The sequence below is a fragment of the Podarcis vaucheri genome (assembly GCF_965113315.1).
Source record: "Podarcis vaucheri genome assembly, chromosome: 6".
NCBI lineage: Eukaryota > Metazoa > Chordata > Lepidosauria > Squamata > Lacertidae > Podarcis > Podarcis vaucheri.
In genome coordinates, this window is record NC_138764.1 from 63808084 (window position 1) to 63952262 (window position 144179).

Sequence of the window (144179 nt, forward strand, 5' to 3'; positions counted from 1 at the left end):
GTTCGGTCAGTCAGCCAGTTACAAATCCACTGAGTGGTAGCATAGTCAAGACCACATTTTACCAGCTTCTTTATAAGAATATCATGGGGCACCTTGTCGAATGCCTTGCTGAAATCAAGGTAGGCTACATCCACTGTGTTCCCTTCATCTACCAGGCTTGTAATTCTGTCAAAAAATGAGATCAGGTTAGTCTGACATGACTTATTTTTCAGAAATCCATGCTGACTATTGGTGATCACAGCATTCCTTTCTAGGTGCTCACAGACTGTTTGCTTAATGATCTGCTCCAGAATCTTCCCTGGTATTGATGTCAGACTGACTGGGCGATAATTATTTGGGTCCTCTCTTTTCCCCTTTTTGAAAATAGGGACAACATTTGCCCTCTTCCAGTCTGCCGGGACTTCGCCTGTTCTCCATGAATTCTCAAAGATGACTGCCAGTGGTTCTGAGATCACATCTGCCAGTTCTTTTAATACTCTTGGATGCAGTTCGTCTGGCCCTGGAGACTTGAATACATCTAAACTAGCCAAGTATTCTTGTACTATCTCCTTAGTTATTCTGGGCTGTGTTTCCTCTGCTGAATCATTTGGTCCAAATTCTTCAGGTCGGGCATTGTTTTCTTTATCGGAGAAGACTGAGGCAAAGAAGGCATTGAGGAGTTCAGCCCTTTCTGTGTCCCCTGTTTGCATTTCACCATCTTCTCCTCTGAGTGACCCCACTGTTTCTTTGTTCTTCCTTTTGCTACGGACATACCCATAAAAGCCTTTTTTGTTGCTTTTAACCTCTCTAGCAAGCCTGAGTTCATTCTGTGCTTTAGCTTTTCTGACTTTGTGTCTACATGTGCTGGCTATTTGTTTGAATTCCTCTTTGGTGGTTTCCCCCCTTTTCCATTTTTTGTACACATCCTTTTTTAATCTTAACTCAGTTAAAAGTTCTTTAGATAGCCACCCTGGCTTCTTTAGGCACCTTCCATGTTTCCGTCTCATTGGTATTGCCTGAAGTTGTGCTTTTACTATCTCCCTCTTAACAAACTCCCAGCTATCATGAACTCCCTTTCCTTTTAGTATTACTGTCCATGGGATCTCACCCAGCACTTCCCTAAGTTTTATGAAGTCGGCTTTCTTAAAGTCAAGAAATTGAGTCCTAGTATGCTTGGCTGCTCCTTTCCGCTGTATAGTAAACTTCAGAAGAGCATGATCACTCGCGCCTAATGATCCTTCCACTTCTACCCCACTAACCAGGTCATCAACATTGGTTAGGACCAGATCTAAAATGGCTGTTCCTCTTGTTGCTTCTCCCACTTTCTGGACAATGAAGTTGTCTGCAAGGCCAGTGAGGAATCTGTTTGACCTTATGCTCTTGGCTGAGTTTGACATCCAACAAATATCTGGGTAATTGAAGTCCCCCATTACTACTATCTCCCTTCCTTTTGCATGCTTGACCATCTGTTCCAGGAAGGCATCATCTATGTTCTCCGTTTGGCTTGGGGATCTATAGTAAACTCCCACAATGAGGTCTCTGTTATTCTTCTCTCCCTTAATTTTGACCCAAATGCTCTCACTTTGGCTTTGAGGTTCTAAATCTTGGATCTCTTCACAGGTATACACATCCCTGACATATAATGCCACTCCTCCTCCTTTCTTGTCTGGTCTGTTTCGCTGAAATAGATTGTATCCCTCCATTATTACATTCCAATTGTGGGACTTATCCCACCAGGTTTCAGTGATGCCTATTATGTCATATTTAGTTTGCTGTACCAAGAGCTCAAGCTCATCTTGTTTATTTCCCATGCTTTGTGCATTAGTGTACAGACATTGAAGTCCATTAATCATTCCCCCGTGTCTCTTATTTAAGGATTTTTTCCTCCCACCACTAGGTCTGCGTGCTGTTTGCTCCATTTGGTCTATGGCATTTGGATGATCATCTTCATCAATTGATAGACTCCTACCTTCAGGAGCACTGTCTCCCTCCCCCACATTAGTCAGTTTAAAGCCCTCCTGATGAGGTTTCTGAGATTTTTGGCAAAAACATTCCTCCCAACCGATGTGAGGTGCAGCCCATCGCTTGCCAGAAGTCCATCTTCAAGAAACTGCAGTCCGTGATCTAAGAATCCAAACCGTTCCTATTTACACCATTTGCGAAGCCAGCTGTTCACTTCCACTATTTTTCCCTCTCTCCCTGGGCCACGTCGTTCAACTGGGAGGACAGATGAGATGACAATTTGTGCATTTAATTGCTTCAATTTCCTGCCCAGAGCCTCGTAGTCAATTGAAAAATCATGTCTTTTTGGCGTTTTTGTTTAAAAAAAGGCTCAACAACTTTCATATCTTCCTTTAAAAAGCTCAACAATTTGGGGGTCTTCCTAAAATTGTCCTGGCTTTTACTTTTTGAAATATGGCAACCCTAGCAGGTGGAATAATATCCTACTTAAGTGTAGTATTTGTGATCGCCTTAGCCTGGTGCTAGCACTCAAACTTTACAAAGTCAAGTTGGGTGAGCAAAGAGAAAGAAAGAAAGAAAGAAAGAAAGAAAGAAAGAAAGAAAGAAAGGCGGGCTTCTAACTTGATACCAGTTTTGTGCAGTGATCTGGTCTGCCCTGGTTGCTGAGATGCTTGGCCCAAATAGTTTTGGGGTCTCATTCCTTCTAGTCTTGGGCCACCACTTCAGTAGTGCAGGCAGACCTTAGAGAGTGGGGCATCAAACACATTGGCAGGTGGGACTCTGTAGCCTTCCAAAGCTTATGCCCATGACAATCTTGGCATAAGAGGTGAACAGGCAGCTCTAGAGCATCATGAGTTGCCTAGGTGAGGGCACATGGCCCTCTGTTATTTACAGAAGATGACACTGTGTTCTCTTCAACCAGTGTTTGCTGACAGCTTCTACTCTACTATGTGGCCATTCTATTGTCTTTTGGGTGAACAAGTGTGTAAGCCACTCCAGCACTAAAACTGGGGTGGGGGAGAAATCCGTTCAGTTTCTGCTTTAATGTGAGCCTGTTGAATGCACACATCCTGGCTTGTGAATCAAAACACAGCTATCCTTCAAAAATACACGTGTTTCTGAATTTCACAATGCAGCTTTCCATCCAGCTTTCTTGGATGAAGCCAGTTTTCTAGTTCCATTTCATTTGGGGTTTAGGTCTGGTTTTGGCATGAAAACTGCCTTGGTCACCCTGCATGATGATCTCTGTTGGGAGACAGGGACAGTGAGTATGTTCATGTTACTTTTCCTTGATTTCTCAGAGGTCTTCAATACTATCAACCATGGCAATCTTCTGGAGTGGCTGTCTGGGTTGGGAGTGGCAAGCAGACTAAAAGAATAATACAGTGGTACCTCGAGTTGCAAATGCCTCAGGTTACAAATGCTTCAGGCTATAAACTCCACTAAGCTGGAAGAGTTACCTTGAGTTGAGAACTTTGCCCTAGGATGAGAACAGAAATCATGTGCCGGCGGTGCATTGGCAGCAAGAGGTCCCATTAGCGAAAGCATGCCTCTAGTTAAGAACAGTTTCAGGTTAAGAATGGGCCTCTGGAACCAATTAAATTCATAACTAGAGGTACCACTGTAGTAACAACAACAACAATGCAAAAATGTATATATCAGGGAAAAGAGTGACCACAAAATGTGTATATTAATGAAATCACTGCCAAATGCATTATGTTAGGGGGAACAGAAGGCAAAAATAGCTATATTAGGAAAAATTGTGTACAAAAAATGTACTATTAGGAAAAATGTGTATGAAAATGAATATTGGTTTTTGTGAGGACTTTATTTTATTTTTATTTTTTTGCAAACTGTTGAGGAAATTGGGCAAACTGAATTTAAGATTGGAAAAAGGAGGAAATGAGAGGAACTGAAACTGACAGGTTCATCCATCGCTAACTGGAATGCAACTGGGGTTTGGCGAGTGGGCCAGAGTGGAAGTGGGAGGTGATGGCAGGTGTTTTAGGATCAACTGCTGCCCACCTTGTGTCACCTGGTCTTTCCCCAAAGTCCTGAGGACAAGACTGTCCATGAGCCACCAGGTGAGGCCACAATTTAGAGGTGGGAAGGTCTTGGGCACTGAAAATGTCATTTTTCTTTGGAATGCTGCAGAGGTGGGTTTGGAAAGGGGTTCAGTGCCCTAAAAAAGATGACAGAAATAGATGGAGAGTTAAGCGGGATTTAGGGAAGCTCCTGTTGCCCTTCCAGGAGGGATTAAGCTTTCAACTGCTCAGTTCTATAGGGATAATGGGATCAACCTGTCTGTTAAAGGGTATGACCTGTTTATAAAGGATTTTCAGCAAGGCCCTCATGGCTTTTTAGTTAGCAGGTGGGGAGGGAAAAACTAAACATTAGCTAGCCCCAACCTGTGGCAGGAATGGTAAGAGAAGGGGGTATTTTAGGCTCGGCCTAGTGAGCATGCTTGGGGTTAAGATGGGGGGATTTTCCAGACAACCTGTTTTATTCAGACTGATTTGTTTAGTTCTCGACATTTCTGCAACTATCTGTAATATATATTTTTTAAAAATGAAAATTTCTTCTAATAAACAGTTTAGTGTGCTCTTTGGATTAATATGCACATTTTTGCAAGGCAATATCCTTTAATATATTGTGTTTTGGATGTTGTTTTCACATATAGGCTTTTTGGTGGCCACTTTGCCCTGGCATATGTACACCTACTTGGGTGAGAAACTGCACTGCAAGATTCGGAGAAGTGCAAATTTGGAAGGATGCTTGTGTTTCAGTTCGTGTATTGTAAAATAAAATACAAACTTGCTAATTTCATCTTTAAATGCTACTTTTATTTCTCCTCCATCTCTATCCCTGGCCACTTCATCTCAGCTGAGATTGCCCAGCTAAGGTGAGATGAAGCAATGTTCCCTCCTTTAAGGAGAGGAAGTGAGGCAAGGCACAGATAATTTCACTGACTTATTCAGTGCTGTGACCCATGATGCAGCTGCCCAGCTAAAGTAGACAGTGTCTTCAAGCTTGCTCCATCTTCTATGTGATGACCCTTTGAATGTTTGAAGATAGCTATCATATCTCATATCTGTCTCCTCTTATCCAGGCTTAAACATACCCAATTCCCTCAGCTTTTCCTCATAAGGCTTGGTTTCCAGACCCTTGATCATCTTGGTTGCCCTCATCTGCACACGTTCCAGCTTGTCAATATCCTTCTTAAATTGTGGTGCCCAGAACTGGACACAGTATTCCAGGTGTGGTCTGACCAAGGCAGAATAGAGTGGTATTATTACTTACCTTGACCAGGACACTATATTTCAGTTGACGCAGCTGGGAGAACACACACAATTCCACTGGCAGCAACCCAGACATGTGGTACTGTTCAAAAAGAGGCTGAAGAGTAGGTATGTTAACTTGTAGGGTTGTGGCATATAAGAAAACAAACTTGATTTATTCAATGTTGAAGCGTTTAATATTTTGCTGCAAGTGCCAAGTTTCTGCCACTAGAGGGCAAAACTAGATCACATGATTTCTGTTGCTGATTAATTGCATACCTCCCAGTGTTTCAGAAATAAAAGTAAGGATGCTTTTGGTTCCTTGCAGCACCCTTATTCCCACACCAAGAATGGCTACTGGGCATGGTGGAATCTGTGCCAAGCTCAGTTTTGGCATCTTGTTTCAATGCCAAGGCTTAATCCAGGAATATCTGAAGCATTTAAAACACCCCTGAACAAAATCAGAATGCATTTAAACCACCATTTAGTATGCAGATAAAGTCTGCAGATTTCTAGATCAGAGGATATTCCTTTCAGACACATATGAACCTGAGCTTCTAGAAATTAATTAAGCAGTATTGATAGAGTCTTCACTTGCCAGTGTTGCAGATTGCTGAAAGCTCTGGTTACTGTATATATTGTATTCTTAAACAGGGCTGCCATACATTTGGGATTTCAAAGGCGGAACTGACATCCGGGAGGAATTTTCGAAAGGCAAGAAATGTTGTTTTTTTTTGGCTCAACAACTTTTGAGTTTTTGAAATATGGCAACCCTATCCTAAACCTTGCAGCTGATGTTTACAAACCAATTTAAAAGGTCAGGAAATAGCTGAAGGACTTGGAGTGATCTGAATGGGTGGGGCTAACAGTGAACCTTTCCCCCTCACCCTTGCTGGGAGGAGGAGATGGACATAAAGTCTCTGTGTGTGAGGCAACAGAAGCAGCAGTGTTTTGCAGGGGCAGGCAGAGACCAGAAGACACAGGCAGAGGGCTGTAGCTGGAGGCATCTGGGAGTAGGGTACAGGTATATTTCTCTGGTGGATAGCATCTCTATTGCCTGGTAGGAGTGTGTATGCCAGTTGCCTCCATCTATGTTCTCTATCTGATATCACAAAGCAGCACATGTCTCTGTGCTTTCTCTTCCAAACTCCAAATAGCAGTGGCCCATTTGGTAAAGTGGGGAATGTCACCATACTTAACAGTTGAAGGCAAAGTTCGCCAGCTGCTGCGTGTGAAACGAGTTGCTATTCACTTCAAGGTGCCTTATGTTGCATTCCTGTGCACACTTATCTGGAAATAATTCACTTCTTGTCTTCAGCTGAAGTATTGTATTTTCCATTATTATTATTATTATTTTGTCATAGCTGTAATTCTTTTACATTTTGACAGGATTGGATGCAATTTGCAGCTGCATTAGCTACTTTTATAAGTAGATGACGCCTGACAAATTTCAGACGAATGGGTGCAGTGATAACAGTGGCGTAGCGTGGGGGGTGCCAGGGGTGCCGGCCGCACCGGGCGCAACATTTGGGGGCGCGCGTTTGGCCGGCCCTCCTCGAGGAAGCAGGAACCCCACTGTCCTCGGACCTCCTCCGAAGCCTGGCGGTGGGGCGGAGAGACCTTCTCCCCGCACCAGCCTTCGGAAGGCTGTCCTGAAGACTTGTGATGGGAGCAGTGGCGTAGCCTGGGGGGTGCAGGGGGGCCTGCTGCACCTGGCGCAACATCTGGGGGGGGGGGCACGGAAGAGACTCGAGTGCTAAAATCCACGGGTTAGGGGGCGCAAATTACTTGCCTTGCCCCGGGTGCTGAGAACCCACGCTACGCCACTGAGTGATAAGGCAATTCACACAGTGCAATACCTCCCAATCCTGGCTCAGTTTCTAAAGTGGAAATTTTCCAGTGTGAATACTGATTAGAGATAATCTAAACAGGAGGATATTTTGTGAAGAAACATATTTTTATAACCACAGTGATCGCCAGACCCTTTTAAAGGTGTGTCTGTCTTTGCATCTTGCTGCACTTCCAGTCTGGCCATAAGCATTAAAGCAAGAAGTTTGCAATGCAGTACCAGACCCCTTTCCTAGAGAATAAAATGTGATATGAGAAGTTTCCTAGCGAGATCTCCCTCCTTTGTTTGCATGGTCTACACTGATCATGCTCATGCCAGGCCTGCTGAGCTGGGGCTCGTGTGTGGGTGGGCATGTGGAGAAGGGACACAGTAACTAAACAAAAGTATCTGATTCCCCAAATGTCCTATGAAGAAACAAGTTCAGGACTCAACTATACAGCTGCAAATCATACATTTTAAGTGTGTTTTAAGTGCAATATAAAATGTGACACTAGATAGCGATGGTGAGCCTTATGGAAGATTCAATGTATTTTTAAAAACTTTTTTTTTTTAATAAAAAAAGCATTTTCAGAACGGTTTTTATATGTATGTAGATTCCACCTTAATCTCTTCCAATCATCCAAGGGAGGCTTCATTTGTTTCCTTGATCACGTCAGATATTTCAGATCTAACCTGGTAAATGGTAGTTTCGAAGGCATCCCATGCAATTACAAAAAGGGTTTTATTGATCAGTAATGATATCTACAATTCATGCTTTTATATATTTCTTTTATATTATCAGCATACACTTTAAACACAAGGCAGTTTCGATGGCATTTTGAGCTTCCCAAGATCCCCGTAAAACTCACTTGCTTCTCCTTCTACGTCTCTTCTCCTCCGTGAGCCACACACAAATGAAAGGATTCAGTGACTATGGGGGGGAGAACCTTGAGATGAAAGAAGCATACATTCTTAGAGCAAGACTTGGTGCTGCCATGTGTATGAAATTCAGCTGAGACGACTCTATAGCCAAGCAAACAAGTTACAACAAATGCAATGAAACACATGGGACGCTAGAATGGGATTCTGCTGTACAAAACAATCTGGGATACAACTTTTATTGAACTGCAATACCTGAATGGGCACTTGCAGAGCAGTACAATTATAAAGCCCCCAGTTTCTCATGCTATGCTGGCAAGTCAAGTCATCTGCTTTACTGAATGATGGTGAGTCTTGCCAGGTATTTTAATGCCAACTTGGCTCATGTTGTATTTTATAACAGGCCAGGAATGTTGCTTCAATAACTGCAGCATTCTTTATATGCACCCAAGGAGTGCATGGAAAGTAATATGTCTTCTGCAAGCACTGGCTAATAAACTGAACTGCATTATAGCAAAGGGTGGAAAAAAACTCTTTCCTGTCTGGGTTGGAAGAGATTAATGATATGCAGTGTGTTCGAAGCCCCAACTGAGGCTTAATGCTATCAAAAATTTACAAATCCATAAAAATTTATTTCCTCTGAAAATGAAAGCATTTTTCCTCATACAATTATGGTACAGACAGAGGAAATTTTCTACATGTATGATGGACCTACATGTATAAACAATAAAAGCTATATTAGATTGTGGGTACCCTTTTATTATTTGATCCAATGGCTGCTATTTATCTAAATGCAACAGTGTCAAAATCCCCGCTGGATTAAATCTTTCTGTTATAACATTACAGATTGCACAAAACTGGAAGAAATAAGAATTAAAAATCAATAGGGAGAATAATACATGGTTGTTAAATTGGGGAAAATGTAAGGATGGTAAAGAATGGGGAAGTTGCTCCCTCTGGAACTGCAGGAATATCAGAATACATTTGTGTCTTTCCAGGGTAAATTGTGAACACATTGTGGATGATATTAGTTTGCTAAGATTAGATAACTTACATTATTGTATTTATTTGTAGGACTTTTAATCAGCATAGAAAACCAAATAAAGTGAAAAGAGGGGGAGAAAAAGCCAAGTCATCACCAGGGGAGCTCTATTCATCTTTGAAAACCAGCTAAAGACCTGGATCCTCTCATGTTAGTAATTTTCTCTCTCCTTTTCTCTTCTCCCCATTTCCCCACCCTCTTGTCTCTAATTGCTCCTTGCTGTGTGGGCAACTGTTTAATCTGTTTTCATTTTGTTTGGATTCAATCTCATCCGCCCCCACCGTGTACACACTCTTTCTCTCATGGCGACCCTCCTACAAGGAAAAACAAATCCCAAAGGCATCCCAGCTGGCATCAAACTTCTAAAGCTATACATGTGAAATGAAACAAAAGCTTGCCTTACCACCCACCTAAATGGAGAGATACACGCTGCCTGACAGCATGAAGACCAGATAACTGATTAGTTGCTGAAGAACAGGAGACTGAAAGAAGGTGGGCAAAAAAAACAATATATATATATTTTTTTGCCTGCATAGTTGTTGTCACCTGACTGGCTAATAATGGGGCAGCATCTGTTGGATCTAGTTTATCAACCCCCCTTACATTATACAAATGCAGAAGCGGAGTCAAATGAAGCAGCGTTAAAATTGAGAATGCTGGCCTCTGCTCTCCCGTGTGATCGCAGGAGGGGTCTGGCCTTGTAAGGAGGGAAGGGGTTAAGGAAAGTATCCAGAGCAATGGCTAAATCTCTATTACGCTCGCCCATCGCAGGCAGAGTGGGGCGTCGGAGGGCAGGTTATTCCGACGGAGCTCATTCCCGTCCAACCTCAAAACTTGTAGCCTGGAAAAATTCATGATGTCTACGATGGTGCAGAAGCTGCTGATGGTGAATTCTGGGAAGAAGAAGAAGAAGAAGAAAGGAATCTCGCATCACTTCTGCTCTTTTAACCAAATGTCTGGATTAGTGCTTTTCAAGTGTTAATATGAACTATATGCACACACAGGCAAACAACCGCATGAGTATCTAATTCCCAATTCAGGAATGAGCCGGTTCCTGAGGAGCTGCAGTTATCCTAAAACTGTATACACCCCAAGAGTAGCTTTCTCACCACCTGCTTTGCAGAAGAAAAGTACCGTATGTAAAATTATCATGGTAATTTGCTGGAAATTCAGCACACTGACCTTTGACGTCTCCGCGAGGATGAAGCCTGAGTAAAGAGCAGATTTTCTTTAGCTAGTCTGCTGAGCTCCTGCCATAAAGCTGACGCAGCAGGAGCTGCTGGAGGATTTAATATTTTTGAAGGCCTAACGTTTTATGCCATTTTCATGGATGATAGAGAAATCACAGTTTAAATTGCACCCTATTCCATGAAGAATCACAAATACCAGGGATTAGGGACATTTTATACACTGTAGCATTTTTGCATTCTGAATTCAACTCAGTTCCATCTTTTAGACTGAGAGGTGGTTTTTCCTCCTCCCCAGAGGAACTGGGATCCAGAAAATAAAGGGTCAGTTACAGCAGTACACACTGTTTGTCCTGTAATTTCTTCTGGAATTGCCCTCCACCCCTGCCTTCTCCCAACGTTCAGAGCTGAGGAAAGTTGGGACTGTCCACTTGGCTACAGAATGTTAGTAGTCAAGAATACTTAACCTTGGAGGTTTTTAAGCAGAGGGTTTTTTTTTGGGGAGGCATCTATCATGTATGGTCTAGTTGAGATCCCCGCATTGCAACTCTACAATTCTATGATAGACAGAGTGGTTATTGTAGCTTAAAGCTGAACAGCAATGACAGTGTTGTTAAATAATCCACCCCTGGAAGCACCCCAGCAATTCTTCCCGGGGTGTTTATTAAGCATTCAACCAGATTTGCTTGCACAAAGTTTGCATGGTAGTTAGTCTATGTCTAGTCTTTTTTGAGCTCCCCTCCCCTATTTGTTTACAGTGGTTATATGCCACTGAGTATTAATCCTGATTGGCTTGTGGGGTGTTTACATGTCTTCCTCTTAATCATTTATTTGTCCCACAATTTTCAAAGCATTTCCTCATCTGTTTCCAAACCGCAAAAAGTCAGGACCTTTTAAAGGTAGATTTCTTGTGCTAGGATGGCAGAGTTCTACTTGTGCAAATCAAAAGTTCCGATACACTTGAATCCCTCCCATAAAATTGTGACAGTCTGGGGCCATCTTTAGGCTCTCTTGCATGCAATATGCCACTTTGAGATCTGCATCCAGAAGCTTCAAGAAGGGTTAAAAAGTATTCTTACTATTAATCAGGGCTTATCCCCCAGCCAGAACTCACCAGAACTCAGTTCCGGCACCTCTCAGGTGGGCGCCATTGCCCTTAAAAGAGAACAAGGAAGGCACCTCTTTTTCTAGAGAAATAGCACTGCTGCTAGTTAACACAATGGTTGCATACACGTCACACATTTAAAGCATGCTACTTCCCCTAAAGAATTTTGGGAATTGTAATTAGTCAAGGGTGGTGGGAATTATAGCTTTATGAGAAACTACCATTTTCAGGATTCCTTGGGGAGAGTTATGTGCTTTAAATGCGCTTCATATGTATGGTGTGCAATTTAGCCTTTGTGTAAATGAACTAATATTATTAGTATATTATTTTATTGCTTACTCTCTTTTCCATCTTCCTTCCATTCATTGATTGCCTTTCTCCTGTCAATGGACCCAGCCTTTTTGTTGTTTACTCCATAAAGTGCTTTGCATCTCAATGGACACTATATGAAGGACAGCAATGCTTTATGGAAGCTGAAATATCTCTGGGAAAAGGATTCCCTGCTGTCAAGAGAATACAAGGAGACCATGCAGAATACTGGACTCAAGCTCTAGCATCCCTCTCTGTTGTTGTTTTTTAAATAGAAGCACCCCTAATCCTTCAGTGCGGGGAAATGGATTAATGGAGTTGTGCGTCCTGCTGCAATGCTTCTTATAAGCAGCCAGAGGGCAACCAAAGTCTAGAACTTGGCAGCAAATTTATACATTTCCTTGAAACAGCTGCTCCTGCTTTAAAACCCGGGGGGGGGGAGGGAAACTGCATATGCTGTAAGGGCAGTATAACACTGGACAGATTTGGAAATGCAAGAGTCCATCTTTCATACTATGTTGAGGAAGGGGAAGGCTGCTGGCTGGGCCAGATATGCCTTGGATGATTGGGGAAGAGCAGAAGTATGCAAGGCCATTGCAAGCTGCCATGCTGGCTGAGTCAGGCCAGCAGTCCACATGAAAGCATTCTGGCTTCCCACAGTTGCCTGACTGATGCCATATGCAAGCTTGCTGCCTAGGCATGAGATCCATCTTTTATTGGTTGCTAAATATATACCTTATTTGATTTCCCAGGTTTATATCCTGCCTTTCTTCCACCATGAAACCCATGGTGGTGTAACATATGGTTCACAGGAGCTCTACAATCCAGGTACTGATTTGCTTACCTTCAGCAAATCCCATGTGCCTTCAGACCACACTCTCTTGGAACCTGGTGACTGACCTTTTGGCTAGCATGAAGCAAAGTGCACGCTTCTCCATGCACTCGCAGAATCATTTGCAAATACATTTACTCTCATGGCTGAACAAACATCTTTTGACAATAAATCTCCCAAGTGAATTATTGTATTGGTGAAAAGTAATTCTTTTAGTGTGTTGAAAATTAGTGGATAATCCCAAGTTGCAGATACTGTGTGTGAATAGTGTCATGTTCACACTGATTGTTACCTTCTAAATATCTTAGATTGTAAGCTCCTTGGGGCAGGGACCTGTCATAGAATAGAATCATAGAATCATAGAGTTGGAATAGACCACAAGGGCCATCGAGCCCAACCCCCTGCCAAGCAGGAAACACCATCAGAGCACTCCTGACATATGGTTGTCAAGCCTCTGCTTGACAACCATATGTCATCTTCTGTTTTATAAAGCATCACACACACTGATGGCACTATATAGTAGTATATCAGTAGCAAATCTAAATAATCTCTCCCCTAACTCTTCACGTCTTTTACAACAGTAAGCTTGCATATGGTTTAGTTCACTTTTGTTACAATTTTTTTCTGGTGGGGGTGCTGAGCAGAGCATATGCTAGTTGGAGTCATTTTTAGCATCCATTAGCAGTGGTGCAGTTAGGTAACTTGAGGCTCCAGACTTGATGGGCTTACGGGGCCCCCTGTGTATTGCTTCACTTGATTCAAAATATGGCAAGTCAACCCTGCTGCGTCTGGGGTCCATACTACTCATTTCGGGCCCTAGATTCCCACTCCTGCCCTATAGGTGTATTTAGGATCACTTCCCTCAGTGCACAGGCTTGTTTGCACAGATTCTGACACTTTTGAAAAGGAAACCTAAATCACATGGGCATTAACAAATGTATTGTTATCTGTTTAATGGGGGGTGGCCCTCAGGTCTAGGGCCTGGATGTGGCCCTCCAGGCATCTCTACCTGGCACTCAGGACTCTCCCCAGGTCACATCCTTCCCTTGCCCTGCACACCTGGTTTAATAACTGCATGCAGCGAAAGGAGGGAGGCTCACAGATGTTGTGAGCTGTTAAACATCATGACCACGGGGCAAGTTCACAGTCATCATATAACGTATGGGATATGTAGGAAAGGATATGGGGCTGGTACAGGGGTTTAAGAAGGCATTGGTTTCTGCTCTGCTCTGCATTTGGCAGTGCTGTTTCCATTCAGCTGCAGTTCAGGTTCTGACAAAAATATGTTAGTCATCTTGCCGTCTGCTATGGTGAAGTTGTATATGCAGCCATGAATTACATTATCATTACATTTCCCCATTCATTTCCAATGGAAATGAAACACATTGTAAATCGGGACGGGGGTAGTCATCAATTACATGTTGTTATGCATCATTTGCAGACTGAAAACAACAACAGTGAATATTGATTGTATTTGTTTGGTTGATTTCTATTCTAGACATGAGACAAATTAGCAAACATCGCCAATTTACACTCTTGTTTCCATTTTCATCTGAATGCTCCAACATCTCTAGGCTGGAGATAGCCAATATTTTTCAAGGGAGTTGAAAGGAGTTTGTGTGAGGCTTCACTTCCCATGCAGACATATCTCTTTTGCCATGCTATGTTGCCTGCATTGAAACAGTTCTAGTAGATTTCTGAAACAAAACAAATCCCTGCAAAACCTAATTACCAGATTCAAAAGTGGCAGAATGTACACAACAGGAACAGTGTCCCTTATTTCAAACTGCCTTCAACTTCCAGTCTTGTCTCCTAGCCGCTGCCCAGTTTCTCCCTAAGCAGAAGTGTGTAGAGGTTGTGAACCTCTTTCAGATTTTCAGATGAAAGGGAGCTAGAGAAAGACAAATGGCTATTCTTCATCTGAGATGTGCCTCAAAAGAACAGCATTCTGGCCAAGACATAAAGACACCATTAGCTTAAAAGCCCAGCAGCAACCAGGGCTATATATACCAGCAGCTGAGTTTGTTTATACACACACACACACACACACACACACACACACACACACACACTCAGCTACTGAGTCTTTTTGCTCTGCAGCATTCCTCATTTACTATGGAAAAAAGCAAAGGTCTTCTGAGAAACTCATTAAAAAACTTTAAAGGTCAGCTACAGAATGGTTTGAAAAATGAGTGAATAAATAAAGAGAAATCCAGAGAGATTGCCTCGTTGCCACACAGATTTGAAGCAAAACACTGAGACAAGTGCAATACTTGTCAAGCTGTTCCAAGTGCAAAGCTGTGCCTCTCCCTTCCCAAAACTGATGGCACCACTGTTTGATTAAACAGAGCAGAGTCAGCCTTTTTTGTGAGGAGCCTAAGTCTTGGCAAGTTCAACAGGTGCGAACCAACCAATAGGGAATGTATTTCTCTTCAGACCAGGGGTGGTGAACCTGTGTCCGTCTGAGTGTTGTTTAATCAAACTATCATCAGCCCTGACAATTGGCTTTGCTGGCTGGGGCTGGTGGGATATGGCATCTAAAAATATCTGGAGGGACACAGGCTCCCCACTCCCTGTTCTAGACATGTGGTTTTTCAAAATACGTCCAGTTGATTTGTATGCGGTTTGGACTCCATTCAAATCTGGAGCTAAATAACAAAATGACGTAAAGAAAACTGATTAATTTTAGAAATGCCATCACTCTTGAAAGCATCAGTTTTCTTCATGCCGTACCCAGACTCATCTGCAAAGGATCTCCAAATAAAAGAGCTTTGTAAGTAAATAACTGTAAGTACTAGTAGCCATTTGTGGACTCATGCTATAAAAACATGCCATCTCCACATAACTTAAGATCACACCCTCTAACTCTCCAAGGATAGTAGTCAATAATAATTGCAAGGGAGATCGACAGTTGCTAAGGTTATTTCTTTGCATGGGCTACATTCGGACATAATACTAAACCATGGTTTATTGTATCAGCTTCCAGGTTTTCACATTTCCTCTTCACATGCAATAGAAGTAAATTTGAAGCATTTGCTCACAGTATGTAACACACTGAAATTTCCTATTTCGTGTGAATATAGAATCTCTGATATGTACAAACTAAGATATCCAACTAATTACGGACTCTTCCAGAGGTGGACATTTTAGCAGCACCTAAACACTGCTGAAAGTGGCATACAAATTCCGCTTTCAGACTTTTCTCCCATACAAATTATTCTTTTTCACCTGCTCTAGGACTCTGATTCTCTGGGGCTAATGGTTCTACAAGAACCCTGTTGTAGGAAGGGTATAAAATGTTAACCATTTGATGAGAATTCCAATATAGATGAAAGATTAAAGGCAGCTAGAGCTGCAGTCCTATGTACATTTATTTTGAAGGAATTCTTATTACACTGCGGATTACTTCTGAATAAAAATGCACAGCAGTACTTCTCAAGTCCTGGAGAATGAAGCAAAACCAATAATTGGTCTGAAGGCTTAACACCATGATCCTTCAACAGATATGCAAAGCTAGGTCAATCAAAAATGGAATTGATTCTTATGTGACAAATTAATCTTCATTTTAAGTTGAAGAAGTTGTTTTGCTCTCTATCTAATCTGCATTACACAAACTTACTTATTTTGCTCCTTTTTTGTGGTCATCATTTTAAGACACCCATGTATACATGGGAGCAGAATACCACCCATTATATTTCACCTATTGCATGGCTCTTTTTTCCATATGCTCATTTCTCCTTGAAACATGAGCATGTCCCTGGCATCTATGATGACTGGCACCATGTTGAACAATCATATGCTAGATGCTAAAAATTAATAATAACGCAGCAATAAGCCCCACCTAAAAGGAAGTTGCCACTTGGTGTTGGAACCATATTCTTTCTTGTATTGATCACAGCATGGTAGGAAAATGCATATAGAAAGGAAACACTGTGGGCAAAGGCAGGCCATATATGTGTGAGGAAAGGATGGGGTGGAACAGGGGAAGTTTTTGGTCTTTTTGGCCTCAACCACAGGGAGTGAGGTTACTCCCACTCTGTTCCTTCTCCTAGACTGGAGAAATCACATTGACAAAAAACTGGACTCCACAGCGCCATATGGTGTCACAGTGTTATAACGCATATAAAATGCATTTTCTTTACTAATGAAGCTGAGTCCTTAGACCAGGGATGGGGAACCTCAGGCCCAGCGGCCAAATGTGGCCCTCCTGTCCTTTCAATCTGGCCCTTGGGACTTTCCCCAAGACCCCCAATCCCAATCTCAGCCATATCCTTTCTACCCAGGCCACACACCTCACTGGCCCTCCTTTGCACCTTCCTTGAATGCTTTCCCTGGCTGGAATGTGCCCTTGAACACAGATATTGCTTCTTGCTTGCCTGGATAGACAATAGAGGGGTGTTTGTAAGTGTGTAGAAGCTAGCTTACAGCACGTAGGTAAGATTCATATTGGTTACTCTGCTCACTTTTGCCTCTGCCCACCACTGGCATGTGGCCCTCAGAAGGTTGCCCAGAAGACAATGTGGCCCTTGGACTGAGCAAGTCATGGATGCTTTAGCTGAGATCCCAGCATTGCACGGGATTGGACTAGATGACCCTTGGGGTCCCTTCCAACTCTACAGTTCTATGATTCTAAAGGTCCCCTGGTTTGGTTTTCTCTCCCTGCCTCTCTCCTAGCCCCTGACTCACCTCTCTGTTATTCCCCCCACCCCATGTAGCCCCTTTCTCTTAGAGGGCCCCTTTCCACGCCTTTTATCCATTTCTTTTCAGCTGTGTCCACTTCTTGGGGCCCTTGCCAGTCCATTACCCATGAGGCGGTTCTCTTGGGATCATGAGAACTGGTTGATGGGAAGGTGGCAGGGAACAAATATCTGTCTGTCTGCTCCTCCATGGCAGGGCTACTGGTTCTCACTGCCTTCTGCTTCTGCCGTAACCTGCTTGAGGATCTAGGGGCTTTGGAAATGTGGGGACGCCCTTTGACAGACACACACACACACACACACACACACACACACACACACACTGTACCATGTGGCCTAGGAATCCAGAGACAGGAACAAAACTCACTGTTCTTGGTTTCAACTACTCTGCTCTCATTTTGTCATTTAACAATGACACTGTTTTTCCAAAGAGCCAAGAGGGCAGAGGGCAGGCCAGGGGTGGGGAATCTGTGGTCCTCCAGATGTTGGACTCCAACTTCCACCAGCCCCATCAACCATGGCCAGTGGTCAGGGAATGTGGCAGATGTCATTCAGCAACATCCAGAGAGACACTGGTCCCTAATCTAGATTCTCCAAATCACTTTACTCTGTTTTAGCCATTAAAAAATAGCTTGCATATTGTGTTCCAATACAACTTTTAAATCACTAAAATGCAACTCTAAAATCACTCAACATCCAGAATGCTGTTGCTCACCATTTATTTTGTTTCCTTGGAGATAGAGATTCTCGAGGCTTGTACTGACTCGTGGTATCTTCTGAAGCCTGTTGTACGAGAGATCTAGCTCCAGGAGGTTACTTGCATTAAAAGCATTGGGGGAGACTCCTTCATTTGTCAGGCTATTATGAGAAAGACGTACATAGAGCAACTTGGGGGAGACTTTGAAGAAATCATCGGGGATAGTTTGTATGTGATTATACTCCAGATACAGCTGCTCCAAGGCAATCGGAAGGCCATCGGGGACTCTCCTGAGCTGGTTATAGCTCAGGTCTGCAAGAATCAAAGACTTCAACCCCTTGAGGTTTGAACCAATTTCATGGATCTGGTTGTGGCTGAGATAGAGGGCGGTGAGGTTCTCTAGGCCTTCAAGAGCATTGGATGGCACCTTGGAGATTTGATTATAAGCCAGATGAAGCTCTCGCAGTGACCGTGGTAAAGGGGTAGGCATCTTGGTCAAGTTGTTGTGGTCAAGGTATAGCCTCTCTAGGTTCTTGAGCTTGGCAAAGACCTTCTTTCCCATTTTCTCACTGGTTATTTGATTGCCGTGCAACGCAAGCCACTCTAGGTTGGTAGCATTGTCAAAGGCTCCCTCTTGGATAGCCCCAATTTGGTTGTTCTGGAAGTAGGCGTATTTCATCCGGGAAGGCACAAAAGGAAGATATCTGAGGTTGCGAGAGTCACAATACATAGCAGAAGAGAAGTTGGGTGGGCATTCGCATTCTTGGGGACATTCCCTGGAAACAGGTGGTTCAGGGACAGGCTCCCCAACAGAGGACCCAGCTGGCACATAAGAGTAAGAAGAATATGGGGGAACCTCATCTTCATAATATGGAGAATAGCTGTAAGAAGAGGATTGGCTGCGTAAATAGTGCTGTAGCCAGGCCATGTCCTCATACTGATCGTCGTACTGGCTCAAGGACACTCGGCAGAGGCCAACTATAATCAGAACAGAAGCCCAGTGCATTATTGCCACAAGCTTTGGACCAACCTAAAGAAAAAGGTGCAACAAAGAAGAGGGAAAAATCAACCACAGAAAATGTTAACTCAGGGATACACAAATTAAATAGCAGTCACAAATGTATGTTAAGGGGGCTGAGGCTTCACACATGCATTAAGCATGATTGATTTCCATTGATTTCTGCACAGGGCCAGTTTATGCAATCAAGATAATCAAGCAGTAAAGCTTTTTAGGTCAGGCTACAGGTATATATGTATATAATACACAGCTATTTAACAGGCAGAATTGCATGCTTACATGTTCCTCCTTCCCCTACTCACAGCAAAGGCTCAAAAGTTTTAGGTGCTGGCTTTATACCTACCAGGAAGTTTTCCTCCCTTCATGGGGGAGCATTCAACCCCGCCCTGAAATGATGCAGCCCAAGAAAGCGTCACCATTTCATTCTGCTGGGTGTGGAAGCTGCCTCTGACACCATAGAAGGGAGACTAATTTCCAGTGGACCCAGGTGAGCAAGACAATGACTGAAGGACTTGCCCAAGGCCATAGAACAGATGACTAGCCCAGCAGAAACAGAATTCAGAATGTGGACCTTGCAGTGAAATGTTTGGGGGGTTCACTTAAAAGTAGAAGAGACACATTTGTGACGTGACTGAGCCTTCAAGCCCATATACTACTTCTAGCATTTGGATTACAATGTCTGAAACAGCAGCCACTTTAAGTTTCATGTTGCTAACTCTGCAGAGTCCAGCGATTGTCCATAGAACCTCACAGAATGGTTTCCATGCTTCTATAGTGTACAATCCTGCTTATTTCCATGCTTATTTTGATGTACAATCCTGTGGCCTGCTACTGACGTGTGTTTGTAGCTTCTTGCTTTAAAATCCTGGCACAGGAGACAAAGAAGCTATAGTCTACTGGCTTCTATGATCCATTCCTCAGCCGGTGTGCTGGCTCCCTGGCGTAGCACTCCCACTGCAAGAAACAAGGATGGAAGCCCCGGTGGCAGAGCTATAAGGGCATCTTCAAATGAAAAGCCTAAGGGAGCTTTTCAGTCCTAATGACACAAGTCCCACTGTATAAGTCCACAGAATTCTTTATATATTGAAAATTGGTTTTCTTTAAAATACAGTTACAAATAAATTATTATCTTAGTGCTATATAACCAAAATCAGCCTCTGTACAGTTATATATGCTATAACATATTTTAGGCTTCCAACGGATAGATCTTTTGAATAATTTGCTCAAGTATGTAAAAACTTATAAGAAAGGTTTCCCAGTTCTGTACACTACATCATCACCATCATCATTATTAAGGTTATTATTAGACAGTAAGATTTGCCATAATAGCATACTAATAATACTTTGATTCCCATTCAACAGCTGTAGGAAATTGTAAGCTTCAACCAGTTTAAGTTCTAATACTCTATGCATGAGCAGTACATTAGGGAGCACTAAGCCTCTAAAGAAGTTCAAAAGAATCACAGTAAAGCAGTGAAGGGTACAAGGTTCTTCATGTGCGCAAAGCATTCAGACCCTGAGAGTTTTCCAATGGGACATAACCCTGTTTTCCTCCTCCTCCTATGTGCTGGCATCACACCAGGTTATTATGGGGAATGGGATGTTTCTGCAAGCCCTCCTCATCCCTTCCCCTACAGCTCTCCCCTTTCTGCTTAATCAATTGTGCCCTGTGAGGATTCCCACCCCCAATAAAGAGAAGGTCCATACCTGATTTGATCTTTAAAAGAGAAATGGAAGAATAAAAATAAAATGTTTACAATGAAGAAGGAGAAAATCACACACACACACACACACACAGAGATAGAGAGCCATAAAATGGCAGTGAAAAGGGCCACTTGTCAATCAATGCCTACAATATTTATGCAACCACTTTCCACACGCCACTCACATAGATGAACTTGCTAGGAGGGAGGGGTGGGCATTTTCCAAGCAACAAAAATATATATTACTCCTTGAGTTCTGAGAGGGTGAAAAATATCCCTACAAAAGAAGTACTACTTGGAAGAATCCCAGTCAGTTTCTGAATACCGGCTATCTATTTGCTATACACACACACACTCAGGCAAACACTGAATGGAAAGACCTTCCTTTTATTTGCATGTACGTGAGCACCTGCAACTGTATTTGGAAAATTACAAAGAGCGTTTAGATTCTGTACACTGGAGAAGCTTGGCATGCAGGCAGCTCTTCAGAAAGCACCACTCATACCACCCAGTGTCACTTTGCCTGAAAAAATAAAACATTCCTCGCCTTGCTTGGAAAACGGACACATTCCACATCTCTCTCCATCAAAAAATCAACTGTCTACCACTCCACTATTGAATGCCCATCTTTATAAGCAGCTCTGGAAAGGTCTCTGTTCCACCAGGGTGCTCCTAGAGGTTAGCTCTTGCCTGATGGTTCTGCTTAAGAGCCACATTTCTGGGAAATTCATTTCCATCGGCTGCACACTTTCTAGGTGTCCTTCCACAACCACACTGGCTAAGGAAGACTCATAATAGTCATTAAACTAAAGGAACACATTTAATTTTTTTTCAATCCTCCGAACTGAGATTCTGATCCCTTAGGTAGAACATTGCAGAGTTGATGTCTCAGTGATAATCTTCACATACTAGTCATAATTCAGAGTTAACAATTCTTATTTCCTCCCCCTGGTTTCATTTTCACCAATATGCGCTACACTTTGATGCAAATGATGCAGCCAGGTACACAGTGTCCCGGGCATAAACTGGAGGGAGGCAAAAGGATCTGGCAAGATGGTGTGTGTGTGTGTCTCATCTTGCCTCCCACTGCCAAGAATTTCACAAATTATGGAGGAAGAGGTCATGATTAATGAGGTCAAAATGTTCCCTTCCCCAATAATCAAAACAGGTCTGTACCCTTGCTACTCATCCTCTTGCATGAGCTGACCTCCTAAGTTAGCACAATGCTGCAATTGCATTTGGCCCATTTGTACCAGGGATTGCGGAAACATCCTCTCACAAAATATGCAATTCAGAAATCAACTCACCTAGATTCAGAGACACCTTTTCCCACAGCTTCAGAGTTTGCCTGTGTGATCCTCTTGTGTATTATGGAGCATGTAGGTGCAAGTTTCAACTTGCCAAGGTTGGTACCCGCCCAGATTCCTGATCAAATATTGTGCTGGAAGACCATGGGCTCTGCTGTGATGTTTTTTGGAGTGACCTCCAAGCAGCAGGCAGTTTGCAAAGCAGAGTGAAAAGACCTTAAAGTTGCTTGGCGTTATAAATAACTACATCTCTCTCTCTCTCTCTCTCTCTCTCTCTCTCTCTCCTTTTTCCTCGCACAGGGTTTGGCACTTCTAGTCTCTCTTTCTGTTTAACAAGTTAGTGGAACCCTGGTTGTTGTTTTTAACAGACTCTTGCTATTGCTGCCTGTATTTCCCATCAAGAAGATGCAAAGAAGTTGGAATGAAAAAATATATATCTAGATTTGGGGATGGAGCCGAAAATGTGAAAATAAATTGTGCTGTTTAGAAATGAAGTCTCTTTTCATCCATGCAAATAGAGGCTAAAGCTACAGAAACCTGTAGTTCTGCAAGTGGCAATGTTTTTTTGGGAAAATATGCAGCAGAATCTGGCATTTCAGTATTAACATTTCTCAAGAAAATGCCTACAGCTACAGGTTGCAATGTCCCAAGACCCATCAGTTTCACGTGATCTCCCCATGACATACACAACACTATTCCTGACCTTAGATTCTCCCAACTCTTTGCCACACTGGCTATCGCTACTCCAGACCGGTCTCTATTCAAATGTTCTGTAGCAAATTCTTTAGTTAACCCAGAAAAAAAATAGCTCTTTGTTGTAGCAGAAAAAGTGGTCTTTGCTTTCAGACAGCATATTGAATCAGCCAGAGCAGTAAACCACCCAACAGACAAATAACATCTAAGAACCAAGCCCTGAATATAACACAATGCCAGATCTGCCTTTCATCCTAGTTGGCAGCAGTGTTACTGGGCCTAATAATGCTAGTCATGCTGTCAAAGAATCACATGAGCATCCTTCAGAGTGCTCTATGTTGCCACCTGCCCACAATGCACCACGGAGGCCAGATGCAAAAGAAATCAGGGTTCCAGCACTTTTAAGAGCTGTGCAAAAGAAGGAATTTCAGAAAGTGTAGCTTGCATGGCAAGTGTGCCACTCTCGTCTGTAATTCCCATCTAAATTCAGATCTTATAGCTCTAACACCAGGTCAATTTGTTTTGTTTGTTACTGCTTTTTGTAACATCTGGCTTGAAGGCTTCTGGAGAATCAAAAGCTTGCTTCTATTTTGTGACGTTGTGATCCACCCAAAGAACGGGTTTGCATTAACTTTGTTTATTCATCACAACACCTCATCAGTGTGTGAACGTAACCAACTACCTTTCTACTTTAATGTAACCTGATAACACCAATATAAATGTAAATATTATATATTTCCCCATAAATTATGTTTCTGAAGGAGGAGGGCCATTTCACGTATGTGTAAAATATTTCCCACGTCCAAATACCTGCTAATTTACAGTAGATACATTTAAGGAACAGAAAGGAAAATCAGCTTCTCCCTTTTATTCACCAGAGTTGGCCCAGATAGGATGGAGCTGGGGCATTTTTGTGGTCTGCATACTGGAACCCCAAGGCCCAGGGCACCTTACATAAGCTCCAGTAATTAATTGGGACGTAAGTGTATTTTAACCTGTAACTCAATTGTACTGATTAACAGTGTTTTGCTCTCCATCTTTCCTCAAGTGGTAAGGAAGTTTGAGTAGCAGCCTTTTAGATGGCTGTTCCCTTCCGAGAAGAGCCATAGGGCTTATCCACACTTACATTTTGTCCTCCTCTTTCCAGGCACAGGTTTGCACTTTGAAGCTCCATGTCTAAGCTCACTTTTGTTGTTGCTCCAGAGCTTTCCCCACACCCCCCCCCCCACTATTTAAAGCTGAAGCGCAACAAACAGCAATTCAGGTTTTCTGAGGCTTGTTGTTTGCTCCAATTCAGATTTAAAGAGTGGGTTTTCATTGAGAAAGCTCTGAAGCAAATAATAATAATAATAATAATAATAATAATAATAATAATAATAAGTGAATAAGCCCTTATGAATAAGCCCTTATGCTGTGTACACATTACGGCTTACTCCAGCATACTCTCACTGCTGGTATTTGAAGCTGAGTCGATATAACATTAGCCACAATCCATGAGTATTCTGTGGCTCCTTGAGAACTACTCCTGTTTGATGGGCTTTCCCTCAAATCAGGTTCAATCCAATTTGAAAATGGAAGCCAGTTAAGCAGAGATGTGTATACCTCAGGCAACCATTGCACACATGCAGACGACCACTTCAGTGAATTGGAGTGTGGTGCAGGGGAAACAAATCATGTAATGAGTATCAAATGAAGACATCTACCTCTTCATGGGTCTGTACAAGTAACTTAAGAATGTGACTTGAAATGTTAATGCGTTTCAAGCTGCTGATGTGTACATAGCCTTAATGGCATTTCTGTTTATCTACAAACATCTCAGCTGAGCACGGTGAGGGAGTTGCAAGCAGCTGGTGCTTAAGACCTGGCTAATCTTTAAAGCAGCACCAGTTCCCCAAAAGCAATAGCATGCCTTTGCAGCTGCAAAAATGAAGTCTTGTCTCTTTTACTAGCCACATTTCAAATGGTAAAGCAGTTTCGCTCTGGATTGCAAAAACTGGCCATCCAAGTCCACTCAGCAAGCATCTTTTACTAGCAACCTATACAGAAGCTGGAAGAAATTGCCATCTTTTTTTGCTGACACACAACCTGATAGCATTCTTTCCATAGATTAAAACTTGCAGCCTTGTTATAAACATTCCAATACACTAATGTCTAAGGTAAATGCTTAACAAACTCAACTGCTATATTAACCAGCACAGTAAGGTAAAACAAAAACAACCCATTTCTTAGTGCTAAATGTCCTCATCTGTCATTATGCTTTCTAAAGCCAGGATTTTAAAAGTGTGAGACTTGCCTCCCACTGGACATTCAGCTCACCTCCAACTACACACAACTCTCTCTTTAGTTGTACCTTTGGACCGATCAAAGAGGTGGATGGCTGATTGACTTGCTTCTCTGGTCTGCTCAATCCTTGGTGCTGTGTTTTCTTCCTTCAGTAGATGTTGGCAGGGTTGGAAGGATTTTAAAGTGCTTTATTCTCTTCTGGAGATCTCCCCTTGAGGAATTTTAGTGCACAGTCTCTCTCTCTTTCAGAATGGGTGTCTCCTTTGATCTCTTTGCACCCTGTGGAGGTGGGACTGACCAATATCAGCTGAACTATATTTATACTGTCTCTGCTGAGGATGCTCAAACAACCCATTCCTTTATTTTTAAGTAATTCTCTCTCTGTGGGTTACTTCTTATAATTCATCATCAGTGCCCCAGTAATTGTTTTTGTGCTCCTGCAAATATTTCTATTACTTATGAAGTTAAATTAAATTAAATTAAATTTATATCCTACCTTTCCTCTCTTAGGGCATACATGGTCCTCCTCATCACAACAAGAAGTTAGATTAGTATGTGCTCTTTGAATTCTCATTGAATATCAAAAAGTGAACTAACTTCATCTGTCACTGTATCTGAAGACATGTGCATGTATATGGGTATGTAATCTTTCTGCCATTAACACCATGTAGAGTAATTATAGTAATTTGGCACAGGTACACCCCAATATTGTGGAGTGTTTGGAAGGCAGTTCTTCTCCACTTGCCAAATGCAAAAGACTTGATTCTTGTTCTGGAGTAGTGTGAGGAAAAAGAGAAAACAATGTCTGGATAATAATTTCTAAGTTTGCTTGTTCATTCATTCATTCATTCCCTGCCCTTTTCCCTGACTGGGACTCAAGGCAGCCAACAAATAAAATAAGAACAGCTAAAAACCTAGGGAGGAATAATTAAAAATGATTAAACATTAATAGAAAAAGCAGATCAGATAAAGTAGTTTCCTGTAGATAAAAGGAATTGTTGCTCAGCACATGGGGGTAATGCAAGAAAGGCCCCCAACTCTTAAAAATGTGGAGCTGAAAATTATTAGCCACATAAATGGATAATATAAACCAGCATGAACGTAACTTCCAGGGCCTTTAACACCCTCCCCCTGAAATAAAATCTTCTCTTTGGATGGGTGGAAGAACTGCTTACCCATGGCGCACTGGCAGGGGGTCTGTGCTGTCTTTGATGTTCAGCTGCCAAGGTGGCACTTAGCCACTAGCATTCAGCAACTCACCAAGTGAGATCAGTTGCCAGGTCACACCAGACCAGACCCAAATCCTACTCCCAAATAAACCAGCAAAGAATTCTACAAAATTCTCCGCTCCTTCCCATCAGTGATATTAGCAACATGCCTCATTTTCAGCTCCTCCTGTAGATGGAAGTCTCAGGTTAGTGAAGTTTTAGCTCTTTTATTCCACCAGTTGTATCGGGGAGGGGTGTGCAGCAATCAGTTCAGCCAACTGCCCAACCCACCTAATGACCATTCTTTCCCCCTTACACTTCCTAACGCAGCCCTGGGTGCCCCAAACATTCAGGTCCTTTTGATACCCTTCACCTTCCATTCTTGCTCTGTGGTTGCTGGTCCTGCTTTGAGGATCCCAAAACAGCAGGGGACCATACCCAAATAAACTCCAAAAATAACTGGATAGATAAAAAGATGGGACAATGCAGATGAGGCAATGACGAAGCAGCTGGGAGCGGACAGGAAAAAGACCGGTTGCTTCTCTTTGCCAGTCACTAGGTGACAAAGCTAATCAGGTTGCAGATAGTATACCTTCTTAATACTAACTGACTGGCCGATAGATTAAATACTCACTCAGGGGTGGCCCAAGATGCTTTGGGGCCTAAGGCAAAATGTCCCGCTGCAGCCCCTGTGATATGGAGGGGTGCACATGAGGCTCTGCAAGGGCTTCCCCTCAAGGAAAGCCTCACCTTGCAAAGCCTCACCAACAGGGGGGAGGCAAACTCTGCAAGCATATCTGGAATGCCTCCCTCTCCCTGAGGTGGTTAGGACACACACTTGTGGGGGCAGCACCTCTTGCCGTTCCACCACCTGAGGCAACTGCTTCACCCCACCTCATGTGTTACCCAAACCAACTTGGGATGGCTTCCACAACTGGCAACTTGTATCCATGGCGAATCCAATGAAATGACCCTTTTGCCGTGAGCAGGAATCTGACAAAGGCTGAAGAAGAAGGTCATTGTCTTGAGCTCACAACCCTTAGATGCTTCTTCATTGTTTTTGCCTTTATTGTTGTTATTGGTATTATTTTGGGAGCCTTGGAATGTCAAGGTTTGAGAACTTTTGCTTGAGAGAAATCTGGTGTTATTGTTTATCTGCACCGCAGGCTCCATCCGTCCAGGCCTCTCCCAAATTCCGTTCCATTTCTCTCCAGCTTGCCCAGGATAAGCAGTGGAGTTCACAGTCCAAGGCTATTGCCTTCCGCACGCATAATAATATATGAAATATTTTTAAAGCTCCAAGACAAAACTGTTGGCACTCTAAAAAACAAAATCTTTGATCCTGAAAATAGAAAGGTCTAAATACCAATGAATCCCAGTCTATCTGTGCTCTTTGCTCTAAGGCTTTCTTCAAAGAGTCTGACCACCCAAATCCCTTTGAAATGCTCTGAGAATTAAGAAGTCTTGATCCACATAGCTCTTGTAAAACTAATACTGTTTTCCCAGACTCTTCAAAATCCATGAAACTTTAGAACAGACATGTTGGTGGCTTCCTCCTATCATTTCACTTAGTGGTTTCCAGACTGTTTTGGGGGTTCTTTGGAAGCATACTAGGGGTTCTCCAAAGAGAAGTTCAATAATGGCGATTTAAGCTCCTACTAAAGGCAGCTTGTCAGACACTACCACTCTTCCTCTGCAATTTGCAACTGCAGGAGAGTTGGGGTGCAGTGGAGGCTAATGGAGCACTGCTCCACCAACCTCAGTCTACCCTCAGCCAGACCCTGCCTGCCTGCCTGAAGTCCAGTGGGTGGCACTTCCTCTCACCCCCTTCCACTTTAGTGTCAGAGTTTCCCCTGTTAAATTCAGCAGGGGGGGGGCGATATGGACAAAACCAGAATGAGTTGATTTTGCCCGTCATTGCCTCTGCCTCCACTTATTGTGCCCTACCAGTTCCAATGGGCACCAGCCTCCTCTGGCTGGGTGTGTTTTGGGTCATACTCTCAGCTCATGCAGGGCACTGGGTGCAAGACATAATGATCTGTATAAATTGGCCGTGCACCCTAGAATGACTGCTCACGTGTTCTGCAGTATATCAGGCTTGCAGGGCCTTTGGGAGCTACAGGAGTGTCTTGGCAGATGTGTCAATGCAGAAAGTGTTCTGGGTGGGTTAGATTTTATTAATTTTTGGTTAAGCCATTGCTCTACATACAGCAGTTCTCAACCTGTGGGTCCCCAGATGTTGTTGGACTACAACTCCCATCATCCCTGAGCTCTGGCCTGGGGACCCACAGGTTGAGAAAGGCTGATCTACAATGTCCACCACATTTGATATAAATGTATGGGGTGTATGACGTGGGCATTCATTGAAAGAGATGGAGTTGCGTTCGGGTTATTATAATATTATAGCCCATTGGTGTTGGAGAGTAACTAGCCAAAACAAGTCAAGAGATTTCTAAATAAGCTGCAAATAAATAGCAAGAAGTTATTTGCTTAACCTTCTTGGAGCATGAGCCTTGGAGCATGAGCCGAGTTGGGCACTGCCGTGCAGGAAATGAGCTGGAATGAATGTGCATCACTATTGCCCTGTAACATTACTGTGGTTAGTGCAAGTAGCCAGTTGTGCTGTATCTGACCTGTAAACTCTGCAGGCCATCAGAGATGGACATATTTCTGAACTGAGGGGCTTAGGAAGTGCTGAAACATTGTACCTAATTAGTAAAAGTTATTAGAACTAGATGGAACTGGATGAACCACATCTTACAGGAGTCCCCCCCCCCCGTTAAGCTTTTTGTTCAACAATAAGTAATGGTAGACATGGTTGGGGCAAACCTGTTGCCATCATATACAATTTGGACCCCAGACAATTATGTTCAAAGCAAAGAAAATAAATTAGATCAATGGGGGCCATCATAATGAGATATTTTATTCAGTCACCTTAGTGGTAAAATCCATATAGAACTGGGCTGCTGAAGAGTCAATCAGGCAGAAACCAAATAAAGCTTCCTCATGAAACCTGTATTACTCAAAGGTGCTGTCCAGCAATTTCAACCCAATCTGAATCTTTTACATTGCATCCTGGTTAATTTAGTTTGTTTCAAGCTTGCCTTCAATGCTAGAAAATGGGCAGTTTTAGCTCTGTATGCATAAAACAGTTGCTTTGAATTGCTCCCCACGGTGGCTGCTTAGTTTGTCGCCATATATAGAGTTTTGGAACCTTCAGTTCAGAACCTTTTATTCTTCAACATTTAAGGAAGCTGTCACAGGGACATTTTAAATCACCCCCCAAATGTGGCAACTATTTTCAAGTGTACCAGCTCCACTTTTAGATGTGAACAGACAGATTATTCCTATACAAAAGTAGGAAAGCTTAACAATCTTCCTCTTTGACTTCTGTGCCAGTCTAGCCTGCCTCTTGATCTCCTGGTTTCTGACTTGCAAGCTCAGCCACTAAGTCCCTGCCTTCGTTTTCTTATTTACTGGCATTGTAGCCAACTAAGTTACAGGAAATTGAGCACGTAAATGTCAGCTTTGAGAAATGAAGACACACTGGGCTTTTTACCTAGCCCAATGGGAAGACATTCAGCCAAGCCTTGATCAAAGGTTGACTCATGATCAACACCGCTACTATCCCACTTCAGCATTTTTGGAGAGGTGTTTCAAATAGGAAAGATATACAGATGCCAAGTTGCAACCTGGACATTTGTTTTTTATCTTCACATCCTCCAACAAAGGGAAGGATGAAGCAGCCATGATTTTTCTTGTATGTTTCTCTCTCATTCCCTACTCATCCACCACTCTCCCAACTGAGTGGCATGCCTGAAGTCCATCTTAGTGCAGGAAAAGGAGGGAGGCGGACAAAAGGATCAGGGGAAAGAAAGAAAGAAAGAAAGAAAGAAAGAAAGAGAGAGAGAGGTGGGAGAAGATTGGGCTTCTCTGTCTTTTACTTCAAAGGAGGATTTACAGAATGTATTTCTGAGTTAGAAACCAGCAGCCTTGAAAAGATAAATGTCCCTTAGCCCTGCTGACTAAACCTACCCCACCTATTGCTTGGAAACATTAGAGCTTGAGCCTATAAATACATTTCAATGAGAACTTTGCAAGCCCATGGTTGGCAAGCCCTTGTTCTTACAGGCAGCACAAACAGTTGCACTGGTTCTCAGAGGACACATAAACTTGCTAGAGCAGAGATGGGAAACCTGTGGCCCTCTGTATGTTGTTGGACTCCAAATTACATCATTCCCAGTCAGGATGGCCAATGGTTGGGGGTGATGAGAACTACAGCCTAACAACATCTAGAAGGCCAAAGATTTTCCCATCCCAATGCTAGAGGAAGTGCAAGTTCAAATCCCAAACTTGGTATTGTGCCAAAGACACATTAACACCATTCTTTCTCTTTCCAGAAGTGTGCTTCCAAGTTATAGGTTCTAGCTGTGGCAAAGACTAGGCATCTCCTTTCGAGGAAAGGGGGAAATGCAAGCCACAATGAAATTCCTCACATAGAGATACCAAATAGCCAAACATTCCTTGAGACTATGCTAGGAAATGAATGTCAGGCTATGTGCATACATACATGTATATCTTTGCATACAGTTACGTAAATTATTTTTTGTGGATGCTCAGAGGGACCTATTTCCTTTGGGAAATGAGGAACGTCTCATCATTTCTGCAACAAGATTCCTGTTTATCTGTGTATGATATATAAACAATAAACTATGAACATGCCTAGACAGACATATTGGATGCAACCAAGAATCGACCAGAACAAACAGCATCAGATCTGGAGGATTTCAGGAGGAAGAAGAAAAGCAAGACTAATTAGCTTCAGACTCTGCAGACAGTTCCATGCAGGACTGTGGATAACAGGCCTCATGTTTCCTGGCTGGCTTGTCTAAATGTTTTCATCCGTGCAGACTCCTTCCTGCCAGTTCTGCTTCTCTCCGTCGTCTTTGAAATACAGAAACTCTCCTCATATTGACACTGGCAGAAAGTGTCCTTTTCCAAATACATTCGAATCACTTGAGCTCACTGAATAAATGGTGAAAGTCAGTTTCTGCAGAGGTCTACTCTGCAGACCATCATGAAGCTGCTTAAATGAAACTGTAGACATCATCATCATCATCCCTCCTCCCAAAGCAGACAACAAAGTACCAAAAACAATACATTCAAAATAAAACTTAATAAATAAAATATACAGTCATGTGGTTAGCATGACTAAGCCGCTTCTGGAGAACCAGAGCAGCGCACGAAACACCATTTACCTTCCCACCGGAGCGCTACCTATTTATCTCATCTAGGAGTCTTGGTTGACCACAAACTTGACATGAGCCAACAGTGTGACGCGGCAGCTAAAAAAGCCAATGCAATTCTGGGCTGCATCAATAGGAGTATAGCATCTAGATCAAGGGAAGTAATAGTGCCACTGTATTCTGCTCTGGTCAGACCTCACCTGGAGTACTGTGTCCAGTTCTGGGCACCACAGTTCAAGAAGGACACTGACAAACTGGAACGTGTCCAGAGGAGGGCAACCAAAATGGTCAAAGGCCTGGAAACGATGCCTTATGAGGAACGGCTAAGGGAGCTGGGCATGTTTAGCCTGGAGAAGAGGAGGTTAAGGGGTGATATGATAGCCATGTTCAAATATATAAAAGGATGTCATATAGAGGAGGGAGAAAGGTTGTTTTCTGCTGCTCCAGAGAAGCGGACACGGAGCAATGGATCCAAACTACAAGAAAGAAGATTCCACCTAAACATTAGGAAGAACTTCCTGACAGTAAGAGCTGTTTGACAGTGGAATTTGCTGCCAAGGAGTGTGGTGGAGTCTCCTACTTTGGCGGTCTTTAAGCAGAGGCTTGACAATCATATGTCAGGAGTGCTCTGATGGTGTTTCCTGCTTGGCAGGGGGTTGGACTCAATGGCCCTTGTGGTCTATTCCAACTCCATGATTCTATGATTCTATGATCTACTTGCACTTTGATGTGCTTTCAAACTGCTAGGTTGGCAGGAGCAGGGACCGAGCAGCGGGAGCTCACCCCGTCGCGGGAATTCAAACCACCGACCTTCTGATCGGCAAGTCGTAGGCTCTGTGGTTTAACCCACAGTGCCACCCGCATCCTTTCCAGCTCAACCATACAGAGCCTCAATCCAGCCACTATCTTCTAGCCCCAGCTCTGCACTGCCCAATACGTAACATGGGAACTTTACAGAAACTCCACAAGCAATATTTTACAGCAACTCCAACCTCATGGAGTTGCTGTAAAGTTAATGGAGATGAAATATGTAAAACATTTTTAGACATTCTGCAAAGGAGACACTGTCCTGGTTTAGGTAAACTGTCTGCACACAGTGGCTTATTGACCAATTTACTGGGAAATTCAAAGGTCAGGACTGTAGTTGGAGAGTTTCCTTTTGGATTCTTTTCATTCATGACCTCAATTTTCCCACTAATGGGCTTTTTTTACCAATTCAAGCCACATTCTTGAGACAAGATTTCAGTTTTTTTAAAAAACAATTCAACAAATTCCCCAAGACAACGTGGCTACAGTTCAGACGTCATTTCCATCATAACACTGGAAATTCTGAATTCAAACAGGGTATCCACCCCCCCTTTCAATAAATGCCTCCTGTGTATTAATAAGAATGTGTAACCACATTAGTTGTCTAGATTTTTAGAGTCCTATGGCTCCCACAGGAAGCCATAGCACAGGTAAGGCGTTGGTAAGGGATGGTCTTTTCAGTAGGCAAGGCAAGCCCATGATCTCAGGTAGAGGACTGGGAGAGGTGCCCCCTAGCCCATCCAGCAATGCCTCCATCTGCCTGCCTACCAGCCTGCCACTTGCCTGTTGTTCAGTGGGCCTCTGTGAGCATCACCACCACTTTGCCACTGTTCCAAAATGGTGGCAATACTCCTAAAGTGTTCCCTAAGTCTTTCTTGAGGCCTAGGCTCTGAAGAAAGGTCCTTCTTCAGAGTGAGTCATCATGGGCAAGGTTTACTACTGTGGAGCCTTAAACAGGATTATCTGTTGTTGCGGCAAATATTGTTTTAGGCTTCCTAGAAGAAGACTTTAAACAGTATTTGCTGTCCTTGGGGCTACCTCACCCACAATGCCTCAGTCTGAGGAAGGGCCTCAGAGAGATACTGTGGGATGCAATGGCTCCAGATACTTTAGGGATGCTTGCACTGCTGTTAATGGGTTTGTCCACACTTCTGCTTCTCCCTTGAAAGTATGCGTCTGGAAAGGTTTTCTGCTTGTCCAGTGGCATAGTGTAGTTGCTGGTGCCCGGGGCAAAGCAAGTGTCTCCCTGTGGCTCTGGAATCTGGCAGGAACTCAGTCACATGGCCTCGATGAGGGAGCCTGTCATGTGGGCACCTCTCAGAATTTTGCATCCGGGGCCACCACCTCCTGCCCTCCCCCATGCAATGCCACTGGGTTTGTATGCAAAATTATTTGTATTTTAAGTTATATATTGAACTTTAATTTTTGTAGTCTGCCCTGGGACCTTGGGGTGAAGGGTGGACATAATAATAATAATAATAATAATAATAATAATAATAATAGTCATGTTAGCATGGAGTGGTTACATGCTGTTTCTAAGTTATCCTGCAGAAGTCCCTCCCCTCTGGGTTCTGGTATCATTGAGGGAAAAAACCACGGAAACCTCTAAGCCAGAGGTGGCTAAACTGTGGCCTTTCATATGTTGCTGGGCTCCAACTTACATCAGCTCCAGCCGGCACAGCCAATGGTAAGCAATGGGTGGGAGTTGGAGTCCACCAAGATCTGGAGGTCCACATATTTCCCACCTCTGCTCCAAGCACTTGTGATGTGGCAAACAATCAGAGCTGCAAGGGAAACCTAAGCCAAAGCTGAGCAAGTTATAAAGTTGGTAGTTGGGAACCTGCAGGCACCACAAAGCGTTTCTCAATGAGCTGAAAAGTTTATTTGGGGAAGGAAATGACAACCAGCCACCATTCTCCAAGTGGTGAGAAACTAGTTTGCTCATGGATGCTCTGAGCTGTCCCATCTTAATTATAGGTCAACTCATAGACTATGGAGCCAACAGTAATTAACACTGTCTACTTTCAGATTGATTAGATGCTGGGGAAACCAGGATCACAGTTCACTAATGACAGGTCTAGGATCTCATCAAGGGGTAAGGTTGATATGAGCCATTGAGAATGTGTATTCTCCAGAGACCTTAAAAATGGGTAACAAAAGGTTCTTCTTTCATGCTTCTTCTATGCCCTTCTTGATGCATTACAGCTTTTAGATTGCATGTAATGGATGTTTGTGTGTAGGCATGCCCAAGGCTTCAATCATTCACACTGTATCTTAACATAACAAAGGTTATGAAAGTGGATGTATGATTCCTAGAATTGTACAATCTCCATGTCCACCCCCCTTCCTCTTTGTTTCGCACAGAATGTATGGGCATCCAAATTACAATTGGCTTCCCAATCCTTAAAATATATTGGATCCAGAAAGAAAATAGGCTCTATTTTCAGACTCAACTGCATTGCAGTGTGGTCCAATAAGAGAAGTGGCATGGAGCATGGCTTTCATCTACTCCAGGGCTTCTTGATGCAGTGGTGTCTGGCAACCAATGACCATATTCTATGGAACTGTAATGGGATCAGAGGCATCATGTTCTACAAGACTGTTGTACAGTGGTACCTTGGGTTAAGTACTTAATTCGTTCCGGAGGTCTGTTCTTAACCTGAAACTGTTCTTAACCTGAAGCACCACTTTAGCTAATGGGGCCTCCTGCTGCCGCCGCACCGCTGGAGCACGATTTCTGTTCTCATCCTGAAGCAAAGTTCTTAACCCGAGGTACTATTTCTGGGTTAGCGGAGTCTGTAACCTGAAGCGTATGTAACCTGAAGCGTATGTAACCTGAAGCGTATGTAACCCGAGGTACCACTGTATTCTGGAATATCCTGCTGCAGAGAGTCCAGTGAAAGGGCTTCATGGTAGACTAGAGAAGTATCAGAGGAAGATACAGGTGATCTAATGGAACATGAGGCTGAATAAGAAAAAAAAAAAAGTTCTTTCCATAGAGACTTGATGTTTTTTTGAATCTGTCACTCAAAGCCCTTTTCATAAAAGCAACATCTCTACAATCTTTGAAGAACCTCTGTGGCTGCCATTGATCCATTCACAAGGGAGGGGAAAGCGGCAGTGTGGCCCCTCTTTAGTAGGGTATTCCATAATTACTGCCAGTTCTTCATTCAGAATTTATCACCCAGTTCTGTGCCTGCATAAAGAGTGAGCGGTGAATAATTTGGTCTGAAGACTTCCAGCTGAGATGAAAGGTAAAATACAGCTTCTAAAGCTATAACAATACAAGAAGCATGATGGTCTGCATGATAGTAGAGCTCAGTGTTTCAGATCTTGCTGTATTCACTAGGATATTGCAGAATCCATGAAATGGAATATAAGCTGAAAGCAGTCCTGTATCGGGAAAAATTTAATGTCTGATATTTTACATTTTTTAATGTGTTGTAAGCCACCCAGAGTGGTTGGGGAAACCCAGTCAGATGGGTAGAGTATAAATAATAAAATTATTATTATTATTATTATTATTAGCCACATATGCATGGTATAATTGTGTGTACACCACAAAACAGGAATCAAAGCAATACTGATAGTGCCATGCAAGGAGGTTTTGCCTTGAACTTCAGTGTTGTATGTGCAGAAGTCAAGGCAGAGGGAACATGCAAGGAATGACATTTTCATATATACACAACTAATTTGGATCAATCCATCAGATTTGGTAACCTGATCTCGTATTCACACTGATCTGGGAATAAATCCCATTGAAAAGGTCTTACTTCTGAGCAGATGTGTACAGTATTACACTGTAAAATAGGTTCATGGGGTAGTTAGGTTGAAGTACTATACATTAAGTAGGTGTCTTATGATTGCAGTTTTTAAAAATAAGGCTAGATTGTTTCCATGGCTCTTTTTATTTGACTTATGAGGACATCAGTGGCAAGTCTGCAATAGCACCACACAGCAGTCCACATCTAATACTGTAACTTCAGCCCTTCAGTGCCCAATATATGGTTTTACTACACTAAAAACCTATGATCTTGATTTATAGGCAGGTGTTTTCTCACTTTGGTGTGTGGGATAAAATCAATTTGCTCTTCCACCCACATAGAAACTAGCAAATACAAATGAAGGGGAACTAGTGATATTTACAACGATGCCTGGGTAAGCAAACAGAGTCTCATGGCCTCTTAAACACTAACATATTTTATGGCATAATAATAGTAGTAATGATAATGATAATTTATTTCTTATACTCCATCTAACTGGGTTGCAGCAGTCATTCTGGGCAGCTTCCAACAAAAATATAAATAAAGAAAAATAAAAAAGCACAAAACTACCACATTAAAAGCTTCCTGAAACAGGGCTACCTTCAGATATCTACAAATCTATATCTATCTATCTATCTATCTATCTATCTATCTATCTATCTAGCATCTATCTATCGAGTGGTTTACCTTTTTTCACATCTGCTGAGAAATAATGTATTAAAATGTATTAAATCAGGGGAAATGGCTTCCTAAAATACATATATAATTGAAAATAGCATATCATAACACATATATTAGGAGAAATATACATCTGAGAGCATATTGCCAATAATATAGGCATTTCTTGTTTACTCTGTGCCCTAATATAGGCATTTCCTATACTGTTTTGTCTGAAGAACTTTGCCACAAGAATCAGTAAAGTGTGAATTTTGAATGACTGCAGCATTTCAATTTGCATCTTGGCTCAGGAAGTGTAAATTGGGAATGTTTGCATTAGAATGTCAACCAGATGTATTTCTCCTCTGATCCCTAATTCCTTTTTGGGTTTTGCAAGCTTGGCATGCATTATCTCTGCTGAAAGAGGACATGAAAAAGTGCCAGGTGACAAGATTTTCAAATCCTGCCACCTGCACAGTCCAGCCTTTATTGGGCAGCTTTCACCCAGTGCCTTGGGAGTCTTCCTCTCTTTTTTTTGTGCTGCAAACACAACAACAGGCAGCCATGGATGTCTCTTGCTTTCTCTTTGTGGCACCAAGCTTGGTCAGAAGTGCCAACAGCTGTCCAAGAAGAGAAGAAAGGAGGGGAAATGTTGTATTTCCCTAGTCACCATTTTCCCCTCCGTGTTTTCAAGGAGCCTTTGAATATCTCACACTCCCCAGAAGCCTGCTTATAATCCTAAACAAACAGATGAGGGAAGGAAACTCATTTCCATCCTATTGGCAGCCATCTGAGAAGACACTGGAAGGCAAAACCAACAGAAAGTTCTCTGAGCTTTGGAGGTCTCTTCTGTGACGTGCAGAGCACCCATTCATATCCTGCTGGTTTTCACTTCAGCAGAACCCTTTCAAGTATTCTGAGCATTTACAAGGAACAACAGGATTCCTTGCCTCTGAGAATACTTACATCTTAAATAAAACAAGTACACGACGAGGCTGAACATTCATTTACTGCTGCTGGCTACATATTGTGATCATGCGGTGCATTATAGAGGCAATACACTCCAGCATGTGATAAACCCCACCTCTGTGATCCTTGCCTCTTAAATAATGTGTGTTGGGGGAATCCCATGTGTACGTTCCAGACAGTTAACACTTTATTGTCAAAGATAACACTGGTGCTTCTACAGCTCTGGATACCTACGCAGTGATGTAGCTAGCTGCTTGGGCACCACACACGGAGGGTGGGGCGAGGTGCCATGGGGCGGGGGGCACCAGAATCCCAGTGCCTAAGCTGTGTTCTGCTCTGGTGCCATGCAGGCCCGTGTTGCATTTTCAAGCAGCGCGGAGCCTGCAGGGAATCCTCCCACTGCCTCCCCCTCAGCTGTAGCCCCATGCTGCTGTTTGGGGCAGCGTGGAGCCTGCAGGCGCTTGAGCCACCACGTCACTCCCAGGAGAGATGTTCCTTCACTGACAGGTGCGCTGAAGGCCCTGCGGTAAGTGCTGCCCCTGCGGTGTGGCGCCCAGTGTACCCGCCCCCCAGCTATGCCTCTGTACCTACGTACACCAATCTAGCATGTAAGTGGCTATCCTGAAGTCTGAAATCTATTGAGCAGTTGCAACAGCTGGGGACCACTCCTCCTCCACCAGTTTATGTACCTTCCCCCAATGGCCTCCACTCATGCAGCCAGAGACTGCGCTTGCATGGCAACTTCCTCTGCTCCTCCCTTTTCAATCCACTCCTGGTTCCGGGAGGAGAGGGGTGGGGAAGCATCTGGCCCTTCACTTGCCTGACCTGCCTCTTCCTCCTCTTCTGACTCATCCTTTGCTCCACCCTCCAGCTCTGAAGCGTCCACTTTCTCCCACCCTTGCCTCCTTGCTGGTACAGTTCCCCACAAATCACTAACCCCCTCTTCCGAGACAGACTCCAGCCTGCTTCCCCTGGTCATACTCTCCGGCATCTCGCCTCTACCTGACAGTGATACTATAAAGGTCCATAGCAATTTCTTGAAGCTCATGAGTAGATTTTCCAGAGCAGCTGCTATGCCCCAGTAGATGAGGACTATTTACCTTTATTAAAAAGCCTTTTTGATCAGGAGAAGGAAGGAAGTATACTATAAGAATGGCTCATGCATTGGTATTTTGAAATCCTGTAACTCACCATAAGGGGGTTGGGAACAAAAATGTGCTTTTAGAAAATAGAAGGGACTTTATAAAAGGCCTATCAAAACTATGTAGTAAAACTCTTCTGGTTGCCTGTGTTCTTTCCATTGGACCAGGTGTCCTTCTGATTGAACTGCCCTCTAGTGCTGTGGCTCTTAAATATGGCTACATTTGCCCTACTGCTCTGAGCAGTATGGATATTCGAGCGGCAGAGGTTTGCTTGCCCAGGTTTGGTTTATCTTGGAAAGGGGATATTGGAGGCTTATTGGTATTTTAAATATAGGGGTTAAGCATAGGCAGAGGAACAGCTGATGATTCCATTGCACATCAGATCTCCAGAAGGAAACAAACCCTCACAAAAAAGACACTTTCCAAAGCTTATAAAACCCCAAACTCAGCTCAGCCTTGCCTTTGCATCTCACTCAATCTGTCTTACTTCCCAAGTCAAGCTGAAATATCTACTGTTTCTTTTCACACAGAGAATTATTACATAACCTGTGGCCAGAAGCAAGTGGAGGAGGGGAGAAAAGTATGCCCCTTCTGAGGGCCTTCCAAGCATTTTCCAGCTGTTCAGAAAATATCTGCTGGCCTTTTAGCCAGCAATCTCTCTAACTAAAGGTAGGCATAAACAGACCTGCCCATCAAGCTTGAACTTCTTTAAGCAGACCTTCCAGTTCTATTAACTATCTCCTGTCCAACTCCCTAAAATTACAACAATATCTGACTAAAGGTGTCCTTTTGGGATCTAGGCCTCCTAGTCCTTAGGTTTAATCTGTCAACTTCACAGGCAGCCTGCAATCCATAGCTCAGGTTGATGGGCACTTCAGGCCATGAAACTTGTGGAATGTCTTGCTGTCCCTCAAAGCCAAATAGCTTTTCCAGTTTCCATTACTTTGGAATGAATCTACTTGGCAGATTTGGGGAAAAACATACAGCACAGAACATCAACTGGATGGAACTTGGCTCCCAAATGGGGTGGAGGGAGGGTAGACGTCTCTCCTCTTAAACGTGTCTGAGATATGACATGAAGAAAAACACCAGGTATCTGGGAAAGCTATTAGAATTCCACAGTGCCTGACGATCACCTGTTTAATAGTTAAAACAAACAAAATAGCCAAATAAAATGTCTTTGAAGTGTCTTCCTGTCCTGGCGTCAATCACCTAATTTCTCATATTGCTTCTCTTGAGTTCAGTAAACAGCCAGAGTGCACTGTGAACCTACCAATGATGCTAGTTTCTCCTCCTCATTCAGATCCCAGCTCAACTGCTCATAGACACACTTCACACACAGAGGGGCACCACACCACTTTAAAGAATAAAATGTTTAGCTCCTAAAGAGGGATAAACAGAGTGGAAGAGGGGAAAGTACACTTGTGCTTGGGTCCTGCTTGCTGGTTTACCACAGGTCAGGTGTCTAGTTAGTCCCTATGATGCTGGACTACGTGGGCCATTGGCTTGCTCCAGCAGACTCTTCAAATGTTCTTATTGCTGCAAGATGGCCAATAATTCATTCTCTCTCTCTCTCTCTCTCTCTCTCTCTCTCTCTCTCTCTCTCCTTTCTTTCTTTCAGCATTCTGTAGCCTTCCTGTCTAACTGCACTTCCTGATCTCAAAACACTCCATAGGAAATCGTTACCTCATGGGTTACATCTTCCCCTGGGCTTTAAATGAAGCACATGGAGCTGGGAAGGCTGCAGAGTGCACACCACTGGTGAGATGATCTGTAGAATGAATGAGGGGGACATGGGTGGAGCTGTGGTCTAAACCACTGAGCCTCTTGGGCTTGCCGATCAGAAGATTGGTGGTTCGAATACCTGCGATGGGGTGAGCTCCTGTTGCTCTGTCCCAGCTCCTGCCAACCTAGCAGTTTGAAAGCACGGTAGTGCAAGTAGATAAAAAGGTACCACTGCGGCGGGAAGGTAAACAATGTTTCCGTGCGCTCTGGTTTCTGTCATGGTGTTCTATTGTGCCAGAAGTGGTTTAGTCATGCTGGCCGGAAAGCTGACCCGGAAAGCTGTCTGCGGACAAACGCCGGCTCCCTTGACCTGAAAGTGAGCTGAGCACCGCAACCCCATAGTCACCTTTGACTGGACTTAACCGTCCAGGGGTCCTTTACCTATCTTTTTACCTTAGAATGAAAGAAAGGACATTCACAAACACCTCTCAGCCACCTCAAAAATAAAGCCAGTGAGACCAAAAACAAACAAACAAACAAACAAACAAACAAACAAACAAACAAACAACCCTGCACCCTGCCCATGAGAATTTCACCAAAATTTTCTCTTCACTTTAATAGAAGGAAAATGTTAAACTATTTTTTGTCCTAGCACTAGTTTTTATAGACAGAATAAGGAAGCAGGCAAGAGAGACTTGTGGATTGGCTGAAGGTGGAGCACCCTTAGGGCTCAGGGGCTGTCTGAGGGAATCTGATGCAGAGTTAGCAGATGTGCTACCCATTTTAGGAGTTTGCTTTCTTCTGATATGCAAGACTCCACTCCTCTGTTATCCAAAGGAAACCAAATCTAGTGGTGCAAGGCAGTCGCCCAGTGGTAGAGCTTCTGCTTTGCATGCAGAAGGTCACAGGTTCAATCCCCAACATATCCATTTCTTCAGGGATTGAACCTTGCCTCAAACCCTGGAGAACTTCTGCCAGCCAACATAGACAACACTGAGCTAGATGAGCCAATGGTCTGACTTTGTATAAGGCAGCTTCCTATGTTCCTATTTGTAAAGTATTTATTAAACTTTTCCCTTGCAAAGTGTGTGTGTGTTTGCATGTGTGCAGTACATGAATCCTCTACAATTTATGCAACATATGATTTGTTGACAGCTGACAGAGTAAGTTTCTCCTGTAAAGCTTTCAGCCTCCAAGCTGGTTATGCCTCAAAGATTCCACTAATTCACTGCAAAATACTTAAGTAAATTTAGGTTCCAGCCATATTTGACTTAACAGATTTTCCCCCAGACAGGGTTCTGGTGTCCTGAAAAGCATCCTGATGGAAAATGTTTCTTCCCTGGCTCAGAACTTTATTCCTCAGCACACAGGATAACTGAGGCCCACTCCCAGGTCACTATTTACCACTCCTTATCCTGCCATAGTGTGGGTGGGTGAAGGAAAGCAATATACTGCACAGAAATAGATACCAGTGTAGGTAGGAAAGCCCTATAATGAAAAGGGATTCCAAGCCCTAGTGGTAAGGGTTCCACCAGTCTGTCCACCAGTCTGTCTCTGGGGCTATGAGGATTCTCGGGACCTGAAAAGGAGGATTTCACGGGTGGCGCTGTGGATTAAACCACAGAGCCTAACTTGCCGATCAGAAGGTCGGCGGTTCGAATCCCCACAACGGGGTGAGCTCCCGCTGCTCGGTCCCAGCTCCTGCCAACCTAGCAGTTCGAAAGCACATCAAAGTGCAAGTAGATAAATAGGTACCGCTCCAGTAGGAAGGTAAACGGCATTTCCGTGCGCTGCTCTCGTTCGCCACAAGCGGCTTAGTCATGCTGGCCAAATGACCCAGAAGCTGTACGCCGCCTCCCTCGGCCAATAAAGCGAAATGAGCGCCGCAACCCCAGAGTCAGCCATGACTGGACCTAATGGTCAGGGGTCCCTTTACCCTTTACTTTAAGATCTGGAAGACCACAGGAGTAAACACCTGCCCTGCCCTGATTTACCTGACTCTTCGTCACAGTCTAGGTACTTTCAACTTGAGTACATGGAAACTCATTGCTTTCAACAGATCAGTAGGATGAAGCAGCTGGCACTGACTATTTCTGCCTTCCATCAAAGCCATCTAAATGCGCCCTTGTGGTGGTGTGCAAAGACGTTTCAGGTTGAGAGCATTCAAAATCCAAGCACATATAATCGTAGGGCTACAGAAGACTGAAGAGTCTGTGTTCCCAACATAGTCACAGAATTACAAGGTTTTCAATGGGTGGATCATTACTTCTGTGATTAGAGACACCAACACTTCTGGCTGTTTTGACATCCACCAAATAGTCTGCATAGTATGGAATGGTGGCAAAATGTTGCAGAGCTCAAGCAAATGTTTAATGCACATTACTCACAAAGCTTGGAATTCTTACATGATTTTAACTGAGTCATTCATTCATTCATTCATTCATTCATTCAATATGTATACCACCTTTCCTCCAAAGATCTCAGGGCAGTTAATGGCATTAAAACAGAAAAAGTCATGAACTCCATGATATATAAAAGGGCTGTGCATCAGCTCTGCATGCAGCCAAAACTACAAGGTGGATAAGGATGATTTGGATGAAGTTTTCATGTGCCAGGGGTCAGATTGCACCATTCACAGGGCATCTCAGACAGGGGCTGCCTAAAGTCCTGAGTCACTCTGTGTGCTGGGTGCACAAAAATGCTGCATTATTTTGCCATTTAAAATACAGGGGCCTTTGCATTGTTATTTTTTAAAGCAAAAACCAAACTGGCTGGTGAAACAGCCTGTGCTCAAGTGGGGGGAAGGGTGTGGGCAAGAGGTGGGGGGCGATTTTTGTTCTGATGAGCAGGTCTAGGTTTTAATCACAGTGAATTATTTTCCCAGGGAACTCCAGTCTCAGTAATTTGGGGGAGGGATGTTGAAGTGAATAGAAAGCTTTTACTTTTCACGTGGTTGTTCTCTTGTGAGTTCTGCCTGGGAAAGTAGAGAGGTGGACTCTTGGCATCTTTCCCAGTTGTTTTCTGTTTCCTAACAAACCACTCAAAATCAATACTTCAGTCAATTTGTTTTCATTCTGCTGGGATTTTTGTTTTTCATTTCCTTTTGCTTTGTGTTAGTTTTCTTTTGAGTCTTCAAACTTTCAGGAGAGCTCAGGAAAGGGCTACTCCACTGTCCCCCTCCTTCAGTTCACTCATAAGGCTTTTCGTGCAATTTGCTACTTTCATTTTAATTCCTGTCTGTTTTCCGATGAAGAACACCTAATTTATTTGCTTTTCCTTCTATTTGTTTTCTCTTATTTTTTTCCAGCTATGTGAAAACTTGCAGTGCATGCACGCGATGCTTTTTCTTCATTTCCAATGGTTTTTCTCCCAGCTTTGGTTTGCTTGTTCAGAGTCCCATTTGCCTCTTTTCAGTTTCAGGGTTCCTGTGATTCATTATGCTGAATTCTTGCCGCCAAGTATTATTTATATTTTTATTGAAGTTTTATTCATTTCCCCTTTAGGTCTGGTACTTTCCTCTACCTTCAACTAAGCCTGATTGTCCCTTAAGTCAGCTTCCAGTCACATTGCTCAATGCCAGCCTATTACAGGAAGCTCAAAACTTATGTGGGGGTTACGTTCCGGAGATTGCACCTTGAAAAAAAAGGTGCATAGTCAAAACACATTGGGTTCAATGGCGAGGGGCGTTGTCAAAGTCTTTCCCCCCAGACACCTGCTCCCTTTTTATTTTATTTATTTATTCATTAGCTGAATGTGCACAAGTTAAATGTGTGCAAGTTGTGGGCTTACTGCTCAGGGACATCCCCTCATGTCACCAGTTTTTGGACAACTCACAAGACACTAAAGGGGGTTACATGATTTGTTCTTTACCTACCCCAAAATAGTAAGGTCAGTCTTTACACAAGAATTTTCTGCTCAGAATTGTCTCCTTCCTATCTGTTTTTCTACCTATAAGGTAAAAGATCCCATTCTCCTTTACGTGGGAAATCAACTTGTGGGGGTGATTTTAAGCAGGAAAATAGACAAAGCCTTAAACAACTCCCCTTACCCCACCATTAAAACTCACAAACAAGAATCTGAGGAAAGTCACACGTGACTGTGTGCCATAGTTTGTCTGGCTCTCAAGCAACAGGAGCATGCAAACATTTGCACAACCTCTGGGGTAAGCAAGGTGTATCAAAACTACCATGTAGTGTAGCAGCCATTTCTGATGAAACATCTCCAAATCTTGCCTTGTTCCATATAACATTTCCCCTTTAAATATCAGCACTGTATTGAGTTTTGATTGGAAGCAACAAGACTGGTATGGCTTGATCCAAGAGAGGTTCCACTCAACAGAGGGCAATACTTCACAGACACATTGGCTAGCTTGTGCCTATATTCCCATTAATTATGTACCAAGGCATAGATCCTGGGGTGCTGTCCATACCTATTCATTAATTGCAGGCACTGCTAGCCTTAAGAATTAAGCCAATACCTATTATTCTAACGAAGATTTCCTCTGATAATTTGATACTTAATTTGAAAACACATAAATCTGGGGGCCTTCTTGTGTCAAGGGTAGTATGCTGGCCAAATACCGCAGTGCTCAGCTTTGTTTTTGTTTTTAAATGATATTTATTGAAAAAAATAGAATTACAAAAGAAAACAAGGTAGAAAAAGAGAAAGAAAAAACAAAGAAAAAACAAACCACATCAAACAATACAAATTAATAAAAATCAAAATAAAAAAATAACACAACACGATCAAAAAACAAAAATATACCACAAACATTTAAAAACAAATCCAATATTCTCAAATCCTTGACTGTCATTACCTTCTTTCTTTGACCTCCTCCTCCTCCCTTTTTTTGTATCCTAGTTATTAATTGTCGCAGCAAATCCTTTCCATATTTCATAATATTCTGTTATTACATTACCTTAATCTATTTTAATCTTATCTTGCTATAAAAAACCTTAAAGCCTAAAACTTAAATCTTATTTTTACCAACTTCTCATAACCATAATATTCTTACATAATTCTTTAAACATTTTTGCTAAAGCCAACTAATTTCGTTCCAACATTTTTCTAACATTCATCAATTTTATAAAACAATCCTAATAATAAAAGAAGAAATAAAAGAACAATCCAATCTTCATCCAGCGTCTCTTCCTCCTGGTCCCGGGTTTTGTCAGTCCTTTTTATCTCATCAATCTAGCGCATTAACCTGGTAATCTTATATCCGAGGCCCTTAAGTCCCTTCCATGTCCCTTCCGCGGCTCTTCTTCATATTTGTAACTGTATTTTCCTTTGTCTCCTGCTCCTTTCACTCGTGGGAACTCCAGCTTAGCAATGTTTTTGACCCTTCTCGACAAATCAGCCCCTTTTCCATAGACCACACTAAACTCCATGTGGTATTTAAGAACATGTTTCAAAGTCTCTCTAAAACTAAGAGCCCCCACAACCCCAAACATCTCACAGCCCATTGCCAGACTTGAAAAGTCCAAACATCCCTGCATAGGGGGGGGGGGGTCTATCCAACCCCCCATTTCCAAACCAAACCAAACTTTATCTTTCCAGATCTGGCTTTTTCCAAGTTCATTTGTCAAATCCAAGAGCACATGTTCCTGCTGGGCCACAACTTCCTCCATCTCATCCTCTTCCCTCATCTGTTCTGTCAGGGCACACTCCTGATTTAATTCCTGAGTGGGCTCCATATAATTTCCCACTGCCTGTTCAAAATTTTTGATCGCATCAGTCATCAAGTCCGTCTTCTCATGTAGCTGTTCCAGTAGGGCACTTGTTTTACAGAGAGCACACAACAGAGCTTCTGAATACATTGTCCTGCAAGGTCAGAAGTCTATTCCCACGATCGTAATCTGTAACAGCTGCAAGCTCCCTGATTCAGAATTAGTTACAGTTTCACAGGCTCCCTCTAGGGGAAAAACTTCTATTTGTTCTTTTCTTTTAAAGACAAATCTAACAACAGCAAAGTTTCCTTTTTCAGATATTTTGTCAATATTTGTTCCTTTAGAATGCGAAGGGGGACAATGGAATCACTATGTTTCTCTTCTTTTAGCTATCTGTCAAAAACGTTTGTCTCTGGTCAATGAGCTTCAAAAAACGTCAGTCCTGACACCCCGCTCCAGGATCAAGACGGTGGAAAGTTACTTTACTTTACACTCACTTCTGCAGGTTTAAACAGTCCAGAAAAAATCCCCCCTCTTCTCCTGCTTCCGAAGGGGGATCAACAATCTTAAATGATGAAAGTTAATCCTTTACAAGCGATTTTCTGAGCTCTAGTTTGCCATGTCTTTGCTTTAATCTATCTACAAAGAAACGGAATGCTGACTTCCTGTTTAGACCTTCCCGTTCCAGTGCCTAATTGAAATAAACTTTTAAGTCCAATTTTCCTTTCTGCACTCAAGTCCTTATTTAGAGTCCAATTGTCTGAAATTTAAGTACTCACGGGTGATTGTTTTAGAAGCCAAATTGTCCCAGGAAAACGGCTGTGCGGCTTTGCTCCATGGAAGAAGCAGTTGACTCTCAGCACCGTGCCTCTTCCCCCTCTTCGCTCCAGAGCCCGTTAGTGCGTTCCTTTGCGGGTTGGGGGGGTGCTAAATGTGCCCGCCAAGTCCCATGGTCACAGGCTTCATCCACCTGTGATTTTTGAGAGGGTCCCTGCTTCGCCGTAGTGGGAAAGACCTGTTTCCCGTGGAGCTGGTCCCTCCAGATCAGAGGGAGTCCGCCATTACCGATAGCGCCACCCCGGAAGTCCTCAGCTTTGAGACCTGGGACTGCAAATGCCCATCTGATAAAACCACAAAATGTGTAATAGCAGAACGGTGCTACAAACTAAACAGAATCCAGTTCTGGGAAAGAAAGCAGAGATTTATACCAGGCTGTGCTCTTGCGCATAGTGGTGGGGAACTGTTTACAGCTTAAAGGCCCCAGACCTTTCCAGACAACCTTCTGAGGACCATATGCCCATGGTGGTTGAGGCAAGATGCAAAAATGAAATGAATGTACATTTCTATCTTTACATGGTTTATATGGTAGTTTCTACGTACGCCCTCCTCTATCCTCTAGCTAGACAAGCAAGAGGCATTATCAGAGGGCTATGCCAGCTGGCCAGGCAAACAGCCACCGCTACCCAAGATGCAAAGCAGGGCCAGTGAAGGATATGGCCTGGGGAGAATCTGAAGGCCAGAGAGAAAAGTCTGGAGGGCTGAATTTGGCCTCTAGGCATAAGGCTGTCCACCTTTTCTCCAGCAGCACAATACAGTGGTACCTCAGGTTACAGACTTCACTAACCCAGAAATAGCACCTTGGGTTAAGAACTTTGCTTTAGGATGAGAACAGCAGCGGCGCGGCAGCAGCGGGAGGCCCCATTAGCTAAAGTGGTACCTCAGGTTAAGAACAGTTTCAGGTTAAGAATGGACCTCCAGAAAGAATTAAGTTCTTAAACCAAGGTATCACTGTACCAGGAGAGTAAATAGGAGTTTTAGGAACTATTTCTAAATAATGGATGCCGGTGGAACTTAGGAAGGTTGTCTAACAATCCCCCATAAAAAGCCTTTGTACATAACATTGACAATCTTCTAAAGTGCTTCTACTTTGTTGATGTTTTGTTCTTCTTCTTAGCAGATGTTTCACATCTGCTATAAGGGGCAAAGAATAGTTCTTTTCAGAGGAATGCACCTCAGGCAAAGTGCATTGCAATCTCTCTGATTCAGGTGAATAAGATGACTAGTTTTGACAAAATATTTATTTGCCATAGTGGACACATAGCCACTTGGTAAGCCAGTTGTCTATACTATGCTGTTAGGTGGTGAGAACAACATTGCCATACCTCCACACCTGATCAAACATTTTTGGAAATGGGATAGTGGGTCTTACCATTTGGCATCAGATTCAGATGAAGTGCGGGATCTTTGAGACCAGTCAAATGAAAATAATGTGCTCTGCCTTTCCAATGTGGATCTGCTGCCCTTAATGGTGCCCCAAATTATTCTTATCTTGCCTCATGGTGGTGGGGCTCCTTTGGCTTGCTCACACAGCTTGGTCTTCCTTGCACTGCAAACAGCTACTCTCTTCCTCAACGTAAGCAAAATATATTCTTGATTCTTGTTCCAGCCCTTATTTTTCCTACCACAGATTCTGTACCTTTCATAACTGCATGTTGTGCAAAACTTCTCCGAGTCTAGCATTCCCCATCATGAAATTTCTGTGCTCAGAAACCTTCACCAACTGGTTTCAGCCTATTTGGCAGCTCTATGGGCATGGGTCTTCTCTCTCTAATAAGGCGGCAACTCTAATCAGGACTATCATTATCAACTGTCTTGAATGCATTCACACCCAGATTCATCACATTTGCTTCAGATTGGCAGCAGCTTGCCTGATCTGGGAAAGAATTATCACTTCCTCTCAAAATGTAGCACACGTCATTGCAAATATCATGTCTTTCATTCACTCAAAACCAGGCCCACTTTTAATCCACCTGTATGGAGGACAACTGGAAAATGTAGCCTTCTATTATTATTATTATTCTTTTCCTTCTTGTACTAAAGTGTTTTTTACACTCCTCAGAGCTCTGTACAAGCTGTCAGGGTAATTTGTCTCTTTGCCTTAAAAAAACCCCAACAGAAACCCTAGCACAGCCAAGTACAAGTAAAAGCACTCTGTCAGCTGCTGCTGCTGCGGAGGTTTTCTGCCTGGAAGATATCAGAGGTTAGAACTGCAATTGCTGAACTAAATTGACAGAGCTCATTGCATTCAATCACTATAAAAGAGCACATAAGCCTTAATTTCATGTACCTTCAATGCATGCAAACCCTACTTGTAAATGCACTCCTTTTTACTGTGCTTCCAGTGTGCTTCCACCACTGCTTTGAGAAGCAGAGTACACATGAAATTAATTACAACCCATATCTATCCTGTTCTTTCTAATGCAATACTGCATTTTGATCCAGCTTCAATTTGTCATGAGAACTTAAACCAAGTTCAATTTGCATGCCACCCCTGGTGTGTACAGCTCTGAAAAGTACCTTTCCTGCAGGAGACTATTGTACAAGGGCGATGTCAGCATGGGTGCGTACCACAGAGGAGCATCCCACTTCCAGGGAAGACACACACACACACACAAAATATACAGGTGTGCACACAGAAATAAGCAAACTATTGTGCGGGGCTTCTATTGCCTTTAACACCCACAGAACAGGTAGGAATTTAGCTGATGAAGCTCTATCAATATAGAGAAGCAATATTAAAAGCAAAGAAAAAGTGTGGAGAAGCCCCCTCCCCTCCTGGCTTCTACTCTGCCAGTCCTTGCACTGGGTTAGTGGAGAGGACATGTGGGCAGTTGGCTCAGAGGCAGCTCCTTGGTGATACGAAGATTGCTGCCTACTTGCTCAACCTGTTTGTCCTCAGGCGCTGATAATTAGAGCTTCTGTTGATGCACAGATGGCAAGTGGGCCTGCGCAGGGAAATATGTGCCTGCTATGGCTGACTAGCCAGCATAATAACACAGAGACAAGTGATGCAGTAGCTTCTGCGCTGGAGATGGTACCTAGAGCTTCCTGGTTTATTGTCTGGGGAATCTGGAAAAGGAGAGATGAGGTTATCCTCCTTCTGACCATCAGACCCTTTACTTTAACTGAATCAAAGCAGCATGGAGTTTTGCCTTGCCTACACATTGAAGTTTTGCGAGGCTAGTCTGTGTGACAGCATAAGCATGCCAGTAGACCAGCTCAGGAACAGGTCCACAGCTTTCCTTCCTTCGTGCTTCCCACCCATCACCCTCCCTCTGCCTCTGAGAAATCAGGGAAGAGTGCTGATGGAAGTGCTATTTATTCCTGTGTGCATATTGGCCCTCACCCTTTCTCTGCTAATGAAACCCAGCTCCTATCAACAGCATCCACTCCTGTTTTTTTTGGGAACAAGGGTGGGACCGAATTTGGAAGAGGAAGCATGTGGTTGGATTTCCTCCTCCCCTCCCGAGCACCAGAAAGAATGAAAAGGATTAGGACCATGCTGTGCTGATGTGTAAACTCTGGGTCTCTTTGGCTCCCCAGGTTCTCTATGGCTGGAAATAAAAACCCCAAGCAGCCAGCAAAAGAATGTCAGCGTTTCCTATAGAATCCAGCACTTACATTTCTGCTATGCTCATTGTTGGCTTATGTGAGAGAGAGGGAGGGAGGGAGAAAGAAAAGAAGGAGCACTGCAGGGCTTTATTGGAATCAATGGTCTAAAATAAAATAATAATAGATGCAGGACAGTCAGAGGGGAGTTAGCTTGGGGGGGGAGGGGCTTCCCTTGAGCACTTTCACAGCTGAATGGCTTCCTCCATTCAAGGAAATGGAGCTAATTATCAGTCCAGGGAGAATCTATGGGATGAGGTGGGAGAAAACAGATACAAAAGTAAATGGAGCTCCTTAGGGACTGCATCTGTCCTTGGCATGATTCCTGAAGGCTGATGCATGAGATCTTTCTTTTTAAAGCCCTGTTCAGCTACACAAGCACGGAAGTGGAATTGCTTAAGGGAATGCCTGGGAAGGGAACTCTTCACAGTGTGCTAAGCTCACCTGCACCCATTCATCTTGCACTCATCACAGCCTGATTCTCAAGATCCAAAGTGAGAAGAAACATTCATCAGTATTATCTGGGTCCTAGAAATCTTGGTTCTGCCAATGATTTGCTCATGGGTGATTCAGTTCGGAAAACTCAACAATGAACTGCTTATATGCTAAAATGACTTCTAAGTAGTTTAGGATGAAACATAAGCAGAACTTGCTGGATCAGGCCCATGGCCCACCTGGTCTGGCGTCCTCTTTTCCTAGTGGCCAACCAGATGCCTGTGGGAAATTCACAAGCAGGACAAGGGCACTCTCTTCCCTTATGGCTTGCAGCAACTGGGTATTCAGAAGCATAATTGCCTCCAACCATGAAGTCATCTCACAGCCATCAATGGCCTTATCCTTCACGAATTTCTCCAATCCTCTTTAAATAATAAGAACATCAATTATAAAAATACATACATAATAAAAATTCATAATAAAAATTCAGTCGGTCAATTAAAACACCATCAATTAAAATACACAACAAAACAAGCAAATTAAACAGCAATTGAAACAACTGAAACCAGTTTAAAACAAGGAGGAAAAGTGTGTCCTGTAGCCAGTGCTACGTCTCCACATCCCTTTGCTGATTTGTGGGCAATAGCAAGGCTGCTTTCATTCTAGGGTGACAGGGGGAGACTTCCTTCAATGGTATGTCCTCTCCAGAACAGTTTTATTCCTTTTGTTTTTTTTAGATAGAGCCAAAGCGAATCACCATTTCCTGGGAACATTTTCAGCAGTGTCAAAAACACCTCCTGTTCCCAAAGGCTTTTCAGCACCACTTGCAAAAAAAAGGTTCAACTGTTCATTAATCCTATTCCACAGATCCTCCAAGTGTTAATGGGCTCCATCTCCCATCATCCTTGACCATTCCTGCTGAAAACAATGGAGGTTGTGTAGCACCCTGCTTGTGGTTAACGCTTAGCTGGAATGAAATATTCAACGCAGCAATAGAGAAATTAAAATAATTATTTATTTGTCAGACAAATAAATGAGAGGCACAGTGGTATATGGTTACCAAGCTCTGGCCTGGCCTCCTGCCATTATGGCCAGCACTTATATTCCCTTAATCCAGCCCCCTTTGCTCCTCCTGTGGCTGCCTCTGTCCAATCAGCCTGGTTGAAATTCCTATTGGCTGATTGCTAGAACCAATCACAAAAAGATACACCCATATCCTCCTGTCCTTATATGGAACACAAAGAGCTATATATTGTTACATCTATAAATGACAAATAAGTAGTAATATATCTTACATGTGTCTCAACAAGGAATCTTAATTACCAGCTCACCTCTTGCCCTCCTTGCCCTATTGCCTTCTAAAACAAATGGTTAATCTTAAATTTTTATCTTAAACATATGTCAAGGATCTTGAGTTTCACATCAACATTGAAAGATCTCCTTCATTTGAAGGTTTCTAAACAAATGTCTGACAACTAATATATCAGGCCTGCTTGGATGGCGTCTCTTGTCTAGCAAGGGGGGCAAGACTGGTGGCTGACTTAATTTCAAAATACAACTCTTAGAACTATATGAAATCTAGCATTTCTTAAATCCTTTGCATAATTACATTTAAGACAATATATTTAATACATAACATAGGTAGCCTTTTAAAAGGATAAACTTCCTCAAAGTAAAAAGGAACTCAGTAAAAAAACAGCTTCAAAAGAAGCCTCTCCAGTTTACAACCCCTCCTTCAGCCAGCTGCTTTTTCCATTAGCTCTTCCCAACATTTATTGCCCTCTAACTTTCTCAGTTTAAGAAAGAAACAGCTTTAAAAAGACTTCCCAAAAAATGCTTCTCCATTTGGTCTTTAACCTTGGAAAGAAGATCTGGCTCATTTTACTGGGAGGCACATTGGCATTATTTTACTATTTACTCATTCCTAATTATATTTATTTCTGCCCTTTTTTATCTTCTGTAACATGTAGGGTCAGTGTCCTCACTCAGTCTGTAATTTCAGCTTTTACGACTTTGAAAATTGTTTTCTGCTATCAATCAAAGGGGCCCCTTTGTCTAGGAAAAACATTGCCAGTGTTTTCTTAAGCAGCTGGCCTTCCTGGCATGAAACTTTTGAAAATCTAAGCTCTCTCTTTAATATACAAGTCCTGATCAAACATTAATAAAATGCAGGCTTATGCCTGATGCCTCATTCCCCCCTTTCAAGCTCAAGGACCTTCATCCCAAGTGTCCTTGATAGCTTGACCTTCATCATGTTCCTGAGGTAAAGCTCTGTATAGGGCCATGATATGAGGTAGAGTTGCATTTGAAACCATCTTGCTAATTGTACCTCTAAAACATGAAATGATACATGGCATCATACATAAAACCATTACCACTACTGTCAAGAAAAACAAGCAAGACAATAGTATCCCTTTGAGTCCTGTGACATTAGGTAACCAATTGGTGAGCCATCCCATATCCCATCCTTCCCATGTTTGTACTGGGACATGTGCTATATTCTCCATCTTTGTGGCCAACACACGGATTGCCTCACCATTATCTGAAATGTTAAAGCAACAGGCATTCCCTGTCAAGTTCAAGACTCCACATAGACCTCCCTGCTTGGCAAGTACATAATCCATTCCCATTTTCAGCTGCAAAATGGCGGCTCTACTTTCATCCAACTGTTGTGCAATAAGTCTCAAACTCTGGGCCGTTGCATTGGTTACAAGTTCCACTACTGCTTGCAATCGAATTATTCTGTTTAGATTATAAATAGGATCCCGTGCCCCTTGTATGAGCTCACCAGGATTCCAGGAGGCAGGATCATAATAGGCTATAATGCGCTCTGGTGGCCAATCATCAGTACCGCTCCAACTTTGGGTACTTCCTCCTGCTATACGAGAAATATCAGCGTTTCTTCGTGTTCGCTTGGCCAAATTAGTGGGCATAATCCACATTGGTGGTAATACCCATCCCAGGAAACAAGTCCCACTCCATTTGGAGGGGAGTTTCTTGTATGCCCATTCTCCACATATCCACCACAACCATCTGGTCTGAGGTTTTTGGTACGTGGAGTACAGAAGGCGAAATATCAAAAGAGGTAGAGAGTTCACAGTGCAGTATGTTAGATTGCCTTTTTCTGTCACAGTTATGTTCCATACCACTTTCCATGCATGAATAAAAGGAGGTGCACAGGGCAAGGCATTCCGAGTTCGATAGGTAGTACCGTGTGCCCAGGTATTCTTAATATTATCCCAAGTATAGCGACAATGAGAAGAGCCTATCATGGTAGAATCAGCTGCATCTGATGATTTATGTACACAGAATTCCCCTTGTACAGGTATAACTCGTATTGGTTTAGTTGAGTTCCATCCGGGGAAATTCTGTATTTCTGTTTGGTGTGGTATTTCGCTTACCATACCAATGGCATCTAATGGTATCGGTAATAAGGGCATACCTCCCTCTGAATCATCTGGCCCAAGAGAGCAAACAAGGCAATTGGTCCTATTTGCAACATTGGCTACCATCTCAGCTAAACCTACCCACATATTGTGGTCATGGCGGAATCCATATTTAGTCAATTTGGTCAGATTCAAGGACCCTTCCCCTTTCCAAGGGATCAGGATTAATAATAAAATCATGTTGATGTGTAGTATATGCATTCCTTCCACAAAAGATTACCTTATTGTGATAGCAAATAAATATTAGTCCCAATATAATTCCCCCAGTGACAGAAATGGGGAACCACCAAGACCAAAACATATATCCCGAGGATCCCCAATGAGTAATATCTCTGATAATTGTTCCACAAGGGGGGGCAGTCAATTAATTGTATAAGAGAATCTTTCCTTTCACAATCGCTGGTTCTGATGCTCCTCAAGCTTCAGGCGTGCGCAGGTCAGCCAGCTTCCAGGTTGTGGCTGCAGCAGGCCGGTCGTCTAATGTTGCCCGTGACCTAGCCTGTTCCCGGTAGGGCTAGATACAGGGGTTTTTGGAGAGAGTCAGTTTAAGAGGATTAGAGGGGTCACCTTTGCACGTCCAAGATTAGAGGGGTCACCTTTGCACGTCCAACTGCCTTCGGACTTCTTCAAACGGGAGTGATGAATCCAGGGGGTCACCTCAGCTACCTTCACCGCTGTTGGAGTAGAGAGCAAGACGGTGTAAGGTCCACGCCACTTAGGTGCAAGTGGATCACGTTTCCACTCTTTCACCCATACGCTATCGCCAGCCTGGAACTGATGAATCGGCTCGGCAATGCTGCACGGCGTGCGCTCGAGGGCCCACCTGTTAAGAGAAACAAAAACACGGGAGAGAGATTGCACTTGTCCCTGTGTCACATGGTCTCCTATTTGTTTAAGGTCAGCTGAAATATCCTGAACAAAGGAGGGCGGTCTCCCATACAGGAGCTCAAAAGGTGACAACTTAAGTCTTTTTGTGGGTGCACACCGAACACGAAACAGTGTTATGGGTAACACATCTACCCATCCCAATCCCGTTTCCTGGGTTAATTTTGCCAATTGGGTTTTCAAAGTCCGATTCATTCTTTCAGTTTTCCCTGAACTCTGAGGCCTATAGGCTGCATGCAGTCTCCATTTCACTTGTAGGACTCGACATACTTCTTGTACTACTTGATCAATGAACGCTGGCCCATTGTCACTCCCAATGCATCTAGGTAATCCAAACCTCGGGATTAATTCAGTGAGGAGTCTCTTAGTTACCTCTCATGCCTTTTCAGTTCGGGTGGGAAAAGCTTCAACCCATCCGGTAAGAGTATCTACAAACACAAGGAGATACTTGAATCCCTTAGAAGGGACCAGCTCTGTGAAGTCCACAATTAGGCTTTCCATGGGGACATATCCCACATGTTGGATTCCAGGAGGTTGTACCGGTCCCTGCCTGGGATTGTTTTTAGCACAAAGAACACATTTCTGTGAAATGCAAGTTGCTAATTGTGATAGATTAATAATATACAACTTCCGACTGAGACTCTCTCTGGTTGCAGTACCGCCAAGGTGAGTAGATTCATGATAATTTCTTACAATTGTGCCTGCTAGATGATGAGGTACATAAATCCTATTGTCTGGCAGGATCATCTAACTGTCCTTCACAACCGCTCCTTCCTGTTCAGCCCACTTCCTCTCTTCTGGGGTATAGTGAGGTTTAACTTCTTCTGGAACTACCTCTGGTATGAGGGCTGCTATAAATCCTCCCACAGGCTTTTGGGCTGCCTCTCGAGCTGCTTTGTCAGCAGCATGATTTCCTCTGGTTATTGGATCCCTTCCTCGTCCATGACCTTTGCAGTGCATTACAGCAATCTGTTCTGGAGCCCATACTGCTTCTAACAGGATTTCTACTTCAGGTCCATATTTCAAGGCCTTCCCGTGGGCTCCTATTAGACCTCTTTCTTTCCATAGAGCTCCATGTGCATGCAGGGTTAAGAAGGCATATTTAGAATCAGTATAGATGTTTGCCTTACATCCGGCTGCCAATTGCAGAGCTCTAGTTAAACCTATAAGTTCAGCTTTTTGTGCTGAGGTGCCAGCAGGCAAAGCTTCAGCTTCCACAACTTCCTCATTGGTGACCACAGCATATCCTGCTCGTCTGGCACCTTCATGCAGGTAACTGCTACCATCAGTATAATATACAACATCTGGATTTTTCAATGGTTCATCTTTCAGATCAGGTCTACTGGAATAAACTTCATCCATTATTTGGAGACAATCATGTGATTCTTCATCATCTACCTCTGGTAGGGGCAGCAAAGTCGCTGGATTGAGCATATTCACTACTCGTAGATGAATCCTGGGATTTTCACACAATAGGCCTTGGTACCTAGCCATCCTTGGGTTCGTTAGCCAATAACTACCCTTATATTCCATGAGTGTCAGAACAGCATGAGGTACATTCACGTACATCGTCTGGCCGAAGGTAAATTTATCAGCTTCTTTGACAAGGCTTGCAGTGGCCGCTACTGCCCTTAGGCATGGAGGCCATCCTTTTGCTACTGAGTCCAATTGTTTTGACAAATAAGCTACTGGACGGTTCCAACTTCCTAATCTCTGAGTCAGGACTGCCGCTGCAATCCCATTCTGTTCATGTACATACAGCTGAAAGGGTTTTTCTGAATTAGGCAGTCCAAGGGCTGGGGCCTCCATAAGTCGTTGTTTGATAACTAAAAAGGCTTGTTGCTGCTCAGGTCCCCATACGAATGGGTCCTTTTCTGCACCTCGAGTGCTTTCATGTAAGGGCTTGGCCAGACTGCTGAAATCAGGTATCCATAGTCTACAAAACCCTGCTGTTCCCAAGAATCCTCTGAGTTGTTTCCTTGTGGTAGGTTCCTTGATAAGGCAAATAGCTTCTTTCCTCTCTGGTCTCAATGCTCGTTGTTGGTGTGAGATGTCAAAGCCCAAATATTTGACCTTTTCTAAACATAACTGTGCCTTTTTCTGGGAAACTCGGTAGCCAGCTTGCCAGAGCAAGTGGAGCAGTTCCTCTGTACCTTCTTTACAGGTATCAAAATCCTTTGCTGCTAGTATAAGGTCATCTACATATTGCAGAACCACCTTTTCTCCAGGTATTGAGGGGTAACTTGTTAGATCCTTCGCCAAGGCAGTGCCAAATAAAGTTGGGGAATTTTTGAATCCCTGGGGCAATCTTGTCCAGGTTAGCTGGCCTTTTGTTCCTGTCAAAGGGTCTTCCCACTGGAAGGCAAATATAGGTTGGCTCTGTGGTGCCAGCCGGCAACAGAAGAATGCATCTTTCAAGTCCAATACAGTAAAAAATGTTGCTTCTGGTGGGATCAAACTCAGCAAGGTATATGGGTTTGGTACATTTGGGTGCAAGGTCTCGATAGCCTGGTTTACGAGCCTCAAGTCCTGCACTGGCCTGTATTCATCTGTCCCAGGTTTTCGAACAGGCAAAAGGGGTGTGTTCCATTCTGATTGGCAGGGTTTAAGCAGACCATATTTTAATAGGCGGTCCAAATGTTTCTGGATGCCCTCTGCTGCTCGCCGGGGTAAAGGATATTGCTTTACAGATACAGGGGTAGCCATAGGTTTTAAGGTTACTACAATTGGAGCTATATTCTTAGCCATTCCTGGTGGGCTATTTTCGGCCCATACTCCTGGTGCCACCTGTAGGGTTTGGAGGAGCTTGTTTAACTCTGTATCCAATGTGGGTTGGACTTGCAGGGCTGACATTAGGCGCCATGATTGTTCCTTAGGTACTGAGAGGGAAATTATTCCTGCTGCCTTTGATGGCAGTTTCATTTCTGGACCTCGAGGAGTGAAGGTGATTTGGGCCTGCAATTTGGACAGCATATCTCTACCTAAGAGAGGTATTGGACACTCAGGTATATACAAAAACTGATGGGTTAAACGATGTCCCCCAATCTGGCATTCCAAAGGTTGGAGGAAAGACCTCTTAGCTGACTGACCAGTGGCACTTTTAATGACTACACTTTTGGATGCCTTTTTCTGCAATAGTTCTGGGAGTACTGAGTATTCAGCCCCAGTATCAATCATAAAGTCTATTAAATGGCTTCCTAATTGAATCGTGACCGTGGGCTCCTGGAAGCCTAACTTTATGGAGTCCGGTCGTTCCTAGTCTTGGGTAAAATCCTCCTCTGCCAGTCCAATGAAATTGTCTCTACTCTGTCCTTGTCCAGGTCTCTGATATCTTCCATTTCGGATCATTCCCCGTCCCCGTCCCTGGTTTCTTGGGCCGGAGCCTGGGCCTGGGCCTGGGCCTGGGCGTACTTCTTCCAACCTCAGAGGTTCAGGACATTCCCGCTTCCAATGACCCTCCTTCTTGCAATTCGCACATTGATTCCTTCCCAGTGGTGGATTCCTTCCCCGCCCTCTTCCTCCATTTAAGGGGCGGTAGTCTTGCTTCACTGCTGTGGCCAGCATTACCATCTTTTCCTTCTGCCACTTCTTCTTCTCTTGCTTCTCAGCCTCATCCCTATTCCGATAAACTCGGCGTGCAATGGCCATAATTTGACTCATCAGCATCCCTTCCCATCCCTCTGATTTCTGAATTTTCTTACGAATGTCAGAAGCGCACTGGGCCACAAATGTAGCAGTAATCATTCTACTGTTTTCAGGGGCTTCAGGGTCAAAAGGAGTCCATATACGATAGGCTTCTTGCAGCCTCTCTAAAAAGTCTCCTGGACTCTCATTTGGTTTCTGTTCTACTTCTGAGACTTTAGACATATTAGTGGGCTTCTGGCATGCCCTGCGGATACCTTGCACAAGCGTCTGGCGATAGGTGGTAAGTCTGGCCAGGTGAATTACATTGTTTGGATCCCAATTAGGATCTTCCAAGGGAAAGTTGTCTTGGAGATGACGGTCAATATTATAAATATTTCCCACTCTGGCCTGCTCACGCAAATATATCTGTGCCTTTTCAATTATGTCTCTCCTTTCCTCAGTGGTGAACAGAGTATTCAGGAGCTGGCGGCAATCTGTCCAAGTAGGACTATGAGTGTTTATTATTGAAGTCACCAAGTCCATCATAGCCTGAGGTTTTTCTGCAAAAGATGGGGTGTGTGTTTTCCAATTCATCAGATCCGTAGTTGTGAATGGAATGTACTGGAGGGTCGAAGTTCGAGGTGGCCGTGGTCCGGGTTGCCCGTTAACCAGCACAGGCTCCTCAAGTGCATCAAATACTCTTCTGAGAGGGGCTAGTACGTGATCTTTCTCTTCGCTTTGCTCTAGGGGCCTCAAATCATAGGGGATGGTATTTGTCCCAAGGCGTTCTTTTAGCAGCCTTATACGCCTGGCTGTATTGCTTGCTGACCGATTAAGGTCTCCCTGTAACTTCTGTAATAATTCTCTAGGACTTGGATGTACAGGAGTTTGGGGTAGGCAATCAGTTATTCCACTAAAAGAGACTGTAGATGGAGTTCTACTGGGACTCACAGATGGAATAACCACTTCTGCTTGGGCTTTATTATAGGCCTCCAATGCCTCCTGAAGATATTTATCATAATCTATCAAGGAATCAAGTTCTGTGACTCCAGCCCCATTATTCATTCCACTTTCTTGCCTTGGGGTTACAACTGGTGGAGTGTTTGGATTAGGCTCCCTTCGATGTGGAGCATAGGGTGGAGGTGGAAGCAGCTCTTCCTCTGGTCCCTCAAAAATGGGTTTGAGTTTATTTGGCAAGATTCCTTTCCTAGCTTCGGCTTTTACAGCCAATAATTTGCATCGTTGGACTTTGCATTCCCTTATCCATGGAGGATTTTTATTTAATGTGCTCAGCCAAGAATCTATATATGAAAATTGTTCTGGGCACCCTCCAGTTTCTTTGGCGATGTTAGACCAAAGTTTCCTTACTAAATTTATATCAAAGGTTCCTTGAGATGGCCATTCAGTATTTTGCTTCGGCCACTCTAATTCACATAACGTTCTCAGGCGCTCTGGCGTCATTTTGACTCCATATGCCCCTGAGAAGGCTTTCTTAAAATTATTTAACATACATTCAAGAGGTGTATTTCCCCCCTTTGAACCCCCAACTCCCATTGTATGGCCCTGTGAAGTATCCACTCAGTCACTCACACACACGCTTCGTGGGTTTCCTTGCCTGGTGAAGTCGCCTTACCAGGAACCGAAGTACTGCCCACTCCACACTCAGGTCAGCTACAGATTGCTCTGTACTTTCTCACACATACAATGCGCTAGATACTTCACCACACACTACCTCCCATTCTTTCCTTTTCCCCCACCAGACCACCATCTGATATACCCAACCACCTAGCGTACTCAGTTCCCACTTACTGAGACGCAGAAGTTTGATCAAGACTTCTCTTCCTCCCAGTTAATTGGAGGGCCAAAAATCCCTTTGTGCACTTACCCTTGGTTGGTTCCGTTTCCCCCCGGTCCGTCGCCGCCAGTGAGCAGGGTATCAGACAGATGAGACTTCTGCGTTCCCCTGGAAAAAAACTTTCCAGTGCGCGCTGGGTAGGCAGTGAGTGGTCCTCTCTCTTGTACCCTGCCCAGTAGGGCGAAGGGGCTGCGTTCCAGCAGACCACTTATCCGAGTCGCAGGCACCATAAAATGTAGCACCCTGCTTGTGGTTAACGCTTAGCTGGAATGAAATATTCAACGCAGCAATAGAGAAATTAAAATAATTATTTATTTGTCAGACAAATAAATGAGAGGCACAGTGGTATATGGTTACCAAGCTCTGGCCTGGCCTCCTGCCATTATGGCCAGCACTTATATTCCCTTAATCCAGCCCCCTTTGCTCCTCCTGTGGCTGCCTCTGTCCAATCAGCCTGGTTGAAATTCCTATTGGCTGATTGCTAGAACCAATCACAAAAAGATACACCCATATCCTCCTGTCCTTATATGGAACACAAAGAGCTATATATTGTTACATCTATAAATGACAAATAAGTAGTAATATATCTTACATGTGTCTCAACAAGGAATCTTAATTACCAGCTCACCTCTTGCCCTCCTTGCCCTATTGCCTTCTAAAACAAATGGTTAATCTTAAATTTTTATCTTAAACATATGTCAAGGATCTTGAGTTTCACATCAACATTGAAAGATCTCCTTCATTTGAAGGTTTCTAAACAAATGTCTGACAACTAATATATCAGGCCTGCTTGGATGGCGTCTCTTGTCTAGCAAGGGGGGCAAGACTGGTGGCTGACTTAATTTCAAAATACAACTCTTAGAACTATATGAAATCTAGCATTTCTTAAATCCTTTGCATAATTGCATTTAAGACAATATATTTAATACATAACATAGGTAGCCTTTTAAAAGGATAAACTTCCTCAAAGTAAAAAGGAACTCAGTAAAAAAACAGCTTCAAAAGAAGCCTCTCCAGTTTACAACCCCTCCTTCAGCCAGCTGCTTTTCCCATTAGCTCTTCCCAACATTTATTGCCCTCTAACTTTCTCAGTTTAAGAAAGAAACAGCTTTAAAAAGACTTCCCAAAAAATGCTTCTCCATTTGGTCTTTAACCTTGGAAAGAAGATCTGGCTCATTTTACTGGGAGGCACATTGGCATTATTTTACTATTTACTCATTCCTAATTATATTTATTTCTGCCCTTTTTTATCTTCTGTAACATGTAGGGTCAGTGTCCTCACTCAGTCTGTAATTTCAGCTTTTACGACTTTGAAAATTGTTTTCTGCTATCAATCAAAGGGGCCCCTTTGTCTAGGAAAAACATTGCCAGTGTTTTCTTAAGCAGCTGGCCTGCCTGGCATGAAACTTTTGAAAATCTAAGCTCTCTCTTTAATATACAAGTCCTGATCAAACATTAATAAAATGCAGGCTTATGCCTGATGCCTCAGTTGTTCTTCTTTGTGGTGAATAATTTCCACCCTCCCTTCCCTACAGGTGGGCAGGGTTTGTGGCACCGAGCAGGGGCTCACCTGGACGGGTGCCTCCTACCTGCTTGGGTTAGCCTTTGACCTGCCCTCAGCCAGAGAGGACAATGGACGGTCAGCCGGGGGTGGGGCTAAGGCCAAAGAAAAGAGGCTGACCCTTTTGACCAAGCCTCACTTATTTTTCTTCCTTCCAGGAAGTTTTGAGCCACAAATGACTCATCAGGCTAATCTTTCTCTAAAAGCCTATTGTACCTGGAGCCATGTTAAAGGTAAAGGTAAAGGTACCCCTGCCCGAACGGGCCAGTCTTGACAGACTCTGGGGTTTGTGCGCCCATCTCACATCTATAGGCCGGGGGCCAGCGCTGTCCGGAGACACTTCCGGGTCACGTGGCCAGCGTGACAAAGCTGCATCTGGCGAGCCAGCGCAGCACACGGAACACCGTTTACATTCCCGCTGGTAAGCGGTACCTATTTATCTACTTGCACCCCGGGGGTGCTTTCGAACTGCTAGGTTGGCAGGCGCTGGGACCGAGCGGGAGCGCACCCCGCCGCGGGGATTCGAACCGCCGACCTTTCGATCGGCAAGCCCTAGGCGCTGAGGCTTTTACCCACAGCGCCACCCGCGTCCCGGAGCCATGTTAGGTCAGGCTAAAAGGAATAGTTATGTACAATGTGCATTTGGCTATAGAAAGCAAAAATTCTTTTGAGTTTTGAGAATGTTTTCTAATATATGCTGCTGCTGCTTTATATACTGCCTTTCATTTTGAGAATAAATACCAAGAGATATTTCTGACAAGTTTTTTTAAAATAGGATCTTAGGGTGATTGACTGAAGCTGCTTTAAGACTGCCTGCTCCCTACTTGGTTAACTTGTTTATTTTGTATATAAGGGATAGTGAGCCCATGGCCTCCAAATATTGTCAGGGTGATGTGTGTTGGAGTCTGACAACATTTGGAGTGCCACACCTTCCCTGTCTTTGTTGTAAATATACAATGATAGAAGATCCAGAACAGATGAAAGTAACTATTTCTTCACACAGTATATACTTAAGCTATGTAATGTGTGAGATGCAAAGATAGCTACGAATGTGAATGACTTTAAAAGAAAATTAGACAAATTCATACAAGATAAGACTATCAGCGGGTACTAGCCATGCTGGTTGTGTGTCATCTGGCTTCCCTATTGGAGGAAGCATGCCTCTGAATGTCAGTTTCTGTGAATCACAAGTGGAGAAATTGCTCCTGAACTCAGGTCTTGCTTGTGGGCTTCCCACGGGCACCTGGTTGAACAGGATGTTGGACTAGATCAGTGTTTCCCAGACTTGGGTCTCCAGCTGTTTTGGGACTGCAACTCTGATCATCCCTAGCTAGCAAGACCAGTGGCCAAGGATGATGGGAATTTTAGACCAAAAACAGTTGGAAATTCAAGTTTGGGAAACACTGGACTACATGGACCACTGGATTGATCCGTCAGGGATCTTCTTGTGTTCTTAAAGAGAGGTCATAAATAAATGAGAGTGCAGGAGACGTTGCATGATCCCCAAATATTTCATAAGAGCAGGTTACAGGTGAAATGGATGCCCCCAAACTGTGAGCATACCACTCTATAATAAGAGTTGAACTGTGCAAACTCTGTTCCCCTTGAAGCCTTATGCCGCCTACTGCTCTGGGCTGGCTATATGTTTGTAGCTCTTTGAGAAGAGTAGTGGTTGCATTACTCTTCAGCTTCTCTACTTACACACTTGCTGTCCAGTCTGCTGCCATGGCCCTGTAACTAAATACAGCATGGCGGAGACACAGTCGGCGTCAGAGAGAAGGGAGGCTGGGTGTTTACAATGTTCCATTCCTTCTATTTTTAGAATATGATGGCCTTCCAGGAGCATTCCAAGTCCTCCATCTCAGAAACACTGTTTTCCTTTTCTTGCTCACATACTTTCAGTAGCGACCTAATTCTACATTCTGAATCCTCTTGGTTGTTTGGGTTGTCTTTAAAGCAATCAGTATTTCCTGTTGATTTGTCCTCTTTCCAGTGTGCTTCACACAACCCTGGCTTATTATTCAGGTCAAAAAGCACATCTCCTTTGCCTTCATCCTCCCTCTATTCATCCCATGCTGCAAACAGATGCTGCAATGAATGCAGGCCTGATTAAAAACAACAACCCAAAGTGGATGGAAATCTTTAACACGAAGAGTAGTTAAAGCTGTATTTGCAGGACCAAAGCCAGCCCACAGGCATCAAGTTTTAACTTCTGCACTGCATATACTTCATGTATGGGCTATGTATGATTCCTTTATGGAGTTTCAGGGGTCATGTGGAATGAGAGTCTGCTGGCGAGATGTCAGGAGCTCCTAGAACATGTATGTGGCCACTCCTAAGTGATGAACCACTGAACTGCAGATAACAGCCTTCTTGATGAAGTACCTTCCATGCCAACTCTGCCCATCCAGGCTGACCCCTGGATTTTTCTGAACAAGAAGTAGCATAAGAACCTATTTTCTTTAGTTAAGCTTTGCCTGAGCAACAAAGTCTTTCTGAGCCTTGGGCGTTCCTTTGTGTCGGCTTGTTCTTTGGTTCTGCTTCCAGGTTTGTCCTGCCTTTCTAATTACATCTGACCTGCTTTGTGGCTCCTGGTTCCCAATTTGGGCTGCTACTCATCACTCAGCCCCAACAAAGAGGAAATAATCACCCCAAATTGGGTTTTGATCCTAAAATAAATGAACTTAAGGAAGGAAAGTTTCTCATCTTGTCCACTCTCTACAACCCCTGAAAAGCTTCTCTAGAGAGCTGGGGTTCTTCCTGAATGATGTGAGGTGCCAGAGGAGGAGAGGTTAGGAAACTCCCTGCCTTGAAGTTCCTTAAACAAACTCATCTTAGGAGCCAAGCCTATGTGTGCTAAACTGAAATGGGCTCTTATAAAAGAATGCAAATGGTTTATTTTTCTTCAGATACAGAGAAGCATGTCAAAATTAATGGGACAGAGAATACTAATCTCACAGTGTGAGGAATGGAGAGGAAATATAAGTGGGAAGGTGGTGGTCCTTTGGGAATCCATTGTCACCAGACAGTGGCATTAGAAACCGGTATGTACCAGTAATGAAAGGACAATATAGTAAAGACTCTAAATTCTGTCACAAGAATAGATGATCTGATTGGCTCCCAATATCTGTAAAACACAAGCCCCAAAGTTTTAAGGCCCAAGCAAAAGGGAATAGTCTTTGGTAGCTCCCCTAAAACATTGAAAATATCCACAAAATGTGCCCACTCCTTTGTTGCTTTATGCAGGAGGAGATCACAGTTTTTGAAATTTAAGTAGTCTACAGAGAATGGTCATTTTATTCTTTAGGGAATATCTGCCTTAAAACCCAGGTGCACAGAAGTCTCAGTTTGCAGCAAAGGGGCAGAGGTGGTCAAAGGAGCCAACCAGAAAGGATGCTCTTCAGTGGTCCAGAGGTCTGTCGTGTCTGCTGTTGTTTTGGGTACTTCCACACTTGCCTTTACTTCAGCCAGTGACACCTTTTGACAACTTATTCCCAAGATCCCACCCTGTTTCTCTCACACCGTTGCAATCCTGTGTTGTTTACTTCTTTCTTAGATGTGTCATCCTAATTTGTTTTAAAGCACAGCTATGCGTGCCTCCAGACTGCCTCCTGCACCTGTAATAGTTGTATGGAAAAGGGAATGTCAGCAGGTATCATTATTCATTTATTATTATTTATTAAATTTATGAACTGCCTTCATCCAAGGATCACAGGGCAGTTTTCAATATAAAAATCACAAAAACACATACTATAGTAACAAACAAAAACAACCACCACCCTATACACAGTGTTTGGCACGAGCTGAAATTCTCTCATCTGCACCTCCCATCATAAATGTACAAGTAAAGGTAAAAGGACCCCTGACCATTAGGTCCAGTCGTGGCCAACTCTGGGGTTGCCGCGCTCATCTCGCTTTATTGGCCGAGGGAGCCAGCGTACAGCTTCCGGGTCATGTGGCCAGCATGACTAAGCCGCTTCTGGCAAACCAGAGCAGCGCACGGAAACGCCGTTTACCTTCCCGCCAAAGCGGTACCTATTTATCTACTTGCACTTTGACGTGCTTTCAGACTGCTAGGTTGGCAGGAGCAGGGACCGAGCAACGGGAGCTCACCCCATCGCGGGGATCCAAACCGCCAACCTTCTGATTGGCAAGTCCTAGGCTCTGTGGTTTAACCCACAGCGCCACCCATGTCCCAAATGTACAAGAGACCTGCTTTTTCACCTGATCTCATAGCAACAGTAGGATCTGATCTGCTGCATCCAGGATGCTGTGTCATGGGTGTTGAGGAAACTTAAAATGGACTTCCTGATCTGGCTACCTGATGTTGATCAGAACGTGTGTGTGTGTGTGTGTGTGTGTGTGTGTGTGTATTAAAGGTGGGGTAGGGGAAGCCTCAGCCCCAGAGCTTATGGATCACAACTAGCAGATTCTAAGCCAGAATACTATGGGTTAAAATAATGATTTGCTAGAGGAGGAGAAAAGACAGCAAGCAAGTCATGTTCTATCCAAAGCTGTAGACAATTAAGAACAGATGTGAAAGCTTGACCCCTAGCGGCTACAACAAATAGCTGTGAAGATCCAGCTGGGTGAGGAAGGAAGAGGGGGAATTCAATAACAAGAAAAAACCCCAAACAAACAAACAAACATGAAGCAACAAAGAAAGTAGAATAATGAAGCTACAGAGTCTTGAATTCCATCCTCAAATTATGCAACCACAAACCATCTTGGGTATTTAAGAATAGTTTTGTAAGATCCGATCAAAGACTTGCCTGGCACAGCACTCTACCAGTGACCAGCCAGATGCTACTAGGCTACTCGCAAGAAGGGCTTGGTGCCATTGCTGTTTCCCTTGCTTCAATCAAAGGCATATACCGATATATCATTTCCCAGAATGCTTTTAAAACCTTACAGGTCCACCACATATGACAGAAGGTGCCTTCCTCTTGCTTACATTTCCAGCAGATATTTGCACTTGTCTTATACATTTATGCAAGCTTACTAGGAGTCAAATACCACCGATACATCATTTTCATATAATTTTCTTTCAGCGTACACCATGCTGAAATTTCACCACCACCCAAGTCTCCCTTACCTGGATTGTGCAGTGGTGCCTGGCAGCAGCAATGGCAGATTCTGGTGAGATCTTGTGAGATCTTGCAAGATCTTACAGAGCTCATGAGATGTTGTGAGATTTCAGGAAGATCTCACAAGATCTTGCTAGCTTAATACTGTTATTAAACCAACTAGATTTAGTAGGATTATGCATAGGGTTTCCAAGTTGGGTTGCAGCTAGCACTGTCGGCAGGGTAAGGTCCTGGCACTTACACGACCTCCCACTACTGACATTGCTGGTGCTGGCAGGGTTGAGTAAGGTTGGCACAGTGCAAACACACCGGTGCAGCCAAACTGGTGCTCATGCCAGTGTGTTCACACCACATCAACCTCACCTCCTTTCTCCTCTACCTTCTTGTAAGCCACAGTGATGTCACTGTTGGGAGATATGCTAAGTGCCTCCCCCCACCAAATGCTACTGGTTGTGGATGGCCTATGATTTTGAAATATTCCACCTTCTGCCCAAGGCATTGTAGCTGTGCTTTTCAAGTGGCCATTGTAGCTGTGCTTTTCAAGGACCACAATGGGACTTTCCTCCCTCTCTTCCCCCTGTGATCCCCCTAAATCCTTTGTATGGGTTTCCCCAAACCCAGATTCAGGGACAGTGCAGGGTTGGAAGAGAGGAAGGAAAGTCCCATTGCAGAAGTGGAAATTGCTCTGCTCATGAACTTATTCTGCCAAATACTGCCTATAATCCTGATTCAAAGGTTGTCCAGAACAGGCCAGGCACTCTTGTTGACTTTTTCCAGACCAATTGGCAGCAAGAATCTGCTGCCAAAATAGCTCCTTCTTATTGGCCTGGGCAGGCCATCGGGTCTTCCTGTTCTATACCTGCTGGGATTGACAAGGCATATGACCCTCACCTGAATCTCATTTAACTCTTGGGGGGGGGGAATTAGCATCAGACGTCAGCAAGGAAGTTGCCGAATCAATTAACCAACTAGGGTTACTGTAAATAGCACCAGCTTTCCTATAACTTGATATTGCTGGATAGTTTTGATGAACTGCAAAAGCATTTTTAATTTGCTTTCTGTTGCTACCCTGGAACTTTTCTTTATTAGTGCCACTTTGTTTTTTACGATTCCTTGCAAATGAAGGAAAATTTTCCCCCTTGTATATGTTGATAATATGTTTTTGGTTACTGAGAACAAACAAGAGTGTACAGAAACAAGATTGGGTGCAGGTCTGTTTTTGCCTGGCGCCTGAAGGTATATAATGAAGGTGCCAGCCAAACCTCCTTGGGGAGAGCATTCCACAAATGGGGAGCCACTGCAGACAAGGCCCGTTTTTGTCTTACCACCCTCTGGACTCTCATGGAGGAAACACACAAAGAAGGGTCTCAGATGATGATCTCAGGGTCTGGGTAGGTTCATATGGAGAGAGGTGGACTTTGAAGTGTTGTGGTCCTGAGGTCCTGAGCTGTTTAAAGCTTTATAGGTCAAACCCAGCACTTTGAATTGGGCCCAGAAACTAATCAGCAGCCAGTGCAATTGGGCCAGGATTGGTGTAAAATGTTCAAACCACCTTGCCCCAGTTAGCAATTTGGCTGCTGAATTCTGTGCCAGCTGAAGTTTCCAAACTGTCTTCAGAGGCAGCCCTATGTATAACGTGTTGCAGTAATCTAACCTAGAGGTTGCCAGAGCATAGACAACAGAATTTAGGCTATCCCTGTTCAAATAGGGGTGCAACTGGGACAACAACCAAAACTGATGGAAGGAGGCACTCCTCATCACTGAGGCCGCTTGAGCCTCAAGTGACAGCCAACGATCCAGAAGGACCCCAAGCTGCATACCTGCTCCTTCAGAAGGAGTATAACCCCACCAAGAACAGGTAACCTCCCATCTATCTGGTCTAGGGAACCGCCCACTAAAAGTGCCTCAGTCTTATCTGTATTGAGCTTCAGTTTGTTGGCTCTCATCCAGTCCATTAGCGAGGCAAGACAACGAAGGTTCTATCACATGCACTGCTACACCTGCAGATGTGACGTAGAGCCTGAGCCAAGTCCCAGGAAACATATTTAATAAACCTGAAATCCATGAATTTATCTAATACTCCTTTAAAGGCAGTGATAATCACAACTTTTCTTTAAATAATCATAGTCATCATACTTCAGTAAAGATATTGTTTTGCAGTTAAACTATATTTAACATACAATGCTGTAGAACTTTAAGCAGAAGCCAAACATCCTGTCTTACATGAACAGAGAGTAACTAAAAAAGGGCACCGCTGTTCCAAAAGCAACACGCCTACATTTCTTGAGCCTTTCCAGAGTCTTATATAACGCATGAGGCTATTCATCAACATTGTATGCCAACTTCTCCTTGTCCAGTCTTCTGTTATGGGACTTATTAGTAATAATTTGCAAGCAAGTTATAGGCAGCAATTGATAAGTTTGCTAGTAGATTCTAGTCAAACCCCCCAAAACTGCATTCTTCCAGCATGTCAGAAGTATAATAGAATCTAATTGACATCTGTACCCATTAATATCTTCCGTAATGTTTACAAGACTTTCCCAGAAAACATCCACATACTACCAATTCCATCCAGCATCTGCTTGACAACACCTCTGAAATCTTGCATTTGTTGTTCAATATATAATTTTAATTGATTATTTTATATTAACAAATTAATTTTAAATATTCTCTTCATTTAAAGGGAATTTATTACTATTTGAAACACTCTAATTGTAAAATAAAACATTCAGCTGATATTTACAGAGTAGATGGAGCTGTGGCCCAAATAAACATGATGTGGTGATAGTAGGTGAGTGAAATGCAGGTAGTTTACTGGGACGGGGGGCAGGATTCTAACACTTTAGAGTCCATGAGTCTATGATATACAATGTGTCAGTATGTTTATGCAAACTTATTTCCCTGTGCCATTCTGTGTGCATCTATAACAAAAGTCCAGATCTTGTGAGACTTGTTGGAACCAATCTAGAGCAGCAGCGGAGCAAGCCGTTTGGGTGCCTGGGGCGGCGCATGTGCCCTGTGCCTAGGGGCAGGGCCACCAACCCACAGAGTGGGGCAAGCCGGGGCAGGATGCTCCGTGGGGCCTCCGAGGAGTCTGCCTGCCTCCTCCCACTCAGCCGCCCTACAGCTGAGGGGGAGGCAGCAGGTGGACCGTTTGGGGGAAGTGCAGAGCCTGCGCACATAAGCTACCGCATCTCTCCCAGGAGAGACGCATGGCTCCAGCATGCTGCAGGCCCCGCGGTGAGTGCTGCCTGGCATTTTGTCACCCTCCTCAGTGGTGACACCTGGGGCAAACCGCCACCACTGCACCCCCTTCCTCCGCCCCTGATCTAGAGGTGCTAACAAAAATGATCAGCCCTGCTCAAATGCTTTTGAGTGGGACTGAGGGCAGCATAACCCTGCTGCTTACAGCCTTCATGCCCTGTTTGTGGACTTCTCAGAGGTATCTGGATATACCAACTGTTGGAAACAGGATTTCTGAGCTAGACGGCTATTTAGGCTGATGACCAAACCAGACTTTACTATTCAAATAACTCACCCCAGGATAGAAGAGAGGTGGTGAACGGGGCACCAGAAATGTTGAATGTGTTGCAAAATGTGGCCCGGCTCCAGAGTCGTAGCTAAGTGATCTTGCGCCCCGGCAGAACCGTCCAGATTGCACCCCCTAGGGAATGTGGTACAGAAAAAAACAGGGGAAACAGGGCCCCTGCATATCATATAAAGACCCTCTATTTAAAACCTTTTCTTATGAGGCGATAATAATTATTTTTATTTATAGACATATTTTTAGCCAATTTTGCGCCTCCCCATCTGCGCCCCTGGCAGGAGCCCACCTCACCACCCCCTAGCTATGGCCCTGCCCTGCTCTGCAGAATTATTTCAGAATTTGGGAAAGAAAGTTAGCTTGCATAGGTTTCCTTGAGTTAGATCCTCAGTCTGATGCAAATCAACCCCCCTCTCTCCTTCCAACACAGTTTTCCCTTTTGGTTTTCTGCATTTTTGCATGCCAGCTGTACTTCTGGCTCGGGTGTCTCCCAGCTATGCTCACATGTGTGTACTGTTTCAGAGGCTGTGCTAAAAAATAAACATAACTCGCTTCTAGCTCACATCCCCAAATGTTGCCGTTGGCTTCATTTGCAGAGCCTGGAGCCCAAGGACTAAAGGGCTTTTGTTGGGGAAGACAGCTGCAAAGTTCATTTCTGAATGGTTTTTTTACTTTGGTCTGTTCTTTCCCTTTCTGCCTGGCTTTCACAGAACTATCAGGTTATTTCCTTGACAGATCTCTGGCCCCTTTTCTCATAAGGATGAGAAGCACCTGTCTTACCCTCCCCACCATGTTACTTCTGTAGCTGCTGTGTCATCCCCCAGAACTAGAGAGGCAGGTGGAGTTTGAGTTGCATGCAAAAATGTGATGGTTTCTTCGCATGGGGCAGGGAACCACAGAAGGATTTGATCTGCCTAAGTAAAAAAAAAATTCTTAAATCAGAATAAAATTGTGCATGAAATACGGGTGGCACATTTTTTTTTTTTTAGGTGCAAGACAACGGTGGAGGTAGGAAGGCTAGTGGCTTGTGAGATAATCTTCAGGATAGATGAGATTCTTGCCTCAAAGTTTGAAAATTTTAGTATTTCCCTACTCCCTTTCTAAGAACACATCTGTACCTCTATGTTGAAATGGGTTGAGTCTGCCACTATAAGAATCCCTATAACTGCCAATGGGCTACGGTACCTACTCCGTTTCCTGCTGGCAGACTGCTCAGGTGCTATGCATCCATCAAAACCCACACATTCTAACAAGAAGGAATGTGAAAATCCTCTTAGTTGTGTCACCTGTTTATTTCTAATTGCCTGAGTTGGAAATGTGTCAGTAGCTGATCTCCAGGTGCCTACTTGTCAAACCTTGGAAGATTACTTCCCCTCCTGTCAACCCCTCTGATTACTCCACAGAGTATGGCTGCATGTTTTGATCACCCAGGAAATATTCTCCCATGTGATAGATCTCTTTGACATACCCACTATGGTCTTAAGCAGAGATGGGAAATCTGGGGTGCTCCAAACAGAAACAATTCACTGGGTGGGGAGGTTGGTGCTGTGCAAATGCATTGGCAGAGCCAAATCCTGCACTCCTGTTACATGCATACCACCTGGGGCTGATGAGCACTGGATGTCACTAATGAGCCCCATTATCAGAAGACCACAAAAATTGACCAGGTGTGTGTTTGCTGGGTGCTGGGGAGAGGGCAGAGCACAGAAATGCTTGCACTGGTGGAACAATCTGCTTAGCACTACATTGAATTCCTCCCCCAAAGTTTGAATCTCTGATTTTGAGATAGAAGAACTTTAGACTACTTGACATTTCATTGTTGCTTTGATTTATGGAGGCTTTAAATATGAAATATCATAAGCTGTCAATGATCATGTATATCCATCAAATGCTGTATTTTTCCTATGTGCTAACTATCAAATGCCATCTAATATTAACTTCTGTTGCATGCCAGCCATCAAATGCTGTCAAACATGACATGCCAGCAGTTGGCAAGCTGTCTTCTTGGGAACCCTGGGTTCTTCGGAAGTTTATCAAGGGTCCCACTATGAGAAGTACAGCTGAAAGACAGCTTGATAACCGCTACTGTTCTTCCCCAATGGCCACACATTAAAAAAGTAAGATGGATGTGTTTTTGGAACACTTTCAGGTCACAGTGGACATGGAGAGGAGCTTCTATACTGCTTTCTCCCCACTACGCCATGAAATCAAAATGACCCTAGAATAAGCTCCAGAATCCTGTGGCAGCCATGCAGATGTTTCTTGGTAGATGCCAATGTAGAATATGTACCCTGAAAGTATATGATTTGCTAACCACTGTGATATATGATTGCATATCAGCTATCTATACTGCGTCCTGTCAAATGCTAAAACCAATCCAGCTTTCAAATATTGCAAAATATAAATGGCCAGACATTAAATATTGAAATAACATATGTCAAGTTACAGACAGCAAATATTTAGACAAAATTCAAGCATACATGGAGCATCCGGAGAACAGCTAATGCACAAAGGAGAATATTGTGGAGAATTTTTGGGAGCAGATTCATTGCAGCTGTAACTTTTTCAAGGCTCAACCAGTATTCTCTATCTGCTCCCCCTATAAATATCATATTTTTTTTATTTCCCAGAGACTTGTTTTGTATATAGCAGCTTTGCAGTGTCTGAAGCTCAGGCCAATATCCATGGAATATTTTTCCATGTATTAAATGGTAATATTACTCATTTTAACATATAGACTCTTGTGGTTTGCTTAGAACACCCTAAATCATGCCAGAGCTAGGGTGTGGCAGGAAGCATTTTGGTCAGTCAAAGCATACTGGCTTAAACCCCCTCCCCCCAAAAAAACTGAACATCAAACTCTGGTCCTAGTTGTATCCCAGTGAATCCATAATTTAAGGAGTATGCCAGACTTGCTTGATGGGCAGAAAGAACTGGGAGCATAAGCGGATCTCAAAAAACAGCATAGAAAAGCAAAAAGCTGCCTCTCCCAGAGGTCTCAGCTTGATGGAGCAAAAGGCAAAGACTTCAAGACAAGGGCAAGGAACAGAAATGGATGAGCAGCCGTAGAATAGAATCAGCTAGCTGGAACACACTGCAAGCACAAAATGAGGCTGATTTATGGAGCCGGGTTTGTGGCAGGCTTACCATCTAAGCCACATTAAAACCCTGCAGTGTATCAAAGTAAAATCTCTAAAGGGCTCTAACAATGCTCAGAAATGCTTTATGCTACCAGTTCAAATCCATCCAAGATCACTTGTGGCCTCATCATCAAAGAGCTGTTTGGCAACACTTAGATAATAAATCTGCTAAGAATCCAAGTAGTTTGTGGATATAACAGCATGCCTGTTCAACAACGAGGAAATAGTTTCGGCAATTATTTCAGGGCCATTTCCCAAACGTAGACATAATAAATACATGCAAATGAAAATCCAACCAGAACACAAAATGTCAAAATGTGAAAGTCACAAAATAAACCTTCGGAGTTTCTGGGCAGAGCTTTTCAGCAACTTGTCAATTTATTAGTGGTAAGAGTGGATACTAATTGTTCAAGCTGGAACGCAACATAATGCTGATTGACATATGTGTGAAGGGAAGAGTGTCCACTCACACAATGGGACATCTCGTGGGTGTCCCCATATGTGTTCTGGGGTCTCCCACAACCCCCTAATGCAGATTGGCAGGAGGAGAGGGGGAAAGTCCTGTTGCTTGTGTGGAATAAATCCTGATGGTGGCACTGTGGAGCCATAGGGACTTATTGGCACCTATGGTGGACCTGCCTATTGGCCCCATACTTTCTGGACTGCAGTTATGGGGGAAATTAGGAACAGTCTTGGTAACTGAATCCAGCCAGATCTGGCTCTCTGTATTTCAAGACATCAACTCATCAGTAACATTAAAACCACTTGCCCTTTATTCTGTAGCAGACATGTCCAAAGTCTGTTTCGGGGGCCTAATCTGGTCTGCCGGTCAGTTTAATCTGGCTCCTGTGGCAGTTTATTTCCTGGGGTAAAATAAAAAAAAAAAACCCTCAACAACTTCAATTCTAAAAAAAAGGTCAACAACTTTGGTTGGCCCTTTGGTCGGCCCTTACGGCCCTTCACTTCATCAGATCTGGCCCTCTTTGAAAAAAGTTTGGACACCACTGCTAGAGGTAGCCTTCCATTAAATGGGCCAGGAGTGGAAAGATGGTTCAAATTTTACAATTGGTTATTGGCTCAAAAAGGTAGTATATATTCCAGCAACTGAAAAAAATTACTTATAATCTGTGTGTGCTGTAGGGAACTGCAGAACCTGAAGATTATGTTGGTCTTTGATGGATCTCTATGATGGACCTTAAGAATCAGTCCTATGTTAATATAGTCCTCACAAATTATGAATTCACCTGGCAGTCGTTTTGACTAGTATTTTTCCCATTTGTTTTCCTCACCCAGGACTTACCTCATTTGTCTATTTCCCCTCTAATGCTTCCTTACAATTTGATGTTAATGCTCTTTCACTGATTTACACACAGATACACACACACAATTGTAAAATCTCTATGCTGCTGTTCTTCTTTTGTATACCTACAATGACCATGATGTGTATTTTGTTGTTTTTCTTGTTTCTTTTCTTCCTTTTTAAAAAAGATGTACACCCATTGATTTAAAAACAAACAGTTAAAATTAATTTTGTTTAGTTTTAATTAAAAGTTGAGATGAACATGTTGCTTAGAATACTCTGCATCGACTATTTAGAACTTAAAACTTTTAAATTTTCATTCTGTATATCTGCTTCAGCTTAACCTATCTGTAACCCCAAATGAAACACTTTAATCTGGAGCCACTGGGTTGCTTTGTGGTGACTAGATAAGCCAAGTGACCTTGTGTCTCCTCCTCATTTCATGCCACTGATGGGTGGAGGGAATCCCAGAGATCCTGCTAAGGTGCCATATCCAGCATAGACTAGAGGGAACAGGATGGACCTCAAATTTCCCAAGCCATGGAAACAGTGGAAAATGCTATAGGTTGGTGCCTAAATAAGATCCAAATCCTTCAGCAACATCTGACTCTGATTTTGGATACGGAGCAGTTGAAAATCTTTCCCAGAGGAACTGAGGCAATAAATCCAGGAACAGGACTGGGTCACAGCTTACACATTGATCAAAAGGATTATGCTGGGATTTGATCAGAGTCTAGATTTCAGCAACACTGCCCTTGATTTTATGCCAGATGCATGATCATCTCTCAGTCATTCCCAGTTTCCTTTTCCGCTCTTATTTTCATCTGGCTCAAAGCCATTTCCTGCTCTGTTCGCTGGTCTTGGCCATACTCCTCCCTTCACTCTCATAGCATAGCTGGGTGTGACACCATGGGACTAAGCGCTGATGAAGAAAGAAAGAAACTTGTAAAGGAGGTCAAATGACCAACTGAAAAAAGATCCCTAATATAACAGAGGGGGGAAACAAACAGCAGACATGAATTGGGCATGAGGCAGTGTTGGGATCAACAGTAGCGTAGCTCCAAAGTGGGAGGTAGGCTTGATAGATGAATGGACTTCTGAAAAGGCCAGCTTTTCTCTTTGTCTGTCAGTAAAAGCTTATACATGTCTGCCTGAAAGTAAGCTCTGCTTAGTTGAGTGGCGCTTACTCCCAGGTAAATGGGTATAGGATCAGTGGTGGACCTTGGGCTTTCAAATCTCAGCAGCGACCTGTGTGACTCTAAAATTCAGTGCCTCCCACCTCTCATCTTCCATTCTACATCATTGCTGCAGCATCCTCTTGGTTAGGCACCTAGAGTGAGTGAACTGGTTGTGCTCCCCTAAGTATGCCTCTGATGGGATTGCAGCGTTAGTTATATACGTTGGTATGGCAATAAAGATCCATGCAACTCTAGATCTGACCATGGGAGGGTAGAGGGTTGGGCTCCTCGAACAGCAGTCCTCACTGCCATATGGTGGGGACTTCCAAAAAAAGATTTCGGGACATGGTTGAGGAGCCCTCTTTCCAAAACAGGGGAAAAGACAATTTTGGAACACTAAAAAAATTTTTTTTGGAGCCCAGCTGTGGAGATGAACATAATCAATGTCTTGAAACACAGTTTGACAAGACACTGTCCTGTTACACTCTTCTGCAAGAAGTAACATTCTGGGGAATTTGCTTTTAGTGAAGAAATGCTGCAAACGGGTTTGGAGCCTTAATTGCAGTCTAATCACACAAACCGTTCAGATCCAATAAGTCATGTGGTTAGACATTAAGCTCTATAGCTCTCTCACCCCCTTTTATTCCTCTTTGTTTTCTTGTGTGTGTTTTTTAAGGAATGCAGTAAATTCCTTAACTGCAGTGATGGAACTATTTGCGGTAAGCAGTTTTGCTGCCACATACACTAATTTTGTATTTTGTTAAGGAGCCACTTCCCTGCTGTAAAATAACTTTGCAACATGTACAGCCCATGAATACCTGTAACTGTGACAATATATTAATCATATTAAAGCACCATGTAATCTGACCAGACAGCGCAGCACTCTGACCACTGATGGAAAGTGACTTGCTTCAACAGGCAATTTTATCCTCAAAATGCTATGTAATAAATCATGGTGAGCTACTAAAAGTTCCATCCCTTCCTTTGGACCAGCATGTAAACAGTCTGATACCCCCCCCCCCCGTGAGGCTCTGCTGAACAAGACACCAAGGCGTCAGTAGAGTCTTCCTCCACTTGTGTGGAGAAGCAGCTTCCTAAGGCAGCAGAAGTGCTCAAGGTGGTGCTACTGTAGGCGATTCTGGGGGGCAGGAGAACCCACAGCACAGTGTGCACAGGTGGGAGGAGATTGTTCCATCTGGCAAGCAGAACTCCTATTATCATGTGGAACATTCAGTCACTGAATTTTACCATGGAACACTTCCATGTTCTACAGAGCAAACAGGGCTTCAATAGAATTACCAGACCTGTCAGCAGGAAAAGTCCCCAGTACTGTCTGGAAAGCAACTGGATCCATCATGCTCTGAAGGTTGGTGGATCCAGCCTCTGCAGAGGGTGGAAGTCACTGTCAACCTAATCTTAATGGGAGACACTTTGATCATGACAAGGAAATGCTGGTAAGATCCTCCACCTTCCTCCTGACCCCCCTGATAAATTGCCATGCCATATGTAATCTATAGACTTACTTGTCATGCAGTTTGTGCTACCTGGAGTAATCTACGATATACCTCTTTTTTCTTTTTCTTTTAGCAATAGCAGGTTGTGCACTGAATGGTGATTAAGTGTTTGTGTGTGCACATTTATATGCTTCTGCATATAAATAGAGGTAAGAGCCTTCTATTATCAATACCCACTCAGAAATTTAACTTCCAGAGATCCTGGGGAGGGAGCCAAACACTGCAGAATGGCAACTTTAGCAACTCATACTAACAAAATTCCAAGATGTTATCTCCTACAGGCAAAAATAAGGACAAAAGAGAGGCAGCAATTTACCAGCGACAGCTACCAGAAAATAGGGATGCTTGGACAGTGTGCTCAGGGTGTAAAGGTTTGTTTTGTAAATCATAGGGACATCAAAAGAATCTGCTGGATCAGGCCATCAAACCAGCATCCTGGACTCACAGTGGCCAACCAGATGCCTGTGGGACGCCTGCAGGTACATGGGTCACGGGGAAAGTGCAAACTGTGTATGCAGAAGGTCCTAGGTTCAGATCCCGGTATGGCCAGCTAAGAGTCCCAAGTGGTAGGGATGGAAAGACTGGTCTGACAGTTACCAGAATAGGCAAAGATAGATCTGGCTTAGTGTGGGATATGTAAATGCAGTCAAACCAACAATTCATGTTTTGCTAGATAGGCACATGATAGGAGGTGAAGCTCCCAGTGTTTTCATGTGAGATTGCTAGAGGGGACTCTGTGAAAGACACTCCCACTGTGCCCTGACAGCGGGAGGGCATAGCTATATACTAGGATTGCCAAACGTCTTGGTTTTCCTGGACATGCCCCTCTCCCACTGACAAATCTGTCCTCTTTTTTTTTTTGTCTTCAAAATATGGCAACCCTATAATCTTCTACCTGCCTGGGCACACCCTTTTCCCACCTCTTTCCACTCTGCCAGTAATGTGAGAATATCTGCCATACCATTTTAAACTAGACTTAAGTATGTCTTTGTAACTGAATTACCACTTTAAGCCTTCCTTAACAAAGCTGCTGTATCTGTTACTCTTCAGCGAGTACTCAGAGTGAGGAAATATTATTTTGCCTTTTACAAGATTGTTTGTGTGATTATTGTTTTAAGGGGAAGAAAGGGGGGAAATAACAGGAAAATCCAGTCTGCCTTGAAGCATTCTGGATTACTTAAACTAAAAAGGCTAAAACTAACCTATCTAAGTTTCCCTTTAAGCTGCAAAGGGATGACACTCTGCTGAACTCACAAACGTGAGGAAGGAAGGATAATATCTAACGAATATATCCTCTTCTGGCATCTATACACATCCCGTTGGTTGGATCAATAGTCTTGCTCAGCAAAAGGCAGCTGTAGTATTAGACAGTGGCCTCATTCACACATCATGGTTAACCATAGTGGGGACTGTGGTTTGTCACACTCCAAACAAACCACAACTTCTAGATGGTTTCCAGAGTTTGTTCTTGGCTTACTGAAAACGGTTTGAGCAAAACAAACCATGGCCCAATTAGAACATAGGGATAAATGCTTGTTTCTTCTGAGAGCTAGAGCAGTAAACAACTAAGTATGGGTTGCAATGAGTGTGAATTGGGCCAGTGTACTGCTAGCTTTAAGCTGTGTTTCCAGCTATTAAAGATTTTGCGCCTAATTGCCAGATTGGAATCATATGGCATCCTGATCCTGTTTCTGTGAGTCTGAATTGTCATCTTACAAATTGTTGTTGATAGTGTTGTGTTAGCTGCCTTGGTTTACCCCCTCAGAAAGAAAAAGCAAGAGCGTAGTGGAAAATATAAACAAAATACTGCACTTTGTGTTCAGACTCATTAGCTTATCAGATTTCAGCCCAATGATGCTCTTTGACTTTTGAGCTGATGAAATTTCTCAGAGGCTGTCTTCTCCCACCTCTGCTTTGCATAGATATATATGCACAGCTTGTCTGTTGAAATGAGGAACAGTGACCCTTCTCCCACCCACCAGGGAAAGTGACAATTTGAAATGTGGAGCATAATGAAGAGCGCAACATTTTTCTCACAGATACAAATGGAAAATTGCTATAGATGATTTGCTGATATGTGCCAAGTATGTGTTTAGAAGCCAGAAATTCTGAGTCAATTTCAGTCACGGGAAGTTTTTCCTTAGCACAAGTCTATTCTCTAGTGTTGCATCATTTTAAAGGAATTGCTTCATTATTGTAAACTAAATATTCAGAGATGGCTGGTATTTAAAAACAGGGTATTTGGTGTGTGTATGTGTTTAAATGCACAATAAGTTTAATAATAGAGTTCTTAAGAAAGAGTACACTCAAAAGTCTGTGTCTTAAACCAGGTTTGTATTTTTACTTCTGAAGTCCAGGTTTTTGTACTGTTTCCCCAACCTACTTTAATCCACGTTCATTACCAAAAAAAGCGACATGGTGGCCATGTCCCTAAAAAGCACCAGAGTATGTATCCTTTTGGTACAGATTGGGGACTTGTGACCTTCTAGATGTTGTTGGTCTCCAGCTCCCATCCGCCCCAGCCAATCATGCACACAAGCCAGTGTGGTGTAATGGTTAGCGTATTTTGCCAGCGTTCAAATCCCAACTCAGCCATGGGTGGCCTTGGGGCAGTCAACATCTCTCAGCCTAACTTAACTCACAGGGTTGCTGTGGGGATAAAATGGGGAGGAGGAGAACCATGCATGTTAGCTTGTGGGTGAACATATCAGACAACACAGGAATTCTTCAAACAGCTCTTGTTTATTCACAGGCCAGAACAGAACTGGGCTGAAGGGTTCAGCCAACCTGCTTATATAGAGCTCGACTACAAAGCAACAGTAACCACTTTCTGTAACTATCCAATCACTGAACATCACTTTCAATTCCTTATTTGCATATGTGGACCTACAGTATCCCCCTGCTGGCCCAGGGTGAGAACTTCAGCACATAACAATGCACATCACCTTAAACTTCTCAGAAGGAAAGGTGGTGTATAAATATAGATGATGATAGATAGATAGACAGATAGACAGATAGATAGATAGATGATAGATAGAGATAGATGATAGATGATAGATGATAGATGATAGATGATAGATAGATAGATAGATAGATAGATAGATAGATAGATAGACCCAGCAACATCTGAAGAGCCACAGATTCCCCATCCCTGCCTTAGACAGACTCATGCAGCTAAAAGGATAATACTTCATTGCACATTAGCAGGTGGCCTGTGTTACCAGTGGAGGGCTTTGATAATCCTCACCAGAATGATGCTTACTTATGTGTGTAACATAAGAGCAGTGTCCATTTTTAAAATGTTAAACAAAGCTTTCCCTTTTCTCATCCAGACCTCTATAGCTAGCATTTAGACAGCCTCGTTTTGCAAAGCTAATAGATTTTGTAGGGTAGCAAAGCAGGTTTGTGGTGGCCCTGACTTAACTCAGGACACTTTGCTGATATTGTAGTTCAGCCGAAGGGAGGGATAACATCACCCTGCCATGCCTCACTATTTGATCCCAGCACAGAGTGGTTACCCACCTCTATTATATACTGCTCTTAAAGGTTTAGGAGCCTTCTGTGTCTCACTTCGCTATTTGGAAACCATATAACTCTGATGAGCTCTTGTCATGGTTCTTGTCTATTCCACAACCAGTTCTGGTGTGAATCAGAGCAGCTGTTTTCTGTCTACACCAGATTGTCAAGAAAGGAGAGATTGTCAAGACAGGCATGCAATTGCAGATGGTGATACAAAACCTCCTTATTTTCACCTTTCCGTGTTGAGGGGAGGGAGACTTGAGATACCAGTGATGGCAAAGCAGCTGCAGGAATTGTTCCTCATGTCTGGGACAGCTGGCCAGACAGCTGGACGGATAGGATTTTTCCAGGCCGGCCTCCTTAGTTTCTCTTTATGTGTTTTTATTTCCTATTAAACTCGCTGTCTCATTTCCTCTATGAAAAACAGAACTCTTTCACAAAGATAAACTTTCCAGGCCCAGCCTGCATCAACAGATAAACCATTTATTCAGCTTTTGTGCGTGGACACCCATACACTGCCTCCTTCTCATTCCTTTACTTTACCCCCACAATCCTCTCTCATAGTGTGTGCTTATCCAGATATTACAATGAATTATGGGCACCAGGGATGCTGAATCATACAACTGTGATTAAAGGCAAAGTCTTTTTTGGCTCCCAAAATCGTTTCTGTCTGCTTTATCAAGCCCAGACAAGTTTCCATTTTAGGGCACAGTGTTTAGAGTTTGGTCAGAGGGCAGACCTCTGATTGCTAACTGAGGAAAGGCTGCGAAACAGTAACTTCTAACTTGTTTGGAAGTCCCAGCAATGAATATAGCATATTCTCTGATGATTTTCCTCTATGTATATCATATGTCACTTATGAATCATGTACAGCCAGGCTGGACAAAATGTAGTCCATATTCCACTGGTGGACTGCAGGTCAGTTTCTAGTGGATTATTTAGCCCTTGCTGATTAGCTAAGATTCTCACAAATAATGCTAGACTATAGTGCAAATTGTTTTAAACTCTTTTTAATGTTGTGTTTTCATTGCTGTAGCTGGCGCATGGACCTTGGAGATAAGGAGCTGGTAATAAGCTATTTTTTATTATTGTACTATTATTTTGTATTATATTTATATCCCACCTTATATTCTAGAATGCTCACGGTAGCATACACGATTCTCCCCTCATGTTTCCTCACTACAGCCCTGAGAGGTAGTGAGACTAAGAGAGAGAGAGAGACTGACCTAAAGCTGTACAGTGGTACCTCAGGTTACATGCTCTTCAGGTTACATACGCTTCAGGTTACAGACTCCACTATCCCAGAAATAGTGCTTCAGGTTAAGAACTTTGCTTCAGGATGAGAACAGAAATTGTGCTCCGGCGGCGCAGCAGCAGCAGGCCCCATTAGCTAAAGTGGTGCTTCAGGTTAAGAAAAGTTTCAGGTTAAGAATGGACCTCCGGAACGAATTAAGTACTTAACCCGAGGTACCACTGTACAGTGAGCTTCGTGGGGATTTGAACCTTGGTCTCTCAGGTCCTAGTCTGACACTAACCACTATACCACATTAGGCGGGCCTCGCTCTGATCCCACATGGTTTTCCCTTCTGTTGCTAAGCAAAAGTGGAAACTCAGGTTCATCACACAGATTGCTTATTACAGAATAGGTCAGAGGGCTTGAACAGGCACACTTGGCTCTGTATATTTTAAACATATAGAAAATAGGAACTGCAGTAAGAAAAAGCAAGAAGAAAAAGCAAGAGGAGAGGATAGGCTGTCCTTTCAGTGCTGTGCCCAGACCGGCCTTTGTGAGATGAGAGTGGTGGTCTAGGTTGCGGTCTGGCAACATCTGGATGATCATAAGTTGTTGATGGGTTCCATCAGCCTGAGCCAGCATGACAAAGGTTGTAGACTTGTTGGAGGGCAAGTCCAACAACATCTAGAAAGATGCCTCTTCCCCATCTCTGCTCTAACAGATTTCTTTCCTGCTTGTAAACCCAGAGATGGAAGCTGCTTCTTTCCAACAAAAAAGGCAAGCCCTTTCCATGGCAACAGCTGTTCAGTTTTACTGAAAAGTTTATAGGATGCCCTTCTTAATACGGAGAGTGATATATGAGCTAACAGTTGCTATACTGGCTAGGACTGGGGTGAAAGTTTAATACGAGGGTTTTTTTGGAGGAGGGTTGGTCTTAGGTTCCCTAAATGCTGGGCCTCCTGTCCCACAGAGTTGCCTGAACTGGCCAGCCTCCCATCCCGCAGTAAAACTCTCCACAACAAACACAGCAGTGGCCTCAGGCGGCCGTGATTGGGGCTCCTGGAGTATGTTCTGGGAATACTTTTGACAGCTGGCTTTACTACCTTGGCAATGATTCCCGTTTGCCTCCTTCTTTCCTTCCAGTGCATTTCTTTTGAAAGCAAAAAATAAATAAATTCTCAAAATTAAAATATCTGGAGTCCTCAGACTTGGAGAGGCATTTATTTTCCATCTGTGTAATTCAGAAGAGATTTGTTATTGAATGTTGGAGCTTGAGAAGGTGAAAGGCTTGGCAGAATTATAAACTGCAGCCCAGTTCATTCCCCAACCATGATGCAGGTCTCCCTATGGTCACACAGCGCAGAGTCAGCCAGTGGTGCTTTTCTCATGCTCCACCTTCTCCGCATGATGGGAAGCTCCAGATAGCCTTTAAATTATTTGAAAGCTTGTGTTTCCTATATCTGATCAGGAGTGTCCAGAAAATTCAGGCTGGATAAAACACAGGTGCCTTCCTCCTGAAATTGATGAGTCACCAAGAGTATTGTACTATAAATGCTCCGTTACAGGGCTGGGAAACCTGTGAACCTCCAGTTGTTGTTGGACTTCACCTCTCCTCATCTCTGAGCATTGGCCATATCAAACAACACTGGTGGGAGCTGGAGTCCATTAACATCTGGAGGGCCACAGGTGTTCATCTGTGCTCTATTGTCACTTTATGGACGCAATTCAGGTTATGACTAGATGTAACGGTGGCATGACTCATGGGACAGCTGCACGATTTTGGGGTTTTTTTATTTTTTGCAGATTTACAGCGTTAACCCCAAATATTTCCAGACCCTCAGTTTCAATGCCATTTCCCTCCATTAGTCGTTGCTTCTAGATAAGAAAGTATTGCACTGGCTGCTGAAAAAAATGCACTGACTGTCAATTCAGCCCTTACTTACTGGTAAGTGTCTACTTAAGTTTTGATGTATACAACTTGCGGTCAGAATACCTGAAAGATCTCATCTCTTTTATACCCAGTCAATCACTGTGCTCTACAGGGGAGAATCTCCTGCAGACACCATCTTACCAGAAGGCCTGTTCCACACAATGTAGGAATTGGGTCTTCAGTGTGGTGGCATCTACCCTTTGGAATACCACATTGGGCAAAAGATTCCTGCACTGAAAAGAGGTTAGACTAGATGAACCTTGTGGTCCCTTCCAACTCTACAATTCTATCATTCTATGTTCCGGGTTTCTTCTGACCCCTTCCCCACAAGCCAATTTTAGGAGGCATGGAGTTGTGAAGGGAGAAAGAGGGAAACCCCACTGCACTAGCAAGCCTCATGCTGGCTCCTGTTAGCACAGCTCTTTAGTTGAATTCAGCCCATTATGTTTACACATACTATCCCATTTAGACATCCTTTTTTGGCACAGACACCCCTGGTAACCATTTATTTCTTCATTTGCAGTCTTTTAGATGGAGGCAGTCTCCTACATTTTGGGGGAAAGGATTATAGAGAGTTTATTTGTAGAGCACTAAGCACAGTTTGGGGCCAGTAAAGACTTTCAGGACCATATTGAGGAGAAGGCATGTCAGTGCTTAAACAGTCTCCCTTGCTAAGGCAGTAGTTACTTGCATGCTGTAAAATGCGGCAGTTCCAAGCAGAATATACCCCCCAAGCTGCTGTTTCTGCGAATTCCAACAGCAGGACCTTAACGAAATGTGTGTGTGTGTGTGTGTGATTATTTAAGGCTACAGCAAGCACAAGGAAGACAATTCAAGCAAAAGGGATCTCTTGATCTTTCCTACCCGTCTCTAAGGAAACACAGAGAAAAGCAAAGAGCGAAATGCAAACCTGTGTCTGAACTATTCTCTTTAGTCATTATTAACCTCTGCTTTGTTAAATTCAAAGAAATGTCAATAACAGCAAAGAGGGCCTCTGGAGCTGTTCTACAAAGGTGCCCCGCGTGCTCCATTTGCTCTGTGGCTGAGACAGGATCTCCTTAGAAATGCTCTTGCTAAATCACTACTGACATGTTAAATCAAACAGAGAGAATGACCCCCTCCAACCCTGAGTGGGAATACTGTACTGAAAAAGCTATTAAAATGGCTGAACTGGAGGTGTGGCTGATTCATACTATTCCATCCTCCACCCCATCACCTGAACACAAACATGTCCTGGCTGAGTTTATAGTGCCTCTTGCTGAAAGCTGGAAGAGGATAAAGCGTCCCTTTAAACAGATGCCTTGTGTTTTGTCAAAGAGGTGTTTTCTGTTATTTAAAATACCCTTATAAATTTTCGATTTGATTGGGCTTTAAGACTGGGAAGCCATGCAAAAGCTCTGCCTTTGAGATGAATTCCTGCTGGTGTGGAAATTGATGTTATCCTGCGGATTGGAAACACAAGCTGAGAGGCACAGGATGCAGCAGTAGATGGAGCTGATGCGAGCCAAGTTTAGCGGGCTAGGATGGGTGGATATTTAGGTATGGTCTCAATTAACATTTTTTATGAATGGCTCTGGAGCTTGACATTCTTTCTTTTCACAGATGAATTGAGGTTGAGGTTGGAAAAGACCGACAAATAACAAATTAGAGCCAGAATAAGAACACTCAAACTGTGGATAGCTTTGTTATGGTTCGTATTTGGGATGAGGGGCTGGGGAACAGTGTCTTGCTCACTTTCACCCAGATCTGGTCTGGCCACCACTGAACTAATACAGTTGCATGCCCGATACTTCCCTGAGCAGTGGGGTTTTGGGGGCAGTGCTACTTGGACATGTTTTCCTTCGAATAAGAGTGCATTTTTTTTTTTGGGGGGGTGATTTTTGTTTTATGCACATGTGGACTCTCCTTCCTTGGAGGTTTTTAAGCAGAGATTGAATAGCCATCAGTCATGGATGCTTTAACTGAGATTGTAGCTGATAATATCTGCCCGCATAAACAGCTACGTAGAAAGCAACAGCAGCACAAGATGAAATGCCAATTGCACTTTTCTTTTAATGACTCAAAAGAAATATTATAAACACCCAAAATAAATAATGGTAAAATAATCTCAGCTGGAAGAACGTGATTACTCTTGATCTGGGTCACTTAATCTTAAATTTAGTCCAATGGCTGAAATATTAAAGATCACTGGGCTGGTTATAGTTTTCTTTGTAAACAAGTTTCTGGGAGAGGATCATAAAGACCCATGTGGGTTTAATAATTAGTGTTTCATTAAATTACCTAATGAAATGCTTTTTAATTGGTGGCAAGGGACTATTTTTGGCTGCCTCAGCAGTGGTATATTGCTTTAGTCGGAGAAGATTATTACAAAACATTTATTTTGGAGACAATCAGCCAGCAAGCGTTTACTCAACACGTGAAATTTTAATAAACATGGTCATACTAATAACTAGCACAATCAATACAGAAATAACTTGCCAAGGTTGTTTTTGTTTGGAACCTTCCTCTTGAAAGGTTAACAGCACAATACATGTCTAATTAGAATTAGAAATGATTTACTCTCAAGTGACTGCAGCCTAACAATGCAATCCTATGTACATCTACAGGCGTAGTCCCCATTTCGTTCACTAGGACATATTATTAGGTAGCATGGATAGTAATGCAGGTTAGCTATCATGGAAACCGTAGCCCACAACATGTAGTCAAGGTGCTGGTCAAGGTCAGCAAGAAGCAAGCTAGACACAGGACACTTTAGGATTAACATTTCCCCACAATAAAGGAACAGAGGTCACTCAGTGCATCACTTCAGGGTATGTAGTTATTGGACAGTAATCAAAACATTAAGTCATTGCACCATCCATTCATTGCATGTGCTCAAATGAGTGTTGTATCTATGAATACAACAAAGGAGACGCTACATGGCCTGTTCATATTACTTCATATGAAAGCACTGTCAGGCAGTGGGAAGGACTTGATTCTTTAACGACCTATAAAACAATTGCAGAGGAGATGATCTAGAGGAGATCATCTAAACCTTTGCAACGTACTTGGATCAAATGAACTCACTATCTCAAGTTCCTATCAATCAAAACAGAATGAAGAAGGAAATCAAGGATGAGATGAACCAGAGGAAATTTTGTTATGTTTTGTTATTATAAAAGTAGTTCAATATATCCAAAAATGCAATGGGCTTTCCAACAATTAAGATTAATAATTTAAATAAAGTATATAAAAAAACAGAAATACAAGTATTTACATCATCTGTGTTGCAGTAAGAATGGATGAGATTTGTAGGGTGCTTGTAATATTCTTTATAGTTCTTTATATCATATTAAATAAAGGAGGGAAAGAGAAGGAGGGAAGAAATCTACATTTATTGTCATGATTACTGTAGTTGTTAATGTGCTTGGCATTCATTTTGCACACCTACTCACTGCTATTGTTCAGTCTTTGAGTTGTATTCAGCATAGCACCATGGAGATCTCTGCTTGCCTGGTGGAATGATCTCCATCCCTCCTCCACTATTCAGGGGGTTCTCCCAACCCTAGAGGGGCAGGGGCACAGGGGGGAGGGCAGCATGGAAAGTCCTGTTGCCCTAACAGGCATCTTTGCACTGGCTTCTGCTCTGATAACAATTTAGTTGAAAAAGACCCCTCCTTAGCTCCTGGACTTGGTAATGTCATGTGTCAATGAGTCCGATGAACCACCAGGGTATTGAGTCAGCAACCTTTTCCTTTTAGGGATGTGTGTGACCTTTGAATTTCCATTGAAAAACATCCATGTTGTTTGTGTGTGAGCCAGTGCTGGCTGCCCATCACATTGCAAGGACCTCACAGCCCCTGTTTCATCCACTTATGCTGATGTGGCCATAAGACAGATTTCCAACAAGTGGCACCAGCTGTCATTTCTGGCACAGCCTTCATTCTTTAATGGAAGATGGTGATCATTAGGATTAGTGCCAGGGGATGTGGACTTAACTGTATATGAATGAATCTAGAAGAAGAGGATTACTTTCCTTTTCCAGTCTGCCTTAATGTCAGTGGTGAATAAACAGTATCTGAAGAATGTGTGGGAGATAAGAACAGCTGTGGGTTGGGTGGTGTACAGATGGGTTGTTTTTCTTCTTGAGCAATAAGGACAATTCCCTCTTCAGTCATGACCCAGCACTGATAACTGTGGAGCTTCACTGAATGTGGGGATCCAGTTTGCTGTGTTTACCTCACTGCAGCCTCTACCCTTAGTACCACAGAATTCAAAGGAGATGTGAAATTGACTACACCAGAACACAGTTTTGGAGGCAGCTGAAGGAACACATGGGGAGGAAAGAAACACAAGGCCTTTGAATAAAGAACGATCTCATATTTCCACAGTAGGATCACAGAAGTTGGATTCTTTCCAGCATTGACTCTGGTTCTGTGAAACACACAGCTAATTAATATCATGCTCTGTCCCCTTTCCCACCATAGATAACTTTATAGAGGATAAAGTGAGCTCTCATGTTTTAAGCTCTCATGTTCACTAACAGAAAAGCTCCAGCTCCTGGAAAGGAGGAAAGGTAACTTTATATTGTGGGGAATGGAGAACAGCACTGTCTGAAAGAACCCCGTGGATCTCCCCCAAGAAGCTATTGAGCTACATCAGAAGATGTCAGAGAGAAGTCCATCAGAGAAATAGATCAGCTCAGTCTCTTTGGGTTAAGGATCTCTCCATCATTTCTACTTAGCATTAAGAGTGTGCTTACCTAGGAGTGTGTACCAACCAGAGTGCTTTGGAAAGCAGCCTTTCTCAGAGGCTGACTAATTTGGCTCCTGGGTGGAATCTACACACATATAAAAAAACACTGTGAAAATGTTTTTTTTTTAACACTTTGAAAAATACATTGAATTTTACATAGCTCGCTGTTGCCATCTAGTGTCACATTTGTATATTGCACTTTATAACACATTTAAAACGTTTTATTTGCAGCTGTGTATCTGAGTCCCTAGTCTGAGGACTGGAACTCTCTATATGGCCTTCAGGACTCATCCGAGGCCACACACCTCACCAGCACTGCTCCACACCCTCCTGAATTGTGATAACCACTCTCACTTGACTGATGGAGGATGGAGAAGTGTGTATAGTCATATGTATCCTTTTTCAGACTTACTGGCTTTGGAAAGCTTTAAAAACCCTGGGAAACGGTTTTGGGTACTGATTTTTCCAGAGACTTCTGGAACTCCTTCAGCCCTATGAATACCAGATGCATCATGTTTGAGCTATGACTTCCATAGCTCTAGTGAATGCTTCACAGTAATAGCTCTCATCAAAGGCTCTGTGTGGTTGCATGAAGTTGCTGGCAAGCCAACCAATATAATCATCACCTTGAAAAAAATATTCAGTGTGAAAAAGCTTCTGTTCTACAAATGTGTTCTGTGTCCTTCATCCAAGCATGGGATTCTATGGCAGACCTCCTCCTGCCACAAAGTAAGGTGTGAGCAGGAATAAGGGATGGCACTCTGTCAAACATGTGTTAAAGCTACCTTGCTATATGACACCCAATATATAGGTTGCAATGCATTTTCCCTTCACAATCTGTGCAGTTACAGTGGGAGTGATGTAATGGATTAGTTCCCCCTGCATTCACTACTCCAATTTGACACCCCCCAAACAGCATCTTGCAGTAGAGGGTTCTATCAATCTGGCAAGGAAACAGAAGCAGGCTCACACCTTAGTAAACCTGTTTTATTTGCCCCCACCTACAGGAGTTATACCACATAGGACTGGAGATCATTTGATTTCTGCATATGTGAGCAGGACAGGAGCTCATGAGATCCTTGGACATGCTGGTATTAATGGTTGTACTTAAATGCCCCCATATTTCTGTTTTTTCCTTAGCATTATTTTTACATACCAGAAAGGCCCCAAGAAATATTGGAATGTATATAGTGGCTGAGCCAAATCTACTTACCATTTCTCAAGGACTTTATCAGCTCTGTCAGAAAACACCTCTCTTTTCTAGCTCTGCACAACATCACCATGACTAATCCAGAGAAGAGCAGAATGCAGGAGAAACAGTGGCAGTGAAAAAGGGCTTCAGCATTGCTGTTTTCAAATTTGGAATTGAAATGGGATATTCAGTACATAAAAAAGGGTATTATGTAAGCTCCTTGCATTGATAAGATACTTTCCAGATAATCAAAATCAGAACCAGAGGTCTATAATGAGAATCAGAGCCTGCTAATAGTTCATTCAGAAGTTATCTCTGGACCATAAAGAGTCTGCAGCCAAACACTCATGGCTAGACTCATCTCACTACATGATAAGTGGCTGCAGGAAGCTGAAGTCACAGCCTCAGTTATCATCCCAGGCATTTTCCCACCAGCAGCAGTTGAAAGACCAGAGTTATGTCACTGAGCAAGTATCAATGTACACATCAGCAGATAATATTTAGGTCTCTGCTTTCCATTCATTCCGTGAGCTATTCCCTGCATCTATCCAGCTACATCATTATTCCCACATGAGAGACAGAGAGCACTCACAACAACTGAGGCTATCAGAACAAGATATGGAAATCCCTCCCTTAAGACCATCCCAAAAGCTTTAAACACTTGACTGACAGAGTATACCAGTGGATTAGACAACCCATTAAATCACAGTAGATGTTAAGAATATGAAAAACATATCCACTGGCAATGAAGAATGCTGCAATAAGTACCACTCACATGTCAAAACACTCAGCAGGCTATGAAGTATCCCTCATAATTCAGGCTCTGGTGTTTGCTACACTTGAATTTTGAAGGTTTTATTTTCAAGAGGCAGAGGACCCGATTTCTAATCCTGTGAATGGGCTGATCTTCTTTATTTACCCTAGTATCCTCATGAAGTACCCTATGTGCTTGGAGAATTGAGGACTAGTTGTCAGTCTGCAGAAAGACTTTGATCCTTTTTTATGTAAATAAGCACAAACCCTCACTTGCTTTCCCACCACGCCATTGGGGGCAATAATTTGGCATTGCTTTGTTGTGTTGCTACATTTAACTTGTCATCCGAATTGTTATTAATTAATGTAAACATTTTATTTCTCACAGTGCGGCAGTGACAAGACATCCTTGGAGATGGCACATTTGGAAGGATTGCAAAAGGGGGTGGTTTTGCAGAAGGAATTGAGAAGACAACCCCCAGCACGATGAGTTGTCAACATCGCAGCTTGAGAAATAGGAGAACATTTTAACAAACTAAAGGGATGGTGAATAAAAAGCCTAGCATCTTTTGAACTCATTTATCCAGACCACCATAGGTGCCTGCCTATTAACCAGGCAATTACAAAAAATGCTGTGCTGTGGAGGTTTAAGAGCAGTCAGGGCATGACACACTTTCCAAGTATTACCCATGCCTGCTTTGTGATTCAAGGAGGGGCGCTGCTGTTTAGCAGAGGCATCTTATTGGCCATTGTGGAGAAGCAGGAGACTAAACCCCCTGGAAATTTGGTTGATCTGGCAAGACTTATATATAATGTGTTCTCTTGGCAGGGCAGCTGCAACCATGACACTTGCACCTATTGGATGCTGCTTCAGGACGGACAGAGTTCTGAATATCTACAAACTACTCTGGACTTTATCCCATGACTTATCCAAAAATGGATGTTTTCAAAATAAAGATGGTCATAAAGATGTAGACAATCTCTGTTCCACTCATTTTCCCCCAGTTTTATCCTAGAAGATGTATCAAGATTGTGTGACGAGATCTACCATAGAAAGGATTCATAGTCACTATACTTTCAGCAAACTTCCCACCCCCTCCAGCTTGTCCAAAGACCTGCAGTCATTAGAATCCTTCAGAAAATTTTTGTTACATGAATGTCTTTCTCCCTATTCTCTTCTAAAGGGGCACACTCTCATTTTTCAATGGTACATATGGCGCACAACTATCCTTGCACCATAAACTACCACTTCCAGGGCATTCTCAGTATGAAATATTGGAGCTACTGTTTTTTCAATCTCAAGATCTATTTTGAAACTTCGATCTCACTGGAGCACAAGTGATGGGCATTCAAGAGGGTGGTATTAGAGCACATGTTTGTTTGTTTGTTCAGTCGTTTAGTCGTGTCCGACTCTTCATAACCCCATGGACCAGAGCATGCCAGACACTCCTGTCTTCCACTGCCTCCCGCAGTTTGGTCAAACTCATGCTGGTAGCTTCGAGAACACTATCCAACCACCTCATCCTCTGTCGTCCCCTTCTCCTTGTGCCCTCAATCTTTCCCAACATCAGGGTCTTTTCCAGGGAGTCTTCTCTTCTCATGAGGTGGCCAAAGTATTGGAGCCTCAGCTGCAGGATCTGTCCTTCCAGTGAGCATTCAGGGCTGATTTCCTTAAGAATGGATAGGATCTTCTTGCAGTCTCAAGAGTCTCCTCCAGCACCATAATTCAAAAGCATCGATTCTTTGGCGATCAGCCTTCTTTATGGTCCAGCTCTCACTTCCATACATCACTACTGGGAAAACCATAGCTTTAACTATCGGACCTTTGTTAGCAAGGTGATGTCTCTGCTTCTGGTATTAGAGCACATACAGTCACTTATACATGCTTCCTTAAATGGCCTTGTTAGCCCTTGTTTTGAGTGGGCTTTGTGGTATAGCTCACTGGATTTGATCATAAGCCAGAAGAGGTGTATCCAGCAGAGACCTTGGTTTTGAGTGGAAAGCACACTTTTCAGACTTACAATGTATGGCAAATAGACACATATGGTGATGAGGAAGCAGGATCTCAATGGGAGACCTCACTACTGAACTATGTGAATGCATTTAAAAGTCAGAACAGAGCAGGGCTAGCCAACAGGATGCTCTCCAGATGTTGCTGGACTCCAACTCTCATCAGACCCAGCCAGCATGGCCAATGGTCAGAGATGATGGCAGTTGGCTTCCTACATCATCTGGATGGCACCATGTTGGCTGCCCCTGAAACAGAACTTACACATATGTGTGCACAGGGCTCTGTTCTGACATGCATATGGATGTGCAGAGGGGTGAATAAATCCTGTCCCCCCTGCGTGTTCATTCATTCACCAAAGGTGGAAGGTCTGAAAGGGGCTTAGTATGGCAGGCCGAGAGCTAATATGTGGGTGTGGAACACCAATCCTACTACAACAACTGATGGTGGAATTCGGTTTTAACTTCAGATGACTATTTGGATGATTTCATACTGGAGAAATGTGAAACCTAGCAAAATACTTCTTTTCTCTCTGTACTTAAAAGCGCCACAAAAGCAGCCGTGGATGTGTGGGTGGAGCAGAGTGTTCCAGCCTCCATAGCAAATGAGATTATCCCCTTGTAGTCCAGACCTCCCAAGCAGTCTATGCAACACCACAAAGGCACACAGAGAGAAAGAGAGAGTCTAACAAAGACTCTGGCTCCCATGCCAGTGCAGAGTCGATCAGTGTGCAAGAGGAATTACGGGAGCTGGGTGGAGTAACAGCAATGGAGAGAATGCCCATTAAAATCCCTATCAAAGGAATTTTACTGTGTGTTTCCCTTAATGGTGACTTGCCAATACAATTCAGTCCAGTCAGTAGCAGTTTTTCTAAGTAGATTTCCTTGGGGCCATACTCTGAAAAACCTTGGACACGGATGCAATGAAGTGACAGAACCCAGGGTGCATGGGCTCCGCTAATAATATAAAGCACATTTAAAGTGCACACCTTCTCCCAGAGGATCCTGGGAACTTTAGTTTACCCCTCACAGAGCTACAGTTCCCAATGCTCTTAACAAACTACACTTCCTAGGATTCTTTTGAGGAAACTATGTGCTTTACCTGTGTGGTGTGATGTGAATATAGGAAAAGCAGCACATAATCTAGTTCTCATCAACACAAGTTAAAGGATCTGAGACAGATGGATTTGCTTTCCATCTTTGCTGGGATTTGAGCAGATGGTTAACTATGTTTTTTTTTTACCCAAATAAAAACAACAACAACAAAAATAATGCTATAAGAAAGGGAGCAGCACCACTTTGGTATGAAATTACTTTGCCCTGCCTTATTTTTCCTCTTCTATTTTAGGGTTGCCAGATCCAAAAGGCTTTCAGCAGGTGCCAGAAGGAGGTAATAACCCAAGCAGAGGAGAATGAGCTGTATATTGAGTGCAAGCTTTATAAGCCTTGATGGGCTTGCCCAGTTCTTTCCATTGCTTCATTTGCCCCAGTGCTGGACAGGGCTCGTCTATTTTTCTGATTTCTCCTGGGGGAAGTTTGTCCGTGGATTTAATGACCAAAGTATCCAAGGAACGTTCAAAACATGTGTTCCCCTTTGTTGCTTTCAGCACCTGGCTGGATCCAGCAAGAAGCAGAAGTCGCATTCTCTCAGTGTGACCTCACTCTTTCCAGCTCCACTCCCCACCCCGTCCTGTAAAGAACAGGGAAAACAGAACATCCCAGGCCACATGATGAGGTGGGGAGGGGAAATAAGGACTTTTATAAGCTGAGACTGTCCTGACCAAGGTGCTTTGTGATGGGCAGGTTACCCAGGGCCAATTATGGGGGAACAAGAGGAACAAGTTGGCAGGAAGACTTGAGGCAAGTTCCTGCATTGGCCCATCCCCTCTGCTCCGCCGTTCCCTTGCCTTGGCTCTGATTTTTCAGATGACGGAATCTGTTGCCAATGGAAATAAATTAAAAGCAACACAGAAGCATCCCTTGGTCACAGCCACTTAATTTTGCGATTCAAACCTCTGTGCTGATGTAATGTTCTGTTGAAGGCTCCCAACAGCAGGAGGGTACCATAATAATATTTTCTTACATGGAAGTCCATGTGTGGAAGCCACCAAAAGCTGTTTCTGTGGGACATCACTTAAGGCAAGCAGGCAGGCAGGGGAAAGAAATCATGTTTCTATGGCTATGAGGCACTTAGGGATGGCCGAGGTTTCACTGGTGAATGCTGTAATTAGCCTTACAAGCTTCCTCAGAGAATTATTGGGAAAGAGCTGATTTTTATTTTTACTGAGCCCTCAAGGAAAGCTTGGAAGATCCATACACCTGAAGGAACTGTCCTGCCAGCTCTTCCAGGTGCTCCTCTTTCTCAAATAGACCCAGGTCACATCTGGACTATACATTTAAAGCACATTCAATGCAGCACATTTAAAGCACATATCTTACCTCAAAAAATCATGGGAAGTATAGTTTAGACCTCATATACCTACAGTTTCCAGCATCTTTAATGAACTAGTTTCCAGGGTTTTTTGTTAAATTTAAACAACAGTAAAACCAGTAATTAAACAATGCTTCAAACAATTAATACAACTATGCAATTAAAACAAATCATAATACTGCAGCTGATTGATAGCTTTACTTTCTTCTTGGATTGCCTAAACATGTTCAGTTTTTCCCATGGGCCTGGATGAAAATGTGGCTCTTCAAAACTTCAAATTAAGAGGGCATTGTTTGCATTTCTAAGGGGAGGGAGTTCCATTAATGGTGTGCCACCACAGAAAAGGCCCTTTCTTGTGTCATCACAAAAGGACTAGGTTCATTGGTAGGACAACAATAAAGGGCTAATCTGAAGATCTCAGGGCCCAGGGAAGCTGACTGATCCCCTCACTCACCAACAATCTTCTTCTGTCATGGTTTTCATAGGACAAACTGAACATAAATTGGTTATAGCAATACAGAGAAGTCAGCAGGTGAATAGCCATCCTTTAGGGACAGTCTGTTTCCAGCCTGCAAATCCTTATATCTTAGCAACAGATGTTTAATGGGTGGGTAGAACACGAGAAATTCATTGACAGATTTGACCCTGCATCCCTGGAGTGAACAAAGATTGTGTATGTGTGGTAATAATTACATCACATGTGGTGTCACACAGAATGGGCAATAGTCAACAAAGGTTGAGTGTGTATGAGCATATTTTTATCTGGGGCCTCACTGTCACCAAATGAATGGATTTTGTCGCCTTCACTTCATTAAACTATCTGTGATGGCTCTGCTTACAAGATGTGTTCCTACTTTATGAAACAGATATACTCCCAACTGGATCAATGTGAGTGCATGAACATGTGGGTGGGTGGAAGTCGCTTGGCAGTTATGCATGCCACAGTCTCTGCTGAAACCATGGCAGTTCTTGTGTAAATCAAGGTGCTTTGTCCTATTGATATGACATGGGCAGGGAAGACCTCTTGGGTGAGGCATGCAGGGTGCCCAAATTTCAGATAAATCAGTTTAAAATCTGAAGGGACATGATACTTTGCATGTGATGCATTCACAGTTGCCATGAGTGGGCACAGTGGGTGTCATCCTGGGCCAGCTTCCTTGCCTAGATTGAGCATTAACATGCCGCATGACTCTGGCATGTTTATTTCAGCTGCCTGTGCCTGTTCTATATTCCAGCAGTGGTGGTTGTACAGAATAGTGAATGTGTGTTTCCACAAGCTATTTAATATCCCCTCTGAGCAACTCATAAGCTCTTTCCTGCTTCACAATGATCCATCTGATAGTGGATGATGGTACTACTGCACCTCACATGCTCTATAGTTATAAGTGTTTCAACCAAGTCAGATGGCTGTCCTGCTAGGAAGAGCATCAGTCAAAGGTCACTGCATTGTGTACTGAGATGGGGATCCTCTAGCAGGGTCACCAGCCCCTTGTAGTCCCAAAGTTTTTTTTTTTGAGCTAAGATGGAGATCTACTCCCTGAGCTGCTGCAGAAAACCATAGATCACCTGGGGTCCAAGTAACTTTGCTAGCCTCTGCTTTTCTCCACTACTCCCCACTATAACTGATCACTGCCCTTCCCTGTCACTGTATAAACTTACTTCCCCTTCATTTTTAGCAGACCTTATTCTTTACAGCAAAGCTCTTGATCACAGGCTCTACTCCTTGTTTTGCCCTTGCACATTCCTTCGTTGCTCTCTGGCCCTACAAATCTCACCCTGATTTTTTGTTTCCGTCAGCCAGGCTGAATATCAGCTCCTCTTCCTGCACCCAATTGCTTGGCCTGAACTGCCTTTCAGGAAGTGACCTCAGCATACCCCTCCAACCTATATTTTCATCTTTTCCATCAATTTGAACACATGGTTTTCTTGGGGAAGGCCCTTCCCTGAAAAGGTCCAGGTCAGCCTGGCCCTCCAGATGTTCAGGACTACAACTCCCATCAGCCCCAGTTCAGTTCACCAGGTGGGACTTGTGGTCTAAAACATCTACAAGGCACCAGGTTGGCAAAGGCTGCTCTAGGTCTATCATTCTCTCCCTAAGAAGGCTTGGCCCTGGTGAGAGATTGGCCCCTACAGTATGTGACACCCAAACTCTCTTGAGATGCAATGGAGCCTTGAGATGCAATGCTTTATTTTTAGATGTCTCAAGGGAAGGCAGGTGATTTGCTTTATTCATCAGGAAATGCTGGCGGAATATAATTTATGTAGCGATGCATATCTGTGACTATTATTTAGATACAAGCCAGAATCACATAGGGAAAGGATATTATCATTATGCTTCTCACTCCAATATTGAATAACTAACTAACACTCATTTCCCTACAAATCTGTTTGTTGTTAACCTTCTCTAATTCTGATATAATTAGGTCACTTCATTCTCTCAGCTACTCTCCATATTTCCCTCTCCAAAAAAAGAATAATACAAACAGCAGGAGGTTTATTGTTTTCCCACTTAGCAGCTCAACCAATCCGGTCCGCACATAACAAATTTATTTTAAACTCTGTGTTGCATTATTCTGCTTTCAAATTGTTTATTTTCTAAAGACGAATAGCCATTTAAGTGATTCTTTGGGTGAAATAAGCTGGAAGTTCAAAGACATGGTTAACAGGCAAGCAACAGCGAGGTTTTAACCTGTTATATGTACAGTGATTGGTGTTATTTGGGATCTTAGTTGACAGTAGTAGTAGTAGTAGCTGTAAAAGTTGTAGCAGTAGCAGTTACAGACTATAAATAAATAATTTGGTAGTTATACATTTGATCTTTTCACTTGGAATAATTTTTTTCTGAATAGCAGTTGTTCACTACAGTCCCAAAGCTTTTGGAGAAAGCATTGCTTTTTGAAAAGGCAAATACATTTTGCAAACAAAATGTTATTTCCTGAGAAGTTTGTAGGTGAAGCTAATGGAGGAACTTGTATGTGACCCAGATTTTGGAGCATCACCACCTAACATTTATCAGTAGACTAAGCAATCAGAAAGTCATTTATACAAACACAAAAAACTTCAGAGTTTTCTTTGTGGCTTTTTGCACTTCATGTTTCCTCCAGCAGCTTATTGGGATAGAAATGAGATCAAGGTATGGGCCAAATATTCAGCCAATATTCAGCAGGTGAACAAAATGTCCATTCTAGCTCAAGGTTCACAGATCACAGAGTCAAGAAATGGAAATGCCATGTACATGATGGAGATGCCAGAAGACCTTCCACTTCAGATCAGCTCAATGTACAAGCCCCCTTTTCATATATTATATCATACACATTATAATTGCACAGCTCCATTTCTCCATTGTGTGTAAGGCATTTTCAGTTCACTGACACTCAGTGTGTGAGAGGTGGACACTTGAAATAGATGTACCAAACAAGGCACGTGTACTAATTACAGTAATCAGAAGGGTTGGGCTAGATCACTGGTAGGCAGAAGGTGGATTAGGATCTACTAGTAGATCTCTTGATAATTTGCAGGGTTTCTGGCTCCCAACAAAAATGACTTTTCCCACCTCAGCTTGGCTGCTGAACTGAAGAATGCTAACCAGGAGAGGAATTTTTCTGCGAGTTCACTTCAGTTCTGGTACTAAAAACAAATTGCTTAGCTCAATCAGTCAGTCAGTCAGTCAGAAGGTGCTTAAAGGCACGCTGTTCTTTAATTCCATTTTGACTGTGAGTCCTGGAAGACCTGCTCCCTGCTTTACAGGCCTTTCTCCCCCTGGCCTGGGAGCACAAAGCCCTGACTGACTCCAGCTACAAAAGCTAAGGCTGCTGGATGGGCTGGGATTTCTTTGTTTGGTTGAGGAGATTGGTGTTGTTGTTGCTGTTAGTATTTTATATCTTGGTTTTAGATCTTGTTGTGACTTGTATGGAAATTGTTCAATTTGGTTGTGTATTCTTTAAATGTTTTATTTGTTGTTTACGACTGCTTTTGTTATGTTGCAGTTTTGTATTTTTTCATTTTGTAAACTGCCTTGAGCATGGTTTGAACTGTGGAAGGTGGCATACAAATGAAATTACCATATTTTTCGCTCTATAAGACGCACCAGACAAGACACACCTAGTTTTTGGAGGAGAAAAACAAGAAAAAAAATATTCTGAATCTCAGAAGCCAGAACAGCAAGAGGGATCACTGTGCAGTTAAAGCAGCAATCCCTCTTGCTATTCTGGCTTCTGGGATAGCTGCAGAGCCTGCATTCGCTCCATAAGACGCGCACACATTTCCCCTTACTTTTTAGGAGGGGAAAAGTATTATAGAGCAAAAAATACAGTATGTATGCATGCATGCTGTTCTACTGTCTGTCTTTTGCCCCTGGCTCTGGTTGGGAGATATTAGGGTTCAAATATAAAACAAAGTAGTAGAACCAACAAGCCTGTTGTCTGCCCAACTGTGGATTAGAGACTTCATTAGCTAGCAGAAGCTCAGAGGGAGAATTTGATCCAATGGTTGGTATGAACTGTCTCCTACAGCAACATGCTTACAGCACAATCCTAAGCATGTCTACTCAGAAGTAAGTCCTGTTGAATTCAATGGGGCTTACTCCCACATATGTGAGACTTAGATGACAGCCTTAGTTCCAAAGGAGAGGAAGGGAAAGTTGCCAACAGAAGGAGATCTTGCCAGTTCTTTGGGGAAATGATCAAAGCCAATGGGACGCAAGTTATATAAAGCTGCAAGGACAATCCCACAGGAATGTATTTCAGTTTCCTGGAGGACAAGGTGCCAAAGAACTCATTAGGGGCAGGGAACTAGATTTCAACATGATGCGTAAAAGAAAGGGAGAAAAAGCTCATTGACAAAGCAATCACTTTTCTTAGGGAGCCAGCTGCTTTTAACTACCAGCCAGTCCATGTTCTCCCACTCCAATTATTTAAGGCTATTTGCACTACAAAGGAATATTTGCTATGGGATTGCTAAAGAGAAGAATCACAGTGTGAGAGAAGAGGAGAAATATTGATACCGGCTCTCCAGCTAGCATTCCCTGTTCTCAGTCTTGTCTTCTTCCCTTCATATTTATGAGACCCATTGAAATCCCCAGATAAATGCTGAATTGTGCGAAAATGGCAAAGGGGGCCAGTACGTTATTCCATCTGAGTTCAGGGTGTCCCAACAACTGTTCCTTCTATGTTTTTGAGTCCAGAGAATGATTCACTTTTGGCAGCGAAGTTCTCTGTGTGTACAAAATGGATGCCTTAAGAGCAACTCATCCTTGTAAATAAACAACTGCAATTACTGCTCAATTTTCCCAACTTGATGAAACCATGGGTGCTTTCCTACTGAAATCAATGGAACCCCAAAATATTTAACTTCAATTGAATCATGCGCCACCAGGATCTATATTTTAGGACCTGGATATTATTAATATTTCTGGTTAATCAAGGGGAATAAATATTTGCTAAGCTCTCAGTTTGTGTGTTTGCCAAGCTATGGTTTATGTAGTAAGATCTGAATCCATATCCTGGGACACAAAGCTCTGGATTGCCCTAATTTTTGTTAAATTAATTTCTCCTTCCTCTGTTTCTAACAGGCTAACATAAGTACATCACATTCTTAGAGGTGATCCTGGACAGATGTATCACAATTTCAAAACTAATTTTGTAATGCAGGGTGCCCATTTTGTGGAGTGTTATGGTCTTGGAAGTCTTTTGCAATGGACAAAATGGGCATTCAACATATGTAGGGAAGCTGGGGCACATACATCACCCCTGCACCGCCGGTGTCCTTGTCTGTGCCTGCTCCACTACGTGAAGGAGATTTCTAAGCATTTTCAGCTGAATGTGCTCAGAAGGCTTCCTGTGACTGACAACATCACATTATAAGGGTTCCAGATTGTGGGCAGACTTCTAAATGCATTCAGCCAAACATGCTTGAAAGCCCCCTCTAAATCTTCCTACTGTGGACTGTTGGGGGTGGATCAAGTGAGGGTGTTGTGGGCAGGGCAGCGCATGCCCTCTATGCACTTCCTGGCTTGATACATTAGTTGAATGCCTGGACAGGTTACTCTGGACTGAGCTTTAATACAGAAATCATCATTTGCAGTCCATGTTATCGGGTAAAAGCAAAAGGAGTTTTGGCTCCTGGCTTTATGTTACATTACCTTTCTATGGCATCATGCACAGAGACTCAGTGAGCAAGCTAGTGGGTGATTCACCCTCATTACTTTTTCTTTTGGTGCTCTGACAGTGATGTATTTGGATCAATTAAAAGATTCATCTTGCAAAATGGGATCTTAGTTTCCTACTGATTTTGCATTTTTCCATTTGGCAGAAGCCAAGATCAATAATTGACTGTGTTTCTAGGCTTGACAAGTGTTTACTTCTGTGGCAGTGCAACTGGATCCCTTCAGCTTTTCCATCCCTCTCGCTTCCCGAAAAGGATAGATACATCACTGTGATCAGAAACTTCTACTGCTACCAATACCTCTTTATTTAGAACCCCGTGTGCTGGGAAAAATAAGATAGCTAGGCTTTAAGATCAAAATAGCTGTGTGACACAATGGTCCGTGTCCCTTTCCCCCTTTTCCTGTAAAAGGAAAACAGCCTTGGGAGACTACATATAGAAATGAAAAAGTGGCAGGGAGTTGTTTCTTAATCCTTTCTCCTACTGTTATTCATCTGCTAAAAATGAACCCCCAACTCATTTTTCTCCCTGTGAGGATCTTTCCACACATTGGTGAAGAAGCAGCTGGAGTGCAATACTGGCAACAATTGGCAGGAAGAAGAAGGGGTTAGCAGGCCCTCCTCCATGGCACTTCTACTCCTAGTAGCACGGCTTTTCATTAAAGGGGGGGAGCAGGTAACTCTAGGCTCATCCAAACTTCCTTTTGCACCACACTTTCCAGGTCCGTGCTTTGCAACCCTACAGAAGTTTGTTCAGAAGTATGACCATTTGATTTTATAGAATTGTAGAATTGCAGAGTTGGAAGGGACCACTAGGATCAACCCCCTGCAATGCAAGAATCTTTTGCCCGATGTGGGGCTGGAACCCACAACTCTGAGATTAAGAGTCACAGGCTCTACCAGCTGAGTTACTGTGCACAGGATTGAATTCAGCAGGAAAGGTCCCAATGTAAGGTGTTAGTATTCACATCATCAGGGACCCTTCCAACTCTGTTGTTGTTGTTTAGTCGTTTAGTCGTGTCCGACTCTTCGTGACCCCATGGACCAGAGCACGCCAGGCACTTCTGTCCTCCACTGCCTCCCGCAGTTTGATCAAACTCATGCTAGTAGCTTCAAGAACACCATCCAACCATCTCATTCTCTGTCGTCCCCTTCTCCTTGTGCCCTCCATCTTTCCCAACATCAGGGTCTTTTCCAGGGAGTCCTCTCTTCTCATGAGGTGGCCAAAGTATTGGAGCCTCAGCTTCACGATCTGTCCTTCCAGTGAGCACTCAGGGCTGATTTCCTTCAGAATGGAGAGGTTTGATCTTCTTGCAGTCCATAATTCTATGATTCTATAGAAAGCTCTGATTGGCTTGGGACCCAATTACCTGAAAGAGTGCAATCCCCAGTACCAGCTGTCTCAGTCCCTATGACTGCCAGGTGTGGTCTTGCTGGCACTGCTGCTACTGGGACTGCCCAGTGGCGCTGACCCATTGCAGGGCCTTTTCAGTGGTGGTTCCCCAGTTGTGGAATGCCTTTCCTAGGGAGATACACCTGTCTCCATAATTATTAACTTTCAGGAGGTTTTGAAAACATTCCTGTTTACCCAGGCATTTGGTGGCTGAAGTATACGGATCCTGGCAACCCTCAGATCATTGGATGGAATAATGTTTTGAATTGCTTCTAGAACATTTTTAACTGCAGCTGCTTTCAGACGGTTTCAATTGTAATTGTTTATTGAACGTTGTAACTATTTTAGAAAGTTTTTGCTTTGGTTTTTTATTGTCAAATTGCACATTTTCTGTTTTCTGCCCTAGGCTTCTTCAGGAGAAAAGGTGGGATATAAATTCAGTAATAAATGTGTGCCAACTGTTTTAAAAACTGGTTCCAACTAACAGGCTGCTTTTCCTTTCCTTTTCTTTTTTTAGCTTGTCTGGATTTCACTTTGCACTCTGCACATGGTGGGTGACATGTTGTCTGAACTGATTCCTATGAGCAGAAAGAGCAACGTGATACCCCCTCCACTCCAACTATATTAGACTTTATTTTTACAGTGGCATTTTGCACTTCCTGCAGCTTCTGTGGTTTAGCCCTGGTGCCTTTATCCTGGTCTTCTAGGAGTATTAAATTGCCACCCTTCTGAACTCCCAGGGCAGCCTTTGACCCTTACCCTAAGGCGGCTTTAACAGCCCAGCCAGCAATAACCTGACATAGTCAACGTTAACAATGGTAGCAACAAAGGAGGATTAGCATAGAAAAACAATTGCATTTAGAAAGAATGGGGAAATATGCACAGAACTGTCACTCGCTTTAAAACACAGGAATGCCATTTACTGCCCATTGAGCCTGGCTGTCATCGGAGTCCTGCTGCTTTGAAATGCAAACCTAGACACACAGATTTACTATAAAGTTAGGAGAGGACAACATGCTTATAGAGAGAGAGTGAAAGCTCCGCGTTTTTTCTTTTCTTTTCTTTCTTTAATGTGATTTGTTGAACAACACTCGCGGGGAGTTTTCTTGCCCCAGCAGAAGGAAATGTTATTACACATGAACCTTTCAGCAAGCCAGGCAGAAGGACATGCGTGTGGATTAGATGCCAGGAGTTTGGCTGCCAGAGAAAGACGTTATTGTTGTGACTTTCTCCTCCGCCCCTCGCTTGCTCCCACCCACCCCTCTCCGAGAGAATCTCTGAGGAACGGAACCGCAGAAAACACACACGGCTTGCAGGAGGGTCATTTGCATCCGAACCGGACTGCAGTGAGGAGGGAGAGGAAGAGGGGGAGGAAGAGTCCTGGAAGTTAAAACACACTCAGGCAGGAGGAAGGTCAGGTGGAAACAGGTAAGCCCTGGGCAGGTGCCCTCTATCTGGGGATGGCCTACCCTAAACAAGAGAAAGGAGGGACTTCTTTCTTAACCTGAGTCAGGTGGGACTTTCCCCTGTCTTATGGATCAACAGGTATTTTCTGTCTGGGTCTTCAAAGGCTGCTTTTTGTTTCAGTTGTTCATGCAAAAGTTCGGTCAAACAAACAAAGGAAAAGTGAAGTAAAGAGGTGGTTAAAAATGCTGAGACTGTTTCCATGGCAGCAAAACTTGGGGAACCCCCTTTTCCCCCTCATATGCTGCACACATCCACATACATCTGGTATGTTTATAGCCTTTGCCAAAGCAAGTTGAGTGTTTCAGAAGTCTCACTATCTGTAAGCTTGATTCATAATCAGAATTTTGTAAGGTATGGGGAGATAGGAGGTGAGTTTTATTTTCAGAGAGGAATATTAGGTTGTGGTTTCATTTTTTCCTTCTAAGTGGCTTCTGTTAATTCTGCTTGCACCGCATGCGCAATTTGTAAACGGTTTTGGATAGAAAGGAGTTAAGAGCCCCTAATTAGTTGAATAAAGCAGATTCAATTCCTCTTCGCACTCTGGTAGCTGAGAAAATCGTACGATGTTTATTTTTTCTTTGAGGGAATGAATACAAATTCTTTGCATTTCTGAGAATTTAGGGCTGCTTTCTGTTTTGTCACAAAGAAGTGAATTTCGGAAGACAGACTCATTCTCCCACACTCAAAGACTCCTGTGGCACAATGGGTCAGTGCATCTGGCTGTTAACCAGAAGGTTGGTGGTTTGAGCCCACTCAGGAACAACTGTGGGCAGAATTTCTGCATTTCAAGGGGGTTGGACTAGATGACCCTCAGGGTCCCTTTCAACTCTAGAATTCTTTGATTCTATGACTTGGTCCCTAGTTCAATTCCATAAAAGTTTCAATACCTAAAGAGAAGAACACTTTAAAATGACTGATGTGATTTAAGAGACACTAACAGCAATCCCATAGACACTGATTTAGGAGTAAGTCCCATTGAACTCATTGGGATTTATGCTGAGTAGGCATATATAGGATTGTGCCATAAGGCTTTAGTCCTATATATGCACTTATGAAAGAGCAAGCCCCTTTGGGCAGAGTGGGTCTTCTTCTGAGGAAGCATGCGTAGGTTTGCTCTGGTACACACCAGTATTTACAAACCACATTTACTTGGAACAATGTCCCATTGATTTCAATAGGTTTTTCTTCCAAGTGGGTGTATGTAATCTCTAATAAGGTTACTTGTAGCACCATCCTATTTTTGACTACTCACAAGTAACTCCCACATGGAGCTTTCTCCAAGGTAAATGGATATAGGTTTGCAGCATGAGTGTTAAGATTACCGTATTCAGTTTCATATATATTTATATACTGCATTAATGTTTTCCCAGGAAGCAACACACACCCCTGGTTCCCAAACACAGATACATGGTTGTTGTTTTTTTAGATGATTAGTTCAGTCAAAGAAATCTATCTAGCAGCCCATTTCAGTTGCTTACACTTCCATAGATTTTGAGACAAATTCCTAACTATCTGTTCTCGTGGAGATGTGGGAGTCAGAATAGCTACTCCTGGCTTATTGAATATATAAGTTAGAACCATTCTTTGACTAAATAGGTTTGCAGGTAACTGGGACATGGGCTGCATACACCCCACACATTTAAAGCACATACCCCCTACCTGTAAAGAATATTCAGAACTGTAGTTTACCCTTCAGAGCACTGCAATTCCCAGCACCCTCAACAAACTACAGTTTCCAGGATTCTTTGTGCATATGAGGCAGGGGTGCTTTAAATGTGTGGTGTGTATGCAATCCATCTTGCTGAGCCTCGGAGATTTGCTTAGGAACTTCAGCAGCCAGTCCACATTTATCCAGCATTTACCCACGGAAGAAAAGCTCACTAAAGCAGGCTTTGGGGGCACTCTTCGCAATGCCCCTTTCTTAGCCAGTAGCACCTCCATTCCTGGTGGGTTTAGGAAGTCATGTGCCTGCTGGGGGAAGGGCTATTTTCATGCAGGATGTGTACTGCGCACACATGCGCGCGCGCACACACACACACAGTCTTTCCCTCTTGGAACAGAATCCAACTCATGTGATTTTTACCAGAGATTAGATGTTCAGAAGAGGAGGTTGGGAGCCTTCTCCTCCACTATAAGGGGGGGGGGGATAGATGAGGCTGATATAGGAGCAGAACTTAAGCAATCAGGAAAGGGGCTTGGAATTGAACGGGCACTTCGCCTCTGGGGGAGAAGGGAGCTTTCAAGCAGCCGGGCTGAATTACCATCAATGCAAGCAAATCAGAAGTGCAGGATTTGGACTGCACTTTTGTTAGCTCTTTGGAAAGTCTTCCCTGTTCCTTGTGACTGGCAAAGAGCAACTGGAAAGAACTGGAGGTTCCAGGGAGATCTGAGGTTGCAAACATCAACGGCAAGCACAAAGGCACAATACAGGGAAGGCAAAAGTGTTGCCAGTAGCTGGTGTTACTGACCATACTGGTTAAGGGTGTGAACTGTGATCTGGGATGCCCATGTTCCAGATCTCATCCCAGCTACATCAGGCAGCTGTTATTTAGGGGGCTGGGCAACCAGTTCTAGCGCTACCAGTGCCTGAAATGAATAAATGGAGTATCATTATAGAGTTGGAAGGGACCCTGAGGATCATCTAGTCCAACTCCCTGGAATGCAGGCACATGTAGCTGTGTTAAGAGGATCTGCTTTGTATGCAGAAGGTCCCAGGTTCAGTTCCCAGCATCCCAGTAGGGCTGGGAGAGATCCCTGGAGAGCCACTGCCAGTCAGTGTGAATCAGGTCAACATAATCCCCTCTGGATGTTGTTGAACTCCAACTCCCATCAGCCCCAACCAGCATGGTCAGTGGTTAGGAATGATGGGAGCTGTAGTCCAATAATGACTACCCTTGGTGTAGATACTGAGCATGATGGACTAAAGATCAGACTTGGTATGAAGCAGTTTCTGATGTTCCTATCCAAGCTGCTTCAACCAAGAAGTTGGTGAAGACTAGGGCAGGATCTGTGGAGTCTGTATTCAGCAATGAGTTGCTGGGAATATTATCCGGGCCAAAGGGACCTGTGTTTTTTCAGGAGACTCCCTGCACTCCCAAGTTGTGTGTGCTACAGTGCCAGCCCACGTGGGCAGGAAATTCCCATCCCAAGACATGTCCTCTGGGCAGGCCTGTTGCAAAGACTGGGAGGCACAGCCTGTGCTGTTCGCTTGAATTTTTCTCATTTTATGCTGTGCAGTTTAATGGGGGAAAGACAATGGAGAGGCATTTCACCGTATTTTTGCACTCCATCTGGGAATTGTATATACACCAAATAAATGCATGATGTTTGCATTTTATTGTGCTGCTTTTGAAATGTGGACTCGGGCAGATGGAAACATAAAATGAGCCCTAAGGGATGTAAAAGAGTGCAGGCATTTAGCAATGGGGTTTTTCTTTTTTTTGTGTTGCAATATCACAGGAATTATCCAGCCAGTTGATTCCAGATGCTTTCTGTATGAGGCACACCCCATCTGCATGCAGGCGCAGAAAGCCTTCCCTGCAGACAAATGGCTGGGGTGGTCGAGGCTCCCTCCTTTAACCAGCCCACAAATAATTTGGAATGGTTAATGGTATGATGGCTCCAGCCCAATGCAAACACTCTCTTGCCTGGCTTTTCAGTCATTCCATAGTCTGCGGAGAGAGATGGTCTGCAGCTTCACCTCTCTGGTCTTCAATGTCTTTTGGAGACATCAGAAGAAAAGACTATTTTACTGAGGGTAAAGTTTCCTGCTTCTGTTTTAAGTTCAGGTACACCCAGCTTGGACTTCGTTGCAGCTTCCAAGAGGCAGAGAGAACCAACATTTCATTCTGATAGAGATAGGAAAGCTACCCAAAATATCCACAGTTGTCTCAGTGGAATGGAAATTGATTATACACATTCGACAAGCATATGTGAATCTTCATGCTTTACTTAGGCTTTACAGCATGCTTGGTTTGTGCTTGGGTTTAATTTTTTCATACAGAGTTTGAATGTTTTTGTCACGGACTGGAAAAGAAGGATAATGACTCATATAAACACTGGAAAGAGAAAGAGGTATGAACAGAGAGTCAAGGCCTGAATGTTATGGCAAAAGTTCAGAATCCATGTTGTCTGAGTGAAGAGCTCCAGTTCCTGACCACTGGAAGTCCTAGCCAGACTGCACTCTGACTTCTAAGGACCAAAGTACATATGACAGCAACAGATCCACGTGCTTCTATCTGGTTGTTTTCCAGTTACAGTGGTACCTTGGAAGTTGAATGGAATCTGTTCCAGAAGTCTGTTCAACTTCCAAAACATTCAGAAACCAAGACACAGCTTCTGATTGGCTGCAGGAAGCTCCTGCAGCCAATAGGAAGCCGTGGTGGACGTTTGGGTTCAAAAGAACGTTTGCAAACCGGAACACTCACTTCCAGGTGTGCGGCATTTGGGAGCCAAAACGTTCAAATTGCAAGGCGTTCACCAACCAAGGTACGACTGTATATATAAAGCAGGGTTGGGGTTGCAATTTAGGGGGTGGGTAGATGCTGAGGCTCAGAGGGGCAGTAGCTCAGTGGTGCACCCCATAATGTGCATTCACAAAGTCCCATGTTCAATCCCTGGTATCTCCAAATAGGACTAGGAAGAACTGAGTGTGAAACTCTCAGAGTAGACAGTACTGAGGAATAATGGTCTGACTCGCTAGTCCCTTCTGCATTATACACTTAAAACAGTATCAGACCACTTTAAACAGTCATGGCTTTCTCCAAAGAATTCTGGAAAGTGTAGCTTCTAATGGCTGCTGAGAGGTGTTAGGAAATCTCTATTCCCCTCACAGAGCTACAATTCCCAGAGTCCTCTGGGGAAATGGATTGACTGATAAACCACTCAAAAAATGTAGCCATGCATGTGTGGTGGTGAAGAATAGGAGCCTCCTAATGACTCTAAGCATCTTTAACAAACTGCAATCCCCAGGATTCTTTAGGGGAAGCCATAGTACTGCTCTGTTCTGCCTTGGTCAGACAACACCTGGAGTACTGTGTCCAGTTCTGAGTACCACAGTTTAAGAAGTATAGGGACAAGTTGGAATGTGTGCAGAGGAGAATGACCAAGAGTCTGGAAACCCTATGAGGAATGGGTGAGGGAGTTGGGTATGCTTAGCCTGGGAAAGAGGAGAGTTATAGGAGGTATGATAGCCAACTTCAAATATCTAAAGGGCTATCACATGGAAGATGGAGCAAGCTTGTTTTCTCCTGCTCTGGAGGACAGTACCCGAACCAATGGCTTCAAGTTACAAGAGAGGACTAAACATCAGGAAGAACTTTCTTTCATTAAGAGCTGTCTGACAGTGGAACTTACTCCTTTGGGAGATTATGGACCCTCCTTGCTTGGAGGTTTTTAAGCAGAGGTTGGATCGGCATCTGCCATGGATGCTTCAGTTGAGCTTCCTGCATTGCAGGGGGTTGGATGAGATAACCTTTCCAACTCTACAGTTCTAATGGTGGCTCTTACCTGTGGCAAGTAATTATTTATAGCTGATGCTCTGGCACCAAAATATTCCATTTTTTTGGATAAGTAGAAGTGAAGCAGTTTTATGTGTTTGTGTTGACCTGCCCCATGTCTTTTACCATGGAGCCTGTTCCACAGCCACTTTTCTGCCAGCTAGGCTCATTTACATTATTGGATGCTGGCTTTGGCTGTCTCTCACCTTCCTCTGATGTAGCACAGACACAACTGGGAAAGGCCCTTGACCCACTCAGCGTGCACATCTCATATTCTAGCAGCTATTGTGTGTGCAGATGCATAGCTCTGTTCAGGGGACACATGCTGGCCCACCACAGCAGTGTATATTTGAGTGGGCAGCAAGTGGCAACACAGTGTTGGAGGACAGAAGAGTGTGTGTTACACGGCTCGCTGCCCTCAGGTGTGGCGGAGGACGCTGTCCTGTCGCCAGTGCTGAAGTTAAGATTCATCTGCCAGTCTGGTTGGCTTCTTTATATGGAGTGCATGTGTGCCATCCTATCCTTTGCCTCAGACAGCAAAATGCCTTTGGAGTAGGTAGGCCTCAGGCTGCATAAGCACTATACATTTAAAGGACATTCCAAGCACATTTTCCCTCTCAGGGAATTATGGGCACTGTATTTTGTTAAGCATTGCTGGTATTTGTAATTCTGTGAGGGGTAAACTATGCAGAATTCTTTAAGGGGGGGGGATGTGCTTGGAATGTGCTTCAAGGATTTAGGTCTACACTTCTGCTTGCCCTGTGCCTAGAAAGCATGGGTTCAAGCAGTTTTCCAGTCCGAGTGGTTTGGCTTTTGCCCTGTGACTTCTCCGGGAAAACCCACTCTTCTGCGCTAAATCAGAACAAAGCAAAGCAAAGTGTGGATTAGTCCTTTGTCTATTCACAGCCTCCACTAAATCGAAGACAATGCAGCAGGAGGTTTTTGCTCACTCCTCATATTCTATTATGACACAAGAATGCCCCATGGAAAGTCAAAAGCAGCAACCGTACTTGAATTATAAGGAAGGCAGGACAGAGCCTGGTGAACAACAGCCTCCTTGTCTTTTGTGGCGGCCCTGTGAAAGCCCTTGTTTTTAAATATTGATCACTCCATATTGAATTGTTTTTGGAGTAATCAAACGACAGCTTCCCTGGCACGTTGCAAGTGTCCTAAATTCACTTGCCTCAGCAAATTTGCGTGAGTGTCTAGTCTGGCAAGAAAGAAAGGAGTTTCTGCCAATTCACCTTCTCACTATCTTCTCTTCTGATGTTTGAGAATCTGTCAGTTGCTCAAACCCCAGTGTTAAAAGTTGACATGCAAAACATGTTAGTGTTCTTCATCCTACACCACACCTATGAGACAGTTTCTATAGGCCAAACCTTGGGAAATAGCTACACCCATTGGCTGGAGGGGAAAGCCCAGTCCTCCTCAGTTGTGGTAAGTTCACTCATCTCCCTTAGCCCTTCTGCACTGTATACACACAGTTCAAAAGGAGAGTATCTCTGCCTACAAACTGTCAGTCTTTTGGACTTCCAAGGAGCTTTTCCTCACACTAGGCTTGCCATACATCAGGAAAATTTCTGACATGTCCTGGTTTTTGGGTGTAAAAATGGTGTCAGGAGGGAATTTTGCCGAAGTGGCAAAATGTCAGAAAAAACTGGGTACATGGCAACACGATGGAAAAAGCAGCAGAAACAGCTCTGAAAGCTTGAAATTGCAGGTTTCAGGATTTTCCCTTTTTGAAATATGGCAACCCTACCTCACATCTAACATGGTGAGTTCATCTGCCAGATTGCTACATGTATGGCAAGAGAAATTATTCTTTTGCCATCGCTTGTGTTGTGCATTTTTGCCTCAACCAGTCTTGCTCACTTCAATTCACATCTGGTATCTTAACTAAAATAAAACATTTTCAGTCAGATATTCTGGAGTCTGCCGAATGGATCAGCTCAAGAGTTTTGCCCCTTGCATGTCTCACCTGCTTGGTTCAAGAGAAAAATAATTTGAACAACTGCCTCTTGCAAGCACTGTCTTTCTAGCTGTTACTCATTAGCCAACATGGTTCCCTCATCTCTGACCATAGGCCATGCTGCCTTAGGTTGGTGTGAGTTGGCAACATGTTGGTGGCCCCTGCATTGCCCTATAGCACACCTATGTCCAGTCAACCATAGAAAAATATATTCCAGTTAATTGGAGAGAAAAGTTCTGTCTCCACTAATGCAGAGGTTGGGATTGGGACTTGGGTCAAAGGCAGGGCAGATATGCTACAGCCCCCTAGGTGATTGCTTTTAGAAATCTATGTGGAAGCCAATAATTAATTAAATTTTGGGAAGTCAGGGAGGGAGTCTTGTGGATTTCATGAAGTGCCTCACTACATATTCCCCCCTATGATCTAAGAACTTGTTGAAAACTGCCACAAGAAGGAGAGAGTTTGTATCTTTAACTTTCACAGTGACCTGTATACATTGGTTGGAGGACACGCTGGGGGTCACATTCTGACTCTCTCAACACACACACAAAATAGGTCAAAGTGTTTTTGACATTTTCCCTACACAGCTCGCTTCTCCTTGCATGTTTTTAAAAATAGGGACTTAGGGTGACGCTGAGTGCAGAATCTAACTAAAACCTATTTGAATCTAACTAAAACCTATTTGAATATTTAGGCCACTTTCAGAATTTGAACAAATCAGACATGTCCAGGTCATACACACCAGCATCTTCTGAGAAACTTTAGAAGTTAGCTACTTTTCATAACAGACAAATACATCAAGCTAGCCATATAATTTTCAGTTAAAATTATATCCCATAGAGTTAGGCCACAGATTGCCCCCTTCTTTGTGAACTGAGGGTCACTGTTTTCCAGACAGGGGGCTGGAAAGGTATGTTGCTGCACAAACAGACCTCAGGTTCAATCACATATGGTACATGTTACATACAAACCCAAAAAAATAATAATACTAAAGGTAGACTATCTGTTTCTTACAGCATTCCTTTTTATGCTTTTATTAAAAGATTTTCTTGGGCAACAAAAGTACATACAACACCTCTGTTTTCAAATCACAGAGTCCTTCCTACAGGTCGGTTACATTCAGTGTGAGACATTCTCTTTTTTAAGGCTCAAAGTTGTGGCCAGAGTTCTTGTTCCACCTCTATAACATGCACAGTACAATCAACAAGGCCAAATAAAGTTGCCTTGGGGGATGGATTCAGCCCAGGCTATCTCTGATTTAAACAGTGGGATTTAAGTATGATTTTTGCTGGATTTTGCTTAAAATTTGCTTTGTAGTGTACTTAGTTTGTTTATTTGCGGCCCGCTCATTCTTAATTTCACCATCCGTCCTTTATAATTTGTGAGCTCAGCTCACAAATGTTATTTCAGGGTTGAGCTAGTAAATAAATGTGTATTATATTGTTGAAAGCCCAGCTACATAAATATAGAAATAAATGACACACTTACAGATTGCATCATCAGAAACTAAAAAGGTCTATGCTAATTCAAAGCAGATTGGCACTTCTTTTATGACTTTATAGGAAGCTCCTAAAATTCAGTGTTCACATTTTGCATGCATGGAGGTTTGTTCGCCTCCAGTGCCTCCAGATCTGAATTCATTTTTAGTTCTCCTTACAAGAAGCTGACATTAGTTCTTGTATCACAAAAAAGAAACTTTTGGGATAAAATCCAGAGGAGCAAAAGGAGGGGCGTTAGAGTGAAAAGGCTGTGTTCTTACTAGAGGGAACTAGACTTACAGAAAAGATCATTTTGCTGAAATAGTTTTCTGAGACATTCATTTTCTTCCCATAATTCATATGCTATGTCCCTGCTGAGTCCACCATTTTGTGTTGGAGCTAATGATTCCAAGCCCCGACCCCATTAAGATGATGGGAAAAAGCAGGAACCAAAGAATTCTAGGTTTAAGATGAGACAGATGGCAGCAAATACAGGGGGAGGGGAGGAGGCACAGAATCTCTTTATGGAAAGCGTCTGTAACTTAGATGCCCAGGAATGTTTTGAGACAGCTCAGCCAAAATATGTCAAAGGCGGCCAAGCTTCCCACTAATTCGGTATGCCAACAGCCCTGTAGTGCATGTTCCTTCCCTTTGCCCAAGTATCTTCCTCAGACTCAGACAGACCTTGTGGTGTTGTGTGGATTTGAGGAGGGGGTGTCAGGTGGCAGTATTATTTGATGATGCAAATAGGGTGGCCACTTATGCACCACCAAAAAAATAAGAAATGCATCTCTGAGAAAGAAGGCAAAAGAGGACACAGAACTGCATAAACTTTCAATTTGCTGATTTATATTTTGTAGATGCAAATTTAGAAATAGATGTCTTTGTGCTCCTTTCCTACATCTGTTTATCATTGAACTGGACAGCAAAGAGAAGATCCTTCTAAACAGAGGATTGACAGCCTTTCAATAGAGGACATGTGTAAAGTAGGAGACATGTCCACTCTCTAAATGAAGACACTGCCAGGCCATCATATGTATGTAAGAGAGGTTCCTAGGAAAGCATCTGCAATCACTGGAAAAAGCGTATGCAGGCCTGCTTACTGGCAGATCTCGCCATTTCCCAAAATATTTTCAGACCGATCTTTTTGACTTCTGACTCTGTCTACTGTTGGTCCTCAGTGTTTTCTTGTTAGCGTAACACTGTTGACATTTCCTCACCGCAGACCAATTGGGAACTTGACAGCCATACAGCACTGTTTGTTAATGGGGCAAGAGCTGTCTGATGGAGCCTGGCTGGTTGGCTGGCTGCATACATGATGTCAGTGGCAGCTGGACTCCTAGCTGTATGATGGACGGTTGATGAAATGAAACATGCTGAGGTTAGTAGACTGTAGAGAATCACAGCATAGGCGCAAAATATTCCATTTTTTAAAAACCGCAAGCCATATTTGAATGTGGAAAGTCTAATTTTTAGAAGCTTCCAAATGTTTTTGACAATCTAAAACCATTGTCCACCAATTGCTAATGATGCTAACACTAAGTTGGTGAAGCACCTTAAATAGGGGGGAGATTAGGATAACCCACTGCATAAGAGGACGGGGCTCCTGAACCTTTGATTGTTATGTTAAAATGGCAATTCCTGCAGGGACAGTTTTTCTCACCCTTTTTGCTGTTCTGTTCAACCCTCAAAGCAGAGACGGGAAGCCTGTGCACAGACACCTGATGTTGCTGGCCTATAACTCCCATCATGCCTGACCATTGGGCCATCCTGGGAGTTGGAGTCCAACACCACCTGGAGGTCACAGTTTCCCCATAAACATATAGTAGCCCTATCTTACTTTGCCCTTCCAGCAGATGTCAAAGCGATAAACAACTACCTGACATTCAGAAGACATCTTAAGGCAGCCCTGTTCAGGGAAGTTTTTAATGTGTGATATTTTACTGTATTTTTGGTTTTTATGGAAGCCGCCCAGAGTGGCTGGGGAGGCCCAGCCAGATGGGCGGGGTATAAATAATAAATTATTATTATTATTATTTGCATGGGCAGTCAAAGCATTTATAAAGCCGCATACATGGGAAGGGGAGAATTGTACCAATTGCCCAACGTCCTTGTTGTATCTGACTATACGTGTTGGAACTCACATCTGCACAGGGGCCTTACACAGACAGTCCAATACACTATGACTATGTTTGTGTGATTTTTTACCCTTGAAAAATAAAGGGTAGGAATCCTGTGTGCAGAGCCTACATGACCATCCACATTAGGGTTCTATCAGTCCTGTTTACAATATGGGGATATGTTTGCAGAGATTTTTGAATTTTCATTAGTGAAGTATCTTTAATCATACCCAGGATGATCCCTTTTTAAAGCCAATGCTTTTTTTCTTAAAAAAATGTTTAGGGGTACTCTCAATTTCCTACTCATATTGAAATACTGCCCCTCAATGAGGCCAAACTTAGATTCAAAAAATGTTTAGGGGGTATGCGTACCCCTGAGCCTCCCCCCCCCCCCAGAAAAAAGCACTGATTAAAGCATATTAAAGAGAAACTCATTCCATGGTGGGGCAGCAGTATTGGACATGCCTACTCTGCCCAGCCTCCATGCATTTGAGGAACAACTAGCTAGTTTATGATGGAATATAAACTATTTTAGCCATTTGCCAAGGCTTGGTGGCAGCTGATTCAGAATATACACGGATCTCAGATGCCCTGTCAGCTAATTATTTTTAATGTGGAACCACAGAGGGAATTTGACTTGATACACTGTTATTATTATGTCCCCAATTAATCATAGGTGCAGTATTGTTTTCTTACTATGTCAGCATTGAATACCAGATTTGTCCATATATGGCCTCTAAATGTCTGCATGTGGTTTAACGTCACCTTCTTTGCTTTAATTTAAGACCTGACAACTTTGCTAACATCAGTGAAGTTTTGAACATTATAGTGCTGGTATTATATTTGTAGAGCATCCTGGAAAAATACATAAAAATATATTTTATGTATTTTAAGATTATATTTAACCCCATTTTCCCAATTCTTCAGGCAGCTTACAAATCAGTAAAAGGCAAGAAAAATAAAACCCAATTAAAACTAAGCATACTATTAGCCACACTAAAGTGACAATAAAAACTAATTCAGCTGCAGCAAAGCCATAAGCAGCCCCAAAAGGAAAGCAGTTTGGCTCTTGGGACAGAACATTCCAAGACTGGGACATGGGGGTCAGAGAGGTGATCAGTTTCTTCGGTGAACATGCTGCAAAAAAATACTGTTGTGGGAATGGACCACTAATGGACTCCATGTTTTATTGTTTCATATATTAATTGAAATATCTATATCCTGCCTTTCCAACTCACAATGAAAGCAGTGCCATAATTGAAGAACAATCACACTGTGACCTTAAAAAGCAACAAAAACAGTAGAGCAGCTGGTAACCAGCAGTATACTTTTCAGCACTGAGATTTAGGAATGAGCCAAACTATAAGCATGCCAGAATAAAAAATGTGTTGGCCTGAAGCCCACAAAGAAAGGGAACAATGTGATCTTGTGGACTAGGGAGTTGTACAGCCCGGCTTTCATAATTCTCCTGTGTCTTCACCAAGATATTTATCTATTAATTTATTTTTGCTGGGTATGTTGTTTCCAAAGACAATTTAAGCCGTTGGTATTAAGCTATGAGTCTGTCATGGCTTCGGAACCAGGTACAGTACCTTAAGGACTGCTTTATGAGTACCAAGCTATATGGAAGTTAAGATCCTCTACTGAGTTCTTTCTCAGAGTGCCACCGCTGTTGACAACAAAGTGCCCAGAGTGTATAATTCCCTCGTGGAGGAGTTTGTCTGGCTGTCTTTAAGACTGGCAGATGAAGGTGGGGGCAAGGGGTGCGCTCCACCCTGGGTGCCATCTGGGGGTGTGTGACATCGCGTCTGCCCCCGCCCCTGGAAGCTCAGCGCTTGCCGCACACCACCGGGACATTCGCCACTTGCCGTGCACGTCCTGGAATGTGTACCGCTTGCCATGCACCCCCCCCCAAGGGCGGCGCGCCATGCTCCCTGGGACGCATGCCAGCCACGCTCCCAGATGTATGCCACTCCCGGTGCCGGATATATATGAATGAATAGGAGCAGCCCACCCATGAGGCAAGGTGTCATGACCTCCTCAGACAGCAGGATCCACAGGGGCAGCTGATATGGCCTCCAAGGAATGCATCACTTGCTGATACTGTGGTGGCGACAGCAGCTGCAGCATGATCCTTGGAGGTTGAATCTGCCACCTCCTCAGCTTCCTAATATCATGTCTCCTCCTAATGTCGCATCTACAGCAGCCACATGGTGGATTGGAGACACTGCTAGTCTCCTCCCACACCTGTTCAAGATATAAATCTTTATTTCCCCTGATGTAGATCTTCACTCACTCCTTCTTCCTTGGCATGGAGGCTGAACATTTTGTGGTCTGCCTCAGGTACCAAAATGTCTTGAGCCAGTCCTGTATATGACTGTAAAATGAGCAGTTAAGGTGCACGACAACTGGCCCTTGTACATTAAGGTTACCAGATTTTTTTCAATGAATCCGGGGACACTTTTCAACTTCAATGGATTTTGTCAGGGGACTGATTTGTAAATCTGGTAAACGGGGACGTCTGGTAACCTTATTGTACATAGTCCCGAGGTTTCATGGAGAGTGTGCACATAATCTGTTCATGAAGAAGGAAGTGTGCACATTTCCCCAACACGCTTTAGAAAATTTGCATATATCGATGTAATTATGTACATTTTCTGGTCATTATGCATAATCCCCAATTAGCCATTATCTGGGCTGTTTCTGCCCCACAGACTAATCTTATATGGTCTTCAACATATCCTCAGTCCAGTCTACTTTTCACCATTCTCAGCAGTTCTCCAGTCAGCTGAGCAGCGAAACAAGGATGGAAATGCAGGAAGAGGAAAGCTTAATATCTTCCCTGCTCCTTCCACCATATTGATAGAAATTGCTCCCCTACGCTGCTATTAAGCTCAGGAAAATGTTGAATAGCAGCATAGGGTCAGTAATCATTGGAATCACAGGGGAGGGAAAAGTTAACTAGTTGAGAAAGGGTTGCCATGCAAAGAAAAAAGAGCTGGGAGAGAAAGAATGTGAAGAACCAGAATTCTCATGGGAAAGAAAGTGGAGGCAACACCAAATTCTCCGAGGAATCAACAGAAGCTGCTGCCAAGTAATAGGAATTGTTAATACAGTATTGATTCTGCTAAGCAGGGATGCTTTCACAAGAGCACTTGAAAAAATAATCTTGCACTAAGTGTGATTGCCCCCTGAAAGAGAAAGCAGCTCATCATTGTGAACTCTTCTGTGGCATGAGCCTGTAACCTTTCTCATGTAATAGTATGGGGAAACTGTGGCCCTCCAGATGCTGCTGGCCACCAGTTCCCATCAACCCCAGCCATACATGGCCAATAGTCATAAAAGATGGCAGTAGAAGTTCAACAATAGCTGGAGGACCACTGTTTCCCCACCCCTGATGCAGGAGAAGATGGTCCTTCAAGTAACCTAATCCCAGGCTATTTGGTTTATTGATTTAAAGGTACTAACAAGCACTTTGAACTGGGTTCAGAAATGAACTGCTGGCCGGTGCAGATGGAATAGCAATGGAGTCAAATGGAGGATGTGACTGTGTTCTGCACTGATTGCTTGTTTGCTTCAGAGACGAATCCACTGCAGGGACCTATAACAAAGCTCCAGTGGCCTCATTTGTCTTGCAAAAATGCCATGAAAAGGTGGTGATGGCTAACACACCACCAGGTGTGGAAATGCGGCTGTCTGAGAGGTTTTGCGGGGGTGGGGAGGAAGCAATTGTCAAGGGAATATTTCTAACAGCTCCCTTCCCTTTTATTCCTTATCCTATTCTTTGAAAAGGAAAAGGCATTGTCCAAGCATAGCTATTCGTAGCTTTATCTGTAGTTTGTCCCACAGTATGCTAAATACATGATGGGTGCATGTACACAAACACAAACTCCGGGAACCCTTTGTGTATTGCACTGAATATTTCCAGCACTATCCCCAACTTTTGATGTATCGCATGGAACATTTCTGCACCATCACATTACATTTGCAACAACAGCAGTAGGAAATAAAGTAACACACTTGGAACAATGATATGTGAGAGGCTTCCAGGCCTACAGTGCCAGGTTGCTCTGTAAATCATTTTGACCCATGTCACTCGAGCAAGTAAGAAAACACAGGGCGAGTCTGTGTACTACTTCTTTTTTTAAGCCAATGTAATCAAGACTACAAGCTCTGTGTCAATCTAATGGCTTGTCTAAGAGAGAAGCATGATGCTTTGTACACATTTTCACACACCATCCTGTAATCTTATGGAAGTGTCTCTTTGCTGAATTGAGTTTAGGTTAGCTTTGACTGGTAATCTTCCTTCTTGCAGAAGCCTATCTGCTTAGCAAGTCTGTTCAAAGGCGGGTCAACTGCTGTCAAAATTTCAAAAATCCATTGTCGCAGTACCATGTCTGGGTATTAGCATAAATGTGGCTTGTGATTACAGGCCTATAACCCACTTTAGCTAAGTAGTTATATTGTTAATTTTCAGGGCTTACCTCTGCTTAAAAACCTCCAATGAAGGAGAGCTCACCATCTTCAAATGGAGTCAATTCCACTGTTGAATAGTTCTTACTGCCAAAAGTTCTTCCTGATGATGAGTTGTGATCTCCTTTTGCAACTTGAATCTATTGAGTCCTAGCCTTCAGAGCAGGAGAAAACAAGCTTCTTCCATCTTCCATGTGACAGCCCTTTAGATATTTGAAGAAGGTTATCATATCTCTTCTCAGTCTCCTTTTTTCCAGGCTAAATATAACCAACTCCTTCAACCATTCCTCATAAGGCTTGGTTTTCAGACCCTTGATCATCTTGGTTGCGCTACTCTGCACATGTTCCAGTTTGTTCATATCCTTGTTAAATTTGGGGGCCCAGAACTGAACCCAGCACTCCAGATGTGGTCTGACCAAGGCAGAATAGAGTGGGACTATGATTTCATTTTTAAGCCGTATAGCTCTGAAATAAGCATGGCCTATGATATCCAAGTTCACTAGCAGCATCTTAAGCAATAAGGGACTTGGTTATACAGCATGAGGCTAGAGAACTGAAAAGACTCAGCCTGTAAGCATTTCTTTAGTACACCCAATAAAACACGACTGCCGGGCCTTGGCAAAAACAGACTCTTGTGAGCACTATTATAAGATAGAGTTAAGCCACACAGGCTTCATGTATCCGATTCTTCAGAAATCCCCTACAGCTCAGAACATTTCTCTTATCTTGCTTCACTTACAAAGGCCGTGTTCCCAGATGTGGGGAAATTGAACATATTGGTAGGCTGCACAGCACAGCAAGCGGAGCAACCAATATGTGCATTGCTCTGCCACAGTGAAATTAATAGGACAGAATAAGTCTGTCTGCCTGTGTGGCACAGAGATGCACAACTCTGTTTATTTCTGTGGTTGCTCATTGTGTGCGGGTGTTAGTACAAATAGGAGGGGGAGTGTGGCATATGGGTCAGAGCAGGACAATTTGGGCCCATTGCCACGACTGGAATAGGCTCTGAATAGGCCCTTTTAATGGGTTGAAAGGTGCATACTTAAAAAACTAGAAATCTCTCTGTGTGTGTGTTCAGTTGGGTTTGGGCAGTGCCACATTTAGGTGCTGAGCTGAGGGGCCCAACATTATGATGACGATATCACCTGTATTTGTACAGGTGCATACTGAAAAGGTCCATAAAAAGCAGCTGTACCAAAAATAATTATTGTGAAAATAAGGAATATTGGGGGGCACCCAATTTTTTTCTTGCTCAGGGCACCATATTACCAGAGTCTGGCCCTGGTTTGGGATTTGTCAGTTGATCCAAAAGAGCTGCATGAGGGCAGAGAGAGAGAGAGAGAGAGAGAGAGAGAGAGAGAGCTACCTGTGCATTTTAAGGGAGACAATTCAGTTCCTAGAGTTACACCAGCTTGACTCAGTGTTTCCAGCGTGACCAATTGCAGAATACATTCTAATAGACCACGATTAGGAGCTGCTCTGTTAGGTAAAATAAGCAGAAGGAGCTGCAAAATGCAACATGGTCCCTTGACTTTAAATCTTGTGATTGGATTTGTTTTCAAAAGTCAACAGCTGGAGGGCCACGGGTCCCCTGGACCAAGTTTCAATACGATTCTGCAAAGGGACTCTGGAAAAGTTTCCAAAACAAGCACAATGACTTATCTATGGTTGCAAAGGAAGTTTGTGACAGGGTATGGGCCTAAAACCATTTCTTTTCTGCCCAAGGGAGAAGCTTGCTCCTGTTTTGCTGGTTGCTGTAGTTGAGAGCCTGACAGCACCCTTAAGACTATTTGGTACTGATTCATTGTCTTGTGAGTCAGCTTCCATATTAAGCATAGATCACTAAGGCGATATTTCCATTGAACGTGTTCCAAAGCTGCAATAAACCATTTTGGCAGAACTTCTAATGGCTCCAGTGCCCCTTGGCACCATTTGAGGCTCCTAAGTTAATTAGGCCCTGCTTGTGCATTTTTACAACTGAGAGAAAAAGTGTGGTGCAGATTTCAGTGCAGGCGCTTGGTGGCAGTGCTGTTAAAATATCCATTTGTGCTGAAGTGGAACACTGTGGTTCAAAGCTGTCAGGATTTTTCCACGCTCAGTAGGAGGATGCCAGGAAACGAAGAAAGTAACCTCGCCCACCTCATCACACCCCAGCTAAGCAACTTTCCCTTTCCTCTCCATATGTTCTGACAATTTGCATTCACATTTGCCAGATACATTGTGTTGGAGTATTCACAACCTTGGAACCTCAGCAGCGTTGCTCCTGCCTTGCTAAGGATTTAATAAGTTGACGGTTGCAAAATCACTTGGACCCAGCCATTTCCCTTGCATGGCTTTAATGATGACAACCACTGTGCCTGTTTGGATCTAACTGCCTTGTGCTTCGGGTTTTAAAGACCAGATGTCCAAAGCACTTCTCCCTTCTCTGTGTGTGTCACATTCTTTTAAAAATCTGGCCATAATTGGAGCTGTGTTTGGTATGCTGAAAAATCTGCCACTTACTTTGATGCCTAATGAGAACCAAGTCCTTAGGAAGCCTGATGGATGGAGTGACGGAAAGCATGGGAAAACTTAATTCCATAATTTGAGTATTATTTTCTTTTTATTGATGACATCCTATGTTCTCAGGGTGGCACAGCTAAATATGGCTAGGATACAATATGGAAAATAAAATAAATCACAATTACCGTTTGAGACACAGCCCAGCAGAGATTAAGCAACACAATTAAGCATGAATAAGTCCTTAAAATTTTAAAGGATACACTAATAAAAGTAGGATGGTGGTGGGTGTGCAATTGAATTCCAATCTTCAGTGCTACCACACAAAATAATTTGGACCCAGATTATTAGGATATATCACAAGCAGAGAACAGGAGCGAGTAAATGAAGTCATTATGAGAATAATAAAAAGAATCATTGTGTATGTTGGCACCCTTCTTTCTCTAGTTCAGCTTTCCCATGCAAACAATTAGCTTTGTGTAAGATGCACGTTTGGGTGGATCAAAAGCTGTTGTGTTATTTTGCACAGGATTCAGACAGGGCAGGATGGGAAGTTAAAATGCCTCCCATCAAATGCTGCAAGCAATTTAAAAAAAAATTTTTTTTTGAAGGAGCCACAGTCCAAATACATAGGTATAGGTGCATGATTCTTGTTTCCCTTCCTCACATGAAAAATGAAGAGATTGTAGACATTAGCTTTTCAGTAAGAAGACAGCAGTTCTCTGCACCTTTCTCAGCTGCTATTACACCTACAGGTTCTTTACAGCTTTCAAGGACATTGTTGTACAGGCTACAATTTGCTCACATTTCCTTCACAGCTGTGACCATGAGAAGCCCTCTTATTCTTCTGACACTCTTGAGAATAAGGGCCTTTCCAGATGGTTGTTTAGAAGAGGATGCTATTCTTCAGTGAGATATTTATGCTAGACCTACTCTAGAAGTGGCTGTGTGGTGTCCCAGCTTCCATGTAATGAAGGGAAGGGCAGCCTTGCTGCAGAGGTTAGCAATGCTTATGCTTACAAACAAGGTAGATGTGCTCTTTGTTTTCAAGATGAAGGAAACACACACAACCGAAAGGATGGTGCTGAAAAAAGAAATGAGGTATTCTGAAAATGGAACTGGCTAGCAGGTGCTCCTCAGTTTTTCCAAAACATATACTTAAAAAGCTGTCCGAGTGCAATCATCACCATCATGAATAAAACAGCCATTTTTAAAAGGTATGGAATGCTGTGGGATTGGGAGGAAAAGATACAATGGAGAACTTTGTATGTTTTACAGCATTGGCTGTCCATCTATAGAATTCATTAAAAGAGATATATAAATAAGACAACAGGCCTAAACAATTTTCAACTGCAGGGTTTGTTGTGCAAATCACTTCCTTTTGGTATCGTAAAAAGGAGATGAGATGGCAAGCTGTAAACACATGATTTATGAAAAACCAAAAACCAAGAATATGCACTGCAATATGTATTCATGAGCTTAGGCGATGCTCTTGGTAAAGGCAGGTGCTTTCCCTTTCCAGGGAACCCTCCTGTACTCAAGGCTGGAAGCCAGCTGTGCTGATGGCATGAGGGGCACTGATCCAAGGCTAGGTTGCCAGGCTGCAAGATGGGGATCACATTTATCTCTTTCACAAATCCACAGCTGTGAAAAGAAAGCTATGAAAATTGAAGATATTGAGTGTAGTATTCAACTAAGTTGACTGATTTAACTTAATGAACATGACTGTGTTAGGATTACAGGTTTCACTAGGTCTGCTCTGATTGCAACTTAGTTGACTACCACCATAAAGCAGTACATCTAGTTCCCTAAAGTATGAGTCAAGGAACCAGAAAATGGAGCAAAAGAACCCCACACCTTAGCATTCTCTTCTTCTAGTTTTGGTGGCTAATGCCCCTTGTTTGTTTATTGGCTGTATGCATGTTCTCCAAACATTTACTGAATATCTTAGGCATCGGCATTTGATGTACAAGTATTTGCAAGGTTTGACAGTTCTCTGTTGGCTGATGTGATCAGCATTTGATAGCATCTTTTTTTATTAATAATTTTTATTAGTTTTCATTTATAACAATCCAATAAAAGCCACATTAATACAACACCAAATTATAATGCGATTAAAAAAGCCAATTATCCAAGACCAAATTAAACAATTTTGAATGACTTCCCGTGTTCTGGATTTCAGGGAATGGTGTTCTTATTTCATCCTGCTCCAATACTTTTAGTTAGTCCAAATACGACAGTTCCAATCTTGAGCCTTTATTTTAACAGCCACTGATCTGATCTGATGGCTTTCATTCGCATTTGATAGCATCTTACATGCAGTAGCAGACAGCATCTGACATGTAGCTGTCAGCAGCTGTCAATAGCTGTCAACAGACATGCAATAGCAATTAGCATTTGGAAGTAATTTCAATAGTTAATTTGCAACAACACATTTTAGTTAATTAGTTTATTAATTAAAATTAAATCAATCAAAACAAATTAGTGTAACAAATAACAAATTTCAACATCAAAATATCATTGTTGAAATTTGAAAATTAAGCAGATTTTGAAATTTTGCTAAATATAGTATGCGCTCTAGCAGAAAGTACCTGAGCTCAAAGCCTGGGGTTGTATCCAATCCTGGTTTTGTGCAGAGTTTAACTATCATAGGATCATAGAATTGCAGAGTTGGGAGGTACAATAAGGGTCATTTAGTCCAACCCCCTACAATGCAGAAATCCGGCCCACAGCCATCCCTGGAGTGGACATGAACCACCAATCCTCTGTTTTAAAATCTTTAAGACCTAAAAAAAAAAAGTTTTTAAGGCTGTTCTTGAATTTTTTTATATTGGCTGAGTCGGTTTATAACTGATGGCATTTATTGTACTGCTGCACGGTAATACTAATTTTTGAAAGCCCGTTTGCCAGGACCTTGTCCTAAAAGGTGGAATATAGATAGGTCCATTAATTTCACTAGGTCTACTCTGAGCAGAACTCATTTAGTGATTATCCTTGGCCTTTTTCTTTACCACTAACAGCCAACTCCTTACCAGTCATACCCTTCTTAAATCTTTGTCCCTGGTTGGAATGTGCACTTGAACCCTGATATTGCCTCTTCATTGCCTGGCTGGAGGACAGAGCAGGGTGTATGAGTGTGTGTGTAAACCAGCCTCCAGCACAAATAGAAGAGTTACATGCATTGCTTTGCCCACTTTTGCCTCTGGCCCTGGATGCCACTGGCACGTGGCCCCCAGAAGGTGGGCCAGAAGAAAATGTGGCTTTTGAGCTGAAGAAGGTTCTCTACCCCCTGGTATACAGGATTGCAGAGGTGTAGTTGGGGGGGCATTGTGCACTGGGCGCCACATCGTGGGGGGCGGCGCTTACCATGGGGCCTGCAGCTCAAGCCATGCTTCCCTCCTGGGTGTGATGTGGTGGCTCAGGTGCCTGCAGGCTGTACACTGACTGAAACAGCAGTATGGGGCTTGCGTCTGCCCACCGCCTCCCCCTCAGCCACCCTACAGCTGAAGGGGAGGCAGCAGGCAAACTCCTTGGAGGAGTCCTGCCCCATCACACCCCACTCCATGGGCGGCTTGCCCCATCCCTAGGGTGCGCACGCTACTCCGGGCACCATAGCAGCTAGCTATGCCACTGCAGGATTGCTCTGCCTGACCATAAAAAGTTGTGCACCAAATAAGCTATGTACTACTGGCCATTAAAACACACACACACTTCACTTTTGCACCTAAAGGTACTCTGGTCGGGGAAATCCAGTGCTGGAGAAAAGGATAGCAACACTAAGTTATGTCCAGTATGGTCCTATTTTCAATGGTTTCTTCTTGTCTTCTAACAGGTGACTGTCTAGACCATGAAGGGGCTTGCCAGACTGATTTTCCCACTCATTCTTGTGCTGATTTGTGAGGTGAATGGACAGAGGCGCAAGCCTGGAAGAAAGCGTGCTACTCCTCCACCCTCTGAACCAGTTGAACCTACAGAATTGCCTCCGCCTCTGCCACCTGGACCTCCCTCAGTTTTCCCAGACTGCCCTAGAGAATGTTTCTGCCCTCCAGATTTCCCTTCAGCCATTTACTGTGATAGCCGCAACCTGAGAAAAGTGCCCATTTTCCCACCCAGGGCCCATTATATCTACCTGCAGAATAACTTCATTGATGAGCTTCCTGAGGAGTCCTTCAAGAATGCCACAGAGCTGAGGTGGATTAATCTGGATAACAACCGCATCGCGAAGGTGAACAAGAAGGTGCTGGATAAGTTGGAAAGCCTTATGTTCCTGTACATGGAGAAGAATCATCTTAGGGAAGTACCCAACAATTTGCCTCCCAATCTGGAACAACTTCGGCTGAGCAGGAACCGGATCTCTAAGATCCCTGCTGGTGTATTCAGCAACCTGAATCACCTCATCCTCTTAGACCTTCATCACAATGAGCTGAATGATGGAAACTTCAACAAAAATACTTTCAAGGGGCTCAAGAACCTCGTGCAGCTCAACTTAGCTCACAACAGGCTACACAAGATGCCACCTTCGGTTCCCAATGCAATCCACCAGCTCTTCCTAGACGAGAATCAAATCGAAGACATCCCCAACAACTACTTCAAAGATTTCCCCAACTTGGCTTTCATTAGGCTTAACTACAATAAGCTCTCCGACAAAGGACTGCCCAAGAATTCCTTCAACCTCACTAACTTGCTGGTGTTGCACTTGGCATACAACAACCTCACCAACATCCCCTACATCAACTCCAAGCTGGAGCACCTCTACTTGAATAACAATTCCATTGAAAGTGAGTCAGCAGAGACCTGCAGTTGGCTAGGCCTACAGGAGAACATGTGGCAGAACCAAGCCACCTAAGAATGGCCATCAAGGCCAGTCCAATACATTTTGCTTCCTGAGGTGAAGCAGCAAATGGTGCCCAAGTCAAGATATATAGTACCCATACTTTTTATCTGAGGCAGAAAATCTAGCCAATGCTTTTGGGCCATACACTTTTGGGCAAAGCCCATGTCAGTTCATAGGACAGGTGTCATCCCACAGAGTGCGCAAGCACAGTCATGGGAATAACAAAGCCCTTACTGCCCCCAGATGTTTGTGCTGCTGGAGCTCCCACCACCTGCTGCCTTGATTGAAAACATCTGCAGGAGAGCAGGAATGCAGAATCCTTTCCAGAATTCTTAGCAAGCAAAGGAAACAATAAGCCATGAAACAACCGGCCTAAGTGCTATCCCCCCCCCGACTTTGCTTTAAACTTTTGGCACTCTGGAAGAGCAGTGGGTTAGGCCAATGAAGCCAACTTATACAATGGGCTCCAAAGAGAGAAAATGTAGTTAAATTCTGAGTAACTTTATTCACATCTGGCAGCTCAAGGCAAAAACATTTCATTTGAAGCAGGCTAGCTCATTGATGCAACATTTATGACTCCCGTGCTCAACAGAACACAGGCAGGATCTAAGACTAATGATTCTTGTGTTAAAATTACAAGTTTTTGTTTTAAATTCATAACTTAGATTCACACGCCTTGGAGTCTCTAGTCTAAGGTTATCCTAAGGTCACACTTTACATCTTTTATTAGCAAGTACAAAGGCTAGAGACCTACTTTTAGAAGCAGGGAAATGTGGAGCTGAGATTTATTTGGGCCTTCCTCTTCTTAACCCCACAGCATTCAAGTTGACACTTAGCTTGGATATCACCTAGAAAATGCAATGGGACTTGCCCCATTTCAGGAGGCACTCCCAAACTTCCCCTTGGGGAGTTTTCTCAGGATTAAGACCTAAAGGGTTTTAAAATTTCTTTTGAACAGATAAGCATGTGTTTCACAGCATCAGTTGTTCCATCTGTGCAGTAAGGATAAAAGCACTTTTGCACAGCAGGGATGTGATACTTGTGGGTGCAGATATTTTACTAAATGGTAATGGGGTCTCATTAGTGCTTCAGTTTGAGGGTACTAATTACTTCATTAGTTACTTTCAGTTAGAGATGCACTCCAGCCAAAGACATCACCACCCTTGCCCTTTGCTCTGCCTAGGTTGCTACATGAGGGGAAATATAATATAAGGAGCATCAGCCTTTTGGGGACTGTGTAGGTGATGTTCAACTAAGTTTACTCACAGTAGAACCACAGAAATGAATGACAGGAACTAAGTTTAAATGGGTCTACTGTGACTAAAATGTTATTGACTACCACCCAGTGGGTACATTTTGAACTTTAAGGAAGGGCCATAGGTGCCAGTCACAAAATGGCTGCCATCAGGATGTGGCATAACAAGAAATGGCTGCCACTCCTCAAAGAGCAGAAAGAGAAGCACTTTGCACCTCTCCTCAGCTCAAATTGGATAGGAAGGTAGGTGTCCAAGCATGACAGATAATGAAATGTTGGCATGTTTAACTGGCAATGTAAGAGAGGCTAAGCCAGTGCAGACAGGAACTGATTAGGAAGAGCCAACATCTCTCTTATGTTGTGAGTTTTTTTAATGGGTTAGGTACAAAGGCCTTTTGCAGACACCATAGGAGGTGCTGGTGGGCACACTGGTGACCATGGGCACCAAGTTGGTGACCCCATCCTAGCCCTGCCCCCTGATATTCTCAAGATGACTGAAACAATAAAAGAAGAAATGGCATGGATATAATCCTTAGCTGGTGCCATGGCATGAAATATAAACTGTTTGCACTGAGATTCAAGTGCACATATGGTTCATGATTTAGCAACAGGAAGCAAATTCTGATTCATGAACTCTTATAATTAAGATTGCTGTTAATCATAATTGCAGTGCTTATAATGTGCAATGCCTTGGAGCCAAGCATGGCTTTTTACCAACCTCTTTGCCTCACATCCTCAGCTGGTTCCCTTAAAAAGGTTCCCCCCCTCTCTTAATAATAGCTGCCACCCCTGCCCTGGCTCCTCTAGGAAGGTGGAAATATATCAGCTTGCTTCTGTTATATATTTTTAAAGCCCAGGTATCTGGCTTTCAGAAGCATAAGCACAGGAAAGCAATTGATCAAATGAAGGCTTTGTTGTGCTATGAACAAGTTCCAAATCTGATGCAAGGTTTGCCACATTGTTCACGTTGCATAGCTTAAAAAAAAAGCTGGCTCAGGGTGGGATTTGGATGGGGACTGTGGCTTCATTGGTCTCTGCCATAGTCCCAATGAGAATTGGACCCCCTGTCTCAAACACACACACACACACACACACACACCATAAGTCTGATACTTGCAATGCCAACAACCCCCTGATCCTTTGTCTAACAGGCTTGTTGAAATCCCCAAGTAGAGTCAAAGGTGGTTTGTTGATATCTAAATTGACACAGAGGAGGAAAGAAGCATATGTAAACATAATTTTACCAACCACCACTACTACTACTCCAGGTTGGCTTTGCCTAAACATGGTACAAAAGAGTATTAGACTTTACTCTTACTCAGTACTTTCACCAGTGATGTGTGCCTTTGGATAACTGATCAGACTTCAGGGAAGTGATATAAGGAGGGTGGGGGCAGAGCCAATCAGGGCTAGGGATGAATGATATTGTAACCTAAATATGAGTAAATGTCTGCTAAGCAACAGATAAATTAACACCTAAAAACTGAGCCTTTTTAGAAAGGGTGTAGTAGTTGGCTACTTGATAACCAGCCTTCTGTATAGCCCTCTGAGCACTAGCATTTACAGCAGATATGGCAACACTTTGGGCCTCCAGATATTGCTAGATTACCATTTCCAGTAGTCTTGATTGTCACACTGGCTGAGGCTGATGGAGTCTGGGAACATTTGGAGGAGCATAGGTTAGTGATCCCTGAATTACAGAATACTTAAGGTTCTTTGAAGAATAGATCAAAGGAAGAGGTTGGATGTTTTCCTGCTTAAATAATGGCCTACTTTGTTGGTTAGGGTTTTTTTTTTAGAAAACAACAACTGTTTTTCCCCTTTAAATAATGTTAGCCAGTATTTATAAATCACAATCAGCAAAGGCCCAGTAACTTGTTTATTTTATCTTCATAACATCCCCAGCGAGGGAGCCATTTGAATAGTTTCATTTTACAATAATAATACGGATGCGAGTCTTCATTAGCCTGAGGCCATCTAGTGTTATGTTTGAGCAGGTCTTTGGAACCTAGAAGTGGAACAACACCATTCTGTTGATATAATGCTGCTGCTGCTTATCATCACCATCTCAGTAGCACTGAATGTCTCTTACCAAAACTAACCTGAAGGGTATGCAAGACCCCCTGTAGAAATACATGTTGTGTTGTTGGTATGGTAGGACTCAGATGGCAGAGGTGCATAGGAGGGCAGTGGGGGGCCTCAGAGCAGAGTTCTGGGTCTTCCTAAGCCTCTTCCTTCTCTCTCTCCAACCCCCCCCCCCTTTTTGCGAAGAATCAGAGCTGCTCAATGACAAATGCAGACTGATTCCAAGGCTTAACCTGCAGAGAGACCCAGTGGCCAATTTGTCTTCCATATGGGAAACTGAGTGCAAGTTTCTCAGTTTTCTCTGTGTGGTTCACAACGAGCAAAACTTGTATTGCTTACCTAAATGCATCCCATCACTTTAGCAATCAATAGTTATACATGACTGAAGTCACATATCCGTACCAAGCATTTAGTTACATCTTTACATCGGATCTGCTTTAAGATTGGAATGTACAGATTGCAATATTGTCTGAATAGTACAGGGATGACATGGATATCCAATATGCTAAACACCAAGCTGTGTTACATTAATCCCTTTTCTAAGCAGCCTTGGAATGTGACATTCACCCTTTGCTAACATGTTATAAAGGTAAAGGTACCCCTGCCCGTATGGGCCAGTCGTGTCCGACTCTAGGGTTGTGCGCCCATCTCACTTAAGAGGCCGGGGGTCAGCGCTGTCCGGAGACACTTCCGGGTCACGTGGCCAGTGTGACGAAGCTGCTCTGGCGAGCTGGCACCAGCGCAGCACACAGAAACGCCGTTTACCTTCCCGCTAGAAAGCGGTACCTATTTATCTACTTGCACTTTTAGGGGTGCTTTCGAACTGCTAGGTGGGCAGGAGCTGGGACTGAATGACGGGAGCTCACCTCGCCGCAGGGATTCGAACCACCGACCATGCGATCAGCAAGCCCTAGGCGTTGAGGATTTACCCACAGCGCCACCCACGTCCCTCTATGTGCATTTAAAGCTATGTTCACTTTTGTGGTGTGGGTACACACAGCAGCATTGTTGCCAACCTCTTTTGAAAGATGTCTGTATCATTTATAAACTAGATTATACAGGCCTATGAAATGGGGGGAGGGTGATATGGGACTTGAGGAATGAACTGGGAAAGCCCTTGTTCAAAGCAGACAAGGAGGATTTCTCCAGATATTTCACAATGATGAATGGAAACATAGGTCTTAAAGCCAAAAGGGACCACTGCATAACCTTGGATTTTGAATTGACGATTCATGGAAGACCAGAGGGTGAAAAGAGAAGTGCAGAATCTTGACTCTCCTAACTTATTGCTGTGCTTTCTTTCCTCTGTTTAGAAATCAATGGGACCCAGATTTGCCCCAATTCTATGGTCGCTTTCCACGATCCGTCCTCAGATTTTGAAAACGTGCCCCGTCTTCGCTATCTGCGCCTGGATGGCAACCATCTGAAGCCACCGATCCCCTTGGACCTGATGATGTGCTTCCGACTCTTGCAATCTGTCGTGTTCTAAGCCTCGCAGCAATCGCCACTCCTCTGGGACTTTGGCTTTGCACAGTGACTTGATTTCAGTCTATGTTAGACATGGGGAATATATGTTATCATCCCTACCCTGACCTTGCTGCCCCAGTGCCTTCTCTTTACTGCTCCATTCTGCTGCCTCCTCCTCCTTCTGTTGCAGGAAACTCTGCAGGTCTTGTTTTACACAGCATCTTACGGAGTCTCCTAGGAGAGTTCCACAGATTCCTCTTTGATATGTGTGTTATCCACAGAAGTGCTAGAAGTCACAGTAATACTGGCTTCTTAAATACCAACTCCTTAATTTGTCTCAAAATTAGAGAAGAGAACATACCCAGATGCAGCATTTGTGTTGTACTCTTGCTGTCTAACACTTCAGATTGAGTTATTTGCACCCACCCACCCCTAGCCAACAACATCAAGCTTATAAAAGAAGTTGGATTTGTTATTATTATCGAGACCAAAAAGAAAAAGAAGAGGAAGCAATTTCATTTAAATAGGTAAAATTTCAAAGTGCCATTTGTCTAATAAGGAAGCTGGATCAAAAGGAAAGGGATATTCAAATTTATTCATAAATACCATGGTAATAGGAACACCATACTGTGGCATGTGCTAATCAATAGATAAAAGTGCATAGCATTGTATTCTGTGGAGCCATGTGAAGTGCATTGTGGGTACAATGAAAAGTAACAAAGAACAGATATTCCCCCCTTTATGCTCTTATGGGATGATACGGGTGATGGTAGCAACATACTGTCAGTATGTTACCTGAGTTGCCGAACATAATGTGATCACCGAGATTCGGATGATGGTACTTTAACAGCACCATTTTAAAATGAGAATAATTGCTTGATTAATTACTCATTCTCTTCCCCACAGTATAATTCCACTTCAGTTCGCTACTGTGACACAAGTGCAGTACTAGAGAGAAATTGCCAAAGGATAGAATGGTGTACCTGGAAAGGACAATCCCATTGCCATGATGATTTGAAGGATATGGCCATACCTTCTGGGCCATGTGTATGTGTTTGTATGTGGGAGTCTTTTTGCATAAGAGGCTGCTTATCAGAATGCTCTGTTGCCTCACTAACTTTCACACAATTTCCCTTTGCAATGTCTATACAGGACAGATGTCACAAAGGAAATTGTGCCTCCCCATCCTTCAGGCAATGTCCCCTTGAAGCTCTCAAGCATAATGTAGATTTCCCTTTCAGTAAAATTACTCAAAGAGGAGGAGCAACGGCATGCCAAAATACAGTTGAGAGAAGCTGTGGGAATGTGGAACTGAGCTGGCATGGACTATTCTCTTGGACTAGGAACAATAAACATACGTTGTTATGTTAGAAACAACTAACAGATATTAATGGAGTCCCAGTGTACCAGTGGTGAACCTTAGGCTCTCAAATTCCAGCAGCACCCTGTGAGATGCTAAAATTTGGTGCTCACACCTCTTGTACTTTGTTATACAGCATTATTGTGGTACCCCCTACAGTGTGGTGCCCAGTGGGGCCAAACCAGTCATACTAGCCTGAAATAGCTAAAACGTTGCTTGTGTGTAGGGACAGACAGACCCATTAAAGCCCAGTCTGTCCTAGTTCCAGAGGGGATAAAGTCCATCCCATTCCATTTCTGGGTAGATTTTTAATTGGAAACCTGTAAGAAAAAAATTGACCTGAAAACACACAGTTTAAAAAAGAGAAGTACTCGTGAGATGATTTGAGGGTTGTGTGCTGCCTCCATTACTCTCCCCAGGTCTCCTTAAAAACTTCTAAAAACAGGGTATCAAGTTGTCAAAGCCTGAGTGGCTTGCATTCTAGGCATCTTGCCACTATGTGTCATGAATGCACATAGATTAAGCCCCCCCTGGGAGTGACAGGACAATACCATCTCATTGTTGTCGGGAGGAATTCTGTGGAAAAAATATGGCGTCCCCAGTCCTTTTTTTCTGCTGTGCTGCAGTCTCTTTATCTTTGCTTGTCATCTGAACTGGGACTCATGGCTAAGCGCTCTCCGCACTAACCACAAGCTGTAGCCAAAGCCTGTTACCCACCCTACTTTCTGGAGTAAGAACTGAGACTGAGAAATAGGGGCAACACAAGGATTTAAATTTAAGCTGCCCATATGCAAAATTCGACACACCAGGCCCTACCAATAAGGTGAAAAGTTAGGTGTCATCCTCTTTATACTCCTACAGCCTAGGGCAGCTTCTGGCTTAATAGCCTCCTGAGTTAAAAGATAGGCTTTTAAATGTGATTTTGCAAGCACTTCCATTATGACAGTGGTTTTCAACCAGTGTGCACACTGGGGTGCCTTGAATGATGGTCAAGGGTGCAACGGGCAACACTAGCCTCTTTCCCTCTTTCTTTCTTCCCCTCCCTCCTCTGATGCCCTCTCTTATCTCTGCCTCCCAAAGGCTTGCACAGCTGTTTATTGCAGTAGCCCTGTCTACAAGCTCCCCAGGTGAATGGTGCCTCTGGGAGGCACCTCTCTTTGGGGCCAGGGGGCCAGGGGCGGCAGTGGCTGCCCAGAGGACTCCCAAGGAGAGGGGAGAGGAGGCTGAGGGAACAAGGGAGGGTGTTCAAAAAAGGATGAAAGGTTGACAGCCCTGCAGGCAAGGGGTGACATAACTGGGCTCCTGAGCTCCATAGGGGTGCCACATAAAGAATGCATTTGGTCAAGGGAGCCGTGGACTCAATAACATTGAAAACCTCTGCCACATGGAAACATTCAGGGGCATCAACTATAGGTGGTGGAAGGGGTTTTGGCCCCCTCAATATTTGTGTTCAAGGCGGTCAAGTCCCCCAATATTGAGGGGCCCACCTCCCTCGCTGATGATGGGAGAGCGCTGGCATGCTGGGCAGGGGCAGCACAGGCAGAGGGGGAAGATCACCCTCTGTGCTTCCCATATGCCCCTGCTGTTGGCAGAGCACTGGCATGCTAGGTGGGGGTGATATGCATCATGTGACTCCAGGCCCCCTCAATGTCAGCACCCCTGGAAACATTACATGAGGATTAGACATCTATGTGACTTTGTCCAGGGCTGTGTCCACAAACACAACTTTACTTGAAAACCCTAGGATTCTGTTCAGAGATCCATTCAAGAAATGTCACAGTCCCCAGGTAACATTCCCATGCAGAGGTGCTTGCGTAATAATTTTTAAATGTCAATTGGTGAACATTAACATTACATCAGAAGGGGACCCCAGTGGATAAACAGGGCACAAGACTTTCCTATTCTGCTGACCTGTATGAGTCACTTCCAACACATGGAGCAGTTCTCTTCTCCTAATCACTCGACACTGACTGAGCTATGTTTGCTCAACTCACTTCCATGACTCAGGCCCCTTTTGATCCTCATGATTTGCTCTGCCCCAAGAGCCAGGTTCCACTCTGCACGCTCTCTAAATCCTTCTTTATAGCCAATCAAGTCTTTTTACAGCTTAGTGAAATGAAACTCAGTGGGGGTTTCTTGAAAGAAAATTAGGCTTTGGACCTGTGCATAACTTCTCCAGTTGAGATTCTTCAGTACATTTTCATATTTCAACCTCAGTTCCAAGAGCACTAATGACTCTCTGGTGACTCAGAAAAGCTGATGATTTAGTTCACTGGCCATTCTCATGTTCTCTTCTTCTTTCACATTGGATTTGAAGATTTTGTTATGTGCTTCCCACTTACCTAAGCTGAAAGGCAATGACACAAGGTCTAGCTTTCTTTGGATGAGAGAGCACTGGAGACATAGTGTCTTTATAATAATTGAAGTATAAATATGCAAGCAGAGCACAACAGAAATAGAGACTTCTAGAGAAGGCCCTGCACTCTAAGGTGTTTCACCTTCAACCATCAAACAACTCCAGATTCTTCCACTGCCTTCCTGATCCTCTCTTACAATTCAGACTGAAAGACTTGAACATTGAGAAATATCTCCTGTCGTGATTTTTCCTGTAGTCCCTTTATCACTTCTGTTATACTTCACAAACCAGTATGAAGTCAACCATGCTAAATGTAAATGAAGCTCTGCAATCGGCAATATACACAACCTACCCCTTCTTTCTTTTTATCATCTATCTATCTATCTATCTATCTATCTACCATCTATCATCTTATCTAATCAATCTCTGCTCTTTCCAAACCACTGCTTGGGTGGAGCCTTAATCCAAATCCCTTGAAAACAGAGGACTCTGGATTTTGTCCCTAATGACCAAACAACCTCAGTCCACTGGACATCCCTCCGGATAAAACTCAGCATATCCCACTGGTACCCATGTTGGGGTTGGGCATGCTTGGGATCATTTATTTTAATGGAAATGCAGGCATGAAACTTGCTTTTAATTTAATCTATCTATCTATCTATGGGGCCATACTTGGCCTTTTGTTACACCAGTGTAAGCTAGCGTAACCCTGTTGATATTTGTTGAGTTACTCTGGATTTATGCTTGTAACATTTGGAACATGATCTGCTGGTTTCTTTTTATATCATATTAAATATGTTGTGTAAGTTTCAACTCAGTGCTGTGGTAAACTTCATCTGCTAATTTCTGTTAAAGGTACAAAAGAAGATCAGGCCATTTCTCCCTGATCAATTGGTGATCCTATTTCATATGATATCAGCTACAATGGGTACACACTGATTTGTTTTCAGGGGTTAGATGGTGTTGGGTATCTAATGAGTATCGATAGCTGTCAACGTTTCCCTTTTTTAAAGGGAAATTCCCTTATTCCGAATAGGATTCCTCGCAACAAAAGGGAAAAGTTGACAGCTGTATGAGTATCCATTCTGATTTGTTTGTGGGGAGGCTAGATGGTGTTGCATCAAAGCAAGGGTTAGCCACACTTATCAGCATATTTCCCAAGATTTTCCTTCTAATAAAAAGTCTCATGTTTTGGGGACGTCGGCCTGTTTACAAAAACTCCCAATCAACTTACACCTGAAGCTGGTATCTGACTGAATCACACCTGAAAATGGCCACAATGTGGAAGTGCCCCCAATGGATGGGTTCAGCAATAAACTGGTAGCAGAAGCTCCCCCACCCTCCCCCAGTCTCCATATAAGCAGAGAAGCTTCATTTCCTTGATTTTTACATCTTGGCATGCTATTAAAGATGCAGGGTTGTTTTTTTAAAGCTACTACAACAATGTGTTCCCTCCTCACTGCCACCACTCTCATTGTGGAAAGCCTGTACAATCATCCATGGGCAGGCTATATGCATTGAAACTAATCAATCAATCTATTAATTACATTCAGATTCTTCTTTGCTTTCTTTGACAGCTATTTCCAATTGTTTGGTCCAGACAGAGCACAGAATATTTGTCACAAAACAAACAAATTTAATTTACTTAAAACTAAAAGAAAATTCCTAATAATGCTGTCAAACTGATTTCATTTCTTATTATGTCATGTTTCTGCCCTCCCCCCACATAAGAAAAATGACCACAGCTGCCATAGAAGGCCAAAACAGTACTGTAGTACTATTTCTGAGAGGTTTTTATGCCTAGTTTCTGAGGATATATCAGTTCCAGGCTCATGTGTGAAATGACACAAGTTATATACCCTTCTCTCAAAGATGGATCTGACTGGCTTCAAATTACTCCCAGGAACCCTGTGCAAATAAGAATATATCTATCATCTATACCTACACCTACACCTACACCTACACCTACACCTACACCTACACCTATATCTCTATCTCTATCTCTATCATCTCTATCTCTATCTCTATCTCTATCTCTATCTCTATCTCTATCTCTATCTCTATCTCTATCTCTATATCTATCTATCATCTATCTATCTATCATCTATCTATCTATCTATCTATCATCTATATCTATCATCTATCTATCTATCTATCTATCTATCTATCATCTATCTATCTATCTATCATCTATCACCTATCTATTTATCTATCTAATCTATATATCACCTGCCTTGCTTGGGCAGCAGAGCAATTTAATCCACTTTAATTGAGCAAGCCAAAATTATGTGCTTGAATCCCTCCCACCACCACACAGACATACAATACTAGCATAAAGCCTCAGCGCCTAGGGCTTGCCGATCGAAAGGTCGGCGGTTCGAATCCCCGCGGCGGGGTGCGCTCCCGCTGCTCGGTCCCAGCGCCTGCCAACCTAGCAGTTCGAAAGCACCCCCAGGGGCAAGTAGATAAATAGGTACCGCTTACCAGCGGGAAGGTAAACGGCGTTCCGTGTGCGGCTCTGGCTCGCCAGAGCAGCGTTGTCACGCTGGCCACGTGACCCGGAAGTGTCTCCGGACAGCGCTGGCCCCCGGCCAATAGATGTGAGATGGGCGCACAAACCCCAGAGTCTGTCAAGACTGGCCCGCTCGGGCAGGGGTACCTTTACCTTTACCTTTTTATGACCCTAAAAATAACCCTAAGAAGCCATTATTGCAAGTAAGAGATATAGTATTATTACTGGTGATGGTGGTAGTAGTAGTAGTAGTAGTAGTAGTAGTAGTATGCTTTAGTCAGGCACTAATATAATTTGAAATACAGTGGTACCTCGGTCTACGAACAGCCCTGTTAACGAACTATTCGGTGAATGAACTCCGCAAAACCGGAAGTAAGTGTTCCAGTTAGCAAACTCTGTCCTGGAAAATGGATGGAAACCAAACAGTGGAAAGGCAGTGGGAAGCCTCAGTAGGAAAAGTACATCTTGGTTTAAGAATGCTTTGCTTTAAGAACGGACTTCTGGAAGGAATTAAGTTTGTAAACCGAGGTACCACTGTATTTAGGAAGGTTCCCAGAAGCAGTGTTTGTCCCCAGGGTGTTCTGTGTGAGTTGAAATCATCCCCACACTACAGACCAGCTGCTAACTTTCCAAACCTACACACAATTGCAACAGAGTCTGAAATGTCACTCCCAGGCCTCCAGCATTTCATCCCAACAACAAGACCAGCTTCTTGGAGAAAAGGTTTAACTGAGCATGTTTGCTCTCTGGTGGACTTTGTTAAGGTAGCCATGGGGGGTAAAATGGGAGGGGTAGCCTGGTGACAGATGGGCTGTATAATCATCACCCTGATTGGCTGCCCTTTCTGCCTGCCCCTGCCCACCCCTCACATCTGCACAGTTGTGTTCCCTCCTCACTGCCACCACTCTCATTAAAAGCTTTTCAGTCCCATCACATTTGGTGCTACAGGAACACCGAGCCTCTTCTCTCAAGGCAGGCAAGCAGCAAAAGTGGTATGTATATCAATAATTTGCTCCTCTTCCCCTTCCCTCTTCGTTGCTAACAAGCAGAGCTCAAGATCTTTCAGGCTTGGTTCAGAGAAGTTACAGGCATGAAAACTATCCAGGGATTGGGACTATTACACAAAGCATGAGTTTTTCCTGCAGTATGAGGCTCAAAAGCTGGCCATGATAGTCCCAGTGCTGGATATGATCAATGGAAGATCTGTGGGGAGTAATGACCACAGTCCTCACTTAAAGGCACCTTACTAGAATGTTCTCTTTTAGGGTTAAATTTACATGTGTCCGTATGTATGCATGGGGGGGCAGAAATGGATGTTACAAACAGATTTCTACTCAGATATGTACATCCACCTATCAATTAAAGACTGTGTGTGTGTGTGTGTGAGAGAGAGAGAGAGAGAGAGAGAGAGAGAGAGAGAGAGAGAGAGCACCTCTGATAATGTTTTCATATTCTGGCAAGCTCTTCCAGATCCTAAAGGCTGTGTGTGCACACAGATGTGTGAGTACAGTACACCTATGCTAGGACGCGGGTGCCACTCTGGTCTAAACCACTGAGCCTCTTGGGCTTGCCGATTAGAAGTTTGGTGGTTCGAATCCCCACAACGGGGTGAGCTCCCGTTGCTTTGTCCCAGCTCCTGCCAACCTAGCAGTTCAAAAGCATGCCAGTGCAAGTAGATAAATAGGTACCACTGCAGCAGGCAGGTAAACAGCATTTCCACGTGCTCTGGTTTCCGTCATGGTGTTCTGTTGCACCAGAAGCGGTTTACTCATGCTGGCCACATGACCTGGAAAGCTGTTTGTGGACAAACGCCAACTCCCTCGGCCTGAAAACGAGATGAGCACCTCAACCCCATAGTCGCCTTTGACTGGACTTAACCGTCCAGTGGTGCTTTATCCTTTTTTTACCTACACATATGCATTCCTGTAGAATAGTCATGTGTGTGCCTATTTTATTATTTAAATACATTTAAATATCTATATACCACTTTCCTGCCTGATGGTCTACAAGGTGGTTCACTGAAGTAAACACTGCATTGCAAAAGTCTAAAGAACCACTATCCACGCAACCGCAAAGGCAATACAATATAAGAAAGACAGCAGAAATTAACCAATAAAGTAGAAACTGTATAACAAATGTATAACCACAGCATATAAAAAACCATACCTTAAACAAAACCATCAGAAGCTGTGGCATTTGAATGGCATAAATGTCATTCATATCTGACAAATCGAAAGGGGGGGGCAGTCCATAAGGTTGGGAGCATCATCACGAAGAATGACCTTTCCCCTGTTGCTATCAGCCAAATCTCCAAAGTCAAAGGTGCCTAGAAAACAAGTTAGCTCTTCCAGATCCTAAAGGTTAGATTCAAATATCTGGGTCCCAAACCATTTAGGGATCTGAAGGTTAAAACCAGCATTTATAATTGTGCCTGAAACAAGCCTAAGTAAATGTAATAATGTAGGCTTCTTGTATGCTTCTGTGGGCGAGCTTCTGTGTCTGTTTGCAAGTATTGGACATATGTGATGCATTGCTGTGGGAACATATTTGAATTTGTGTGTATGTGTGCATGCACCTAGGCTTGTGTAAACACCATGTACATTGATGGTTCTATATATATAATCATTATTATTATTAATCATAAATACACAAACAGATGGAATAAATGCGTTGGCAAACACATTACGATTCAAAAATGGCTGCTGTCCAAGCACTGGCATCTTCCGAACAAAACAGATTCTTATTCCAAGTGAAGTTAATCGGTTTTAAATTCTGTCACTCAGTCTCTGTCTCTTCGTCACATTGTTCAGAGGGGAAACTTTGTACCATACTCAGAATGCCTCAACCACTGGACCTCTTCCTTGTAGGTGGCCAAGGCTATGGGTTCTAGTCCTGTTCCCTTAAAGGTTTTGGATCCTTTTTGTTTTGTTTTGCCAATTGGGAAGGAAGGTGATGGCCTGGTACCCTGATCCTGAATGGGGTAACTGTGCCCCTGAAGGACCAGGTGCACAGCCTGGGAGTCATTTTGGACTCGCAGCTGTCCATGGAGGCACAGGTCAATTCTGTGTCCAGGGCAGCTGTTTACCCGCTTCATCTGGTACACAGGCTGAGACCCTACCTGCCCACGGACTGTCTTGGCAGAGTGGTGCATGATCTAGTTATCTCTCGCTTGGACTACTGCAATGCGCTCTATGTGGGGCTACCTTTGAAGGTGACCTGGAAACTACAACTAATCCAGAATGCGGCAGCAAGACTGGTGACTGGGAGCGGCCACCGAGACCACATAACACCAGTCTTGAAAGATCTACATTGGCTCCCAGTACGTTTCTGAGCACAATTCAAAGTGTTGGTGCTAACCTTTAGAGCCCTAAACAGCCTCGGCCCAGTATACCTGAAGAAGCGTCTCTACCCCCATTGTTCTGCCCGGACACTGAGGTTCAGCGCCGAGGGCCTTCTGGCAGTTCCCTCGCTGCGAGAAGCCAAGCTACAGAGTACCAGGCAGAGGACCTTCTTGGTAGTGGAACACCCTCCCACCAGATGTCAAAGAGAAAAACAACTACCAGACTTTTAGAAGACATCTGAAGGCAGCCCTGTTTAGGGAAGCTTTTAATGTTTGATGGAGTATTGTATTTTAATATTCTATTGGAAGCCGCCCAGAGTGGCTGAGTGGCTGAGAATAAATTAATAATAAAATGATAATAATAATAATAATAATAATAATAATAATAATAATAATAATAATAATAAGCTATTGCATCTCCTAGTCATGCTTTCATTCCCTCGGCTGTGAACTGAACCAAAAATAGCTTTTGACAGGGTTCATGCACTTGGCAATCTGCAGGGCAACCTGCAAAAATGCAGGTTAAGACCTAAGGAAGAAGCATCCTCTTTATTGTCTGCAACTCACCAGGTTGCTAATGATGCCTCAGCATTCCCACTGGTGGCAGCGGAAGCTTTAACTCCCTCTTTCTGAAGCTTTGCCACCCTGTGTCTGAACGTCCTTTTCTGCTGCAGTCAAATCTGGCTTGTGAGTAAGAGGTGAAGTTGCTCTGGGCCTCTCCAGCACGGCAAAGCAGTCAGGCATGAAAATGACTGAAAGGGGTAGGAGATTAATAATCCCCTCAGGGCTGGAAGCTTCAGCCATTTGTTCCCTGGCGCTGTGAACCTCCACTGCTTGTCCCCCCCCCCACTCCCTGCCGCCTGCAAGCTCTTTATGAAGCTTGTAGTGGAGCTCCTTTTGAAAGTGCCGCAGGGCAAGGTCAGGCGGTCTCTGAAAGCACTGGAAGGTATAGTAATAAGGAGCTAAAGTGGAAGCTTTGATGAGGAGTTGGAGCAGGAAAAAGCAGCAGCCAGATTACTGAGAAGGCAGAGTTGGAAGCGTGGTGCTAGGAAGAAAAGGCTAGTGAGCAGAAAAACGATATCGAGGCTCCTTAGGATCTGGCTCTGCCACAGATGGTGGAGGCTGTTCCAGAAGGGCAAACCAACCTCAGTCTGCCCTCAGCCAACCCCTGCCTCAGAACATAAGAAGAGCCTACTAGATCAGGTCAACAACCCATGGTTTTATTTATTTATCTTATTTTATTACACACAAAACCATATATTTTTCTCCATGGAGCTTGTTGGTACTAAAGGGTTAAGAGGTAACAGGTCGCTCTAATCACTGAGCAGCTGGAAGTCATTAAGCATCCAGGAATGTGAGTTAGTTTGTATAAATAGTCAGTTCACCCGTGTGTTCTCTCTCTCCCCCCCCCCCCCGTGTTTGCTAATATGAGTTAAGTTTAGAGTAAAGTTTTCTTTATGCCGGAGATAAAAGCATGTGTGCTTTATCGCCAGGGTTTTTTCTTTTGTAAATAAAGTTTTTTTCCCCCTGAGTTCCAAAGTGCTTGCTCCAGGATTCTTCATTGAAAGGTACTGACTCTCCTGCCTTCTTCAACCGCTGCACGAAATTCTCTCCTGAGAGAAGATTTATGGCGTTGGAAGCGCACTGGACGTTTACTTAACATTAAACTAATTAAAGTTTAATGGACAGAGCTCAGTGTGGTGTATGTGGCTCCCTCACTCTCCATTTTATCTCCACAACAGCCCTGTGAGGTAGTTTAGGCTGAGAGGCAGCGACTAGCCCAAGGTCACCCAGTCAGCTTTGCCCTGCATCCTCGAAAAGGGAGTCTGTAAGGGGAACCCAGTGTGAGGGTTTCACTGCAAACCTGAATTCTAGATTCATAGAGAACCAGGGTCTTGGTGGTGTTTTCTCAGTGGTGGAAGGAAAGCACTCAGTTTACGTTCAAAAGCTAGCTCCTTTCTTTCCTCTACTTGGTACTGAAAGCGGGTTCTAGACCATGCTCTGATGTCAGGTTTTGAAAGGTTCTGCCCATCACCATCTTACTGGAGTCTCTTACAACATACTCATACTTACAACATACCCATACTTTTATGGATGCAAAATTA

General features: G+C 43.3%; 3 protein-coding genes across 5 annotated transcripts in view; 2 read left to right on the plus strand and 1 right to left on the minus strand.

Annotated features, from left to right (window-relative positions):
* Positions 1 to 7770: 7770 nt before the first annotated feature.
* Positions 7771 to 90778, minus strand: FMOD (fibromodulin). 2 transcript variants are annotated; one of them, XM_082227176.1, is made up of 3 exons: positions 90635 to 90778; positions 17814 to 18825; positions 7771 to 9861 (listed from the first exon to the last, which is right to left on the minus strand). In XM_082227176.1, the coding sequence occupies exons 1-3, from the start codon at positions 90635 to 90637 to the stop codon at positions 9710 to 9712; spliced, it is 1167 nt and encodes a 388-aa protein (XP_082083302.1). In that variant the 5' UTR covers positions 90638 to 90778; the 3' UTR covers positions 7771 to 9709. The 2 variants fall into 2 exon arrangements, with proteins under 2 accessions (XP_082083302.1, XP_082083303.1); XM_082227177.1 differs by lacking the exon at positions 90635 to 90778 and adding an exon at positions 21824 to 22058.
* A 13799-nt stretch (positions 90779 to 104577) lies between these two features.
* PRELP (proline and arginine rich end leucine rich repeat protein) lies at positions 104578 to 133897 on the plus strand. The gene is made up of 3 exons (XM_082227179.1): positions 104578 to 104786; positions 126698 to 127643; positions 132353 to 133897. The coding sequence occupies exons 2-3, from the start codon at positions 126713 to 126715 to the stop codon at positions 132526 to 132528; spliced, it is 1107 nt and encodes a 368-aa protein (XP_082083305.1). The 5' UTR covers positions 104578 to 104786; positions 126698 to 126712; the 3' UTR covers positions 132529 to 133897.
* Positions 133898 to 138905: 5008 nt separating this feature from the next.
* The window catches only part of OPTC (opticin), a 19401-nt gene continuing 14127 nt past the window's right edge, over positions 138906 to 144179 (plus strand). The window contains exon 1 of one of the 2 annotated variants that reach the window (XM_082228549.1): positions 138906 to 139726. The gene's annotated coding sequence lies outside the window, so the exon portion shown is untranslated. Of the gene's footprint in view, positions 139727 to 142783; positions 143278 to 144179 lie in introns of those variants that run through there. The other variant, XM_082228550.1, reaches the window with a different exon arrangement.

Coding starts and splice junctions, on each gene's coding strand:
- FMOD (XM_082227176.1), bottom strand. Junction 9,862..17,813: donor CCAAGGAAACAAAATAAATG/GTGAGCAACAGC, acceptor TCTTCTTCCCAG/AATTCACCATCAGCAGCTTC.
- PRELP (XM_082227179.1), top strand. CDS start 126,713: ATGAAGGGGCTTGCCAGACTGATTTTCCCACTCATTCTTGTGCTGATT. Junction 127,644..132,352: donor GAATAACAATTCCATTGAAA/GTGAGTCAGCAG, acceptor TCCTCTGTTTAG/AAATCAATGGGACCCAGATT.